The sequence below is a fragment of the Lygodium microphyllum genome, chromosome 27, assembly GCF_053477565.2.
Source record: "Lygodium microphyllum isolate KBCC chromosome 27, Lygodium_microphyllum_v1.1.10, whole genome shotgun sequence".
Classification (NCBI taxonomy): Eukaryota; Viridiplantae; Streptophyta; class Polypodiopsida; order Schizaeales; family Lygodiaceae; genus Lygodium; species Lygodium microphyllum.
This window is the reverse complement of record NC_141161.1, coordinates 56,947,695-57,091,873: the sequence shown is the minus strand read 5'-3', so window position 1 is coordinate 57,091,873 and position 144,179 is coordinate 56,947,695.

The following is a 144,179-nucleotide window of genomic DNA, read 5'->3' as shown; positions in this document are numbered from 1 at the left end:
TCCGAGTTTTGGGGAAGATGCTCTAGGGGCAGCACTAATACAAAAGGATGCTAAAACTGGACTAATGAGACCAGTTTACTTTTCTAGTAGAGTAATGATAGCATCAGAACGAGGGTACAAGATGGTCGAGGTGATGGTTTTGTCTCTTATGTTTGCTATAAGAAAGTTTCGTCCTTATCTTCTCCCTAGGCCATTCACAGTGATCATGACAGAAGAGCATTTTCCCTATGCCTTACAGCACATGGATGTTTCAGCTAGAATCGCTAAGTGGGTGATACAACTCCAAGAGTTTGACTACACCTTCAAGGTGGAGGATTCTACTCGAGCTTGCCTAGCTGATTTGTTGACCCATAGATGCCATCAAAAGAAGGAAAAGGAGAAGGAAAAGGTAAAAGAGAAGACACCTCCTTTTGAGGAGCCGCCACAGGTGGAGAATGCCCATGCCCTCTACTTCGATGGGGCCTACAAGCGTATTAAAGATAGAGCGGCAACAGGAATAGTTGTGTTCAGTCCCGAAGGTGACAAACTTTATGGAGAAGGTATCAGCTTGGAGGATATCCATTCTAACAATGAGGCAGAATATCAAGCCTTGATTTTAGGTTTGAGGTTGTGTCTTTCACATGGTGTCACTCGACTTAATGTTTTTGGGGATTCTATGCTCATTGTTAAGCAAATGAAAGGAATCTGAGCTTGTAAAAATGATAACTTAGCAGTGAAAATGAGGGAAGATAAGACTCTCATGAAAAAGCTACAAAAGCCCAAATCTATTTTGTGCCAAGGCGCACAAATGGCGACGCAGATGCTCTAGCAGCTGAAAAATTGAAAGAGGTAATGGTGGGCATCATTACAGTAAAGCTTCCCGTGTTTCAGGGTAAGTTTCAACTACAAGATGTGCTTTATTTTCTTGAGCAAGGTGAGGCACCTACACATATGAGTAAAAGTGAGAAAAGGTGGCTAGCTACTAAGGCCACTAAATACCGCTTGATAAATGATGTGTTGTATTGCAAAGGAAAGGATGCAGTGCTTAGAAGGGTGCCAACAGCAAAGGAGATTATAGATGTGATTAAGAGCTGCCATGAAGGGGTTTGTGGTGGACATTTTTCTCAAGAAATAACCAGTAGGAAGATTCTCCAAGCTGGTTTTGTGTGGCCTAGTCTACATCGAGATGTGCAACATTGGTGCCGCACTTGTGACAATTGCCAAAAGGCCGGACCAAGGAAGCTAGTGCATGAGGAACAAAATCCCCTAACTACATATGGTCCATTTGAGAAATGGGGAATTTATGCAATAGGGCCACTCCCATAAACTCAATCTGGCAAGGAATACATCATAATGGGAGTGGACTACATGACAAGGTGGGCAGAGGCTTTAGCAACTAGTAGGATCACAGCCCAAGAAGTGGGAAATTTTGTGTTTGAAAATATTTGTTGCAGATTTGGCACACCTTTGAAAATTATCTCTGATCGGGGTCCTGCTTTTAGGGCAAACCTAGTAGGGGAGATAATGGAAAGGCTAAAAATCAAGTACATGCATTCTACTCCCTACTATCCACAGTGTAATGGTTTGGTCGAAAAAATAAATGGGCTAATTTGTAAGATAATTACCAAGCAGGTACACATGTACCCCAAGCACTGGGATAAAAAATTGAATGCAGCTCTTTGGGCCTACAGGACTTCATTTAGAACCTCACTTGGCTATACTCCATTTCACCTTGTCTATGGCCAAGAAGCTTTGCTTCCTATAGAGGTGGAATTGGCGAGTTTGCATGTTTTAGTAGCCAGTCGAGAGAAGAATCAAGATAAGAAGTTAGAGGAAAGGATCTTGGATCTAGAGAGGCTAGAGTTAGACAGAGAAGCAGCAATCCAACACTATTCCATGCAAGCTGAAGAGAGAAGGAAGACCTTTAATAAGAAGCTGGCTAGCAAACACATAAGGGAAGGATCACTTGTGCTACGCTATGATAACCACTTTGATAACAGAAAGGATGCTAAACTTGTGTTCAAGTGGGAACGGCCATTCATGGTCATAAGGAGATATCCAAATGGCAGCTATAAGCTAGGTGACATGGATGGGAAGGTTCACAAGACAAGGGTAAATGGATGGCGACTGAAGCCTTATTTTCAAAGAAATATGAACACTTTGGAGCAATCATTCAATGAAGAGCCACCAATGAGGGGGTGCAGTCCTCCTTGCTTTATTCGACCATCACTATCAAGCTAGAGGCATGAATACCTCTAGCCTAAGGGGAGGACTAATGATCCGGGTTTTTTACAACCCGGATTATTACCACAAAATTTGGCCAAAGCCCCTATCAAGAGCTTACCATATCACTTTGGGTTTACTTTTCAAGCACTAGGTATGCTACATTGCTTCTCGATTATGATAACTCTAGCAAATGGGGGGAACAAGTTCTTAGAAGGCATGTCAATGTAAAGGGTAAACGGGATGGTTATCTTTGTGAAGATGGAAATGGATTACATCTAGGAGTTGAGTGAGTGCATAGATTTTTTAAAGGACTAGCCTCCAACTACACATGGGCCCCGTCTGCATCACTAAGATTTGGAATCTATCACCATCATTAGAGGACACCTCACCCTAGCACACAAGTCAATATCCACATCATGGTGTCATTTGGATCTTGCACAAAAGCTTACAAGCATGGACCCCTTTTGTCACATGCTTATATGCATTTATATACATATGGGGGACTAAAGTCAAAGCAGCTTTTAGAAGACATTTTTTATAATCTCAATAACTCCCAAGAAAAAGTAAATTTCAAGAAAATTCCCACGCAACTTGATCGGTTTTGATCTGGTCTACAAAGTTGCAGAGGAAACTTTTTTCAAATTCCTCACGGATTTGAAGTTACGAAGGCGCGGACTGTTGGCTACATGCAATTTTCTTCTCTCTTTCACCACACCAACTTTCCACTCTGTCTTTCTTGTAAATATATTATAATAATGTGCTTTGGGAACCCACCTCTTATAATCTAGCTCCATTTCTCTATTTTATCTACCACCACCCTTGGCTTCTTGCATGATGACCAAGGTGGGGACTTGTCCCATCCACTATGCTCCATATTTTCAAAGATGCCATACATCATCTAGAATTATGTTAATCAAGAAGATTAGCTTAATCTAATCCCTCATGGAGGCTATATAAAGAGCCCATGGAGAATGAAGAGGGGAGAAGAAGGACAATGACAAGTCCATGAGAGCATTCTAGAATATCCTCATCTCTTTGAGGTGAGCTATGAGTGAGCTCTTTTATTATGTAGCATAATGGCAAGCTTCCTCTACCTCTTCTCCTATTATCTCCCTCTCTTGTCATCTTCTCATTCCATGTAGCATAATGGCAAGCTTCTTTTACCTCTTCTCCTCTTGTCTCCCTCTCCTCTCATCTCTCTCTTATACTCCAATATGGCGTCTAGTACATATATTGTCTCTTGTAAATTTGTGTCTTGGTTCTCTTGATTCTCTTTGAGAAAATGGATGTCCTAGCCCATCCTCCCTTTGGCTAGGTGGTGCCCCTCTTTAGTTCTCTTAGTGAGGATTGGAGGTTGGATGGGTAAGAGGCAACCCGTTCATCATTCCAACCCTCAGTATCATTGGGAATCGGCCAATCCATTCCCAATAAACATTCATAAGCTCCTAAGTTTATTACTCTAAACCTCATACTTGAAAGGTTTTCTCGTAAGTTAAACTCTACCTTGGCAGTTTGTTGTGCAGAAAGAACTTCCTTGCTAATTTCACAAGCAGTTTTCATGCATTTACTCTATTTATTCCTAACTTCTTAGCACATTTAGGTGAAATAAATGAGTATGTACTTCCATAGCCAATAAAAACTTTAAATGAAATACCTCAACAAGTGGCTGGTGTCTATATTACTGAATATTGACGATTTGGAACCTTCTTGTGGAATGCAACATGAACAATTGCTCTTTTAATATCTTCTTCCATAGTAGGGTATTCCTCCTTATTAATCTCTTTTAGGGTAATATTTAATGTTCTTCCTCTTGCCAAAGCTACTTGACCATGACCTTGTGTACTCTACCTTGACCTCAAACTTGGCATTGGTAGTGGTTTCCAACGAGCTTTGGATAATCTCTATTGGTAAAATTGGCCTTGGGTTCTTTTTGCTTGACCTTTGAATCCTCCATTTTGCTCTGGTTATTGTAGCTCCTGAACTTATTTTTTTAAGGCTTTGATTGTACTTCTCGCACAATGGGAGCAGCTCAAATCAAAGCATCTTGGAGGTCTTTGGGCGCATTGATTCCAAATGAGTGTTTAGAGGAGAATTTAGCCCATTGCAGAACTTGGACACTTGTTGAAAAATATTCATGGGGGATGCATATTTAAGAAGTGAAACAAAATTGGAGTAATACGCCTCTAGGGTTATTCCCATTTGCTTCAAATTAAAGAACTCATTCATCTTTTGGGTGCGATAAGATAGAGGTAAATATCTTTCTCTTACAGCTTCTTTCAGTGAATCCCAAGTAATGGTATTTTTAGGGACATCTTGATCTCGGCAACTAGTTTTAGCTTAGCTATCATGGCTTGGTTGGATGGGACAATTCCAATAGTAGAAAAATAATCTTCCATGGATTCGATCCAAAATTTCATGGATTCCATGGATTCGATCCAAATTTTCACATCGGTTTCCACATTCTGGCCTTTCATGTCAAATTTTCAGACATTTGACTTGCCTGAAAAGATTCATTTTCTCTTGGGCTTCATTGGGAATTATTGTGGGTGAATTTTTTTTGGAATTTTTCAACAATTTCCAAGTCAAATTTTAGGAAATTTATATAGCATTAATATTAGAGTTTGATACTCCAATTATTTTTCACTTAATTTATTGAAAAAAAATTCAAATAAAACTCTCTTCCCATTGCTAAAGTTAAATTACACTTTTAGAGGTTCCAAGGGAAAATAAGGTTCCATTATTTTTTTGATTGATAAAGTATCAATCAATCTTTATTACAACTGATGCACAAGGTAATCAGATAGCTTATAGGTTCATCTTATTTTTTTCAAAATAGGATTCTCTACTACAATCTAAGCATGACATTCTGATACATCCTTTATGAAGTAACTTGGATTTTTAGAGTAGATATCTAAGAATCTATATTTTTAAGGGAGTTCTAAAAAATCCGTCCTTTTTGTAGTTGCGGCGGCTAGAGCGACCTACGACTTTTATTTTGTCAATTGGAAGGATCTTCAAAACTTTCTCATAGACATACTGGTTTAGTTTGATCTTCTTGCCTCTAGTATACAGAGTTGAGTTTACACTAGCTTCATAAAATAGATAGATCTCAACAACTTTAAAATCTTCCATTCATTTTACTCTTTTCAGATTATTCTGAAGATAAGCTAGACAACTTGCATGGATATAGCAATATCCTCCACTAATCATCCACCATCTTTCACGATATAGAGGCGAGGGGTTGTATAACTGATCTAGTATTCCGCATCATCTAATTTGTCTAGGCAAAACTAGATGAATTCATAGCTAACGTAAACATTACTTGGAAGATCAATAATCATTTCCAAGATTCGTTATTCTGCCATAATTCAAAAACATACATTAACAAAGAGAAGAAAACATGTCCTAGGCTATATTTAAATAAAATATTTTTCTTAAGGTTACGTCATATTCTATGCTAACATGCACTCTGATACCAACTGTGAGGTGTCCACCAAGCACACCTTTTTGTAGTCCATCAGTAGGTTTTCCAAATGATGCCGCCCAGTCCCTTGGAACATCATGGGGTTTGTCACTTAAACCCCACTGAGTCTACATCATAACAGAAGTGTTCCGGGTGAACCCAATGGGATCGACCTAAATTTTTGGGTTCCTAAAATCAGACGGGTCTCTTAACAGCCAGCTAGCATGAGTAATTTTGAGTTCCACTTTCTATAGGATTACTCGAATTGAAGCACACTATCCATTGCACTTAGTTCAAAGAGAATGGGAGACGGGGGGGGGGGGGGGGGGGGGGGGGAGAAGGAGAGGAGTGCAATACGCCAACCCTCCTACCCATAAGGAAAAATCCCATTCTGCCCCCCTAAAACAATGCAAGTCGGTTCTACCTAATGACTACTTGGTCAATTTATCATCTTCCTATTTCTATTTGTCGATTTAGAAAAGCTCCAAGCTAACTGCAACCACCCTACCAGGACCGATCGGGAGTTATGCCCACCTGCTTTCCTTTGATGACGAAATCATCTTTAGTTTTATAATTACCTAAAGTACATTTATTGGAGCATATACAACCAACTTCCTTATTTAGTCCATTAAATCATAGGTTCATTCACATCATTTATCTCTTGGACACATATACAATTCAAACAATCCTTGAGTAAAAAGAAATTCTTTATTATATTGGAAGTTTATTACAATTTCCATCTTTTCGACCCTATAAAAGATATATAGAATTCCACAAGGATATTCTGCCCACCATTCTTGTTAACTAGTATTTAGGGTTCCAACATCCCATCTTAGGTCACGAAGGGGCTTGCCAAATTCTAGGAGTAATGCGAAATTTACGGTTGGAGTCCCCTTGGCACCCACATCTCCTACTGCTCTAAGAAGCAGGGAATAACAAATAAGTGTTAATAATATTGATATTATGCCATGTCACACTGACATTGGTATAAAAGGAGAGAAGATGTAATTTTTCACATCTTTTTGACACATTAATACAATAACAATCTTTATCTCCCTTCTTGCTCAGAGCTTCTATGGCTTCCCCTTCTTTCTTGTCTTTCTCTCTCTAAATCTAGTCTTTCTCTCTCCTTGTCACTCTTCTTCTCTCTCTTCCTGCAGTCTTTCTCTCTCTTCTGCAATCTTCTCTCTCCTCTTAGCTGGGAATAACAAATAAGTGTTAATAATATTGATATTATGCCATGTCACACTGACATTGGTATAAAAGGAGAGAAGATGTAAATTTTCATATCTTTTTGACACATTAATACAATTATAATCTTTCTCTCCCTTCTTGCTCAAAGCTTCTATGGCTTTCCCTTCTTTCTTATCTTTCTCTCTCTAAATCTAGTCTTTCTCTCTCCTCGTCACTCTTCTTCTCTCTCTTCCTGCAGTCTTTCTCTCTCTTCTGCAGTATTCTCTCTCCTCTTTCTCTCTTCCTGGTTCTCTCTCTGACAAGTGGTATCAAAGCTTGAGTCTTTGATCCATTATTTTCTTCTATTTTCAGTCCCATTTTCCTATTTCAAAATCAATTTCAGACAAAAATGGTACAAGACAGTGACTAGTGGAGTGCTGCAGGACATCTACAGTTAGTAAGAGACTACATCTGGAGATATCCAAGGTCAGATATGGTGGATAATGGCTTAAATGGCTGGACGTCATCAAATTTTATGCAAAATTGAAGGTAATTACGGTAAAGGATGGTTAACCGGGCTTAGTTTGGGAACAAATTGTGGTTACTTTGAAAAGAGGGGTTTCTCTTTCCCCTTTCCTGGAGTTTCCTGCAGGTTTCATGGAAGATCAGCCCTAAAGTTCAGTTCATTTCTCTCAAACCCCTGAGCTTCTTGGCCAATAATCACTTGGAATAGTTTCCTCTTATCAAGACCTTCAAAATGAGCACAAGGTTGCTCAACCTTGGCTCAGCTATGGAGCCAGAATCATCCCCGAAAATTGTGGCACAATTTTCGGGCTGATTCCAGCCCTGCCTCCTGTTCAGGTTGCTTCATCTTCATCCTTGGCACTTCTTCCTGATCATTGGCAAGCAAAATCATCAATTAGATGAGAAGATTCAACTCCATTCAAGGTTCCTTAGCCTCTTCATAAACCCTAGGTGAATAGTCCATGGCAGCCATGAAAGCTTCAGCCCGACCTTTCAATTTTCAACAATTTCTTGAAGATTCTTTATCCTTTTAGCCCGTGGGATCATCTTAGCAAGGATTCTTCAACAAATTGCAAGGATTAAGCACAAAATGGTTAAAGATTCAAGATCAAGAGCTTCTATGGAGCAAAAATTTGGGGGAAACGGGTTTAATTCTTCAATTTCAAGCATTTGAGGCTCCAAGATTGTTCTTAAGCACCGGATAAGCAAGCCTTATGGATTATTTTACCAACATTGGATAACCGGGGGCTCTATCAAGCATATGATATTGATCAAGTCATCTTCAGCCATTTTTGCCCAAGTTGAAATATTGTAAAATGATAAGTACTAGCAATCAATGAGTCACTGAATTGCATCAGTAAGACCCTTCTCCTATCCCAATTTTTCTAATCTCATTCAATTGCATCTCATGAAAGGCTGAATGAATATTTCAAAAATGCATATCATGCTGATTGCTTAGAACACTAGCCTTTGCCATGTTGATATTTCCACCGAGGAAAAAGGTGGATGCCGGGGGAGATAGTGGGACAAAAGAGAGGTGACCATCCCTCACTATCAAAGATCCCAAAGGGATGCAACCAACCGACTCGGGGGGAACTTTGCCCACCTCCTGGTGATTTGAAGCCCGTGTAGGGAGCTTGTCATGCCGTTTTATCCCTCACACAGTTACAACGAGTGGATAATTGAATATTGAAGACTTTCCAAGGACTCAAGTGCCTACAGGACCAAAACAAGGCAAAACAGGGAATTTACAAGTCACTTACAGGGTATTTACAGGTGGTTACAGGTACACCATTTATTACTGAAGCATAGGTGCAGGTACTACAGGGTACCCACAGGTCCTATATACCCTTTTGCAGGGTTTGGTAGCCATTTGGGGTTATTATCCTGCATTACAAGGTCAAAACAGGGCACTTACAAGTCTAGACAGGGTGTAGGACTGGACAGTTCTGACTCTGAAATCCAGCTACAGAATTTTCTGTCCTAAACCTATTATAGCGTGCTATAGCTCATCTCAAAGAGGGCATTATTAGCTTCGATTCGCACAAAAAAGTTCTGAAATCAGACTTTCCTAGCCAAAGTTATAGCCATTTTTCTAACAGGGGATACTGCAGGACTGCACTAATATGGCAAGACATAAAGGCAAAAAAAGGTCCAGGAAGATTGTGCTCAGCAAATCAGGGATTCCATGATGGATAGTACACTTCAAGAGAACCTTGAAGAGCTTCAACAACAAGGAGAAGTCAGTATACTCAATAATACTCTATGTGCCCATGAACAAAGACATAGGGAATGACATGAGGCCATCTTGTCAAGAATGAAGCAGATGGTTCTATCTACTGATCAGATCAAGGCTTCTATTGATAAGTTGGTGGAATCCAATGAACAACTCATGGCACAAATCTCTAAATTCATGCAGATGCAAATGGCATCAAGAGAAGTTAATGAGAAGGCTTGTTCAAACAATGGCCCTTCAGCCCCACTTCAGCCATCTAATCAAAATGGTCTTGGAAATGGGATTATTGGAAGAAGAGGCATTCCAAATAGTTAGTACGAAGTAGGAGAAGCTTCACAGAGGCATGATGACTATTTGGGTAGTTTGAATGGGGCCAATACTCAAGCTTTTGGACTGCATACTCAAAATTCCAGGGGTGCTCTACCAACAGGAAGATTACATAGTAATTCTCAGCCACCTGTTGGAAGATTTCAGTCTCAATTTGGAGGCTATGTACTTGGTAATCCTAATCCGCCAATTTTGGGATAGCAACCCTTTCATGAAAGGGAGTTCAAGGACAAAATTGTTTTAGCCAAATTTAATGGCCAGTCATCTTCACCATCAGACTTAGAGGAATGGACCTCTAAGATGGAGTCCTACTTTGATATATACCCTAAAACTGATGATATGAAGATTCACTTTGCTTCCTTACATCTAGAAGGATTTACCCATACTTGGTGGAGGTATATCAAGAAAGAGAATATACTTGTAGAGAATTGGGAATCTTTCAAGGCACTTATGGCTGAAGTCTTTGTTTCGCCTCTTGAGAAAGAGAAGTTAGCACGGATATTGTATGGTTTGGAACAAAGGGGCCTAAGTGTAAGAGAGTATACAAACCAATTCCTCAACTTGACCATGTATATGGAAAGCATCAGTGATGAGGCTAAGCTTTACAAGTTTATGTATGGTTTAGAGCCATCTTTGTCAGCTAATGTTATGGCGTAAAATCCTACTTCACTTTTCAAGGCTATTGAGCTTGTGGAGCGCTATGGAAGAAAGTATAAGAAAGACTTCATTTCAGCCTAGTTATGGACAGCCAAGGACTGTTTTAAAGCAGGGAAAAATTGGTAACACTTATGGCAGTAATCATGTGCCTAATGGGAGCTTACGGGTACCAACTTATCCTCCATTTAATGTTTCTGGGCCTCAAAGTAATTTCAGGATAGTAAACAGTCCAAAAGTTGAATTCAAACAAGGGGACAACAAGCCTAAGTCCATTTCAGCTAATACAAATCTCAAATCTATTCCCATGGATCTTTACAAGGAAAGGAAGGACAAGGGCATATGTTTCAAGTGTGGAGAAAAGTATATACTTAATCATGCTTCAAAGTGTGTATACAAAAATGTCAAGCCTAAGCTTCAGAGTATGCTGGTTTTTGAGGACTTTGAAGATGTCATAGATGAAGCTAATGCAGTGGCAATTAATGCTGAAAATGAAGATCTTGAGGAGGAAGTTGGACAGAAGTACTTTTATGATCCATCCGACTCTTTTCCTTTTGATCTAGGTGAAAATGTTCCGTTTGACCTTGGTGGATCTTGTGATGAGTCGCTTGCTGCCACTAATTGTTCTATCTCTATGGATGCTTGGACGGGATCTAAGAGCCCTAATACACTTCGTATGAAGGGAAGCATATGTGGAAAGCTAGTGTTCATCTTGATAGATAGTGGTAGTACTCACAGTTTTGTCAATAAGTCCATCATGGACAAGTTAAATTGTGTTCCCACAGACTTACAACAGCCCATTAGAGTACAAGTGGCTAATGGTGAAGAAGAAACCAGCACACAGATTTTCCCACAGGTTTCTTTGCAGTTGGCTGAAAATTTTGAAGCCAAAGTAAACCTGATTACTCTGGAAATGGGGCCCATAGATATTGTACTTGGTTATGATTGGTTGATGACATTAGGCAGGATCACTATGGATTTCTCACAGTTATATATGGAGTTTATCTCCAATGGACAGCTCATCCATTTACAGGGAATTCCTAGTAGATTTGATTTTCAGATTATCACCATTCAACAACTCAAAAGATATTACAAGAAGCAATCACAAATATTTGTTTTGCATTTAAACAAAGAAACACAGGATCAGCCCAATAATTCAAAAAATCATCCAGCGTTGACAGCTCTTCTTGAGGAGTATAGAGATTTGTTTGAAGTACCTACTTCATTGCCTCCTAAGACAGCCGTGGATCACCCCATTGATTTGGAGCCCAACTCAAAGACAATCAATAAGCCACCTTACAGATTATCAAAGTGTGAACGAGAGAAAGTAGCCAAGCAAATCAAAGAACTTCTTGAAATGGGATTCATTGAACCAAGTTCTTCACCTTACGCATCTCCAGTCCTGTTAGTAAAAAAGAAAGATGGATCTTTCAGAATGTGCATTGACTACAAGGATCTTAATAAGATAATAGTGAAGAATAGGTATCCTATACCCAGGATTGATGATTTGCTTGATGAGCTTAAGGGGGCTCGATTCTTCACGAAGATTGATTTGAGATCAGGGTATCATCAGATTTGCATGCGAGAGGGTGATGAAGTCAATACTGCTTTTAGGACTGATCATGGGCTCTATCATTTCTTGGTGATGCCATTTGGGCTTATAAATTCTCCAGCTACATTTCAAAGCCTGATGAATAAGATCTTGCAACATTTCCTCTTTCAGTTTGTCTTGGTGTTCTTTGATGACATTTTGATCTATAGCAAGACTTTACAGGATCACTTGGCACATATGAGGAGGGTTTTTGATGTGTTGAGACATCATAGGCTTTTTGCTAAGGAGAAGAAGTGCTCTTTCATGCAGACTGAAGTGGAATAGTTGGGACATATAGTCGGTGAAAAAGGAATACAGGCTGATCCCAAGAAGGTGCAATGCATAAGAGATTGGCCAACACCTACTACTACTATCTCTCTTACAGGATTCCTTGGTCTATCTTCATTCTATCGCCGATTTATAAAGCATTATGCGGCAATTGCAGCTCCTTTGTGACTGACAGGTTGAAGAAGGAGGGTTTTTTTTGGGATGCTCTTGCAGATAGCAGCTTCAACCAGTTAAAGGAACTCCTTACTTCTGCTCCTATCTTAGTATGCCCAAATTTCTCCAAAGAGTTTACTATACAGTGTGATGCTAGTGGCTATGGCATTGGGACTGTTTTGCTTCAGGATCATGGAGTAATTTCATTTGAGAGCCGTAAGCTTACAGATAAGGAGATGGCCATGAATATTTGCGACCAGGAGATGTTGGCTATCCTGCATGCAATCAAGAAGTGGCACCATTTCTTATATGGCAGCCGATTCAGAGTATATAGTGATCACCAGGTACTCAAGTATTTCCTTACTCAGTCAAATCTCACTCCAAAGCAACGTCGCTGGGTAGCTACATTACAAAATTATGAATTTGACATCACTCATACAAGGGGCAAAGATAACATAGTGGTTGATTCTCTTTCTCGTATGTGCAAAGTGTTAGCCATGACAGAATTACATAATGATTGGATTGAAGAACTACAGGAGGCCTATATTTTAGATGAGGAATTCAGCCAAATCTTTCAGAAATTACAGCAAGGTCTTATGGAAGAAAACTCGCATTACCAGCTTAAAAAATGGTCTTATTTGGTGGAAAGGCAAGATTGTTATTCGCTCTACTTCTTCTTTTAAGCGAAAAATTATGGAGGAGTTACATTCTTCGCCTTTAGCTAGACACTTGGGAGTTTTCAAGACTTATGATAGGATCAACAATAGTTTTTATTGGAAAGGACTGTGGAAAGATGTCAAGGACTTTGTTATGAAGTGTATGCCTTGTCAGCAAAATAAGGATAGCACCCATAAGCCAGGAGGTTTGTTACAGCCATTGCCTATTCCTACGGGTAAATGGACTCATATTACTATGGATTTCATTATTGGCTTACCTACTACTAAGAAGGGGTTGAATAGTATTTATGTGGTGGTTGAGAGACTCACCAAAGCAGCTCATTTTATTCCAACAAAGATTCAGTTTACTGCTTCTCAAGTGGCCAACCAGTTTATGGAGCATATTTTTAGACTACATGGATTACCGCAAGTGATTGTCCATGATAGGAACTCAAAGTTTATGAGTAACTTTTGGAAGGCGGTATTTACGTCTATGGGCACTAAATTGGCTCCATCAATGGCTTATCATCCCCAAACTGATGGACAGATAGAGAGAGTTAATAAATAATTGGAGACTTATCTTTGGCATTTTTTCTATGATGTCCAAACCTCATGGGATTCTTGGTTACACCTGGCTAAGTTTGCTTACAACAATGCCACTCATGCGAGCATAGGAGTTTCACCCTTTGAGGCTTTGTTTGGTTACAAGGTGCCCTTACCTACAGCCATCTTTAATGAAAAGATCAATCCTCATGGGAAGGAGGAGTTGGAAAGAATGCAGACCCTTCTTTAGCAATGTAAGGTGAATCTAAGGAAGGCTCAAGGTCAAATGAAGATGTATGCTGATGAGAAGAGGAGGCCTTTAGAGTTTCAAGAAGGAGAGCTGGTTTTGTTGAAGGTGCCCAAATCCAAGTACTCTATGTTAAAAGATGGATCCAGTAATAAGCTTGCCCATAGGTTTTATGGCCCTTACAGGATCCTTAAGCGAATTGGAGATTTGGCATACAAACTAGAGCTTCCCACTTCTACAAAGATTCATAACGTCTTCCATGTTAGTCAACTCAAGCCCTATTATGGTGATCTAGTGGATATAGTTGATGAGCTGCCACCTATTGATGAAGATGGTCTTGTTCAGTACATCCCAGAGGCTGTTATAGGTCAATGTGAAAAGAAGCTTCGATCACGTTCTATTGTGGAATATTTGATCAAATGGAGAGGTTTACCATCTGAAGAGGCTTCTTGGAGACCTGATTCTATATTGGATGAGTATCCATACTTGAGGGAGACATTGGTGGCTGAAGCCTATTGCTTATGGAGCTAGTAATGATGCAGACTGGTTCAGGATAGCACGCTGTTTTAGAATAGTTTTTATCGTACTTAATTTTCAGAATTAAGCTATCTATATGGGCTTAAAGTACTCTTCAAGAGCTTCGTTTTGATATATGGTACATCTCATTTGGACACTTCTATCAAAAGTTATGGCAGATTTGGTCCAGCAGGGACTGTTTACTCAGCAAGTTGTCTACTTTGTTCTGGGATTATTTGTTGAAGACTTTATGGCTCCATTTGCTTCTGAAGTATTTCAAATCATGTATATAGCTGGGGCTTACTTCCGTTCTTCCAATTTAGCTCTTGTAGTGGTCATTTTTCATTCATTTCCCATTTGTAAAGCTGTAAAACAGAGTAGTACTCTGCTCTATCCATCTTCTTTCTAGTTGTTTCTAGATTTGTTTTTTAGGACAAAAACTTTTGGGAAGGGATGGATTGTAAGAAGCTCGGAATAACAAATAAGTGTTAATAATATTGATATTATGCCATGTCACACTGACATTGGTATAAAAGGAGAGAAGATGTAATTTTTCACATCTTTTTGACACATACAATTACAATCTTTCTCTCCCTTCTTGCTCACAGCTTCTATGGCTTCCCCTTCTTTCTTATCTTTCTCTCTCTAAATCTAGTCTTTCTCTCTCCTTGTCACTCTTCTTCTCTCTCTTCTTGCAGTCTTTCTCTCTCTTCTGCAATCTTCTCTCTCCTCTTTCTCTCTCCCTGGTTCTCTCTCTGACAATTGCTCAAGGATATCCCTATAGACAGATCTTTTGCTAACAGAGCCGGTCTAAGTCTCTCGAAGCGATAACCATGACCCCCTTGGAGTAGGGTCTTGTAGCTAGCTTGGGGGTAGCCTAGTGTGGCCTTTCTTTTTATTCTGCTTATCAATGTTTTAATTAGAGATCTAGATTCTAGCAAATACAAACAGTCCTTTCACACGTATATCAAATGATGCAATGATAATCACACCATCGTGCAGTTTCAAGTTTCCATAGCCAAGGTAGACCTTATCCTAAGGTAACCTTACATTCTAATTAGGATTCTCCTCCCCATAAAGAAGTGTTGAGTACATCTCTTACAACATGTTAAGCAAGACATTAATTTCCTATTTGGGACTAACTTACCCAACATAAGCGAATTTCCCTTAGAAAAAAGTATTGTGACAATAATTTAATGAGATGATTTACAAGACCCTTAAATAGACATTTACTTTTCATAACAAGCGTTAATCAACCTTAACCTTGTCGCGTTGACAATATATTGAGTTATTTTATTAATCTCAAGTGTGCATATAGTCTTTTACTCATTTCATGCAATATCCTCATGCAGCTATTTCCATCATGATCTTATAAATTATAATCTTGATTAATCTAACTACAAATCATAGGTAGTAGTGAACCATTTATGAGTGTATTAATACACTCTCTAGATAAAATTGTCAATTCATGTTAGTGAAAAATTTGAAAGCTAATATTTTATGTAAAATTTTGGTAAAATTTTGGTAAAAACCTTATTATTTTATGTGGCGATATGAAAATAATAGCTTATTTTTGAAACATGAATAACCTGGTTTGGCACGACGACATTGGAAATTTTGCCTTTGCTTGCACTTGCATTCACCACACCCAATGTTCCATTGTAGTGGCAACTCCGGCAACCTCAAGCACTCATGTATCTCCGACAATACCCATTCTTTGACCAGTTGCAGTGGTTCTCATGGTCTTTCCACCTCGTCACTTTGGAGCCATTGTTCGCAAGTGGATTCAAGAGATAAAGAAGGAGGAATGAATTTCAGATGGGAGAGCATAAGAGAAGATGGCTTAGTCGAAGACCGAGATAGGGGGGAAGATTGAGCTAACTCTCTCCCTCGTCCCAAGCTCTCGGGATAACTCCTCTCTCTCTCTCTCTCTCTCTCTCTCTCTCTCTCTCTCTCTCTCTCTCTCTCTCTCTCTCTCTCTCTCTCTCTCTGTGTAGCTCCATCTTGTACCCTCTTGGAGGGGTATCCTTCTACCTCCCTCCCTCTAAATTGCTCCCCATGCCTCTTATTTATAGCTAAATTAGAGAAGAAGGATTGTGGCTAAGAAGAAGAGCTCTTTATGGAGAGGATCTTGGCAAAATCAGTAATATGAAACTTATAGCATGCAATTTGATGCTCAAATCACAAATCTGATGGTTTTGTTGGCTCTCAGAGGGGGGTAAAACCCTGGGACACCACCTGCTTAGAAATATTTCATCCTTCTTCTCCCTGTTTAGAGTGTTGTTTGCTACTTGTAAACTGTGATTGCAATGCATGCAATTTCACCAATCCTTCTTTTTTGCATTAAATCTCTAAAATTGACTTTAAAAACCACTTACTTTTTTTTACATGACACCCTATTCTAGAAGTTTCCATATCTTTTTATGATATTTACAATAAATAATATCCAAAATATTAAAAATATGCTACTTTTGTCCAAAAATCTAGTATTTTTGGACCGTTCATACTATACACACTAACACTAATGACTAATATGGCTCATAACTCTTGTTCATGTGGTAACTTCCGTGATGGGTGGCTGTAGTCCTTGTCAATCCGAAAAAAATGATGGGTTACGATCCTTGTTTAAAAAGAAAATTTTTGTTAGTTAGTTATTAACGTTAATTAGTTTTTACTTTAATTAGTCTTTAGTTAGTAACCTTACTAACTTACTAATTGACTAACTAACTAACTTTTAATTGCGTGGAAGTATTACAGTCACATAAGTGAATTAGGTTCCAAGATGGAAGCTTAGCCTCATAAACACAATCTTGTGTGTTGACAATGATACAAACACTTTGCTAGAAGTACAAAAGTACAATGACATTGTCTTAAAAAAGAGAGCAAGTACAATGTTTTATAGGAATATACTATGATGCACTTTCCACCACTGTGCATAATATGGGATTCTGCATATCTTGAGCCCACAGTACTCCATACAAAGAGGCTAAGCCAAGTATGATTGCCAATATCTCAACACTCTCCCATTGGAAGTACTCATGGGTGCCCCTTTACCTCCATTTGTCAATGCCAAAGTATTTCCAGCATCTAGGCTCAGATTCTAGTTTGTCCTAGAGGTATAGGCCATTTGTAATCGCGATTATCTCCTCTGCTTGTATAATAGTTGTATCAATATCAACAAGAGCAATACTTGTCAATTGCACCGGGATATTAAAGTCCATCCCATGCAAAAAGTATTGTACCTAAGCAACAGTTGGAATGGGAACATATGTCTACAAGTTATGAAATAATTTCTTTAGTTTATTGGCATAGCCTCAAACATTCTCGTGAGGTTCTTGACGTGTTACATTGAGAACACATAGCCAATATTGATCTCCCCTTTTAGGGGCAAACTCTCTTCAAAAGGCCACAAAAAATAGATCAATCTTAGTCATGGTTCCAACCTCTAGGCTGTGATACCATACTGTGGCTCATCCTTTTAGAGTCATATTAAAGAACATCATCAAGTGTCTATCTTGGATTTGATAGTTAAACATTAACTTTTGGAACTCACTAATATGAAGTTTCGCATCTATCTCTGCTAAACCATTAAAAGTAGATAGAGGAAATCCTAAGGCTAGCAAATTTGGTATTCTTGCTGGGATTGCAATAGGTTGATCCATGATAAGAATCGAAATCACCAAAGGAGTTTGAATTGATGGCACATACTACCTCACTGGAAGTGGGCTAACTAATTGGAAGAGGGGAAGTACTAGAACTTCCTCCCCTTAACAAACTATTTGTCAAACTAGGGTTTCTAGGACCCCACCCTTGTAGGGATATCAGACTACTCCGTTGAGAAGAATATCTCTTAATAATCTCAGTCCGCCGTTTAGCCCTTTTAGATCTTTCTTGCTTCTAGAACTTAGCTTGATGGTCTTTTGGATCTATCTCATTTCCTTTTGTCATACACTAATAAAGTGGTCCCTATCAACCAAGATTCGGACACCACCACTTATTAGTGGCTTTAGTGGTTCCCAACAAATGCATCACCTGTCGATCTAAAACATGCCCGACATTGGCTCGAAGATTCAAACACCACCACTTATTAGTGGCTCCCGACAAATGCATCACCTGTCGGGATCTAAAACATGCCCCACATTGGCTCGAAGGCTCTAGTTGAGGCCTCTATGCTCAACCAAAACACCCCATGGTCTAATAGCCAAGAGCGTCCAAAGGCTACACATTGATCTGACTAAATAAGGGTTCATATGGCTCATAGTCCAATGGATAACCCTTCCCAAACTCCTCATAGGGAGCCCCTATACATATTGGTGTTATACACCACGTAAAGCATACACATGGAGCACCCCTCAATTAATTCCCATGGCCCCACTATGGCTCTCTGATACCTTAGGTTACTTCCACTTCGTCCGGCACTGGATTGATGATCTAAAAGATCCTACGTATCCGGCGGCTTGGGGTTCTAAACGGCTAGAAATTTGGCTTATTTCTATTTGGCACTTGAAGAAATTATGAAAAATCTACAACCATTGCAACAATCAATATTCACATTCCTGTCTTCCATGGTCACTTAAAATCATTGAATCTGCGTCTTCCATTTCCATCGACTTTGAATTTCCACATAAAATTTGTATCATTCTCTTCTGTTTGGCATGTCCTGGTGTGGGGACCTAAAATGGGCCCACACTGGCTCTTTAGCACTAGCTAGACCTCTAAGACACAGAAGACACCCCGCATGGCCTCCTAGTCAGGAGTGTCTAAAGCTCACACTACTCTAAAGTCTAATATCGATTTTGCATTTGTAATAGGACACAGTCCAACGTTTACCTTTCCTCAGAGGGAGATCCCATAACATATAGGTATAATACCTCGTATGACATACATAAGAGGCAGCCTCTTGGCTGAAACACATTGGCCGTTGAACAATGCGCAAGGGAGACGAGGAACGGAGGAAGAGAGAGAAGAAGAGAGACATGAGACACCGAAAGTGGAACCCCAGAAGGGCATCAAGTGAGCACACATAGTTGGAATATATAGAGAGGACCAGGGATGCTATATAGGAGAAGAGAGACACCAGACACCAAAAGTGGAACCCCAGAAGTACATCAAGTGAGCACACATAGTGGGATGCTATATATAGACAAACTATATATAGCATCCCTGGTCCCCTCTATATATTCCAACTATGTGTGCTCACTTGATGCACTTCTGGGGTTCCACTTTCGATGTCTCATGTCTCTCTTCTCCTCTCTCTTCTTTTGTTCCTCGTCTCCCTCATGCACTGGTCAATAGCAGCCTCACTACTGCAGCTATCCTACATCTCAAGGATTTTCCCCAAGATGCGATGCTTCAACATAAAGAACAAGAGTACAAGCTCCACTCTTTGATTTATTGAACAATCCACGAGTTGATGTTTCCTCACTGAACTCACCCCAACGGACTGCTCATCTAACCTATAGCAAAGGACTTCCTCACACTCTCAGTGTTGGTCAATATTCGGCATACAGGTGCTATGCATTCGAGAGATTATACCATGTGGCATGCAAGATGAAAAAGTAAATGCTTATTTTGCACAAACATTTTATTTTAAAACAAATCAAGAAAGTGGAGTGTAAAAATCAGCTCTTCAAGGATCTTCAATCTATTCGTTGTGTTGCTGCGTTGCTAGAGACTAGCACCGAGTTACCTCGTGCTACCAGTATCTTAAAACTTAAACTTTTATCATCCTATATGATGTGCACAAACAAAAGATCAGACTTTACTTCATTTTACACACTTAGACACTCCCACAACCCTTCTTTTCCCCCTACTATTTATGTGTTGCATTGTTGCATAGGTGTAGGGTTTTATTTTTTTGTCATTTTTTATGTATAAAGCAACAAAAATGTACTAAAACATACAAACAAGGGTAAATTGAGACTCAACCCTCATGCCTCAACCTTGCCAAACATTCACGGACAATATCCATATTTTTTGCATTTATTTGTCACAAAAAATATAAAATTTTCCATTTTTTTCTAAATTTCTCTATTTATTTATGCATAAAAATAGGTTACATTTTGGTCTATTCTTAGTGACTAATTATGAAAACTAAGAAATGTTTTTTATTAGAATCTTATTCCATGCGCATATTTTTTCCCACCAGAAACCAAAAAATAATTTATTTTTACTTAAAAGGCACGTTTCAGGTTGTAATTTAATTATTGCAACTATTTATCATTATGATTCTGCATTTCTTTTCTACACAACCCTCAATCATGATGCAAACAAGACCCAAAAATTTTTCCAGTCCATATGCACATTTTTTCCCACCCAAAAAATGTAAAATCCAAGTTTTCCTTTGTAAAATGCAGTTTTGGGTTTTAGAAAATTATTTTCAGCATTATGGCATTATATTTTCTGATTTTTCTAACATAGAATCATCAAACATGAAATAAACAACATTCCTACCGATTTTCATCCAATATGAACATCATTTGGCCAACCAAATCTAAAAAATAAGCATTTTTTCCTTTATAAAATAGAATTACAGGTCTTTTTTAATGGTTGTGGGTTTCTAAAACCTAATTCGGGATAGCAAAACAATCCACCGTTAATGCTCAACCCATCTCCAATCATCCATCTCCAGTCCCAAGTCGACTCGAAAGTGATCCAGTACCACGTTAGACAAGCATTCTTCAACCCCTCTTCTTCTTGATTTCTCCCACATGAACCGCCGCTTCTTGGAAGAGAGATAGGGAGGAGAGAGAAACATTAAGTTCTGACTAGGCTATTTGGACAGCCATTTCTGAAGCCGAGAGTGGAGATGGAGAGCAAGAAGATCATGCATCCTACTGGTAAGATTGGTTCACAGGGGTACATTGAGGTGGGAGATGCCTTGTGCCCCCCCTTCTTGATTTTGTGCTATTTTCAGTCGCCATGTGCATTTTTTCCTTTCACCATTAAAAAAAATTGACACCCTCTGTGTTGCATGAAAAATTGGGAGGTGGGAAACCCCACGGATCACCCCCCTTAACTCTCAAGTCATTTTCACACTTATTTTGCCCATTTGCCTGCGGTCTTTGGCCTGATTCGCAATCTAAAAAATCATGTGCGTCCATCTCAAAGTCCTCCACTATCGGCAGCTGCCTTAACTCACGCAAGCACTCAAAAAAAATACTAAAAATTTGGAGCTGATGCTCGTTTGGCCTTCAAGGCGCTTTTGAAAACAATCGACCCAATTTCCTTTGCCACCTTTGATAGAGTTTATTTTTCCCTTGAAATTTGGAATTTTTTGCAAATTTTAAGCACCTTCATGAGGCAAAAATCCACCGCTCATTGGCGACCACGGGATAGGGTGACTTAGCCTCTATGGAATCCCACAAACAAATCTACACAACCACAAAGAGCATCAAGATGATATAGAAAATACTCAACAAAACACATCACAGCTCTCACCCTATCCCCTATCAAAACCAATGCATGAAATCCATGAGGAGTAGGCCTAGCATAATCTCACAGAAAGCCTAAAGCTAGTCATTAACCAACTGTTCCAAAATGGCCATGCTAAAAAGGACTATCAAAGAGGTCATCCTAAGTGGTGGTCTGAATTACCTTTCTAACTAAGGAAAACTCAACCAAGAGCTCCTCCTATTGGCGAGGACTCCTATAGCCTGATCAAGAAATATTTTCTTTTAGCACATTTTCATTTTATGCCTTTATTTTTCATACTTGGGCATGTAAAAAGGAGTGAGCTGAGCATAGTGACCCAAGGAGAACAGGACATTGGCCAGTCTCGATACCCAAGAACCTACCAAGCCCACGCAAGGTGACACTTAATCCTTTTTCAATGCTCACTTTTAATTTCACTCCAACCTTCTCTTATTCTTATTCTTTCAGCTAGATGCTACCCCTAGGAAGACAAGGCATCGGCCCCACATCTAACTCGTTCCCAGGAACCTACCAAGCCTTCGCAAGGCAATGAACAACTGCTCAAGGATGTTTCTTTCTTTCTTTTGCTCTTTTTAGAGGGGTTAGAACCCCTTTTTACACACCTCTGTATATTTTATTCTTTCAGACATTCATGGTTTTTATTTTGGTTATTTTTAGCAGGCTTCTCTAACTGCTTCACAACTAACAAAAAGTCCTAGAATGGCCGTCTAGGAGGTCAGTAGAACAGAGGCACTAGGACTGCCTTCTAAAACAGGTCTTTCAATGCTTGACAATGCCTTTGTAGGAGGCAATGACTACTCAAACCTCCCATAGAAATAGATAACCTAAACCTAGGACTTCATGCCTTGATTGTTGGTCCCCAAGAAACAAAAAGAGAGTAACCCTTACATACACATATATCATTATTTGCTTAAGGGAAAAAGACTTGGAAAGGGGGACAAAACCACCTGGAATGGCCACAAGAAGCTCCTCCGCAGCAAAGGCTCCCTCCAGTGACTTTATCAACCTATATGATGTAATCACGAAAACAAAAAACTATTAAACATACCTACACCAAATAGACATATGGCCCTCTTGGCCTAAAGAAATAGCACATTTCACTGCAAACCAACTAGCCCTCTTGGCCTAATGGAAATCAAGCATTAAAACGCTTAAAGCAACTAGCCCTCTTGGCCTAAGGAAATAAAAAAACCAGCTCATATACATCCCCCCTTGGAAAATCTTATTAATAGACAACAAGAAGCTCCATCCCAAGGAGGACATAGGGCTCTTGCCCTAAACTAAATGCATCAAATTGTGACCCATACCTTTTGTGTAAATAGCAAGAGGGATATGCATAACATGTCATCTAACCAACCTATGGGTTCAAGATAACAGAGGAAAATGGGTCTCAACCACCCTTTTCATTACCTGTACTAACCATCACTTGCCATATAGGGTATGTTCCGATAAAAGCCCCCATAATCGACCGGGTCCTATCTCATCATCCATAGAGATATCCAAACTGGGACCACAGTTAAATAAAGGTCTTCTTCATAAGCAAAGTTTGCTAATGAATCTGCATATTGATTCTAATAACAAAGAACCAGCTGAAGAGACACTCTCTCAAACTCGTCGAGCAGGGTCATAGCAGTGTGATAGTACATAGAGAGAATAGGATTTTGAACTGTGTATGTCCCATTTACTTATGTCCCATTTAGTTGGTTCAATACCAATTGGTAATTCCCCTTGACTAACAACTGACAGATACCACCTCTCTTAGTAATATTTAACCCCATGAATAAGGCTTTGTGTTCCGCCATGTTGTTAGTAAATCCAACACTGAGATAAACAACCAATTTCATTACGACCCTATGTCGGGGATCTTTAATGACTACTCCTATACTCCCCTTCTTGTTGGGGACCCCTAGACGCTCCATCAAAATATAATGTATATGTCCATAAAGGGTTCATGTAGCCAGCCATCATCAACTCTACTCGTAATTATGATAGTAAAAAATTGGCATGTTCAAAGGATGCATTGAAGGCTCCATCCCACCCTCTTCATTGAATGTAAAAGGAATGCTTGTCAAGATTCATAAGGAGTGATGAGAGAAGACTTTGATTTCCCAAACTAATGATTCGTCCTCTTGCTCAATCACCTTATATCCTGTACTCCACAAGATAAGCTTCCCCTAATGATATCTCTGCTCCAAGTATGGGTGTTTGAAATAAGAAATCAGCTACCCCATCCACCTCTTCCGTCTCTTGCAGGTTCTTGATAAGCCTAGTATTGACTTGCAAGGCATTCACTTCGTTAGTGCATTTAGAAATAATAAGGTTTAATCTGATTAAGATTAACCTTATTTTTAAATTCCACTCCCTCAAGATCAGCCAATAATGTTATGGATTTATTCTTCCCTATTCTTACAATCTTGTCGGAACTGTCCCATTTGGTCTCAAGCTTTCTTGGAAACAGTTATCTCCGTATCATAATAAATAACTAATTGCCCTTTCTTAAAGGTATATTTCTTCGCTTTTAAATCATGTAGCCACTTCATCCGATGCATAGCTACTTGTTGGTGCAACAGACTTTGCAATTTGAGCTCATCCAAGTGGGCCAGAGTCATAAAACACTCGAATAGGGCATTCTAATCACCCAAAGAATGATTGATTGTGAATCTTATGGTCGGAAACTCAATATCTAAGGGCAAGACACACTCCTCCCCATAAACTAATTTGAATGGGGTGTGGCTAGTGGCTCATTTAAATGTCGTGTTATATGCCCACACCGCCACATACAATTTTGTATCCCAATCACACTTCGTTTCAAACACTATTTTTGATAAAATACCCAAAATTTGCTTGTTAGTGCTTTAAACTTATCCATTTTCTTGCAGCTTATAAGGAGTCATTTTTTAATGTTTAATTTTCCATGTCTTAGTCAAGCTTTAAATCACCTTGTTTAGGAAATGGGTTCCACGGTTCGATACTAATTCTTTTGGCGGACCAAATCGGCACATAATCTACTCTAATAGGAAATTGACAGTCTCTTTTGCATCGTCCTTCCTTATCACTTGTGCTTTTGACCACTTTGTAAAGTAGTCAGTCGCCACGATAATATATCACTTTTGCGTAGTGGATGACGGAGTAATAGGACCCTCAAAATCGATACCCCACTTTTCAAATGGAAGTATAGCTATAATCGGAGTAAGTGGTCGCTTCTTACTCTCCCTACTGCCGTGCCGTTGACAAGTATCGCATCTCTCAACATACTCAAATGAATCCTGGAAGATGGAAGGCCACCAATATCCAGGTCTTAAAGCCTTTTGTGCCGTCAATCGCCTAGAAAAGTGCTCTCCACATGCGGAGTCATGGCACTTCTCCAGGATAAATGGAACCTTGTTAGGCATCACACATCGGTGATAGATATCATCAACCCCTTGCCGATATAGTATTCCTACGATTAACACAAATTTTAAAGCCTGCTGTTTAATTCTTCTCTTCTCGGATTTTGATAGACTATCTCCAGTCTCTCCTGTAGATAGATAATGCATCATAGCAACATACCAGGAGGGAATAGACACCATATCAATCTTAAACAATGTTTCCATGTCAATTCCTTCAGCCAAGTCCTCTTTTGGCTCTCTGAAATCCACAAGACATTGTACAATGCCTTGTAGCTTTTCAGTGGTTTGCTCTTAATCTCATAATGAAATTCTTGCAAAGTGATTAACCATTGCTAAATGATCAGGTGGCTATAACTTGTTAACAATAGTCTAAGTCCTTCTACCTTCATATAAAAAACCATCTTCTCATAAAAAATGTAGTGCTTGAACTTTTTGGTCACAAATACCATCACAAGGCACAACTTCTCCATATAGATGTAGTTAATTTTTTATATGCCCAACTTCAGACTAGCACAAGCTATCGAATGGTACCATTTTTCCTCCAAAATTTGGGCCAAACAACAGCTAATAATATGCATTGTTGCTAGTGAAAGTATATAAAACATATCGCCCCTTTTAGGTGCTTTGGCAAGCTCCTGCTTCACATAATCAAAAGATAATTTGCAAGCATCACTCCATGCAAACAGATAGTTAAAGGACAAGAGGTTCGTCAATGGAAACATTCTTTTTGCAAGGGCATTTCTAAACCTTTGATAATACCCTACTGATGACAGAAAGCTATGTACTTCCTTTGGAGTATGTGGTGGACTCATGGAGACTATGACCTTGATCCTTTCAGGGTCAGCGATCCCTACTGAACTAACCACATGGCCTGATAGCCCATAAGGCACCCCAACGATGCACTTCTGTGGGTTAAGAGCTATGCAAAATTGTTTGCAATGCTCAAAACACTTTCGCAAAATAATGAAATGCCTTTCTCTTATGGTGGTTGCCCCCATGTCATCAATGAATACTTTCAACTCCTCTGGGAAGATGTCACCAAAGGTCTTATTGGCTATTCTTTGCCAAGAAACTAGGTGTATTACATAAACCAAATGCCATTACATGGTACACAAAGGTACTTGTAACGTGTCCGCTTGTATTTTCAAGACACGCCTTAGCAGTCCATCGGAAAGGATGTCTAGAAAGCTTTGCCCGACACTCCCATGGAATGTTACGGGGTTTGTGATCTAGGGCTTTCCGCGTCTGCCACGTAGCGGAAGTATTCCGGCCGTTCCCACTTAGGATCGACCTGAGTTAGGGTTTTCTTGATTGGTCATTTCCTAACAGTAACTAGCGTCAGACCCAAGCGAACTACTTTGCGCAGAAACGCCAGGTCCGAAGCTGATTCACGCTACACTTGGTTCACAGAGAATGGGAAGGATGCAAACCTCAACCTCTCTACCATAAGGCATAGTCCTATTCTGTTCCCCTAAAAGAACGTAAATTGGGTTCAATCATAACTCTAGGTCAACACTTTTGTTGTTCGTGTTCTTTGATGATCTTCTTGATGTCCATCGTGATTTGAGAAAAGTTCCCAGCCAACCGGGACCACCCATCTGTAGGACGTGGACCTATGGCCCATCCTCCGTACTTTCCTTGGGTTGTTTTAGTTATTTAATTACCTAACACATTAGTTGGACATGTAACAACCAGCTTCATTAATTAATCCGTTAGGCACTGGTTCCTTCACGTAATCTTATCACTTGACATAGAAAAACAATATCAGACAAGTTCCTTATTAATAGGTTATCATATTTATCTTTGAAATAAAAAAGAGTCCAGCCCGTAGGCTTATCCACAATCCGTGCGAAGGCTATCTAGCAATCCATAGGGATCACTATTCCAAGTTTTTGCCCGTAGACTAGTATGCAGGCCTCAAGATCCAATCCCGAGTCACGTTAGCCTCTTGTGCAGGTCCCGAAAGGTGAGGGATTTACGGCCAGAGCCCCCCTGGCACCCAGGCGTCCTCCTGCTCCAAGTAGCGCTCAACGAAGAGATCTCTCGCGGTAAGTTCGATCCACTTTCTCGGCGCGGTCAACAACCCTCTTGGTTAGAGTTATGCAGGAAGTTGGGGGTAACTGAAGCTGCATGTCCCTTCAGGACTTCAACCTGAAGTATAGATATCCATTTATCTTTTAATTCATTGATCAAACAAAGCCAAACAGTGCTCTAAAATCTGTAGCAATCAGAAATATTTCCATTGATCGTTTTTGTTGACAAACTGCTAAGAAATGAATCCTTCCTTTCGAATGCATCCATCACTCGATCCGAGATGACTTGCAACTTGGCAAGATTCCCTATATCCTGGGTTAGGGCGTACCCTATTAACCCAACTTGGTCAAACCTTAAGTTCATTGGGTACTTAAGTTTATCGGCTGGTCTTCAGTTTCCAATTAGTCTTCCTTACTCAAGAAGGATACTAAGGTACTCATCCTCTTGCAAGATAACTTGCGTAAGGATTTTCCATCCTTGTCGCAAGAATTTGGCCTTTTTCTTGTGATCCAATCACAAGACCATATGATTCCGCACTTGATGCGCAAGTGTCGCATCGTACTATGCGACAATGGAGTCACGAAACAATTTGTTTCAAGTTCTTTAGGCTGACGCCGTTAGACCTAGGGTTTTCAAGTTTCATCCTTGTAAGATTCTCAGGGACAAACCCTAGTTCCTTTTACGATTACAATTCATTGTCCCTACATTCAGTGAATGTGGGCAAGTATTTAAAGTATAGGCACTTCTTGGAATTTAACTCATTCCCAATGATTATTTCGTAGCTTAGGTGTTTTAAATTTATGTTAATTTGGTTAACTCTAGAAGATAATTTCGAGATTACTTCCAGCTGATTCGTTGTCTATGCGTAAATTGATTTTTTTAACCCTAACTTATCAGTTTGAGGTCAGGCATAGGTTAGGTTAATTTCAACTAATCTTCCCTTTTCTTCGTGAATAAAATTCATGCTAAATAAGCAACCTTTTTCTTGCTAATTTGTGCAGTTGACAACGATAATTTCATAGAGTTTATGCATCGTAAGAATCGTTTCATGCTTTGCACTTTCCATGATGTTTCATTGCGATATGGGTTAATAGTGTGAGATGCAGTTTATACTTCTAGGCTTAACTGAAGTATACTACTTTAATGGATAATAATCTAGTCTTATAATTCATTTCAATACATAAGCTATTTGCTAGAAATGTGTTTATACTTTCTTAATTTGCATGTTTCATTTAAAAGTATTGATGACTAAGTTCCTTCGTCGTGAACAACTAGGACGAAAATATATCCTATTTCTAATAATTAACCTTGCATGTTTGAATTACAACAATATCAAATAAAAATTAAGAAGGAAAACCTGAGTTTGGGGTGAGATATCCACATGGATACCTGGAGATGACCCTCCCGCGCTTGTGCCTTGGACTTTCTTAGGAGGCATCGCAATTGTAGTTTTTCGGATGTGGAAGCAACTTTACAACTCCTCCTTGGAATTCCACTGTCGCTCCCTTGCACCGGCCGTCGAAAGTAGTTTTTGGAAGGCTCCCTCCTTGAAGTCGGGAATTCGAAAGGATGTTTCAGAATCTTTTACGACTAAGACCCATTAAACCTTGGGGACAGCTTAATGGCCTTTGTAAACTTCGCACGAACGGGAATAGAAAGGTGTGGAAAAAAACACAAGGTGCGGGAGAGCTCCAAGGAAAAATAATAACCGTAAAGGTTATAAGTAAGGGTCTAATGACCCTTAGGTAAAATTAGGAGAAAAGGGCTTATGAGGGTGTATACAGAGAGGGGGGGAAATGATTCCGAGGCCAATGAGGAAGGGCTAAAGGAAAATTTTATAAAAAAAATAGGGGTTGGGTTCCAACTATGGGAAGGGGCATACAATGCTTTAAAGATGGGGGGAGGGGGGGGGGGGGTGAGTAGTTTTGAAGCCCAAGGAAAAAGGGGCTTATAGGGGGTTACAATCGGGGAGAAAAATGGTTTTTTTTTAAAGCCTAAGGGAAAGGTTTAATGGATAAAACATGGGGGGGAGGGGAGGGGTGATCCCGAAGCCAAGGGATAGTGGCTTTTAGGGATTATACACGGGGGAAAAAAGTAATAAGACCCTTAAGGCCTTCATGCTCTTGGGGGGAGTGACTCCAAAGTGAAGGGAAAGGGATTTTAGCATGAGGGTGAAAGGGGGTTAAGAGATTTTAAAACCCGGGGGGGGGGGGGAAGTTCGAAAAAAACATAAGAAGGGGGGCCTTGGGGGTTTTTTTTTTGGACACGGGGGTGAAATCCCCAAGCCCACAGGAAGGGGGGCTTGGAGGAGACCCTTAGAAGCTTCTTAGAAGCTTTTGGGAAAAAGGGTATGGGACTTCGTGGCACCACGTGGAGGGAGATGGCTCCCTTGCGCAGCGTGGCGGTGTGTAGAATCCTCCTCTCCCTTTTAGCCTGGCGGCGACTCCCATTGGTGGCTGCACGACAGCCCAGCCCCTCATCCACAGCAGGTGATGAGGGGGCCTCACTCTCAGAGGGCGGAACGCGAATATTGGCAACCTTTCAGTCCTCCCTTTCATTCCTTCACTGCAATAGCTAGCATTGTGTCGCAGTGCCTCATTCTCCCCATCCTTGCTCAGCGTCACTGACTGGCTTTTTATAGGGGGAGGGGAGGGAGATCCTCCCTCTCTAGGTGTCAAGAGGCATGAATCCCCCTTGCTTCAAGCTCCAGCAAGGAGCTTAGTGTCCCATGCTTCCCTCCCTCTCCCCCAGCTCGACAATCGGCTGGGGGAAGGAGGGAATAATAAAAAAATTTGCCTTAATCTAATAAAAATGAATTATCCCAAAGCCCTATTCATGCGTGATAGAATTAGATTGTTACATTCTCTCCCCCTTAAAGGAATCGAGATGTCCTCATCTCGAGATAAACTGGGGATATTGATGGTTGAGAGTGTCTTCATCTACCCAAGTGGCATCCTCTTCGAAATAATCTTTGGTCATCCATCTCTTCCAACATCTGCCTTGAAGCTTCAACCCTTAAGGTTGGATCTGAGAAGTTTAGGAGACTTCGACAGTCATGACCATACAATGCTTGGAAAGGGGTCATCCGAATGCTTTGTTGGTAAGAAGCATTGTAGGCAAATTCAACCATAGGCAAATATTGAATCCACCTCTTCGGTTCTTGACAACAGTATGCCCTTAGCATATCCTCGATGACTTGATTTACCCGCTCTGTTTGGCCATCTGTTTGGGGATGGTAAGCGGTGCTAAAATAGAGTTGAGTCCCAATAGCTTCAAAGATAGCTCTCCAGAAGTGTGATGTGAAGAGAGAATCACGATCACTAATGATTCTTCTGGGTAAACCATGTAGCTTAAATATTTCCTTGATAAACAATCTTGCAATGTTTGAGGCTTTATAGTTTGTCTTTACTGGAATAAGGTGTGCAACCTTAATAAGCATGTCAACCACAACCATGATGGAGTTGTATCCTCCCTGAACTTGGGGTAGGCCTACAACAAAATCCATACTGATGAATTCCCATTTCATTTGGGGGATGTCAAGGGGTTGTAGTTTCCCTGGCATCATGACATGTTCTCGGCTTTGATACATTGGCAAGACAAACACTCGGTGACATATTTGAGAATGTCACCTTTGAGCCTCTCCCAATGGTAGCTCTTCCTAACTGCATGAAGAGTCTTAGCATAGCCAGGATGTCCTACAAAAGGGGAATCATGAGCTTCCCACAATATCTTCTGCTTAAGTGACTGGCTTGCTGGTATACACAGCCTTGTTCTATAGTAGACAAGTCCATTATTGATAGAAAATTCATGATACTTAGCATGCAGCTTTTGATTCTGATCCTTGATAGAGATTTCCCTTAGCATTGTTTGGTAGGCTAGATCATAGCATGCTTCCTCTCTAGCTAACTCAAGTATAGGGTTGTTTGGCATAGATACTTTTATAACTAGAGATCTGGCTGTTGATGGATTCTGCAAGATTAGGAAATTAAGGAATGCCTTGCGACTAAGTGCATCAACAACTACATTCTCTTTTCCTAATCGGTACTTGATTTCAAAGTCATATTCCTCCAGCACTTCAATCCACCAATGTTGCCTCATGTTGAGCTCGTTCTGGGTAAGGATCCATTTGAGATTCTTATGGTCAGTTACTAGGGTAAACTTGTTACCCAATAGGTAGTGTCTCCAAAGCTTTAGAGCATGGATGACAGCTAACAATTCCAGATCATGTGTAGCATAATTCTTTTCATGACTCTTCAATTTCCTTGAAGAGTATGCTACAGGATGACCTTCCTGCATGAGTACACACCCCAAGGCAAGTATGCTAGCATCAGTTACTACCTTGAACTCTTTGTTGAGGTCTGGAAGTTTTAGAATAGGTGTTGATACCAAACTTTACTGCAATCTGTCGAAGCTATTTTTTTCGGGAGTTAACCATGCAATGGAAGTTTGCTTCTTCAGTAAGTTTGTCAAAGGTCTTGCAATCAAAGCATAGTTTTTTATGAAGACCCTATACCATCCTCTCAATCCAAGAAAGCTACGTGTCTCTTTGACAAATGTTGGTATTGACCACTCAAGCACATCTCTGACCTTGGCTGGGTCCACTGAGATTCCTTCCGTTGATACTATGAATCCCAGGTATTCAATCTGACACTTGAAGAATCCACACTTCTTCATTTTAGCATACATCTTATATTCCCTCATTGTCTCAAGGACAATCCGAAGTTGGGGTTCATGATCTTCTTCTTGTTTGGAATAGACTAAAGTGTCGTCGAAGAAGACAAGCACGAAATCATCAAGGTATGGCCTAAAGATATCCTGCATTAACCTGTTGAAGGTGGCAGGTGCATTCATAAGTCCGAATGACATAACTAGAAACTCAAAGTGCCCATATCTTGTATTGAAGGTCATCTTGGGGATATCTTCTTCCTTGATCCTTATCTAATAGTAACCTGACCTGAGATCAATCTTGGAGAAGATCTTTGCACCTTGAAGACGATCAAGAAGCTCATCTATTCTAGGAATAGGGTACTTGTTCTTGACTGTTGATTGATTCAACCCTCGGTAATCAATACATAGTCGAAGTGTCCCATCTTTCTTTTTTTGGAATAGTATTGGAGCTCCCCATGGTGAACTGCTAGGATGGATATAGCCTTGTTCTAGCAATTGCTTGAGTTGTTCCTTCAGCTCAATTGCTTATGGTATGGACATTCTATAAGGTCTCTTTGCAATTCGCGCAGCTCCAGTACTAGCCTAATCTCATGATCCACTTCTGTTTGAGGTGGAAGTTCAGTCAACTCTTCAGGGAATACATCCACGTATTCCTTTAACCAAGAAGATCCTTCATTAGACTCTTGTTTCTGATCTAACTTGTTGATTTTGATAAAGTAGGCAAGTAATCCTTTTCTGACTCCTTTTATGATCCGAGATACTTTGGCTAATTGGATTCTTGGCACTCCAGCCTCACCTTGGGTTGTGACTAATTCCCTTTTAGAATTTCAAAAGGAAACTTCACCTTTCCACAATGAATGTGGGCGTCATTAGGCCTAAGCCAATCCATTCCGAGTAGACACTCATGGATACCTAAATTCATGACTCTGAATTTGATCGAAGTCTTCTTTCCTCCCAGAAAGAATTCCACCTTAGTAGTTTGCCTGGTACAAGTAACCTCACGACCATTTGCCAATTCCACAAGTAGGGTAGGTGCTTCTACTGTTGGCTATTCCTAATATTTTTGCACATGTTGGCGAGATAAAGGAATGTGTACTGCCACAATCAATCAAGGTCTTGAAACTTTTACCTTGATAGTCCTCTAAATCACCAAGAACTTGTGATTCGGCCCTTTCTTATGTAGAGAGGCATGGACTATCGCTCTTTCAAACTTTGCTTCCATGGTCGGATCTTCTTCTTCTTCTTCTTCACACATTTGCCTATTGGCAATGCAGGCGGTTCTTCCTCTACCTCTGGTAGCAGCTCCTTGACCATGGCCTATTCCTTGAAAAGGCGCTTGGCGATGTCCTCCACAAGCTTGGGACATTGCCTCTTGAAGTGATCGGGTTCATTGCAGTGGAAACAACGGAGGTTTCGGCCATTGCCTTGAGTAGGAACAATGTTGTTGACGTTGTTAGTCCTTGCTTTCTTTCTTTGTCCTTGATTATGACCTTGAACTCTCTTTATCTGAGGTATGAATGCTCCTCTTTTCGGGTCATTATAAGACCAAGCTTTGTTACCCCTTGGTCTAGACTACACTCCTGAATTATAGGTGCCGCTCGAATGAGTGCATCCTGAAGATCTGATGGATGCATAGATTCAAGACGGGTATTTACTGGTGGATTTAAACCCGCGCAAAATTTGGACACTTGCTTTGTCATGTCCATCTGTGGCGCATACTTAAGAAGTGAGACAAATTTAGAATAGTATGCGTCAAGCGTGAGCCCCAGCTATTTTAGCTCGTAGAACTCATTCATTTTCTGGGTGTGATAAGCAGGTGGTAAATATCTTCCTTGCATGGATTTCTTCAGCTTCTCCCAGGTAACGGATCCCTCTGCAATCCCTTGATCCCTGCACCATTGCTTCCACCAAAGCCTGGCTTCGCCGGTGAGCTTTAACTTGGCGAGCATAGCCTGATTGGCGGGTGCAGTACCGACTGCTTCGAAGTAATCCTCCATGGATTCAATCTAAATTTCAGCATCAGCTTGGACGAATCTGCCTCTCCCGTCAAACTCGGGTGGCTGAATCAGCTTGAGAATGAACTTCTTCTCCTGGATTACAGCAGTACTTGATGTAGGAGGCGAACTAGGAACCTATACCTGGGGTTGTGCCTGGGCTAAAGGTTTCTTAACGTTACTATACGATAATCGTTATTGATTTATATTACATCTTTAATTCAGCTATCACGTAAACAATGTAGCTACTTAACTTTTTATCAACTCTTATACACAATCAGACATTGATAAAAAGAAGTCTTTATTTGTATTTATACGGCCATCGCCCTTTCGAATACAACATTCATTGCGATGATAAGCCAACTGTTACATTTAGTTTGGGGAGAACAACGTTGTATTACATTTATCTACAAGAACTGTATAGTAGTATGGTTTCGGGTCATGGATCTTCAGGAATCGATAAATCATTGGAAGTTCAGGATATCCTTTCCGTTGGAATCCATACTTCTCATGGCGTCCCAACACTTTAATCCTGTCTTGGTGGGGATTACACGAGTTACTTCCTCATATAAATATGAGTTCATTTCAACTCTCTAACCTCGAATATGTAAAGTTGAGTTTATGTGAGCTTCCACAAAAATAAACAACTTCACGACTTTCAAGTCTTCCAACCACTTGATCTTCTTTAGGTTGGTTTGTAGATAAGCAAACCGGTGGGCGGCTATATAGTAGATTCCTGAAGCACCCATCCATCTTCATTCCATGTACAAGGGTGATGGATTATAGATTTCCTCTAGGATGTTCATCATCTCAACCCTTTTTCGATAATGCGAAGAATGCATTGTAGTCATAAACATGATTCGAAATACTAAGAACTTATTCCACGCTTCGTAATTCTACAAGACACCATTGAAGGTAAGGAAATGTTTGGACATCAATATTTGCTTTATTTTATCTTATTAAGATTTCATAAAACAATTCCATTGTTGGTTCACTTTGATACCAACTGTAACGTGTCCACTTGTATTTTCAGGACACGTCCTTCGGAAAGGATGTCTAGAAAGCTCCGCCCGACACTTCCATGGAATGTTACAGGGTTTGCGATCTAAGGCTTTTCGCGTTTTCCACGTAGCAGAAGTATTCCGGCCGTTTCCACTTAGGATCGATCTGAGTTAGGGTTTTTCTGATTGGTCATTTCCTAATAGTAACTAGCATCAGACCCAAGCGAACTACTTTACGCAGAAATGCTAGGTCTGAAGTTGATTCACACTGCACTTGGTTCAAGGAGAATGGAAAATGAGAGGGATGCTAAGGTCAACCTCTCTACTATAAGGCATAGTCCCGTTCCGTTCCCCTAAAACAACGTAAATTGGGTTCAATCATAACTCTAGGTCAACGCTTTTGTTGTTTATATTCTTTGACGATCTTCCTGTTGTCCATCGTTATTTGAGAAAAGTTCCTGACCAACTGGGACCACCCATCCGTAGGACAGACATATGGCCCATCCTCCGCACTTTCCTCGGGTTGTTTTAGTTATTTAATTACCTAACACATTAGTTGGACATGTAACAACGAGCTTCATTAATTAATCCATTAGGCACTGATTCCTTCACGTAATCTTATCACTTGACATAGAAAAACAATATCAGACAAGTTTCTTATTAATAGGTTATCACATTTATCTTTGAAATACAAAGAGTCTAGCTCATAGGCTTATCCACAATACTCGAAGGCTATCGAACAATCCACAGGGATCACTATTCCAAGTTTCCGCCCGTAGACTAGTATGCGGGCCTCAAGATCCAATCATGAGTCACGTTAGCCTCTTGTGCAGGACCCGAAAGGTGAGGGATTTACGGCCAGAGCCCCCCTTGGCACCCAAGCGTCCTCCTGCTCCAAGTAGCGATCAACGGAGAGACCTCGCGCGGCGAGTTCGGTCCACTTTCCCGGCGCGGTCAACAACCCCCTTGGTTAGGGTCAGGCAAGAAGTTGGGGGTAACTAAAGCTGCCTCTCCCTTCAGGACTTCAACCTGAAGTATAGATATCCATTTATCTTTTAATTCATTGATCAAACAAAGACAAACAGTGCTCTAAAATTTGTAGCAAGCAGAAATATTTCCATTGATCATTTTTGTTGGCAAACTGCTAAGGAATGAATCCTTCCTTTCAAATGCATCCATCACTCGATCCGGAATGACTTGCAACTTGGCAAGATTCCCTATATCCTAGGTTAGTGCTTACCCTATTAACCCAACTTGGTCAAACCTTAAGTTCATTGGGTACTTAATTTTATCATCTGGTCTTCAATTTCCAATTAATCTTCCTTAGTCAAGAAGGATACTAAGGTACTCATCCTCTTGCAAGATAACTTGCGTAAGGATCTGCCATCCTTGTCGCGAGAATTTGGCCTTTTTCTTGGTCCAATCGCAAGACCATATGACTCCACACTTGCTGCGCAAGTGTCGCATCGTACTATGCGACAATGGAGTCACGAAACAATTTGTTTCAGGTTCTTTAGGCTGACGCCATTAGACCTACGGTTTTCAAGTTTCATCCTTGTAAGATTCTCAGGGACAAACCCTAGTTCCTTTTACAATTACAATTCACTGTCCCTACATTCAGTGAATGTGGGCAAGTATTTAAAGTATAGGCATTTCTTTGAATTTAACTCATTCCCAACTATTATTTCGTAGCTTAGGTGTTTTAAATTTATGTCAATTTGGTTAACTCTAGAAGATAATTTCAAGATTACTTCCACATGATTCGTTGTCTATGCGTAAATTGATTTTTTTAACCCTAACTTATTGGTTTGAGGTCAAGCATAGGTTAGGTTAATTTCAACTAGTCTTCCCTTTTCTTCACGAACAAAATTCATGCTAAATAAGCAACCTTTTTCTTGCTAATTTGTGCAGTTGACAACGATAATTTCATAGAGTTTATGCATCATAGGAATAGTTTCATGCTTTGCACTTTCCATGATGTTTCATTGCGATATGTGTTAATAGTGTAAGATGCAATTTATACTTCTAGGCTTAATCGAAGTATACTACTTTAATGGATAATAATCTACTCTTATAATTCATTTCAATGCATAAGCTATTTGTTAGAAATGTGTTTATACTTTCTTAATTTGCATGTTTCATTTAAAAGTATTGATGACTAAGTTCCTTTGTCGTGAACAACTAGGACAAAAATATATCCTATTTCTAATAATTAACCTTGCATGTTTGAATTACAAAAATATCAAATAAAAATTAAGAAGGAAAACCTGGGTTTGGGGTGAGATATCCACATGGATACCGGGAGATGACCCTCCCGCGGTTGCGCCTTGGACTTTCTTAGGAGGCATCGTAATTGTAGTTTTTCGAACGTGGAAGCATCTTTACAACTCCTCCTTGGAGTTCCACCGTCGCTCCCTTGCACTGCCCGTCGAAAGTAGTTTTTGGAAGGCCCCCTCCTTGAAGTCGGGAATTCCAAAGGGTGTTTTAGAATCTTTTACGACTAAGACCCATTAAACCATGGGGACGGCTTAATGGCCTTTGTAAACTTCGCACGAAAGGGAATAGAAAGGTGTGGAAAAAACACAAGGTGCGGGAGAGCTCCAAGGGAAAATAATAACCGTAAAGGTTATAAGTAAGGGTCTAAGGATCCTTAGGTCAAATTAGGAGACAAGGGCTTATCAGGGTTTACACACGGAAGGGGGGGGGGGGGGATGATTCCAAGGCCAATGAGGAAGGGCTAAAGGAAAATTTTTTAAAAAAAGGGGTTTGGGTTCCAACTATGGGAAGGGGCATATAATGCTTTAAACACCGGAAGGGGGGGGGGGGGGGGGGTGAGTAGCTTTGAAGCCAAAGGGAAAAGGGGCTTATAGGGGTTACAATCGGGGAGAAAAAGGGTTTTTTCTTTAAAGCCTAAGGGAAAGGCTTAATGGATAAAACATGGGGGGAGGGGAGGGGTGATCCTGAAGCCAAGGGATAGTGGCTTTTAGGGATTATACACGGGGGAAAAAAGTAATAAGACCCTTAAGGCCTTCATGCTCTTGGGGGGAGTGACTCCAAAGTGAAGGGAAAGGGATTTTATCATGAGGGTGAAAGGGGGTTAGGAGATTTTAAAACCCGGGAGGGGGGGGGTGAAGTTCGAAAAAAACATAAGAAGGCGGGCCTTGGGGGTTTTTTTTTTGGACACGGGGGTGAAATCCCCAAGCCCACAGGAAGGGGGGCTTGGAGGAGACCCTTAGAAGCTTCTTAGAAGCTTCTGGGAAAAAGGGTATGGGACTTTGTGGCACCACGTGGAGGGAGATGGCTCCCTTGCGCAGTGTGGTGGCGTGCAGAATCCTCCTCTCCCTTTCAACTTGGCGGCGACTCCCATTGTCTGCACGGCAGCCCAGCCCCTCGTCCACAGCATGGTGATGGGGCGACCTCACTCTCGCAGGGCGGCACACGGATATTGGCAGCCTTTCAATCCTCCCTTTCATTCCTTCACTGCAACAGCTAGCATTGTGTCACAGCGCCTCATTCTCCCCATCCTTGCTCAGCGTCACTGACTGGCTTTTTATAGGGGGAGGGGAGGGAGATCCTCCCTCTCTACGTGTCAAGAGGCATGAATCCCCCTTGCTTCAAGCTCCACCAAGGATCTTAATGTCCCATGCTTCCGTCCCTCTCCCCCAGCTCGACAGTCAGATGGGGGAAGGCGGGAATAATAAAAAAATTTGCCTTAATCTAATAAAAATGAATTATCCCAAAGCCCTATTCAAGCGTGATAGAATTAGATTGTTACAGTACTGAAGATAGTAATAAATGTTGTGTTCAACTTTTGTTGCATAGTAATCTCCATTTGGTTATACCCCACAAAGCAATCGCCATTTGGTTATACCCCACATACCTTTGTGCGAAAAGCGGGTTTGACCTTTGTTGCATAGCAATTGCCATTTGTTATACCCCACAAAGCAATCAAAAAGGTACTGAGATCTGACTTTGCGTAGAATTTAGAGATTTGGACAAGAAAGATCAAACCCGCTTTTCGCAACTTCTGTAGCTCCTCAAACAACCCGTCCCTTAGTTCAAAAGGCATGCGCCTTTCTTTCTGACATATGGGCCAACTTCCTTCCTTTAGAGGAATGGTATGCACAGCCAGGCTAGGAAGAATACCTCTAAGTTTGTAGCAATTTCACATCTGGTGTGACTTCACATAGAGCATTTACTAAGTCAAACTCATGAAAGTTTATAATAGCCTTTTTTTCTTGCTAGACCATCCCCTCTTTTGGCTTTTTGATAGCCTGAACAACCTCTTTTGCTTTTGACTTATGCTTGCTCTTAACCATTGGCTTCTCTAAGACACCCTCTGATTTAAGAGGACCCACCTGGGTATTGGCATATGCAACCTTCTTGTCAACCATGATAGGCTTAGGGTTAGCTTTTCTTGTACTTGGGTCATCATTCTAAACCTCTTTCATTATTTTGGCCCCTAGTGACCATTCTTACATTGTTGGAGAGCGTGTTCCCATAAATTGAAAGCACCTCTACCAGACTAACCCCACTTGGAACTTTCTCTAGGGTGGCTTTTCCCCTTTGCAAGATCTTCTTAGGGCCCTCCCCTCATGGATTCATATTACTTAAATGATGATTCATTGACCTAGGTTGTTGACTGCTTTACTAGAGTGAACTAATTCTACTCCAACATGTATTGGCCATATTCCTAATTTTCCACATATATCACACTTCACATGAGGGCAATTCCACAGGAGATGCTGACTACCACACCACTCACAACTAAATCTTGATGGATCATCCTCTTCAGAGCATCGACTTTCTATTAAGTTTTGCCGCTTCTTCAGGAAGTTTACATCCACAACTATTTGTCTGTACTATTTAGTTATCATGTTTATTTAATGCTTCATTATGTCCTTGATTTTCCCAAAAACATTTGATGTTCTAGACTCATAACCATAATTATCCACTTGGTATCTCAATGGCTTAACCACATGGTTAGGTATTGGTGGTTGATTAGTTGGCATTATATTGGGATTCATCATTTGACTTTCACTATTTAATGGGCCAATTTGGATAGCCATTGGCATAACAATATTAAGAGGAGGTAGCAACATAGGTATATTTTGTATGATGTCTCCGCTTACATAAGGGTTTTTTTGTGGGTGGACTTATTGTACCTTGATCTCCATTAAATGTAGGTAATACCAAATTATTGTTATGACCTAGAATTAAATAGAGATTTTTCCTAGATGCATAGGCTGCTTGTAATCAGACTCTATCTTCTCCACTCATGCAATGGAAATATCTATATTAGTGAGAGGAACACTACTCACCTGCACTTGGATATTGAAATCCAATCCATGTACAAAGTAATATAGTAGGGTAGCTAGTGGAATGGGAATAGAGGCTTGCAATTCCTAATACACCCTTTTCAATTTGTTGGCATTAGCTTGAGCATTCTCATGAGACTCTTGACTTGTTACATTTAAAAGACACAACTAGTATTGGCTACCTCTCTCAAGGGAAAACTCTCTTCGAAAGGCTACATAAAATAGATCTATCATAGTTATGGTTCTGGTTTCCAAGCCATGATACCACACTGCAGCTCTTCCTTTCAAAGTCATGTTAAAGAACATTATAAGATGTCTTTTTCCTAAATTCAATAATTAAATATTAACTTTGAAACTCACTAATATGGAAATCCACATCCTTTTCTATTAACCCATTAAAAATGGGTAGAGAAAAACCAAGCAATGGAAAATCCTATGTTTTCCTACAGGTATCACAATTGGTTATGCAATAATAATGACTGGGTTTTCTCTAGAAGTTTGTATCAGGGGATTACACTTCCACTTGGAGTAGATTAGCTTTTTGGAGAAAGGAAAGTGCTAGAGCTTCCTAGTCTCCCCAATAGACTAAGTAGGATATTAATTGGGTCAATAAGACCTCTCACTCTTAGTAAGATTGGACTACTACGCTTAGGAGAATACCTCCTAAGAATTTATACTCTCCATTTAGCCCTTTCAATTCTTTCTTGATGTTGTATCTTGTCTTGACAATTTCTATCAAGATATATTGGATCTATCGTGACACTCTTTGGCATACGCTAAATAACTACATCCCTATTAGCCAAGGTTCAAAAATTGCCACTTATTATTAGCTCCCAATAAACAAACCACTTGTTGGGACCAAAAAGAAATCCAAAATTGGCTCTAAAGCTCTAGTTGGGCTCCTATACTCCCCAAACAATCCCACACGGTCTTGTAGCCAGGAGCATCTGGATAATATGAATTGATATATCTAGATACTATGTTTGTAGATATGAGTGTCAAAAATTGTAGTCCAATGATTTTTCTATCCCGACTCTAAGCACAAGAAGCTTCCCATATATAGGTGACTAATTTGCCTTGTAGTACACACATAGAGGGCATCCTCCAACTGAATATTGTGGCCCCTATGGCTTTCCTACACCCTAAGGATTAGCCCTAGATGCACCGTCTCACACATAAAGGACAAGGAAACATAGCCCACTCTTTTGATATTGTCAGATCTAGGAGATATATTTATTATTCTCATACAAATGTTCCCCAAGATAACTGATCTAGCCTTTTGGTCAATCGTAGGTCAATATTTTAGAAGACATGTGCTATGCATCCAAGAGTTGATCATTGATCCCATGATTAATGCATATGTAGTGTGAAATATCCTAGCATGCTCAAATAATTTTCAAATAATAACTAGATATGTGTTGTGTTAATACATTCTTTTCATGCTTTTCCCTAATATAGTACTATGATGAGAAAACGAAATCGATCTATGATTGCTTCCTTCCTATATATATTCAACAAGCCTAAATGCTACACTTCAATGCACAATCATTTGTTCTTCTTTATGTTAAAACTTGGCATTTTAGTCCTCATTTGACATTTATTCATTATGTGGAGTGTTCTTTATGTTATATGCAATCCCCCCATAGAAACACCCCCTAAACAGAGTACTTTAACACATGAATTGATGTAGACTAAGATTAATCTCATGCCCTATATCCCACCATACATTCGAACGTGTTCAACTATTTTTTCTTTTGAAAAAATTAAAAATAAAATTTAAGAATTTTGTATTATATTTCTTAAATATTTCTATAATAAATATCTAGAATTTTGTATTTTTTGATAAAAAACAACAAAGATCAATCATGGCAATCAACACACAATATTCCATCCATTTAAGAGCATCATCTTCTTTAGTGCCAATTATTCACATGAGTAGGCATGTTGATGGGACCTGAAATGGGCCGGCACTGGCTATGGCACTAGCCGGACCTCATGCTCATGACACACAAACACCCTCATGGCCTCGCGGACCAGGAGCGTCAATCTAAGGCTAAAGGGCAAACTGCCCTAAAGCTTAATTCATGCGTTTATAGTTTATAGTCCAACATTTCCCTAAAACTCCTCAGAGGAAGATCCCTTAGTACTTAGGCATAAAGCCTCGTCACACACATATAGGAGGCACTCCAGCGACTAATAGTCGGAGTCCCACTGCAACTCTCCTACATCTCAGGGATTGGCCCTTTGATGCGCTACTAAACATATAACACAAATGAGCACAAACTCCTCTCTTTTATATTTGTAATGAAGGAGACCTAACTGTCCTAACTAAGTGGAAAGAGAGAGAGAAGGATTGCAAAAGAAGGGGGAGAGGAGAGAGAAAGGCAAGAAGAAGAGAGAGAAAGAAGGAGAGAGGAAGAAGAAGAGGAAGCCATGGGAGCTTGAGAAGGTAAAAAGAGAGTTTATTGATAATTTCTGTGATGCCTCAAAATACCCTCTTACACCTTATATACCGTGTGTGTGGCTGGTATGTTCCCATGCCATATTCCCATGATCCCCGTTCATTACAAACCATCCTGTCTCATAAAGTTTTTGTCCTAAAAAACAAGGGATGTAGTCATGGACTGTAAGAGTGTGCTGTAGGAAATCAGCCATAACTTTGTGTGGGCAACTCTGAATGGGACAATTGAGGTGTCGTTACGGAGCCCATGAGATGTAATTTCAGCCCATGTTTCTGGGGCGGGGCTGCAATCATGCTAGGACCAAAACTGGTACAAAATAAAGGGCTGTCCAAGAATTTCTAGTGTGCAGTCCCAGATGGTATGGCTAGAGAAAAACAGCCATAGCTTTCACTAGGGAACTCCGATCGAGGCAAGTAAGGTGTCGGAACGGAGCCCTTGGGATATACTTTTCGGCCATGTATGGAGGATGGGGCTGAGAGTGGACCAGGAGCAAATCTGGTACAAAACAGGTGGCTGTCCAGATGCAGACTACATCCCAAAACAGGGGTCATGGTGAGGTGCCAGCCAACACAGCCTCCTTGATGTGTGGGAATTCATCCAATATAGATGTTGGGCACCAAGAGGCTTCCTCTATTGGTAGGCTTTGCCATTTGATCAAGTATTCATGTATGGAATGGGTGCGGAGTTGCTTTTCACGTTGCCCAATGACTGCTTCCGAAATGTACTGAATAAGGCCCTCCTCATCTATGGGTGGGAGCTCCTCTACATGATCTTTGGGAGTGCCAATGAAAGGATTCAATTGGCTCATGTGGAAGACATCATGGATCTTAGTGGTGGAAGGGAGTTGGAGGCGGTAAGCCAAGTCCCCGACCTTCTTAATGATCTTGTAGGGCCCATAGTAATGGTGTGCCAACTTGTTGCAAGAGCCGTCCTTTAGTGTGGCATAACGGGATTTGGGGACCTTGAGGTGTACCATCTCACCCTCTTGAAAGTCAAGGGGTCTTCTTTTCGCATCAACATGGAGCTTCATGTGCTCTTGAGCCCTTTCGAGGTTTACCTTGCATTGTTGAAGTAGAGCTTGCATGCGGTCCAGCTCGTCTTTTCCCAAGGGGTTGAGCTTTTCATTGAAGATCATGGTAGGAAGGGGCACCCGATAACCATACAATGCTTCAAAGGGAGAGACTCCAATGCTTAAATGAGTGGAGTTGTTGTAAGAAAATTCAGCCAAGTGCAGCCATACATCCCAAGAATTCTGCACATCATGACAAAAATGTCACAAATAAGTTTCAAGCCACTTATTGACTCTTTCACTCTGCCCATCCATTTGGGGATGATAGGATGTAGACGGAGCCAATTTGGTCCCCATGGAGCTAAAAATGGTCTGCAAAAACTGACTCATAAATTTGGTGTCCCGGTCATGTACGATGACTTGGGGCAAGCCATGCAACTTAAAAGCATGCTCCATAGTGGCAACTTGGGATGCTGTAAACTGGGATTTTGTAGGGATGAAATGGGATGCTTTAGTGAGTTGGTCAACTACCACGTAAATGCTATCCCAACCCTCTTGGTTGTAGGTAAACCAGTGATGAAATCCATGGTAATGTGGGTCCATTTTCCTTCGGGAATAGGTAAAGGCTGCAACAAACCACCCGGTTTAAGAGAGCTATCTTTATTTTGTTGGCAAGGCACACATCTAGACACAAAGCCTTTTACATCCCGCCATAGGCCTTTCCAATGGAAGCTTTTTGAAACTCGATAATATGTTTTGAAGACCCCTAAGTGGCCAGCAATCGGGGAAGAGTGCATCTCTTCAAGGATCCTTTGGGTGAAGGGAGAGGCATGGGGAATCACAATACGGCCATGGATCCAAATGAGGCCATTATGGAGCTGGTATTGGGAATTCTCATCCAGGACACCTTGCTATAATTTCTAGAAAAGAGGGCTGAATTCAGCATCAAGCAAGTATGCCTCTTGGAGCTCTTCAATCCAATCATGGTGGAGTTCAGTGATGAATGAGACCTTGCATGCCCACATGCGAGAGAGTGCATCGACCACTACATTGTCCTTTTCATGGGTGTGGGTAATCTCAAAGTCATAGTTTTGTAGTGTCGCCACCCATCTACATTGTTTTGGAGTGAGGTTGGGCTGAGTTAAGAAATATTTGAGCACACGGTGGTCACTTTTTACCTTAAATCTGCTGCCATACAAGTAGTGATGCCACTTTTTGTTAGCATGAATGACTGCCAACATCTCCTGATCATAGACATGCAACTCTCTCTCTTTATCATTCAATTTTTGGCTCTCAAATGCTATTACCCCATGTTCCTACAGCAAAACTGCACCAATACCCCGTCCACTAGCATCACACTGGATGGTAAAATCCTTTGAAAAATCAGGGCATACAAGGATGGGGGCTGAAGTGAGCAAGTCTTTCAACTGTTAAAAACTGCGAATAGCCAATTCATCCCATAGAAAAGCCTCTTTTTTTAGCTGGTCTGTTAATGAGGCTGCAATTGTGGCATAATGGCAAATAAATATCCTATAAAAGGAGGAGAGGCCAAGAAAACCATGCAAGGAGGTAGTGGTAGTGGGGGTGGGCCACTCCCGAACACATTGCACTTTTTTAGGATCAGCTTGGATGCCTTTTTCACTAACGATGTGTCCTAAGTACTCAACCTCTGTTTGCATAAAGACACACTTGCTTTCTTTGGCAAAGAGGCGGTGCTCTCTCAATACATCAAAAATTTACCTGACATGCTTCAAGTGCTCATGCATTGACTTGCTGTAAATGAGTATATGATCAAAGAATACCAACACAAATTGGAAAATCCATGGCTGCAATATCTTGTTCATTAAGCTCTGAAATGTGGCGGGGGCATTTGTGAGCCCAAATGGCATGACAAGGAAATGGTACAAGCCACGGTCAGTCCGAAAGGCTGTTCTGACTTCATCACCCGCCCGCATTCTGATTTGGTGGTAACCGGATCGCAAATCAATCTTGGTGAAGTAGCGTGCACCCTTGAGTTCATCAAGCAAGTCATCAATTCGAGGGATGGGGTATCTATTTTTTACGCTGATCTTATTGAGATCACGGTAGTCAATGCACAACAAGAAAGATCTGTCATTTTTCTTAACCAATAGGACCGAGGAGGCATAAGGGGAAGAGCTAAGTTCTATGAATCCCATCTCAGTGAGCTCCTTGACTTGCTTTGCTACTTCCTCTCTCTCACATTTAGAGAGTCTATATGGGGGTTTATTGATGAGCTTGGCATGGGGCTCCAAGTCAATCGGGTGATCCACCAATCTTTTAGGGGGAAGGGTAGTGGGAGGCTGAAATAGGTCCTCATACTCAGCCAAAAGTGCTTTTAGTGCTGCATTTTGCTTCCCCAAGGTGTGTTGGTCATCACTATCCTTATGCAAATGCAAGACAAAGATTTGGGAGCGCTTGTTGAATTCCTTTTTGAGTTGTCTTGCTGTTATAAGCTGAAAATATGCATTTTCTTTTATTCCCTCCAAGTGTATAAGCTGCCCATGCATTACAAACTCCATGTACAGCTGAGAGAAGTCCATAGAGATTTTGCCCAACTGCTGAATCCAATCACATCCTAATACACCATCCACGGGGCCCATATCAAGGGTAATCAAGTCCACCTTTGCTGTGTAATTTTCAGCCAGCATGAGAGACACGTGTGCATACATGGGAGCTCACTTCCTCATTTCCATTGGCCACTTGAACCTGAAGGGGTTGCTATAATTCAGTGGGAACACATGTGAAACGGCGTAAGGTGTTTGGACTCCTAGAGCCGGTCCATGCATCCATGGAGATTGAGCAGGCTGATATAGCGGTGAATGAGGGGTGCCAAGGGTTATTCCCAAGCATGTCATCAACGGGGTAGCCACCGAGGTGTAAAATATTACACGGCGCAGCGAACAGAATCTGAGAAAGAGATAGAGAGTACACAACAGATAAGAGGAGAATCAGTAAAATTCTTTAACTCCAAACAACTGATACAAAGATGGCTCTGTCCACCCGTGCGCTTCCACTGAGTGAAGCTTAGATGGCGATCTAGACAGAAGATAGGCGAAGAGCTTAAGGCTAGCTGGAACAACAACTCTGACTGGGTGAAAGATGAGTGTCAGATGGCTGCGAAGGGGTTTAGCTTTTATAGCTCGCGAAGGTCGTTAGGTCGGCCTGCTGACCGACCTACCATATGAGCCTCCACTAGTCGGCCAGGGAATATTCCAGGGAATATTCCCTTTACCACGGGCCGGGGGCGCTGCCCCCGGACCCCCGCCAGGGGGGCCGCTGGCCCCCCTGGGACCCCCCAGCCAGGGGCCGCTTCCGCGGCCCCCGGACCCCACAATAGGGGCCCCTTTTAACTCCCTTACCACGCAACTCAATGCAATGTGCCTCGAGTTGCTACCAGCTTAACCACTCCGTCTAACCCAAAGATTAGACCCACAACAGTCACCTTTTTGCCATCCGGTCACATAGACCTCATCTGATATACAAGTCAGGACTCAACCAATGTCCGGGCTCACATTTGGCTTCTCCTCATAATGGGGGCCTTACAACTTTGAGCACCATGGATCATTGGTAGTACCTAATGAGGGTGGGGCATTGATCATATCTAACACCCCCCCTCAATGTCCACCCATAGGTGAACTATCTCCTCGGCCCAATGCCGAGTCTCTGAAGATGAACTTGAAGCAGATCCTTCGTAAGTGCTTTGGTGAAGATATCTGCTCCATTCTCCTCTGTTGGACAGTAGACCAATTCCACTATCCCATCCTCCATCAAATCACGCACATAGTGATACTGGATCTCTATATGTTTGGTGCGTGCATGAAACACTGGATTTTTGGCAATGGCGATGCAACTCTGATTGTCACATCTCAGCACAGTTGGTTCTTCATCCTGCACTCCCATATGCCATAGAATCCTTCTCAACCATACGGCCTCACATGCAGCAAAACAAGCTGCCTTGTACTCTGCTTCGGTAGAAGACAATGCCACTGTTGGTTGCTTCTTACTAATCCAAGAGAAAATTCCTGAACCCAAAGAGAAACAATAACCAGAAACTGACTTCCTGGAATCAATGTCTCCTGCCCAATCTGAGTCACAGTTCCCCACAAGAGAAGTTCCGAAACTGTATGTGATACCATAGTCAAGAGTTTTCTTCAAGTATCTGAGCACCCGCATCCCAGCCTTCCAATGACTCTCATGAGGTTTGTTTGAGAACCTGCTCAAAACACCAACAGCAAAACTGATATCTGGTCTGGTGTTACACAAGTAGATTAGACTGCCGACCAACCTCCTATACCTCCCAATGTCTGCTAGTGCTGATGTATCCTCAACGGATAACTTTACATTCACCTCCATAGGTGTAGCTATCTCCTTGCACTCGGTCATGCCAAATGCCTTCAAGATCTCCCATGCATACTTCTTCTGAGAGATGAAGATCTTTCCTGGCTCTTGCCAGACTTCAATCCCCAAACAATAGTGCAGCAAGCCCAAGTCTGTCATTTCAAACTCAAAACTCAAAGCCTTTCGAGTTTGGTTGATCATATCTTCATAGTCACCTGTAATAAGAAGGTCGTCCACATATAGGACAATCACTACAGACTTTTTACCATCCCTGTAAACATACAAGTTAGCATCTGAGGCACATCTTTTGAAGTTTAGGTTTAAAAAGAACCTATCTATCCGCTGGTACCATGCTCTGGGGGCTTGTTTCAGCCCATACAATGCCTTCTTCAGTTTACACACTTTGTTCTCAGAATGGGGGGCCTCAAACCCTGGTGGCTGAGCCACGTACACCTCCTCCTTGAGGTCACCATTTAAGAACGCTGACTTAACATCCATTTGGTACACTGGCCACTTCTTGTGGGCAGCCACTGCAAGTACCGTGCGAATAGTGGTCATTCTGGCAGTTGGGGCAAATGACTCTTGAAAATCAAACCCTTCAACTTGTGAAAATCCTTGGGCAACCAGTCTAGCTTTGTACTTTTCTAAGGTACCATCAGCCTTGTACTTTACCTTCCAGATCCACTTGGTGCCAATAATCTTCCGCTTTGCTGGCCGATCCACTAGCTCCCAAGTGTCATTCTTCATTATGCTGTCATACTCCGCCTGCATAGCAGCCTTCCATGATGGATCTGCAAGTGCTTCTTCTAAGTCAGTTGGCTCCTTTACTTCTCTCATAATCGCAACCATCAAGGCCATGTTGACTATGTGAGCAGAAGCCCTCCTTTGCTCCTCTATTCTCTGAGACCTCCTTGGTCCGTCTGCCTTCTCCTCAACAGATGCAGGCATAGGATTATTGTGGTCATAGAGCTGCTTCACCCAGCGCGGCAATGGCTTTTCCGGTGGGGTGATGTCAGGTTGGTGAACTTTTTCCTCATCATCTGAAGATGATGCTTCCTCCTCCTTAAGGATAGGGATAGCTCTCGGGACAGGTTCATAGTGGACTACTTCTTCGCTTGATGATAAAGTGGAAGACCTTGCCTTCTCCTCCTCCACTGTATGCGGCTCCTCCTTGAACACCACATCACGGCTCGCGATGATCTTCTTTGCCTCTTGGTCATATAACTTGTAAGCCTTCTGCTCATCACTATAACCCAAGAAGATACATTTTCTGCTTTTTGGTTGTAACTTGTTTCTCTTCTCATCTGGAACATGTGCATAACATTCACATCCAAAAATTCTGAAATGTGAAACAGATGGTTTCTTACCAGTGTAAGCCTCATGAGGTGTTTTTCCCTTGAGAGCCTTTGTGTAGCTCCGATTTAGAATGTAGACTGCAGTATTAACAGCTTCAGCCCAAAAATGGTTAGGCAATCCCTTGCCCTTTAGCATGCATCTTGCCATCTCCACAATGGTACGATTCCTGCGTTCCACAACACCATTCTGCTGAGGTGTGTGAGGCGTCGTCAATTGACGCTTGATCCCTTTGCTCTTGCAAAAGCCTTCAAACTCCTTTGAGTTGAACTCACCACCACCATCTGTTCTAAATTTCTTCACACTTTTCCCTGTTTCATTCTCAACAAGTATTAGCCATTCTTTAAACTTACCAAAAGCTTGAGCCTTATCACGAAGGAAGTACACCCACATCTTCCTACTGTAGTCATCGACAATCAACATAAAATAAGAAGATCCCCCCAAGGCCTGTGTAGGCATCTTACCACACAAGTCAGCATGCACCAACTCTAGAGGAGCATGTGCTCTATTCTTGCTTTCTTGTGGAAATGCCTTTCTCTGTTGCTTGCCCATCATACAAGCTTCACATGGTTCCTTCAATTCAGTTATTGTAGGTAGGTGAGCAACCATACCTTGCTTTTGCATCTCCTTCAATACTGCAAATCCGATGTGTCCAAACCTTTCATGCCAAAGCTTACTTGTGCCCACTCCAGCGGTGGCTGTAAGAGCACTTAGCTCATACAGGTTGTTCCTTCTTTCTCCTTTTCCAACAATTGTGCCAGCACTATCAATAATTTCTGCACCTGTCTTCTTGAACCTCACTTCATGACCAAGATCAGTTATGGCAGCAACTGATAAGAGATTTCTCCTGATTTCGGGAACATACAACACATTTGAAAGCTTTTTGACTTCACCATTTGCAGCAACAAAAGAAATAGTACCTGTGCCCGCAGCAGGGCATTTAGCATCATTTCCAACCGTCACAGTGATGGATTCTTGTAGAGGCTGCATAGAACTGTATAGACCTTTCTTGTTGGTCATGTGACGGGAGGCCCCACTATCCAACACCCAAGAGTCAGTGGTAGATTCTTCTTGCGCCGAGGAGCACACTTCCTCAATGGTCGCCATGAATAATTCCAACTCTGCTTCAGCCGTATTGGCTGTCTCTTTCCCTTTAGTTTTAAGGGTACCATTCTTTTCATCTGCCTTCTTGACACGACAATCTGCAATCGCATGTCCTTTCTTCTTACAGTAGAAGCACTCTCCTTGAAACTTCTTCTTGCCGCCCTTTTTCTTTTTGTCACCATCATTTTTGGTGGAGGAAACACCTTTGCCTTTTGCATTGGCAGAGAATGCAGCATCTCCATTGTTGCTTCCTTCTCGGGCTTTCAGCCTCAACTCCTCCTCCATTAATAATGCACAAAACTCCTCAAAAGTCAAAGCTTGAGGTCTCACCTGAGTATTAAGGGCAGTTACTAGTCCATCAAACTTTTGTGGACAAATCCGAAGACACCTCCGAGCTAGCTCTTCGCTAGTCTTTTGTATCCCAGCGCCAGCCATCTGGTCGCGCAGATTCTTAATCCGAGTGATGAATGCTTCAACCGTCTCTCCTTCAGCAAACTTCTCCGCTGCTAGTTGATTCTCCAAGTTTTGAATCCTTGTTTGGTTTCGTGTTTCATATTGACTCCTTAGTACATTCCAAGCCTCTGACGCTTTGGTTGTATGCTGAATCAGAGTCAAAACACTGTCAGAACAGCTTGTAACTAAGGCACACAATGCATCTGCATTCCTTCGTTTCCAAGCTCGTAGAAGATCTGCATTCGGAGGAATCATCACACTAGGATTTGATGGGTCGGGGGTAGGCTGTGGTTCTGCGTCAGTCCCCAGCACAGTCTCCAGAAGCTCATAAGAATCAAGGATAGTAGTAATTTTGAACTTCCACAAGGTGTAGTTTGTACCATCTAACTTGCCTTCGCTGAAGGTTGGTGGACGAATCCTCAGTGTTTGAATAGCCGGTACAGCAGCACCACCTCCTGCACCGCTTCCTGATGCGCCAGAACTGCTTCCCGGAGTCGACATCGTTTCTCTTTGCTGTTGAAGCCTTTGCCTCTTGCACTCTCTCCGATCTCTAGAGCCCCCTGGGCTCTGATACCATGTAAAATATTACACGGCGCAGCGAACAGAATCTGAGAAAGAGATAGAGAGTACACAACAGATAAGAGGAGAATCAGTAAAATTCTTTAACTCCAAACAACTGATACAAAGATGGCTCTGTCCACCCGTGCGCTTCCACTGAGTGAAGCTTAGATGGCGATCTAGACAGAAGATAGGCGAAGAGCTTAAGGCTAGCTGGAACAACAACTCTGACTGGGTGAAAGATGAGTGTCAGATGGCTGCGAAGGGGTTTAGCTTTTATAGCTCGCGAAGGTCGTTAGGTCGGCCTGCTGACCGACCTACCATATGAGCCTCCACTAGTCGGCCAGGGAATATTCCAGGGAATATTCCCTTTACCACGGGCCGGGGGCGCTGCCCCCGGACCCCCGCCAGGGGGCCGCTGGCCCCCCTGGGACCCCCCAGCCAGGGGCCGCTTCCGCGGCCCCCGGACCCCACAATAGGGGCCCCTTTTAACTCCCTTACCACGCAACTCAATGCAATGTGCCTCGAGTTGCTACCAGCTTAACCACTCCGTCTAACCCAAAGATTAGACCCACAACAGTCACCTTTTTGCCATCCGGTCACATAGACCTCATCTGATATACAAGTCAGGACTCAACCAATGTCCGGGCTCACATTTGGCTTCTCCTCATAATGGGGGCCTTACAACTTTGAGCACCATGGATCATTGGTAGTACCTAATGAGGGTGGGGCATTGATCATATCTAACACGAGGTCAAAAGGGAACCCGTCTGGTGAGTCATAAAACTAATCGGGATCAATATCCTCCTCATATTCAGCATTTTTAGCGAGTGTCATTATTTGAGAGTTGTCATGCATATCCTCTTCCAGTTTGTCACTATCTTCCAGCACATACATGTTATTAAACTTGACAGTGGCGTTCTTAAAGGGGCATTTGGATGCATGATCGGTCGTGTACTTATCCCCACATTTAAAACACAAGCCTTTGGCTTTTCTATCCTTGACAAGTTCAGGAGGAATGAATTTCTGACCGCTGGTACTGAAGCTATTCCTGTCCTTATTTTCAGCATACTTTGGGTCACTTTTGGAGGGTGGTCCTATCCCAAAACTGCCACATCTCCTTTCAACATTAAAAGTGGGGTAAGTAGGAATTTCGGGACTGCCATTCCCTACATTATTGCTGCGATAATTTTTAGCATATGGGGATTGCCTAATAAGGTATCTTTGCTGTCTGGAAATGGGCTGCATGCTCTCATTGTGGCGGTAATTTCGATCATAACGTTTGGCCAATTCTATGGCTACAAACAGGGTGGCTGGCTTTTGAGCCATTACATCAGCTGAGAGATGTGCATCCAACCCATAAATGTATTTATGAAATTTGGCCTTATCACTAACTGCCTCAACATACATGGATGGGTTCATAAACTGGTTGGTGTACTCCCTCACGGTGAGATTTCGCTAATCAAACTAATACCATTGCCTAGCCAAGCGTTCTTTTTCCACCGGGGAGACAAAAACTTCGATCATGTGCATCTTGAACTCTTCCCAATCACGAAACTGCTGGTTTTCTTGTTGAATAAATCTCCACCATGTGTGGGAAAAACCTTCTAAGTGAAGGGAGGCAAAAATGATCTTTGCTTCATTGGTACGGGGGTAGATGAGAAAATAGGCTTCCAATTTAGGGGTCAATTCCTCTAGTTCAGCTGGGGATGAGGATTTCCCATTGAATTTTGTAAACACAATCTTGTCACGCAGCTCATTTGGGACTGGCTGCCCATGAATGCCATGTGCTACATGTTGTCCATACATGCCTTGATATCCAAAATTCCCATGGGGGCCATGCTGCCCGTCCGTTACATGAGGACCAAATTGCCATTAGGACCTTGCTGTCCAAAATGTCCATGCTACCCATTACCATATATATGCTACCCATTTCCATATGCATGCTGCCCATTGCCATGTGCATCCTACCCATGCACTCCGTGCATTCCATGCTGCCCAAGGTTTGCATTGGAGCCATTCCCTTGAGTGTGCAAGTAGCTTCTGTTACGGGGGAGTTGGGGTGCCAATGATGGGCTGGAAGGATTCGTAACAGGGGAGGGAAGGAGGGGCTCATCATGTGGAGTGGAGGGCTCACCTGTCTCGTAAGTGCTATGGGGGATGCCATGGGTACCACCAAGACCTTGTGGGCTGCGCCCGTTCTCCAAGGGGGGAGGGCGGTTAGCCTCACGGGGAGGGACATACTCCTTGGGTCGATCCGAGGGGGGGCCAATGGTGGGAATGAGGGCGCCCATGCACTCTATGAGTAAGTCCATCTTGGCCATCATCTCAGAATGACACTGATCTTGGCGGGTTTCCATCTCCTTGTGGCATTGCTCCATCTCTCGATGTCCTTCAGCATGACGGGTCTCATGTTGGCATAGGGTTTGGTTGAGCAGAGACAAGCGATCTATCTCGGGGCCACCTTCTTCAAACAAGTCTTCACGATCCTCCTCGGCTGAGTTAGGATCGTTCATTGAGGCATGGGAGTCCCTTATTTCATGCTGAAATTCCTCCTGGGCCTTTGCTTTACCCTTGTGGCCTGCCATCCCAAGTGTAGTCTACCAGACCCCTTGTTACAGAAATGATGATAACTTGAGCTAGGGAACTTCGATCGCCAAACTTTCTGATTCAAATGAAAGCCCTCAATCCCCTCTACGAGGTTACGTAAAAATATCTCCAATAATAAATGATCAGGGCTTTGCTGTAATCACTTTTTGTGGATAGTTTGTGTAGTACTGTTGCCTATCCCACAGTACCTCTGGGCACAAAACTGAGTGTATCTCTCAAACCGTAGGGCGGAATGGGGAGGTTTTTAGCTCAGATCGAAGGAAAGATACCCTCTTTGAATCAAGCTATAGACCTCATGCTCAGTCACACGAGAAGGCTTTTCTGTAAATCAGTTTTTGCGGGTTGATTGTGTAGGACTGCTGCCTGTCCCACAGTACCTCTGAGCACAAAACTGAGTGTATCTCCCAAACCGTAGGGCAGAATGGGGAGGCTTTTAGCTCAGATTGAAGAGGAAGATGCCCTCTTGGAATCAAGGTATAGAGCTTATGCTCAGTTACACAAGAAGGCTTTGTTGTAATCAATTCTTGTAGGCTGACTGCGTAGGACTGGCTGTCTGCAATATCCTGCAAAGGCTCCCTTAAGGAACATACTTTATCCCAGTGGTGAGGGTCTTATCCCAGACATCTAGGGCCTCAATGGTGGCTCTCAATGCCCCATAAAGCCATACATTCTTTGCATCCATAGCTCATTGCTGAGACTAGTTCCACACTGCATACCTTACCCTTTTTGCATTGCATCCACCATACATTACCAAGCGGTTCATGACATTACCAATGCATGTAGGGGTTTGTAGGCTCAAGTGGTCAGGGTTTGGCCCGGGCTATTCCATCAAATGCACCTACACCTACAATAATTCTTTGGGCTCCGGATCACTGGGAGGTGGGCAAAGTCCCCCCCGGGCCGGGTTCTGCACCCATTCAGGGTCTTTGATGGCAAGGGGAGGTCGCCCCTCTTTTGTCTTGCCACCTCGCGTGGCATCGGGCTTTTCCTCACCCGTAATATACATGGCGGACATTTATTAATTAAACAACCAACATGAGATGCATTTTTGAAATCAAAATTTTGGGCTTTTCATGAAGTGCATGGAATTGAAATGGGAAATAGGGATAGGGAGCTTACGGACAATGACTCACTGCCTACTCACCCTTATACAATGGATTTTTTTAATCACTTCTTGGCTTAGCCAATTCACAAGAAGCCAAATGGGTTGTGGTGATCCGGGTTTTTTACAACCCGGATTATTACCACAAAATTTGGCCAAAGCCCCTATCAAGAGCTTACCATATCACTTTGGGTTTAGTCTTCAAGCACTAGGTATGCTACATTGCTTCTCGATTATGATAACTCTAGCAAATGGGGGGAACAAGTTCTTAGAAGGCATGTCAATGTAAAGGGTAAAAGGGATGGTTATCTTAGTGAAGATGGAAATGGATTACATCTAGGAGTTGAGTGAGTGCATAGATTATTTCAAAGGACTAGCCTCCAACTACACATGGGCCCCATCTGCATCACTAAGATTTGGAATCTATCACCATCATTAGAGGACACCTCACCCTAGCACACAAGTCAATATCCACGTCATGGTGTCATTTGGATCTTGCACAAAAGCTTACAAGCATGGACCCCTTTTGTCACATGCTTATATGTATTTATATACATATGGGGGACTAAAGTCAAAGCATCTTTTAGAAGCCGTTTTTTATAATCTCAATAACTCCCAAGAAAAAGCATCTTTTAGAAGCCGTTTCGACCTGGTCTACAAAGTTGCAAAAGAAACTTTTTTCAAATTCCTCACGGATTTGGAGTTACAAAGGCGCAGACTGTTGGCTACATGCAATTTTCTTCTCTCTTTCACCACACCAACTTTCCACTCTATCCTTCTTGTAAATATATTATAATAATATGCTTTGGGCACCTACCTCTTGTAATCTAGCTCCATTTTCTCTATTTTGTCTACCACCACCCTTGGCTTCTTGCATGATGACCAAGGTGGGGACTTGTCCCATCCACTATGCTCCATATTTTCAAAGATGCCATACATCATCTAGGATTATGTTAATCAAGAAGATTAGCTTAATCTAATCCCTCATGGAGGCTATATAAAGATCCCATGGATAATGAAGGGGAGAGGAAGAACAATGACAAGCCCATGAGAGCACTCTAGAATACCCTCATCTCTTTGAGGTGAGCTATGAGTGAGTTCCTTTATTACGTAGCATAATGGCAAGCTTCCTCTACCTCTTCTCCTATTATCTCCCTCTCCTCTCATCTTCTCATTCCATGTAGCATAATGGCAAGCTTCTTCTACCTTTTCTCCTCTTGTCTCCCTCTCCTCTCATCTCTCTCTTATATTCCAATATGGTGTCTAGTACATATATTCTCTCTTGTAAATTTATGTCTTGGTTCTCTGATTCTTTTTGAGAAAAGGGATGTCCTAGCCCATCCTCCCTTTGGCTAGGTGGTGCCCCTTCTTTAGTTCTCTTAGTGAGGATTGGAGGTTGGATGGGTAAGAGGCAACCCGTTCATCATTTCAGCCCTCATTTTTGGTGGGGAGGAAGGAGAATGACAAGTCCATGAGAGCATTCTAGAATATCCTCATCTCTTTGAGGTAAGCTATGAGTGAGTTCTTTTATTATGTAGCATAATGGAAAGTTTTCTCTACTTCTTCTTCTATTATCTCCCTCTCCTCTCATCTTCTCATTACATGTAGCATAATAGCAAGCTTCTTCTACCTCTTCTCCTCTTGTCTCCCTCTCCTCTCATCTCTCTCTCTTATATTCCAATATGGTGTCTAGTACATATGTTCTCTCTTGTAAATTTGTGTCTTGGTTCTCTTGATTCTCTTTGAGAAAATGGATGTCCTAGCCCATCCTCCCTTTGGCTAGGTGGTGCCCCTCTTTATTTCTCTTAGTGAGGATTGGAGGTTGGATGGGTAAGAGGCAACCCGTTCATCATTTCAGCCCTCACCGGTTTTGTGTGGCCTAGTCTACATCGAGATGTGCAACATTGGTGCCGCACTTGTGACGATTATCAAAAGGCTGGGCCAAGGAAGCTAGTGCATGAGGAACAAAATCCCATAACTACATATGGTCCATTTGAGAAATGGGGGATTGATGCAATCGGGCCACTCCCACAAACTCAATCTGGCAAGGAATACATCATAATGGGTGTGGACTACATGACGAGGTGGGCAGAGGCTTCAGCAACTAGTAGAATCACAGCCCAAGAAGTGGAAAATTTTGTGTTTGAAAATATTTGTTGCACGTTTGACACACCTTTGAAAATTATCTCTGATCGGGGTCCTCGTTTTAGGGGGGAACCTAATAGGGGAGCTAATGGAAAGGCTAAAAATCAAGCACATGCATTCTACTCCCTACTATCCACAGTGTAATGGTTTGGTCGAAAAAGTGAATGGGCTGATTTGTAAGATAATTACCAAGCAGGTACACATGCACCCCAAGCACTGGGATAAAAAATTTAGTGCAGCTCTTTGGGCCTACAGGACTTCATTTAGAACCTCACTTGGCTATACTCCATTTCACCTCATTTATGGCCAAGAGGCTTTGCTTCCTATAGAGGTGGAACTAGCCAGTTTGCGTGTTTTAGTAGCGAGTCGAGAGAAGAATCAAGATAAGAAGTTAGAGGAAAGGATCTTGGATCTAGAGAGGCTGGAGTTAGACAGAGAAGCAGCAGTCCAACACTATTCCATGCAAGCTGAAGAGAGAAGGAAGACCTTTAATAAGAAGTTGGCTATCAAATACATAAGGGAAGGATCACTTGTGCTACGTTATGATAATCACTTTGATAACAGAAAGGATGCTAAACTTGTGTTCAAGTGGGAAGGGCAATTCATGGTTATAAGGAGATATCCAAATGGCAGCTATAAGCTAGGTGACATGGATGGGAAGGTTCACAAGACAAGGGTAAATGGATGGCGACTGAAGCCTTATTTTCAAAGAAATATGAACACTTTGGAGCAATCATTCAATGAAGAGCCACCAATGAGGGGGTGCAATCCTCCTTGCTCTATTGAACCATCATTATCAAGCTAGAGGCATGAATACCTCTAGCCTAAGGGGAGGGCTAATGATCCAAGTTTTTTACAACCCAGATTATTACCACAAAATTTGCCCAAAGCCCCTAACAAGAGCTTACCATATCACTTTGGGTTTACTCTTCAAGCACTAGGTATGCTACATTGCTTCTCGATTATGATAACTCTAGCAAATGGAGGGAACAAGTTCTTAGAAGGCATGTCAATGTAAAGGGTCAAATGGATGGTTATCTTAGTGAAGATGAAAATGGATTACACCTAGGAATTGAATGAATGCATAGATTTTTTCAAAGGACTAGCCTCCAACTACACATGGGCCCCGTCTGCATCACTAAGATTTGGAATCTATCACCATCATTAGAGGACACCTCACCCTAGCACACAAGTCAATATCCACATCATGGTGTCATTTGGATCTTGCACAAAAGCTTACAAGCATGGATTCCTTTTGTCACATGCTTATATGTATTTATATACATATGGGGGACTAAAGTCAAAGCAACTTTTAGAAGCCGTTTTTTATAATCTCAATAACTCCCAAGAAAAAGAGAATTTCAAGAAAATTCTCATGGTGCTCGATCGATTTCGATCTGGTCTACAAAGTTGCAGAAGAAACTTTTTTCAAATTCCTCACGGATTTGAAGTTACGAAAGCGCAGACTACTGGCTACATGCAATTTTCTTCTCGCTTTCACCACACCAACTTTCTACTCTATCCTTCTTGTGAATATATTATAATAATGTTCTTTGGGAACCCACCTCTTGTAATCTAGCTCCATTTCTCTATTTTGTCTACCACCACCCTTGGCTTCTTGCATGATGACCAAGGTGGGGACTTGTCCCATCCACTATGCTCCATATTTTCAAAGATGCCATACATCATCTAGGATTATGTTAATCAAGAAGATTAGCTTAATCTAATCCCTCATGGAGGCTATATAAAGAGCCCATGGAGAATGAAGAGAAGAAGGAGAATGACAAGTCCATGAGAGTACTCTCGAATATCCCAATCTCTTCGAGGTAAGCTATGAGTGAGTTCTTTTATTATGTAGCATAATGGCAAGCTTCTTCTATCTCTTCTCCTCTTGTCTCCCTCTCCTCTCGTCTCTCTCTCTTATATTCCAATATGGTGTCTAGTACATATATTCTCTCTTGTAAATTTGTGTCTTGGTTCTCTTGATTCTCTTTGAGAAAAGGGATGTCCTAGCCCATCCTCCCTTTGGCTGGGTGGTGCCCCTCTTTAGTTCTCTTAGTGAGGATTGGAGGTTGGATGGGTAAGAGGCAACCCGTTCATCATTTCAGCCCTCAATGGTACAACACTAGCTATCCTTTCTTAAAAGTGTATTTCTTTGCTTTTAGGTCATGGAGCTACTTCATCTGACGCTTGGTCACATCCTGATGTAGCAAGCTCTGCAATTTAATCTCATCGAGGAGTGCCAGAGTCATACAGTGCTCTAAGAGGGCATCCTCATCACCCAAATAATTATTTATCATGAATCTTATCGTGGAAAACTCGATCTCTAGAGGTAGGACACACTCCTCTCCATATACTAACTTGAATGGGGTGTGACCAATAGCTCATTTCTTTTCTGATACTACCTTAGACAAAATGCCCACAAGCTACATGTTGGCACTCTCGACCTGCCCATTGGCTTGTGGGTTATAGGGGGTTGTTTTATTGTCCTTGATGTACCAAGCCTCAGTCAGCTTTTTATCACTTTGTTCAAAAAACGCATCCCCTGGTCCGATACTATTTCTTTTGGTGGACCAAATCGACATACTATTTGCTCTAATATGAAACTTGCGGTTTCCTTTGCATTGTCTTTCTGTGTTGCACATGCTTTCGACCACTTAGTAAAATAATCGATCGCTACAATAATACATATTTTCTGTGCAATGGATGACGGAGTAATAGGGCCCACAAATTCAATCCCCCACTTCTTGAACGGAAGGATCACCATAATAAGATTGAGTGGTTGCTTCCTATTCTCTCGGCTATCATGTCATTGATATATGTCACATCTTTTAACGTACTTGAATACATCCTGCAAGATGGCCAGCCACCAATATCCCACCCTCAAGGCTTTTTGCGTAGTTAGCCACCCAATAAAATGACCTCCGCAAGCAGATTCATAGCACTCTTTTAAGACAAAAGGGACCTCGTCAGGCATTAGCATTGGCGATAGATATCGTCCACCCCTTTCCGATACAATGTGCCTGCGATTATTGTGAATTTTAAAGCTGATTGCTTGATCTTTCACTTTTCTAACTTTGATAGACTAGCTCTAATCCCTCCCGTTGACAAATAATGCGTTATCGCCGCATACCAGGAATGTCGTATCAATCTTGAACATTGAGTCCCAGTCACTACCTTTAGCCAGAGCTTCCTTTGGCTCCCCAAAGTCCACAAGGCACTCTACTATACTCTGCAACCTGGGTGGCTTGCTCTTAACCTCATAGTCAAACTCCTACAAAGTGATTAACCACTTTCCCAAATGGTCGGGCGGTTGTAGCTTATTCATCAGCAGTCATAGCCCTTCTGCCTTCGTATAAAGGACAACCTTCTCATAAAGGATGTAGTGCCTGAACTTCTTAGTCACAAAGACCATCACAAGGCACAAATTTTCCATATAATTTTCCTTCTTCTTGATCACAACTGGTGAACACCATTCAGTGTGATGCACTAGGAAGATCAAACCCGATTTTCGTAATTTTTGTAACTCCTCGAACAGCCCATCCCGCAACTCAAACGACATACGCCTGACTTTTTGTCGCACATGACGGCTTCTTTCCTTCAACAAAATTGTATGGACAAGGATGGTGTGAGGAATGCCCCTAAGTTCATTGTAACTCCAAGTGAAAATATCACAAAACTCTTGGATTAGAGTGGCATAATCCTCCTGTTCGTGCACACTAAGCATGGACCCTAGCTTTATTGGCCACTCATCGTCTGGCGTACCAAGGTCTAGCTCGATAACATCTACGTCCCCCCTTATTCTATCTTGAGGTTCTAATGGCTTGTTCAGCATTATTTGATAGGCGTCTTATGTGATCGATCCGTATTTGGATTCTTTATTCGATGACGTCTCACTTGGAGGCTCATCTTCCATCATCTCTAACTCTATAGAAGATAGGGGAGCTCGCTCACTTTGAGGTGATTCACGATACGCATCGACTACCACACGTCCAGCACCTCTACCAAATATCAATCTACCAACAGGTATATCTACTTGACAATTTTCTTGCAAAATCCAAGGTCAACCAAGCAGTACTTGGTAACTTGAACGCCCTACAAATGGGATAACCGTGAAGTCCAATGGGCATTCTACATTGGCAACTATCACATGGACTTTAGTAATGCAGCCCTCCGGCTATCTCAAACTATCATCAGCCATTCTAAGGATTGTGGAGGCATCTTTCTGAATCGTAAGACCCAACCTCTCCATCAATTCAGAACTCATAATATTAACCAAGGATCATGTGTCGATGATAGTATTATCCACTAGAATCCCATCAACATAGGGTGCAACCCTTGGGCAATGATTTTTGGCATGTTCAAACCATTCATCCCCTACCCACGCTATTCCCAAGGGTTCTACGATATAACCCGTATGCAAGTTCTTTTTAAATTATTTGTGTACTCCTGGCGATAGCTTGATTAGCTGCAAGAGATTCATGTCTGGTTTAACATCGCAAATGGAGCTAGCTAAATCTAATTCGTGATAATTCGCTAAAGCTCGCTTCTCGCGCCAAACCATTTGCTCTTTAGGATGCTGCGCCGACTTTATTGCCTCTATTTTAACTCTCACCTTCTTTCTCGACACCTCTTTATCTCTCTTGGCATCAACCTTACTCTCTACGGATCATCATGCTAAAAATTGTTTCCTTGCATACGATGATTACCATGCCCTGGTTGCCGACTGCCCTGCTGGAGGGAACTAATCTTGCTCCAACATGTGGCTGCTTAATGGCCGAACTTCCCACAAATGTCGCACTTGAAATTTGGGAAATTACATGGATAATGTTGCCCACCACTCCATTTGCAGTTGAATCTAGAGGGTGCACCCTCTTGAGGGCATCGACTCCCTATCAGATTCTGTCGTTTCTTTAAGAAATTAATGTCAACTGCTATTTTCCGATATTGTTCAAAGATCATATCCGTATAGTGCTTCATCATATCCTTGACTTTGCTAAGAAATTTGACGAACTTGACTCATAGCCCCAATTGTCTACCCATCAATCCCCTTGACCATACAATTTGGTTAGGCATTGGTTGCATTAGTTGCTGACCCACAGGAACAATGTTAGGGCTCGCTGCTTGGCCTCCCACATTTGAAGGCATCTAACTAGTCATAGGCATAGTCACACTAGGCAGAGCTGGCAATAAAGGCACGTTCGGCATCATGCTCCCTCTACTGCTAGGGCTGGCCATCCCTATCCCTTAGCTTCCACTACCATTGATCGATTGCAAATTATTTCAACACTAGGCCCATATTGGGATTGGTTCAAGAAGCATAGGCCGCTTGTAGTTGGGATTCTATTTCTTGCACGTGTCTAATGGCAGTCTCTATATTCGCCAAGGTGACACTACTCAGTTGCACCTAGATGTTAAAATCAATACCATGCAAGACTCGTATTGTAACTGGGCTAGTAAGTGGGATAGGGATAGAGGCATGCAATTTACAAAAAACCTCTTTGATCTTCTTAGCATATGCTCCTATATCTTCATGTAGTTCTTGGCGTGTCAAATTCAACACGGGCAGCCAATATTGGCCACCCCTCTCATGGGCAAACTCCATTTGGAAGGCTTCATAAAATAAGTCCACGGTGGTTATGGTTCCAGCCTCAAGATCTGATACCATATAGCTACCCTTCCCTTCAGGGTCATGTTGAAGAACATCATTAGATGCCCTTCCTCTTGGATGTGGCAATTAAACATCAACTTTTGAAACTCCCTTATATGAAGCTATGCATCCTCTTCCACTAACCCATTAAAAATGGGTAGGGGAAAACCTAAGGCTAGAAAATCCCCCGTTCCCGTAGGGATTGCGATAGGTTGCACCATGGCAATGATCAAATTTGCTAATGGAATCAAGATAGGCAAAATTGTCACACCACTCGAAGTGGGCAGATTAATTGGGAGGGGGAAGTACTAGAACTCCACCTCCGAACTTTCTGTGATTCAGGCTAAGGTTACTAAGACCCCACCCCTTGAATAGGTTCAGGACTACTCCTTTTAGGAGAATAAAGCCTATTGATTTCGGCCCTCTGTCTAGCCCTCTCGGCTCTCTCCTATTTTTGGAGTTCGGCTTGACGGATCTCTTCAAAGGACATCAACTAACAAGTAGGTCCCAAGAGACCCTAGATTTGGAAACCACCACTTTGAGGCGGCTCCTAGCAAACACACCACTAATGGGACCAAAAATGCGCCAGCACTGGCTATGGCGCTAGTCGGACCTCATGCACACAACAGAAAACTCCACCACCACATCGCCTCACGGGCTAAGATCATCTGTAATAACTAGATGCATACTAGATACCACACATACTAGATACATTTGATATTGCATTTAGCTGGATAAGAGTCCAAAGACACCTTTCCCAAAACCCCTAAAAGGGGATATGCCACACATATTGGCAATAAGTGCCATGTATCACAGACATAGGAGGCACCCCATCGGCTAATTGTTGTGGCCCCACTACAGCTCTCCTACATCTTGGGGATTGGCCCCTTGATGCGCTGCTTTTACATATAAACATACTCACACAAGACTCCTCTCTTTTTCAACGAGATCCATGAGATACTATGTTCCCTCACCAATAATTTTCCCCAAGAAATGAATGACTAACCTACGGCAAGGGGAATCTCACCTTCTCAAGCATGGGTCAACTATAATTCAAACAATTGCTATGCATTTCTAGAATTTGATACCCCATGTATGATCAATGCAATAGTGGATGTCTCATTGTGCACAAATAGTTATGTTTCAAAATTAGCCTATGTGCTAGCATGCAAATAGTTTTTTCATGAATTCCAACTAATATGCATATGCTTCGTTGCAAGAATTTAGCATCGGCGAACCTTATGCTACTAGATCCCTTATTTCCAAATAGATCGTTTCCTAAATGATAAGCATAGAAAAACAATTAGAAATTGTATTGTTTCATCCCTTAAACTGTTTCACAAAAACCTTTTCCCCCTCACCATTAAGTTTTGCTTTGTTGCATAGGTGTATATAGGTTTTTTTATCATAGTTTAATATATAAAAAGTAAAAAATCACACATTGTGACAAAAATATAGGAAAAATTGAGGCCAAATATCATGCTTTGCCACTATCATACATTCACGACCACTTATTATATTTTTTCCTATTTTTCTAAGGCGTATTCCTATTTTTCTCTTATTTTTCTCTATTTTTCTCTAGTTTTCTAATAAAAATAATGATATATTTTCAGAGTTTTGGCTCTTGACTCTTTAAAAAAAACAAAAATATAGATTCTATTGGCATTTTATCCCATGTGTATTGATTTATTCCACCCCCAAATACCAAAACCCCCATTTTTCTCATAAAAATCGTGTTTTATGGGTTTTTAAAAATTATTTTTAGCATTTTAACTTTATATTTTCTTTTTTTTAAATCATACAAGCATAGAACAAATAGTAAACAGCATAACTATCAATTTTCACTCCATAAGAATAACATTGGATCAATCAAATGTCAAAAACAATCAATTTTCCTTTGTAAAATAGAGTTGCCAATTTTTTCCTTCCTTGCAGGTTTTAAGATCTGATGCGGGATTGCAAATCAGCCCTCATTCAAGGGTCATTCCACCTCTATATAGCCAACTCTAGCCCTCCATCGATCCGACAGTGATCCAGTAGCATGCCGAACAAGCATCCTTCAACCAGTTCTCTTATTGGTTCTTCCCACATGGATTGACTCTTGAAAGAGAGAGAGGGAGGAGAGAGAAAGACTAATTTTTGTTCTCCATCTTTAGGTAGCCATTGGAGGAGTGGAGACTAGCAATATGGAGCATTAACACAAGGGAAATCATGCATGTAATCAATTGGGGGGGTGCTTTTAAGCTCTCCAACCCCCCTCCAAGAAATCGTCGTTATCTTCATGGCATCGTTTTCTATAGAAACCGCCAAAATCAATGCCCCCCCCCCCCTAACAAAATCAATTTTAGTTGGGGGATCCAAGGGGAGTCCCCAAAGGTCACATCCCTTTGGACTTTCTAAAGTCCATTTCCACTTGGTTCTTGGTCCTTGGCCTCCCGTCTGCGGCCTATCTCCCGCGTCCGAATTTGGCCACTGAAAAATTTTGGGCATTTGTCTCAAAGTCCCGCACTGCCGAGCATCTCCAAAAGTCTCGTCTGACTATTAGAAAAGTTATAAAAAATTCCCAACCACCACTCAGTGGGTCTTTAAAGCACTTTTGGGCATTGTTGCTTAAAATCGTACTATTTGCAGCTGCTGCCTTCGACAATGTCTATTTTTCGCCTGAATTTTCAATTTTTTGGCTATTTTTAAGCACTTCTCGGGGTCAAAAACCATCTATCATATTCAGAGATGTTGGGAGAGCTATTGGTTGGAGTTTTCCCCGCACCCTTGCAATCCATAAGGATTTGCAACATTTGCTAAAAGTCAGTCATGTTGGAGGTGCAAATGACAGATATACTAGGGAGGATCCTGGTACTAACTATAATGATCTTGAGGCCCAAGAACCATGGCATCCTAGTGTAGCAAATCCCATGTTCGAAAGCCATGAGCTAGATAGAAACGGTGTAGACCTAATATGGAAAGTGGAGTGGTTAAGAAACCCGTCAGTGGTCATGTTTGAAACTAAATTATGTTAATGAGATGGCACCCCAAAACATAGCTGACATATGCTACCATGTGGAGGCTATCTCAACCATTGAGAACCAGGGTAATAGGGAACCTGGGATTTACAATGATAAAGATGCACCTAGAGTTGAATCTATTAGAAGGATTTGCTTCAAGGGAAGTGATAGGCAACAAATGAGCTAAGATGGAATGGTCATTATGGAAGAATATCAAAATAGAAGGAGTGGTGTTAGCCAATCAAGCCATGCAAAGATTAGAAAGAGATGAGTTTGGAGGCCCAAAATCTCTAAAAGTGTGGCTAGTGTGTCAGATCACAAGCAAAGAGTTCCAAGTGGATATACTATGGTTATCCCCAAGTGAATGAGACCAGAGGCCATAACGATATATCTACCAATGTGCACCGCTCTAGGATGCATCGTTGTGATGGGCCTAGGATTGAATCCCTACTTAGTTTGGGTAGTAACAATGACACATTCAAAATCCAAATACGAAAGGGTTAAATGAGCTGAAATCCATGGATCTCTCTATAGCAAAGGCCTTTGGAAAGCTCGAACAACCAATCTATTTGGATGATAAGACACTCTAGCCTAAGGAGGTCATTTATTCAGCTAATAGCACTCAAAGAGGAATAGGCCATATTGAGTTTATATTAGTAGGAAGGCTTGGACTTGTGACTTTGGTTTTGCTTAGTTAGTTTGATAAGATGTAATTTACATTCCAAGTAGACCATCTTTGGTTTGAACAAAATGATTTATATTAGGTCAAGAGGGTCATTTTGTGAACTATTATATCTCTTTAGGCCAAGAGGGTCATTTTGTGAACTGTTATATCTCGTTAGGCCAAGAGGGTCATTTTGTGAACTATTATATCTCTTTAGGCCAAGAGGGCCATATGTCTGTTTGGTGCAGGTACATTTTCTATTTTAGTGATTGCATCACACAGGTTGGTGGACAATGTGCGTGGAGGGAGCCTTTACTAGGCAAGAGCTTCTTGTGCCCATTCCAAGTGGTATCACCGCCTTTTCGAGTTTTTTCCTTAAGCTAATAATGATATGTGTATGTGGGGGTTCTTTTCTTTTTGTTAATGGGGACCAGCAATCAAGGCATGAAGTCCTAGGGTTTGGTTAGGTATATCTAGGGGAGATTTGAGTAGTTGTCTACCTCATGTTAGGACATTGTCAAGCATTAAAGACTTGTGATAGAGGGTAGTCCTTGTGACCCTGTCCTTCTTGCTTGCTATGCAGTTGTCCTAGGAGTCCATGCTAGTGTGAGGCAATTAGAGAAGCCTGCCAAAATAACAAAGAAGAGAAAGTTTTGAATATATCTAAATATAAAAATTACAGAGGTGTGTAAAAAGGGGTTCTAACCCCTCAATCACAAAAGGAAAAAAAAAAGAATTTTTCTATAAGGAGTTTATTATTGCCTTCTGGAAGCTTGGTAGGTTCCTTGGGACGAGTCAAGACCCAGGGCCGATGCCTTGTCTTCCTAGGGGTAGCAGCCATCCAAAAATCAAAGAAAAGGAAGGTTGGAGGCAAAATAAAAGTAAGCGAAAGAAAAGAATTAAGTGTCACCTCATGAGAGCTTGGTAGATTCTTGGGTACCAAATCAGGACGACCTAAGGTTGCCTCAATAAATAGGCATGACAAAATATAGGTGTGGCGCCTATCAGAATATAATCCATAGATCGAATACTCACTATCCTTCAATGCTTTCCTCCGCCACTGCTACTATCTCTACACATCAACTAAAGCATTCACAATCGTTAGTAAAATAATACAATTAAACCGACAAAAGTGAATACCTAGCAGTCTTCAGCTACATAAATAAATCAACTGGTTAGAAATAAATCCTAACCTTAATTTATTACGAGTGCGCACTCTAAACTCATAAATGTTTATTAATTTAATATGCATTTTGCAGAATCACCCGCTATGGAATCACCCATGTACACACTAAATTAATGAAACGCCCGAAAAGGACAGGTGTCCCCATCAACTTCTCGCACAAAGAATCCACTTTGTGTATGAGCCCTGATCATCAAAGTTTATGGAATCCACTATAAAACCTCACGGAATCCACCGTGGCACGGAATCCACCGTGAAATATGCCTCCTGGCATCATACCCCCGGGGTGGGATAGCAATTGACCTCAATTGCTATTAGCTCAATGTGGAGCTAACAGAGTGGGAAAAGCATTTAAGTCTCTAGCGTGCATCCATTGTGCTTCCTCTACAAGATGGTTCTTAAATTTAACTAAATATCTAGAATACCTTCGGCCAGTTCTAGTGGTCATAAAGTCAGTGTCTATGATAGCTTCTGGTTCAAGTATTTCAGTCTCTTCCTCTAATAAAGGTGGGTTTTCATAAACAGGGTGTACATGTAATTGGCCTCTAAATGGTCTCAATAAACTAATGTGAAATGTGTTGTGAATTTTCCAATGAGGTGGTAATTCTAACTTGAATGCATTGTCATTAATTTTATGAATGATCCTAAATGGTCCATAGAATCTGGGGGCTAATTTGACAACTGGGTGTCTATCTACACTTTGCAATCTACATTTTTCTATTCTCAACCAAACATAATCATCAACTTTGAAATTCATTGCTTGTCTTTACTTGTTGGCTTGTTTAGTATATGATTGCTGGGCTTTAGCAATCATATCTTTAACCTCATCAAAAATACTGTTATGCATACTAGCAATATCATCAGCACTCTGAATTCTATTTGACAAAGATGCAACAGGTGTAGATAATCTATATCCATAAATGACTTCAAACGGTGCTTTCTTTGTAGATGTGTGTGGTGTATTGTTGTATGCAAACTGTAATAAATGCAAATGTGTGTCCCATGTCTGAGGTTTAGAGATAGTATATGCACGTAAAAGATCTAGAATTGTGCTGTTAGTGGCTTCTGTTTGTCCATTAGTTTCTGGATGAAATGCAGATGAGAAATCAATCTTTGTGCCTAGGTTAGCAAACAGAGTAATCCAAAAGTTGTTACAAAATCTAGAATCACGATCTGAAATAATAACTTTTGGCAATCCATAGCTAGTAAAAACAGTTTTAAAAAACAATTGTGCTGCTTGTGATGATGTTAAACTTTTCTTACATGGAATGAAATATGCTTGTTTACTAAATCTATCTACAACTGTCCAAATCATATCATGTTTAGATTTAGTATTAGGTAAACCAGTAATGAAATTCATAGAAATTTGTTCCCAAGGTTTAGATGGAATAGACAAAGGCATAAGTAATCCATACTGTTTACCATGATGTCTCTTAAATCTTTGACAAATCAAACATTCAAAAACAAAGTTAGATACATCAGCATCCATATGCGGCCAATAAAAATCTTCAGTTAACGTACGTAAGGTAGATATGATACCTCTATGGCCTTGATACGGAGGACAATGAATTTCATTCAAAACAAAAGATCGGAATGGAATTGTAACACACAATCTCTTTTCATAAAACATAAATCCATCATTATATGACAATGAATCAATAGGACTGAAATTATTTTGAACTAATTTATTCCAATCAACATGAAAAGTAATATCCTGATGATATGTATCTCTCATAGCAATCAAAGAATCAAAAGATATGACAAAAATATTATGAATGGCAGGTCTTCTACTCAATGCATCAGCCACTACATTTTCTTTTACGGGTTGGTATTGAATGATAGGATGAGAACTTTGAATAAAGGAGGCCCATTTGATATGACGGTCAGAGATTTGAGGTTGGCTAAGTAAATGTCTAATACTTTGCTAATCGGTCTTAATCATAAATTATGAACCCATTAAGTAGTGTTTCCACTATCTTAATGCTTGTACAACTGCTAATAGTTCTTTGTCATATGTGGAATATTTCAGCTCAGAGGGTTTCAACTTACAACTAGAATAGGCTATAGGATGATTGTCTTGCATAAGTACAGCTCCTATTCCTGATCCACTAGCATCGGTCACTACTAGAAAGAATGGTCTATTAAAGTCATGCAACTGTAAAACAGGGGCATGGGTTAATGCATGTTTCAATAAGTCAAAGGATTTCTGTTGATTTTTGGTCCAATGATAAACAATTCCTTTCTTCAGAAGTTTGGTTAATGGTAAAGCAAGTAATGAAAATTACGTACAAACTTCCTATAGAAACTAGCAAGATCAAGGAATGAGCGTAACTCATGCACGTTTTTAGGTACAGGCCAATTCAATATTGCATCAATTTTCTTAAGATCAACTTTAATTCCATGAGATGATACAATATGACCTAAATACACAATTTCTGTTTTAAAGAATTCACTCTTTTCAGGATTTGCATACAGTTGATTTTCTTTCAATAACTGAAAAACCAATGACAAATGCTCATAATGTTCTTTCTCATTTTGACTAAACACCAAAATATCATCAAAGAAGACAATTACACAATACTGATATTTTAGAAATATACGGTTCATCATTCTACTAAAGGTAGCAGGTGCATTAGTCAATCCAAATGGCATGACTAAAAATTCATAATGACCAAACTGTGTTCTAAATGCAGTCTTGAATATGTCAGACTTATCTAGTCTCACCTGATGATAACCAGACTTAAGGTCAATTTTACTAAATATAGCAGATCCTTGCAGTTTGTCCATAAGGTCATCAACTCTAGGAATAGGATACCTATTCTTTACAGTGATTTTATTTAAATCTCGATAGTCAATGCACATACTATAGGTATTATTCTTTTTCTTGACTAACATTACAGGTTCACCGAATGGAGAACTACTAGGTCGAATCAATCCTTTATTTAGTAATTCTTCAACTTGACTCTGGATTTCTTTTTACTCTATCTAGTTATGCCTATATGGTGCTTTCAAGGTGGTTGTGTGCCAGGGATCAAATCTATCTTATGGTCTTCTGGACGTGAAGGAGGTAAACCAGGTGGTAGGTCTTCTGCAAAACAGTCCTTAAAATATGCAAGAAATTCTTTATACCTAGGGTGCATATGACTTTCTTTTACTTGCAATTCATTCACCCAAATGAGATAGGATTTACTACTCTTGCGTAATGCACGTTTATCTTGAGTATGTGAAAGCTGTGGAAAAACATTAGATGCATGCATACCATATAATGTAATAGATTTTCCTTGAAAATTAATATTCATTGTGTGTGTGGAATAATCTATATCTAGGTTATGCTGGTGACGCCAAGGCATACCTAAAATAATGTCACTCAACTGTAATGGAACAACTAAGAAATTTCTTCTTTCAGTGTATGAACCAATTTGAATCTCTAAATCTTGCACTTCTTGTGTACCATTATACCTAGTGCCTAAGAATGCAGCTTTTATGCGATAATGCGTAGGTACAGTCTGTAACTTCAATTCTTTTACCAATTTTGCTGAAATAAAATCATGAGTACTACCGTCATCATGCAAAATATTATTTTCCTTTCCATGCACCAAACATTTCATAGTCAATAATGAATGTGGAGTAGGCATACCTGGTAAAGTATCGGAAGTAGTAGTAGTGTCGTCCTCATCTTCACTGAAATCAGGCATATCTTCATGTTCGTCTTCGTCCATTGCTCCAAGGTAGTTGATATGAGCTAGTGGCTTCTTTGAATGACAATTTGCTGCTAGATGTCCAGGCTGGTGGCATTTATAGCATACTATTGGCTTGGCTTTGGTTACATTGTTTGAAATGGCGGGAAGTCTAGGTACATTAGGATTTGGCTGTGGAATAGGCTTAGGGTTTTGGTTGACATTGGATGGTAATGCAGGTGGTTTTGCCCAATTCTTGCGGAAAGATGATGAAGAGAAACGACCTGCATTAAATCTTCTAAAATTGGAATTGAATTGTTTAGATCCATAGTTACCATTGACTTGGAATTGCTGTGGTCGTCTGTCTCTACCTCATAGCTTATCTTCAGTGTCGTGAGCTAGTGAAATGGCGTCTTCAAGGGTAGCAGGCTTGAACATGTTAACTTCAGCGTAGTAATGCCCAAGGAGTCCATACATATACTTGCGCTTATGTGTCACCTCTGGTACATCTTCAAGCATGCGTAGCTGGAGTAGTGCATTCCAAAAATGCTCTGTATACTGAGGTATAGGCTCACAATCCCGTTGTTGGAGAAGATCACATTGCTTAATAGCTTTCTCATGAAATTGTGGTGGAAGGAAATTCTGCATGAACATCTTCTTGAAATCTTCCCAAGTAGCAGGACAATCTATGCTCTTGCATACTACAATCCACCAAAGAGATGCTCTGTCTACTAAATGATTAGTAACACACTTGATTTTATCTTTTTCTACATAGGTTTCCTCATAGAAATAGTCGTCAAACTGACTAATGAATGCTAGAACAGTTTTTCATTCTCGTATGCCATTGAAAGTACGGAATTTGAAACTTCTTTTACTTATCTTTGATTCCTTGCGAATGGTTTGAGCTTCGAGAGTTGTGTCGATGGTACGTCGAATCAGATCTTCAGCTTGAGGTTCTTCTTTATTGGTAGGCGCTCTTTGTAAATTTGCCAGATGAGCTTGCAATGCTTGCCTAGCCCTTCGTTCTTCTTCCAATTGCATCATGATTAAGTCTAGCTTTTGCTCCATTGTAGGTTCAGGTAGGTCGCCTTTAGCCATAAGATCATCCATATGTGGTTCCGTCATCCTACAAAACTCAAAAGACCTTTCTCACTCAAAATTAGGTTAGCGGGATGAGCGTAGCTCAAGTTCGGGGTTACAAGGCTTATGTGTTTTTGGGTATAGCTTTCTCAATCTTCTGAAAATCTGTGATTTATCCTTCTTCCTATGCTGAAAATGCTTCAGCAAACCTACATCTGGGCAGAGTACCGTCCAATGAACAACTTTGCAGTTCAGAGTTTCTGCGCAGGAACAATCCTTCTAGGAGTTTTGAGCACAAGTCAATTCTGACTCCAGTTGACTAGTTTGACTTGCAGAACTTATTCGATTTACGGAACTTGCAGAACTTGATCAGGAAATACTTGCAGAACCTGACTTTTTTCTTTTTTGTGACCTGGAGTTAGTAGTAACTTGGTTGATTGGGAGGCTTTAGGTGACTTAGTTTAATTGTTTAAGCTTAAGCTTATGAAAGAAAAAACAGCGCAGAAACGTGGGGGGAGGGGGGCCATTTTTCAACCGTCGCGCAAATCTCGGAGGTCTTCCGATACCTCACTGACGAATTTTGAAGCTTTTAAAGCTTTCTAAAGCTTTTAAGCTTCACTACTAAGCTTTTGAAAAGAATTAGCTATGGAGATTGTAAAGCTTATCTCTGGTTGTCCACAACTTGTTGAAGGAGATGAAGGAGTTGTCCTCCGTCTGTATAGCCCGGTCCTTTGCAATCTAATGACAGAAACAGGGGTTCTTGATCGCCAAAAGTCTGCCTGTATCGACGGTTCCTGACAAGATTGACCGTAGAGCCCGATCATTCCAGGAGCTCCACCTTCGCACGAGATGGGTAGCGATTGGAAGCTCTTGATCTCAGCTCCGCTCTGATACCATTGGTGCGTAGATCAGTCGTTGTATGCTCGCGTAGTGAATGCCGGAAGGTCCCCAAGAACAATGAACTCTACTTTTTGCACAAGTTATAAGGTAAAAAGCATGAACGACAAGAGCAAGAGACCAATTGGGTGTAATCTCCCCCCCATGCCTTATGTGAGCGCTTCACAAAGCATGTATTTTATGTATATTTCATCTTCATGCTCAATAATAGCCCAATTTACAAAAATATATCAAGCTTTTAGCTTTTGAGTTTGCTTTTACAAAAATAGAAATAAAGCTAATGGACGGTGCCCAAAGAGTCTGGCACGCCCAATACAATGTCCAAATAGAAATAACATAACCGTGCGCATGGGCGCATACAAAATAATAATAAACAATCGATGCCTCAATAAATAGGCATGACAAAATATAGGTGTGGCGCCTATCAGAATATAATCCATAGATCGAATACTTGCTATCCTTCAATGCTTTCCTCCACCACTGCTGCTATCTCTACACATCAACTGAAGCATTCACAATCGTTAGTAAAATAATACAATTAAACCGACAAAAGTGAATACCTAGCAGTCTTCAGCTACATAAATAAATCAACTGGTTAGAAATAAATCCTAACCTTAATTTATTACGAGTGCGCACTCTAAACTCATAAATTTTTATTAATTTAATATGCATTTTGCGGAATCACACATGTACACACTAAATTAATGAAACGCCCGAAAAGGACAGGCGTCTCCATCAACTTCTCGCACAAAGAATCCACTTTGTGTATGAGCCCCGGTCATCAAAGTTTACGGAATCCACCGTAAAACCTCACTGAATCTATCGTGGCACGGAATCCACCGTGAAATATGACTCCGAGCATCACTTTCTTTGACTGGCCTTTACAAAATATTGTTAAAATTAGTCCCCCTCCTAAACAAGTGCCAATCCCATGGCACTCACGTAAAAGAGAGATGAGAAATGCTAGGAACAGTCCTGATAAAGTCGTCCTAATTGAGAGAAATAAAGTTTGCTAATGAAGAATTGTGGATGATGAGAGTGATATGCCTACTCATGTGAATAATTGGCGCTAAAGAAGATGATGCTCTTAAATGGATGGAATATTGTTTGTTGATTGCCATGATTGTTGTCTGTTGTTTTTTATCAAAAAATACAAAATGCTAGATATTTATTATAGAAATATAATATAAAATTCTTAAAATTTATTTTTACTCTTTTTAAAAGAAAAAAATAGTAGAACACGTCCAAATGTATGGTGGGATATAGGGCATGAGATTAATCTTAGTCTACATCAATTCATGTGTTAAAGTACTCAATTTAGGGGGTGTTTCTATGGGGGGGATTGCATATAACATAAAGAACACTCCGCATAATGAATGAATGGAAAATGAGGACTAAAATGCCAAGTTTTAACATAAAGAAGAACAAATGATTATGCATTGAAGTGTAGCATTTAGGCTTGTTGAATATATATAGGAAGGAAGGAAGCATAGCCCGATTTTGTTTTCTCATCATAGTACTGTATAAGGGAAAAGCATGAAAAGAATGTATTCACACAACACAAAACTAGTTATTATTTAAAAATTATTTGAGCACACTAGGATATTTCACACTACATATGCATTAATCATGGTATCAATGATCAACTCTTGGATGATCCATAGCACATGTCTTCTAAAATATTGACCTACAATTGACCAAAAGGCTAGATCAGTTATCTTGGGGGACATTCGTATGATAATAATAAATATGTCTCCTAGATCTTGCAATATCAAAAGAATGGACTATGTTTCATTGTTCTTTATGTGTGAGATGGTGCATCTTGGGCTAATCCTTGGGATATAGGAGAGCCATAGGGGCCACACAGTTGGAGGGTGCCATCTATGTGTGTACAACAAGGAAAATTAGTCACCTATATATGGGAAGCTTCTTGTGTTTAGAGTCGGGATAGAAAAATCATTGGACTACAATTTTTGACACTCATATCTACAAACATAGTATCTAGATATATCAATTCATATTATCCATTGCTATAAGACCATGTGGGATTGTTTGGGAAGTATAGGAGCCCAACTAGAGCTTTAGAGCCAATTTTGGGTTTCCTTTTGGTCCCAACAAGTGGTTTGTTTATTGGGAGCTGCTAATAAGTGGCAATTTTTGAACCTTGGCTAATAAGGGCCTAGTTAGCTAGTGTATACCAAAGAGTGTCAGGATATATCCAATATATCTTGATAGAAATTGTCAAGCCAAGATTCAACATCAAGAAAGAACTGAAAGGGCTAAATGGAGAGTATAAATTCTTAGGAGGTATTTTCCTAAGCGTAGTAGTCCAATATTACTAAGAGTGAGAGGTCTTATTGACCCAATAAATATCCTACTTAGTCTATTGGGGAGACTAGGAAGCTGTAGCACTTTCCTTTCTCCAAAAAGCTAATCTACTTCAAGTGGGAGTGTAATCCCCCTGATACAAACTTCTCGAGAAAACCCAGTCATTATTATTTCATAACCAATTGTGATACCTGCAAGAAAATAGAGGATTTTCTAGTGCTCAGCTTTTCTCTACCCATTTTTAATGGGTTAATAGAAGAGGATGTGGATCTCCATATTAGTGAGTTTCAAATTTAATATTTAATTACTAAATTTAGGACAAAAGACATCTTATAATGTTCTTTAACATGACTTTGAAAGGAAGAGCTGCAGTGTGGTATCATGGCTTGGAAGCCAGAACCATAACTATGATAGATCTATTCCAATAAATTAAAAAGGGTGTATTACAAATTCCAATCCTCTATTCCCATTCCACCAGCTACCCAGCTACAGTACTTCCTACATGGATTGGATTTCAATATCCAAGTGCAGTTGAGTAGTGTTCCTCTCACTAATATAGATATTGTCATTGCATGAGTGGAGAAGATAAAGTCTAATTACAAGCAGCCTATGCATCTAGGGAAAATCTCTATTTAATTCTAGGTCATAACAATAATTTGGTATTACCTACATCTAATGGAGGTCAAGGTACAATAAGTCCATCCACAAAAAAACCCTTATGTAAGAGGAGACATCATACAAAATATACCTACGTTGCTAGCTCCTCTTAATGTTGTTATGCCAATGGCTATCCAAATGAACCCATTAAATAGTGAAAGCCAAATGATGAATCCCAATATAATGCCAACTAATCAACCACCAATACCTAACCATGTGGTTAAGCCATTGAGATACCAAGTGGATAATTATGGTTATGAGTCTAGAACATCAAATGTTTTTGGGAAAACCAAGGACATGATGAAGCATTAAATTGACATGATAACTGAATAGTACAGACAAATAGTCGTGGATGTAAAGTTTCTGAAGAAGCAACAAAACTTAATAGAAAGTCAATGCCCTGAAGAGAATGGTCCATCTTAGTTGTGAGTGGTGTGGTGGTCAACACCTCCTGTGGAATTTCCCTCATGTGAAGTGTGATATATGTGGAAAATTAGGAATATGGCCAATACATGTTGGAGTAGAATTAGTTCACTCTAGTAAAGCAGTCAACAACCTAGGTCAATGAATCATCATTTAAGTAATATGAATCCTTGAGGGGAGGTCCCTAAGCAAATCTTGCAAAGGGAAAAAGTCACCCTGGAGAAAGTTCCAAGTGGGGTTAGTCTGGTAGAGGTGCTTTCAATTTATGGGAATGCAATCTCCAACAATGTAAGAATGGTCACTAGGGGCCAAAAATGAAAGAGGTTCAGAATGATGACCCAAGTACAAGCAAAGCTAACCCTAAGCCTATCATGGTTGACAAGAAGGTTGCATATGCCAATACCCAAGTGGGTCCTTTTAAATCTGAGGGTGTCTTAAAGAAGCCAATGGTTAAGAGCAAGCATAAGTCAAAAGCAAAAGAGGTTGCTCAAGCTATCAAAAAGCCAAAAGAGGGGATGGTCTGGCAAGAAAAAAAGGTTGTTATAAACTTTCATGAGTTTGACTTAGCAAATGCTCTATCTAAAGTCAAACCAGATGTGAAATTGCTACAAACTTAGAGGCATTCCTCCCAGCCTGGCTGTGCATATACCATTCCTTTAAAAGAAGGAAGTTGGCCCATACATCAAAAAGTAAGGTGCATGCCTTTTGAACTAAGGGACAGGCTGTTTGAGGAGCTACAGAAGTTGCAAAAAGCAGGTTTGATCTTTCTTGTTCAGCATACTAAATGGTGTTCACTAGTTGTGATCAGAAAGAAAAAAAATAATCAAATCTAGCTTTGCGTAGACTTTGGAGATCTGAATGAGTAGACTTTTAAAGACTACTACTACTCGTTACCGTTTATTGACCAAATTTTGGATCAACTAGCAGGTAGGGAAATATATTCGTTCATGGATTGCATTTTGGGGTATAACCAAATGGCAATTGCTAAGCAACAAAAGCTGAAAACAACATCTATTACTATCTTCAGTTCCTTTGTGTACCATGTAGTGGTAGTTGGTTTACATAATGCACCTAGTTTCTTGGCAAAGAACAGCCAATAAGACCTTTGGTGACATCTTCCCAAAGGAGTTGAAAGTATTCATTGATGACATGGGGGCTACCACCATAAGAGAAAGGCAGTTGATTATTTTGCAGAAGTGTTTTGAGCATTGCAAACAATTTTGCATAGCTCTTAACCCACGGAAGTGCATCATTGGGGTGCCTTATGGGCTATTGTTAGGCCATGTGGTTAGTTCAGTAGGGATCGCAACTAACCCTGAAAAGATCAAGGTCATAGTCACCATGAGTCCGCCACATACTCCAAAGGAAGTACATAGCTTTCTATCATCAGTAGGGTATTATCAAAGGTTTATAAATACCCTAGCAAAAAGAACATTGCCACTGACGAACCTATTGTCCTTTAACTATCTGTTTGCATGGAGTGATGCTTGCGAAGTATCTTTTGATTATGTGAAGCAGGAGCTTGCCAAAGCACCTAAAAGGGGAGATATGTTTTATATACTTTCACCAACAAAAATGCATAGTATTAGCTGTTGTTTGGCCCAAATTTTGGAGGAAAAATGGTACCATTTGATAGCATTTTCTAGTCAGAAGTTGGGCAGATCATAAATTAACTACACCTATATGGAGAAGTTGTGCCTTGTGATGGTATTTGCAACCAAAAAGTTCAGGCACTACATTCTTTATGAGAAGGTGATTTTTTATATGAAGGCAGAAGGACTTAGACTGTTGCTAAACAAGTTATAGTCACCTGATCATTTAGCAAAGTGGTTAATCACTTTGCAGGAATTTGATCTTGAGATTAAGAGCAAGCCATTGAAAAGCTAAATGGCATTGTAGAATGTCTTGTGGATTTCAAAGAGCCAAAAGAGGTCTTGGCTGAAGGAAGTGACATGGAAACATTGTTTAAGATTGATATGGTGTCTATTCCCTCCTGGTATGCTACTATAATGCATTGTCTATCTACAGGAGAGATTGGAGCTACTCTATCAAAATCCAAGAAGAGAAGAATTAAATAGCAACCTTTAAAATTTGTGTTAATCGCAGGAAGACTATATCGACACCGATGTGTGATGCCTGACAAGGTTCCATTTATCCTGGAGGAGTGCCATGACTGCGCTTGTGGGGGGCACTTTTCTGGGCGCTTGATGGCACAGAAGGCTTTAAGAGCTGGATATTGGTGGCCTTCCATCTTCCAAGATTCATTTGAGTATGTTAAGAGATGTGATACTTGTCAACGGCATGACAATAGGGAGAATAGGAAGCAACCACTTACTCCGATTATAGCTATACTTCCATTTGAAAAGTGGGGTATTGATTTTGAGGGTCCTATTACTCCGTCATCCACTACGCAAAAGTGATATATTATCGTGGCGACTGACTACTTTACAAAGTAGTCAAAAGCATGAGCGATAAGGAAGGACGATGCAAAAGAGACTGTCAATTTTCTATTAGAGTAGATTATATGCCAATTTGGTCCGCCAAAAGAATTAGTATCGGACCATGGAACCATTTCCTAAACAAGGTGATTTAAAGCTTGACTAAGGCATGGAAAATTAAACATAAAAAGACAACTCCTTATAAGCTGCAAGAAAATGGGCAAGTTGAAAGCACTAACAAGCAACTTGTGGGTATTTTATCAAAAATAGTGTTTGAAAAGAAGTGTGAGTGGGATACAAAATTGTATCTGGTGGTGTGGGAATATAACACCACATTTAAATGAGCCACTAGCCACACCCCATTCAAATTAGTTTATGGGGAGGAGTGTCTCTTGCTCTTAGAGATTGAGTTGCTGACCATAAGATTCGCAATCAATTATTCTTTGGGTGATGAGGATGCCCTATTCAAGTGTTTTATGACTCTGGCCCACTTGGATGAGCTCAAATTGCAAATTTTGTTGCACCAAGAAGTAGCTATGCATCAGATGAAGTGGCTGCATGATTTAAAAGTGAAGAAATATACCTTTAAGAAAGGGCAATTAGTTATTTATTATGATACAGAGATAACTATTTCCAAGAAATCTTGAGCCCAAATGGAACAGTTCCTACAAGATTATAAGAATAGGGAAGAATAAATCCATGGCATTATTGACTAAACTTGAGGGAGTGGAATTTAAAAATATGGTTAATCTTAATAAGATTAAACCTTATTATTTCTAAATGCACTAACGAAGTGAATGCCTTGCAGGTCAATACTAGGCTGATCAAGAACATGTAAGAGACAGAAGAGGTTGATGGGGTAGCTGATTCCTTATTTGAAACACCCATACTTGGAGCAGAGATATCATTAGAGGAAGCTTACGTGGTGGAGTACAAGATATAAGGTGATTGAGCAAGAGGACAGATCATTCGTTTGGGAAATCTTAGTCTGTTGTCATCACTGCTTATGAATCTTGACAAGCATCCCTGAGAGCGGAATTTTGGTGCCGGGAATTTTTTAAAAATAGCTAAAAATTATGAATATCAAGGGAAAAATATCCAATGTCAAAGGCGGCGGCTCTAGGACGATTTTAAGCATCAAAGTGCTCTAAGGACGCCCGGGCAACACTTGAGGATTTTTAGTAATTTTTCCATACGTCTGTGCTAGTCAGTGGATCTGTCAGTGAGTGCAGGATGCCGAGACGAGCTCACAGAAATTTTCAGATTTGGATTCGGACACCATATGCGAGAGAGGCGGGAAAAGGGCCAAAAGGCCAGTCAAAATTAGGGAGGTGCCCAAAAAGGAGAAGGGAAGGGGTGCCTTTGGGAAGGGGCACCCCCCCCTTCATTAAAAAAACGATTTAGGAGGGGGGCAGCGGCTGAACAGAGTCGTCGCGAAAAAAACGCCCCCCCCCCCTCAAGGCAAGATTTTTTTATAGAAGAAGCTATGGAGGCAATGGCAGCAGGCAATTGCATTCGTTCCACGCTCCGCATCGCTCCGTACTAAAGCTATGGAGGCAATGGCAGCCTATATATATAGAGAGAGAGAGAGAAAATCAGTCTTTCTCTCTCCTCTAAGGGGGGATTCATGCGGGAAGAGAAAGGAAGAAGAAAGAATGGTGGAGGCTTGTCCGGCATCGATCGGATTGCTCCACGGGCTAGAAATGGTGACGTGTGATCGTCATGAGCATGAAGTGTTGCTGATTTTCAGATTTGCAGCCATGGACATGAAACCCGAAACACGCAAGTAAGCGGTAATTCAATTTTTTCAAAGAAAATTTGAGATTTCATAGCTTTTGATTGATAAAATGTTGTTCATGTGGGCTAAAAATTGTTCATGTTGCTGTTTTCCATAAGTATTTGTTGATCATAATCAGAAAATCAAAAAAACATGCATCTTCTGGCCCAAAATAATACACTAAAATACGTAAAATATGGAAAATCAAGGAAAAATGATGTTTTTGGGCATGAAAATGGAAGAATAAATAGGAACACCAACTAAATTTTCACTTTTGTTGCAAGAAGGAACTAAGGGCCACAGCCCATAACCTATTTTGAATTTTTAGCAATAAAATAATGCAAAAAATAAGGGAAAATACAAGGAAAATAGAGGAAAACCACTAAAAATAGGGGAAAATGCATTTTGGATGCGGAAAATTAATGAAAATTAAGAACAATGTTTGTGAATGTTTGTGGGGACTGAAGCGTGAGGATTTGCCTCAGTTCAACCCCACCTTATTATTCTAGTGTATGTTTTTTCGCTTTTTACACATAAAATGATGGCAAAATGCCTTATAAATCTATACAACAATGCAGCATTTGATCGATGGGAGGGTAGAGTAGTTAAAATGTGTCTAAATGCGGAGTGAAATGATGAAAAGATTGCTGGTTTTTGTTTGCATGCCATATAGGTCGGTAAATAATTATAGAATGAGAGCCTAGTAGCACGAGGGTTTCCTCAGTGCTAGGTTCGTGCAACGCCGCATAAGAATGGTAGTTGAAAATCATTAAAAGGATGTTTTTCACATATGCACAATATTGATTTTATAATTGTTTGAGCACTTAGCATCCACACTACGCATAAATCATGGAAATATTCAAAGGTATCAGAAATCCTGGATGCACAGCAATTGCTTTCATTAGGACCTTGACCCACGTTGAGTGAGAGACAGGACACCCTAAGCCATAGGCTAGTCATGGGGTCTAGGGGAAAGAGAAGCAAGGACAATGGTACATTTTTGTATATGATTAAATGGTACCTTGAGTGGATTTTGTGAGAAATTTTTATATGTTGAGCGACGCACCGAGAGGCCAATCCCCAAGGTGTAGGAGAGTCGTAGAGGGGTGGCGGCATTCAGCCGTTGGAGGACCCCCTATGTTTGTGCTTCGTGCCATTAGGCAATGTGTAAGGGACTTCATCTGAGGAGTAGTGGGTGAGAGAAGAGTGGATTACAAACGACGTAATACAAACGCAAGATGTTTAGGAAGGCAATGTATGTGTCATCAACGCTCCTGGCCGCGGGACCGTGAGGTTGTTGAGCGCGTGAGATAGGGGTCCGGCTAGTGCACAAGCCAGTGCCGGCCTGTTCTAGGTTCCATCAGTGGTGCGTCTGCCGGGAGCCACTTAAAAGTGGCGGTTCTCGAATCCTGGTTGTCTAGCAGTTTATGCCAAAGGATACTGTGATTGATCCGTTATTTATCGATAAGCATCATCTAGCAGAAATCCAAAAGCAAGAGAGAGATGAAAGAGCTAGGCGACATGCTGAAATTTTTAGGAGATATTCCCCTAAGCGTAGCGGTGCTGAACCCTTACGAGGGAGTGGATCTAGTGGTCTTGGGGCCACAAGCAATAAGTTAGGAAAAGGTGGAAGCTTTAGTGCTCCCCTTTCTTCCATAAGCCAGTCTATATCAAGTGCGGGAGGTGTAACCCCACCGTCCCTTATTCCTAGTGTAAACCCAATCCTCGTCATGGTGTAGCCTATTGCAATTCTAGCAAGAATGACGGATTTGCCGGCTCTAGGTTACCCGCTACCCATTTTTAATGGGTTAGTTGAGGAAGGTGCGAAACTCCACATTAGGGAGTTTCAAAAGCTGATGTTTAACTGTCGCATCCAAGAAGAAGGACATTTAATGATGTTCTTCAACATGACTCTCAAAGGAAGAGCTGCTATATGGTATCATGGTTTAGAAGCCGGAACCATATTGAATATTGATGCATTTTATGGAGCTTTTCGAAGGGATTTTTCCCCTGAAAGGGGTGGGAAATATTGGTTGCGTGTACTCAACGTGACCCGCCAAGAACCACATGAGGATATTCGTGCTTATGCGAAGAAAATAAAAGAGGTTTTCCATAAGTTGGACACCTCTATTCCTATCCCTGCAGCTGCCCAATTGCAATATTTCCTACATGGTTTGGACTTTAATATCCAATTGCAGTTGAGTAGTGTCCCCTTGGGGGATATAGATACTGCCATTACACGAGCACAAGAGGTGGAATCCCGACTACAAGCAGCCTATGCTTCTCGAGGCGATTCGAATATGGGTTTAGTATTAGGAAACAATATGGCGATGGCCAATGGCAGTAGTGGCCAAGGGATAGCGATGGCTAACCCTAATGGGAGAGGGAACATGATGCAGAATGTCCCTTTATTACTAGCTCCCCCTAGCATGTCGATGCCTACGGGCAGTCAAATGGCTCCAAATGGTGGAGGCCAGGCGGTCAATTCTAATACCATGCATGTGGCTCAACAACGAGTGCCTAATCGAATTGTTAGGCCAATGGAGCGACATAGTAATGACCAAGGCTATGAGTCGAGTGCTTCCAATGTTCTTGGCGAGGTTAAGGACATGATGAAGCATTATACCGACATGATTACGGAGCAGTATCGGCAAATAGCCGTTGATGTCAACTTCCTTAAAAAACAACAAAATTTGATAGGAAGTAGATACCCAGATGAGGGTGCACCTTCGAGGTTTAGCTACAAATGGTGTGGTAGGCAACACTATCCAAGAAATTGCCCAAATGTTAAGTGCGACATCTGTGGAAAATCCGGCCATTTAGCAGCTACTTGCTGGAGTAAGATCAGTTCCCTCCAGCGAGGTAGTCGGCAACCTAGGCCTGTTAATCATCGGGTGCAAGGAATTGATTCCTAGCGAGAAGACGGGCCTAAACAAATACTTCAACGACCAAAGACTACAGTGGAGGAGCTATCCAGTGGTAGTGGGGTTAGTTTGATTGAGGCTGTACGCGTTAATGATAATGAAACCTCTAATCTGCAAGCTGTTCTTACAAGAGATCAAAAGGGTAGAGAAGCCGACAAGGATAAGCTTGTCGACGGAACCCCTAAACAAGGCGACAAAGGAACACAAGTTTTGGATCCTGCCATGGAAGGGGGACCTTTGAAGCCCGTGGAAAGTAAAGCCGATAAGGAATCACCAAAGAAGAATGTGAAAGTTAAAAAAGAGGCAATAAAGCTGGTTCAGCAACCTAAAGAGCGGATGGTTTGGCATAAAAAGCGAACTCTATCGAACTATCATGAATTCGATTTGGCGATCTCTCTCTGCAAAGTCAAGCCGGATGTGAATTTTTTGTAGCTTATTAAGCTTTCCCCAAGAGTACGTAAGGAATTTAGAAAGATCCTACGTACCGGGTATATCGTAGAACCTTTGGGTATTGCGTGAGTTGGTGATGACTGGTTCAAGCATGCTGAGAAGCATTGCCCAAGGGTTGCAGCCTATGTCGATGGGATATTAGTAGATTATGCCATTGTCGACACAGGATCATCTGTTAACATTATGAGTTCTGAACTTATGGAAAGGTTGGGTCTTGCGATCCAGAAAGATACCTCCACAATTCTCAGAATGGCAGATGATAGTTTGAGGCAGTCGGAAGGCTGCATTACTAAGGTCCATGTCACTGTTGCAAATGTAGAATGCCTGTTGGACTTTAGGGTGATTCGTTTTGCAAGCCATCCAAGTTACCAAGTATTACTCGGATGACCTTGGATCTTGCAAGTGGACTGCCAAGTAGATATACCCGCCGGTCGACTAATATTCGGCAGAGGTGCCCAGCGTGTGGTGGTTGATGCTTATCCTAAGTCCCCGCAGAGTGAGAGAGCTCCTCTATCCTCTACAAAATTGGAGACATTAGAAGATTTATCTGCCAGTGAGACATCATCGAGTGATGAGTCCAAAGAGGGATCCACCACTGAAGACATGTTGAGATATCGAGCTCCACTCGTGATACGCCAGGGTGACCGTTGTGTATTTATGTCACCGACTTGTCAGTTGCAGACGTGGTTGGTATACCGCCCATGAATAATAGCTACATGACAGTTATCCTTATCTACTCTACTTCGTGGCTCAGTTAGTATGCCACCTTAGTTAGTTGAGTTTGGTTTAAGACCCATATATAGGGTTCTTCTATTTCTTTGTATAAGAGTTCTTTTTGGCTTACACAACTAAGAAGCGGAAAACTGTTTTCAGCCTCCACCTCTGTGTGTATTCCCCCATTGTGCAAGCAAGAAAGCTACAAGTGAGACTCCTTCCTTCTCTCCCAAAATCTTGACATGGTATCAGAGCCTTGTTCGTGGTAAGGAGCTCAAGAAAGCAAGCCAAGCTCGTGGTGTTCTGGTAAGAGGAGCAGTGTTGCTTTCATTTTCTGTTTTGGGAGCAGATCTCTGCAGGTAGCACAGCCGAAAAGTGCAGGAGTGCATTGTCTCAGGTTGAGACGCCCTTTGCAGTGAAGCAAGAGGGCAGCTTATGCTGTGGGTGAGGGCTTTAGCCCTTGACGACCTTGTTTTTTTTATTTGAGGCCATTTCGGGGCCTGTTTTGGAGGCGGAAGTTTTTTGCACGCACTCAAGAAAAGGCCCAGTTTTATGCAGTGCAGCCACTGTTCTACAGGTCGGTGAAAAGTTACTGTAGAAATTGCATCGTATGCTTGTGCGCAGAGGCATTGGGAGTTACAGAATCATCCATGTTGCCTGTTGATGCAAAATCGTCACTAGGAAGTGACTGTGTGGTCAAATACCACTTTCGCCAGTTTTGCAGATTTTCCCTTGTGAGGGTGAAGCTGTGTTTTTTGCAGTGACAGAATTTTTTGCAGTGTTTTGTAATGGCATCTGATTCTCTTTCACAGATTGTCACTGAAAAGCTTGACAAGAACAACTTCCAAGCATGGAAGTTTAGAATGACGAATTTCCTTATGGAAAAATGATATTGGGAATTTGTTGCAGGAAATGAAGAAGAACCAGTTCTTCCTCATGTTCCCAATCAACAGCAAATGCAGGCATTTAAAGCATGGTATGAGAGAGCTAGGAAAGTTATGTACTGGCTGTCTATCAGTATTTCAGACTCTATGATTGTGCATATTCAAGATGCAAGTACGCCAAAGGAGGCATGGGATACTTTGTCAAAAATGTACAGCACAAATACGCAAGCTAGGAAAATGCAGCTCAAGCAAGAATTGCACAATGTGCAAAGAGAAAGTATGAGCATCAATGACTACCACATGAAGGTGAAGAAGATTGCAGATGCACTTGCTTCCATTGGGTCGCCAGTGGAAGATGATGATTTAGTCTCAGTGACCTTGAATGGTCTAGGAAAGGATTATGCACAGTTCCGAACGTCCATTTTTGTCGGTGAAAGATTTCCTGATTTTGAGGAGTTGATTGCTCTTCTAATTTCTGAGGAGCAGAGAAATGGTGGTGCATCTTCTTGAGGAGGAACTTCAAAAGAAACTGTCTTCTACTCAAATGCTAGAAGAGGTAGAGGCTGAGGTAGAGGAGGCCGATTTGGAGGCCGTGGTAGAAATCAGAATACGCAGCAAACTCAAGAAAACCAGTCCTATGGAGGAGGACGTGGTAACTCTAGAGGCAAGGGGAGCCAAAGAGGTCGTGGTGGATGGCAAAGAGGCCAAAATGCAAACAGTAATGTTGAATGCTACTACTGTGGTAAAATGGGTCATATGGCTAAAGACTGCTATAAAAAGCAGAATGACATCATGAGTGGAAAACTGCAACAAGGGAATTATGCATCTTCTAGTAGACAGGGTGATGACAGAAATGAACATTTGTTTATGGTGCAGCACATGAATAATTATATGACAAGTACAGAAGAAAGCAACGATGTATGGTATGTTGACTCAGGTGTGTCAAACCACATGACAGGTCATGCAGAATGGATGGAGGATGCAAGGAAAATGGAAAAACCAGGATTTGTGGAGACTGGTGATGATACTGCACATCCTATTGTGCAGATTGGAAAAATTCCTTTGTCTATGCAGGATGGGAAAAAGAAATACCTGTCAGATGTATTTCATGTCCCGAATATCACCAAGAATCTGGTTTCTGTTGATCAAATGGTTGAGTAGGGCTTGCAGGTCAGATTTAATCCTCATGGATGCTTTGTTGAGGATATGAAAAATAAAGGTCGCTTGATAGCAAAAGGATAGAAGAAGGGCAGAATGTTTACGTTGGATGAAGACATGCCTGAATTGAGTGCAGCAATGTTTGCACATGGGACTAGTGTAGTTGCAGATATTGATATCTGGCATAAACGCATTGGTCATGTTAATGTACAGCGACTTAAATCAATGCAAGCCCAAAATATTGTTGCAGGATTGCCAAAATTCAAGGTTGCAGAAATGCATAAGGTATGTGAAGCCTGTCAGTTTGAAAAACATGCAAGGAAACCATTTCCTAGACATGTTCAAGAGAGTAAGAAGCCATTGGAATTAATCCACTCTGATGTGTGGACTACTAAAGCTGCATCTCTTGGAGGCTGTCATTATTTTGTCAGTTTTATTGATGACTATAGCAGAAAAGTTTGGGTGTATTTTATGAAAAAGAAAAGTGAAGTTTTTGGGCATTTCAAACCTCTTAAAGCTATGGTTGAAAAAGAAATAGGCTTGCAGATAAAATGCCTAAGGTCAGATGGAGGGGGAGAGTACCTCTCAAATGAGTTTGCAAGGTTCCTGCAGGAGCATGGCATAAAGGAGCAATATTCATGCAGTCATACCCCACAACAAAATGGAATTGCAGAAAGGAAAAACAAGCATATTGGAGAGGTATCTCGTGCCATGCTCAATGAAAAAGACTTGCCAGATTTTTATTGGGCTGAAGCAGTTGCTACAGCAGTCTACATAATGACCAGGACTCCCACAACAGCAATACATGGAATGACTCCAGAGGAGAGGTATACTGGTAGGAAACCAAATATTTCTCATTTGAAAATTTTTGGTTGCATTGCCTATGTACATGTGCCAGATGAGTTGAGATCCAAGTTGGATCCAAAAGCTAAGAAGTGCATCTTTATTGGTTACTCTCTGCAGTAAAAAGGGTATAGATGCTATAACCCTTCTACTCGTAAGTTTACAGTGAGCAGAGATATTGTTTTTATGAGATGAGTAGCTAGTATAAACTAGTAAATGTGATTGATGATGTAGATGCACAAAATGGTAATGCTGCATAGAATTCACAACAACAGTCACAAAATATTAGTGGACCTGGAGCGTCCTCTAGCAGTGGTTCACATTCTTCGCCATGGACAGGCACACTGAGATCAGGAGAATCTTCTCAAAGTAATGCAGATAGTGGTATGCGAGTATCATGAAAAGGAAAAGAGAAGGTTGATCAGCCCATGTTTGATGTGAATGCAGGTCACTCTTATGTGGATGGTGAATCCAGTGGCTCAGAACAGAGCATTGATGATGAGTTGGGTATTCCTTCTATTGTTACACCTGGAGTAAGAAAGACCAGGGATGTTTTGAGAGCACCTGGGAGTGAACCTACTTTGCGCAAGTCTACGAGAGCTAGGTATCCTGTGGATAGGTTGAAATATGATGGATTTACAACCATTCACTATGCATATATGGTCAAAGTGATACAGGAACCAGAACCCACTTCTTTTGAGCAAGCCATGGGAAAAGAAAAATGGGAGAAAGCCATGGATGAAGAAATGGATGCCTTGGAAGCAAATGCTACATGGGAATCGGTACCTTTGCCTAAAGGTAAAAATGCAATTGACTGTAAGTGGGTTTATAAGGTGAAGCACAATGCAGATGGTTTTGTGAACAGATACAAGGCAAGATTAGTAGTCAAGGGGTATGCACAAATATATGGCATTGACTATGAAGAAACATTCAGTCCGGTTGCAAGGATGGCAACCGTAAGAGCAATCATTGCTATGGCTGCATCAAAGGGATGGTCTTTACATCAGATGGATGTAAAGAATGCCTTCTTGCATGGTGATTTGCAAGAAGAGGTCTATATGGAGCAGCCACCAGGTTATGTGCATGCTGTTCATCCTGAGTTTGTTTGCAGGTTGAAGAAAGCCTTGTATGGCTTGAAGCAAGCACCTAGAGCATGGTCTGACAAGATAGGACAGTATCTTGTCACTATTGGCTTTCAGATTTCCAAGGCAGATTTCTCACTTTATGTGAGAAAAACAGAGAAAGGTATTATGCTACTTGTCATTTATGTTGATGATTTGATTATGACAGGTGACAGTGATGAAGATATCCTTCATGTGAAAATGCTATTGAAGCAAAAATTTGAGATGAAGGATTTGGGAGAGCTGCATTATTTCTTGGGCATTGAGGTGATTAGATCACCAAGTAGGATACAGCTCTTGCAGAGGCAGTATGGATTGGACATGCTGTCCAAATATGGGATGACAGGCTGTAAGCCTATTTCAGTTCCTTTGGAGCAGAATGTGAAGCTGAGCACAGATGCAGGTGAGCTTCTGGAAGACCTTACTATGTACAGACGCATAGTAGGAAGTTTGATTTATATGACTATTACCATGCCAGATTTGAGCTAAGCTGTTGGATTGGTAAGTCAGTTTATGCAAGCTCCAAGGAAACCGCATTTGGATGCGGCTAGACGCATACTCAAGTATGTGAAGTCCACATTGCAGTATGGACTATTTTATGAGACTGGGATTCAGATACAGCTGCATGGATACACTGATGTTGATTGGGTTGGTAGTATTTCTGATAGATGATCTACCAGTGGATATGTGTTCTCTTTTGGGAGTGTTGCAGTCACTTGGAGCAACAAGAAATAGCCTACAGTTGCCTTGTCAAGCACAAAGGCCGAGTACAGGGGTGCAGCAATGGCTGCATGTGAGGTAGCTTAGTTGCATAAGCTACTTTATGATATGCATCAGCCTACAGATGGGCCAGTTGTCATTTATTGTGACAACATGAGTAGTATACACTTGGCAAATAACCCAGTCTATCATGTTAGAACAAACCACATTGAGGTGCATTATCACTATGTGCGAGAGAGGGTTTTACTAGGTCTTATTGATCTAGTTTATGTCAGCACAGAGGATCAGGTAGCTGACATATTCACGAAGGCATTGGCGGTTATGATCAAAAAGAAGAAAAATAATCAAATTCGATTATGTGTAGACTTTAGGGAGCTGAATAAGTAGACAGTTAAGGACTACTACCCGTTGCCATTTATTGACCTGATTTTGGATCAATTAGTGGGTAGGGAGATATATTCGTTTATGGATTGCTTTGCATGATACAACCAGATGGCAATTGCAGAAGAGGACAAGTTGAAGCCACCTTATTTACTATATTTGGTACTTTTGCGTACCATGTGATGGCCTTTGCTTTATGCAATGCGCCTGGTTCGTGGCAACGAACAACAGATAAGACATTCGGTGACATATCCCCTGAAGAGTTGAAGGTGTTTATTGATGACTTAGGGGCCACCACCGTGAGAGGAAGGCAGTTGATCATTTTAAGAAAATACTTTGAGCACCGTAGACAATTTTGCATCGCCCTAAATCCACGGAAGTGTGTTTTTGGAGTACCTTATGGGCTATTGCTGGGTCATGTGGTTAGTTCGGTAGGAATTGCAACAGACCCCGAGAAGGTCAAAGTTAGAGTTGCCATGGGTCCACTACGCACTTCGAAAGAAGTTCATAGCTTTCTGTCTTCGGTTGGTTATTACTGTAGATTCATAAACGTCTTGGTAGAAAGAACGTTGCCGCTTACAAATTTATTGTTCTTTAGCTATTCGTTTGTATGGGGTGACCCTTGTAAGGTAGCATTCGAGGATGTGAAACAGGAGCTAACAAGAGCTCCCGTTTTAAAAGCACCTAAAAGAGGTGAGGTGTTTTATATATTCTCAGCAGCCACCATGTATAGTATCAGCTACTGTTTAGCCCAAATTTGGGAAGAAAAGTGGTACCACCCGATTGCTTTTGCTAGCTAGAAGCTAGGGGTATCCGAAATCAATTATACCTACATGGAGAAGTTGTGTCTAGCGATGGTCTTTGGGACCAAGAAATTCAGGCATTATATTCTCTATGAGAAAGTCGTGCTTTATACGAAGGCAGAGGGACTTCGATTATTGATGAATAAGCTACAGCCGCATGATCATCTAGCAAAGTGGTTAATCACTTTGCAGGAGTTTGATTATGAAATCCGTAGTAAGCCACCAAGGTTGCAAGGCATCGTGGAATGTCTTGTGGACTTTGGGGAGCCGAAAGAATCTGTGGCTGAAGGTAGTGACATGGAGTTGTTATTTTAAAATAGATACGGCATCTATTCCCTCCTGGTACGCTGCAATAATGCATTATTTATCGACAGGAGAGGCGGGATCTAAATTATCTAAAGCTGAGAGAAGGAAAATTAGGCAGCAAGCGTTAAAGTTTGCCTTGATTGCAGGTACATTATATCGGCAAGGGGTTGATGACATCTATCGCCAATGTGTGATGAGAATAGGAAATGACCACTCACCCCTATTATGGCGATACTTCCATTTGAGAAGTGGGGAATAGACTTTGTGGTATTACTCCGTCATCGACTACGCAAAAGAGGTATATCATTGTAGCAACTTACTACTTCACAAAGTGGTTAGAAGCACGTGCAACAAGGAAAGATGATGCTAAAGAAACTGCTAGTTTCCTTTTAGAGCAGATAATATGCCGTTTTGGTCCGCCGAAAGAATTTGTGTCGGACCGTGGAACCCATTTCCTGAATAAGGTGATCAAAAGTTTGATAGAGACTTGGCAAATCAAGCATAACAAGACAACCCCATATAACCCACAAGCCAATGGGCAAGTTGAAAGCACCAACAAGCAGCTTGTGGGCATCCTGTCCAAAATTGTGTCGGAAAAGAAACGGGATTGGGATAAAAAGTTATACGTGGCAGTGTGGGCCTATAATACGACCTTCAAACGAGCCACTGGCCATACCCCGTTCAAGTTACTATATGGGGAGGAGTGTGTCTTGCCTTTAGAGATTGAGCTGCTGACTATTCGGTTTGCCATCAATCATTCTTTGAGTGATGAAGACGCACTTTGTGAGCGCTTGTCGACACTGGCACATTTAGATGAGCTTAAGCTGCAGAGCTTATTACACCACGAAGTGGCGAAGCGCCAAATGAAGCAACTACACGACCTCAAAGCCAAGAAATACACCTTCAAGAAAGGACATCTTGTTCTATATTATGACGCACGACGTGAATTATTTCCAGGCAAGCTAGAGCCCAAATGGGACGGGCCCTATAGGATCGTTAGAATAGGAAAGAATAAATCCACAGTTTTGTTAGCTGACCTTAAGGGGATAGAATTTAAAAATAAGGTTAATCTTAATAAGATTAAACCTTATTATTTCTGATTGCACTAATACTATGACTGCCTTGCAGGTCTAGGCGAGATCAATCAAATATCTACAAGGAAATCGTGATGGAGGTTGATGGGTCGTCTGATCCCTTATTTAGAACACCCATATTTAGAACAGAGGTATCATCAGGGAAAGCTCATTTGGTGGAGCAAGGGATATAAGGTGACTGAGCAAGAAGGCGGGACATTTATTTGGGAGATCAAGGTCTTCTGCCATCACTACCTACAAATTTTGACGAGCATCCTTGTCGAATTCAATGATGATGGAGGGATAGAGCCTACAGTCCACCCGTTGAATATGCTGAATTTCGATTACCATAATTATGAGTAGAGTTCAGGATGGCGGGATATGTAAACCCTTTATGGACGTACACCTTGTATTTTGATGGGGCGTCTAGGGGTGCATGCAAAAAAGGAAGTATAGGAGTTGTCATATGAGACCCCCAACGATGCATTGTCATGAAGTTAGCTGCTTATCTCGATGTGAATTTTACCAATAATATGGCAGAATACAAAGCCCTGATTATGGGTTTGAATATTGAAAAGAAGGGTGGTATTCGCCAGTTATTGGTGAAAGGGGACTCTCAATTGGTTTTAAATCAACTCAATGGGACGTACATGGTACGAAACCCCATCCTTTGCATGTACCATCATACTGCCATAGCCCTGCTAGACGAATTTGATAGTGTCTTTTTAGCTAATTCCACGAAACTGGAATCAATTTGCCGATTCATTGGCTAATTTAGCGTATGAAGAAGACCTCTTCTTTAATTGTGGCCCTTGTCCCGATATATCTATTGATGGCGAGACAGGACCTGGTCGTTTGTGGGGTATGCTTTCTGAACATGCCCTCTTTGGCAGACGATGGTTGATCTAGGTGATGCAGAGGGTAGGCGAGACTCATCTGCCTTTATTATCTTGGACCCATAGACTGATCAAGCGACATGTGATGCAAACACCCCTTGCGATATACACAGGAGGGATGGGTCATAATTTAATGCACCTAGTTTAGGGCTACGAGCCTCTGTTCCCCTGGGAAAGGTATGCTTTGATGTCTATCATAGTTGTTTCCAAGAGGATGTTAGGCAAAGTCATGTTTGATTTCATTGGCCAAGAGGGCCATTTCCCTGTCTAGTGCGGGTGCGTTTAATCGAGTTTTTGTTTTAAGTGTTGTGCTGGATAGGTTTTGTGATTCGTGGAATTTGGTGGAGCCTTGAGGAGCCTTTGCTATGATGGACGCTTCTTGTGGCCAATCCAGGTGATACCTCTCCTTTACAAGTACCTTTCTTTCCTGTTATATGTGTATTTGTACTTGTCGAGGGGATATATTTTTGTTGGGGATTGGCAACCAGGGCATGAAGTCCCAAGTTTAGGCTAAGTATGTTTGAGGGAGGTCCGAGTAGTCATTGCCTCCTGTAAAGACATTGTCACGCATTGAAAGACCTGCTTTAGAAGGAAGTCTTAGTGGCCCTATTCTGCTAGCATGCTAGGCAACCATTCTAAGAGTTCTTGTTAGTAGTAAGGCAGTTAGAGAAGCCTGCCAGAAGATTATAATGATGATGCCAAGAAACCCTGAACATCCTAAAAGATGAATATAAATACGAAGGTATGTAAAAAGGGGTTCTAACCCCTATCAAAGAAAAGAAAAGAAATGAAAATGTATAAGCAGTTGATCATTGCCTTGCGAGGGCCTGGTAGGTTCTTGGAGACGAGTCAGACCCGGGGCCGATACCTTGTCTTCCTAGGGGTGGCTTCTTGCTGGAAAAAATGATAAAATAAGGAAGGTTGGAGCGAAAATAAAAGTGAGCGTTAGAAAAGGATTAAGTGTCGCCTTGCGAGGGCTTGGAAGGTTCTTGGGTGCCAAGACAGGTCCTAAGGCCGATGCCTTGTTCTCCTTGGGTCACTACGCTCAGCTCCCTCCTTTTTACATGCCCAAGTATGTTACTAAAATAAAAACCCTAAAAGAGGAAATGTACTGAAAAAAATTATTCCTTCATCAAGCTATAGGATTCCTCGCCTTGTAGGAGCTCCTAATAGTGTTGTCTTTCGTTGGTAGGTAGTTCAGACCACCACTTAGGGTAACCTCTTTGATAGGGTTTTTTTTAGTTTGGCTGTGTTGGAGCAGGTGGTCAGTCACTCGCTTCGGATCTTCTATTAGATGATGCTAGGCCTACTCCTTGTGGATGTCATGCCTTGGTTCTGTCAGGGGGTAGGGTGAGTGTTGTGTTGAGTTTTATTGCATATTTGTTTTGTATCAGCTTGATGCTTCTCTGGTTGTTTTGTGCAGATCTATTGTGGGATTCGACGGGCTAAGTCGCCCTATCCCGTGGTCGCCAATCAGAGCAGAATTTTGGTGCCGGGAATTGTTTAAAGATAGCTAAAAATTATGAATATCAAGGGAAAAATATCCAATGTCAAAGGCGGCAGCTCGACCTACGACGATTTTAAGCGTCAAAGTGCTCTAAGGACGCCCGGGCAACACTTGCGGATTTTTAGTAATTTTTCCATGCGTCTGTGCCGGTCAGTGGAGCTGTCAGTCAGTGCGGGATGCCAAGACAAGCTGCTCAGTTATAATACGTTTTGCATGGGCTAGACTTTAATATCCATGTGCAATTGAGAAGTATTTCTCTTGTTGATATTGATACAACTATTATACAATCAGAGGAGATAATCGCGATTACAAATGGCCTATACCTCTAGGACAAACTAGAATCTGAGTCTAAATGTTGGAAATACTTTAGCATTGATAAATGGAGGTAAAGGGACACCCATGAGTACCTCCACTGGGAGAGTGTTGAGATATTGGCAATTATACCTGGCTTAGCCTCTTTGTATGGAGTACTATGGGCTCAAGATATGCAGAATCCCATATTATGCACAATGGTGGAAAGTGCATCATAGTCTATTCCTATAAAGCATTGTACTTGCTCTCTTTTTTAAGGCAATGTCATAGTACTTTTGTACTTCTAGCAAAGTGTTTGTATCATTGTCAACACTCAAGATTGTGTTTATGAGTCTAAGCTTCCATCTTGGAACCTAATTCACTTATGTGACCGTAATACTTCCACACAATTAAAAGTTAGTTAGTTAGTCAATTAGTAAGTTAGTAAGTTACTAACTAAAGACTAACTAAAGTAAAAACCAACTAACGTTAATAACTAACTAACTAACATTTTCTTTTTAAATGAGGATCGTAACCCATCATCTTTTTCAGATTGACAAGGACTGCAGCCACCCACCACGGAAGTTACCACATGGACAATAGTTATGAGCCATATTAGTCATTAGTGTTAGTGTGTATAGTATGAACAGTCCAAAAATACTAGATTTTTGGACAAAACTAGCATATTTTTAATATTTTGGATATTATTTATTGTAAATATCATAAAAAGCTATGAAAACTTCTAGAACAGGGTGTCATGTAAAAAAAAAGCAAGTGGTTTTTTAGTCATTTTTGGATATTTAATGCAAAAAAGAAGGATTGGTGAAATTCTGTGCGTTGCAATCGCAGTTTACAAGTAGCAAACAACACTCTGAACAGGGAGAAGAAGAAGTGATTCGAAATATTTCTAAGCAGGTGGTGTCTCAGGGTTTTACCCCCCTCTCAGAGCCAACAGACCCATCAAATTTGTGTTTTGAGCATCAAATTGCATCTTATAAGTTTCATATTATTGATTTTACCAAGATCCTCTCCATAAAGAGCTCTTCTTCTTAGCCACAACCATTCTTCTCTAATTTTGCTATAAATAAGAGGCATGGGGAGAAATTTAGAGAGGCACAAGGAGACCCCGAGAGGCTGTGAGAGGGAGGTAGAGAGAGGGAGGTAGAAGGATACCCCTCCAAGAGGGTACGAGATGGAGCTACAGAGAGAGACACACAGAGAGAGAGAGAGAGAGAGGAGTTATTCCGAGAGCTTGCGGGGGAGAGAGTTAGCTCAACCTTCCCCTTGTCTTGGTCTTCAACTAAGTCATCTTCTCTTACACTCTCCCATATCAAATTCATTCCTCCTTCTTTATCTTTTGAATCCACTTGTGAACAATGGCTCCAAAGTGACAAGGTGGAAAGACCATGAGAACCACCGCAACCGGTCAAAGAATGGGTATTGCCGGAGATACATGAGTGCCCGAGGTTGCCAAAGTTGCCACTACAATGGAACATTGGGTGTGGTGAACGCAAGTGAAAGCAAAGGAAAAAATTCCAATGTCGTCGTGCCAAACCAGGTTATTCATGTTTCAAAAATAAGCTATTATTTTCATATCGCCACATAAAATAATAAGGTTTTTACCAAAATTTTACATAAAATATTAGCTTTCATATTTTTCACTAACACGAATTGACAATTTTATCTAGAGAGTGTATTAATACACTCATAAATGGTTAACTATTACCTATGATTTGTAGTTAGATTAATCAAGATTATAATTTACAAGATCATGATAGAAATAGCTACAGGAGGATATTGCACGAAATGAGTAAAAGACTATATGCACACTTGAGATTAATAAAATAACTCGATATATTGTCAACGCGACAAGGTTAAGGTTGATTAACTCTTATTATGAAAAGTGAATGTCTATTTAAGGGTCTTGTAAATCATGTCATTAAATTATTGTCGCGCAATATTTTTTTCTAAAGGAAATTCACTTATGTTGGGTAAGTTAGTCCCAAATAGGAAATTAATATCTTGCTTAACATGTTGTAAGAGATGTACTCAACACTTCTTTATGGGGAGGAGAATCCTCATTAGAATGTATGGTTACCTTAGGATAAGGTCTACCTTGGCTATGGAAACTGTGAGCTGCACAATGGTGTGATTATCATTGCATCATTTGATATACGTCTGAAAGGACTGTTTGTATGTGCTAGAATCTAGATCTCTAATTAAAACATTGACAAATAGAATCAAAGGAAAGGCTGCGCTAGGCTACCCCCAAGCTAGCTGTGCAAGACCCTACTCCAAGGGGGTCATAGTTTTTACTTCGAGAGACCTAGACCAGCTCCGTTAGCGAAAGATCTGTCCGTAGGGATATCCTCAAGCAATAGGAGATGTGGGTGCCAATGGGGCTCCAACCGTAAATTTCTCATTACTCCTAGAATTTGGTGAGCCCCTTCGTGACCCAAGATGGGATGCTGGAACCCTAAATACTAGTTAACAAGGATGGAATCTTGGTGGGCAAAATATGCTCGTGGAATTTTGTATATCTTTTGTAGGGTCAAAAATATGGAAATTGTAATAAACTTCCAATATAATAAAGATTTTTTTTTACTCAAGGGTTGTTTGAATTGTATATGTGTCCAAGAGATAAATTATGTGAATGAATCTATGATTTAATGGACTAATTAAGGAAGTTGGTTGTATAGGCTCCAATAAATGTACTTTAGGTAATTAAAAAACTAAAGATGATTCCATCATCAAAGGAAAGCGGGTTGGCATAATGCCCGATCAGTCCTGGTAGGGTGGTCGCTGTTAGCTGGGAGCTTTTCTAAATCGATGAATAGAAATAGGAAGATGATAAATTGACCAAGTAGTCATTAGGTAGAACCCACTTGCATTGTTTTAGGGGGGCAGAATGGGATTTTGCCTTATGGGTAGGAGGGTTGGCGTATCGCACTCCCCTCTCCCCCCCCCCCCCCCTCGGTCTCCCATTCTCTTTGAACCAAGTGCAATGGATAGTCTACTTTAGTTCGAGTAATTCTGTAGAAAGTGGAACTCAAAATTACTAATGCTAGTTGGCTGTTAAGAGACCCGTCAGATTTTAGGAACCCGAAAATTCAGTTTGATCCCAGTGGGTTTGCCCAGAACACTTTTGTTACAATGTAGACTCAGTGGAGTCTAAGTGACAAACCCAGTGATATTCCAAGGGAGCACTTGGCGGCATCATTTGGAAAACCTACTGATGGACTACAAAAAGGTGTGCCTGGTGGACACCTCACAATTGGTATCAGAGTGCATGTTAGTATAGAATATTACGTAAGCTTATGAAAAATATTTTTTTAATACAACCTAGGGCATGTTTTCTTCTCTTTGTTAATGTATGTTTTTGAATTATGGCAGAATAACGAATCTTAGAAACGATTCTTGATCTTCCAAGTAATGTTTATGTTAGCTATGCATTCATATCCAGTTTTGCCTAGACAAATCAGATGAAGCGGATACTAGATCAGTTATACAACCCCTCACCTCTATATCGTGAAAGACGGTGGATGATTAGCAGAGGATACTGCTATATCAATGCAAGCTGTCTAGCTTATCTTCAGAATAATCTGAAAAGAGTAAAATGAATAGAAGATCTTAAAGTTGTCGAGATCTATCTATTTTATGAAGCTAGTGTAAACTCGACCATGTGTACTAGAGGCAAGAAGTTCAAACTAAACCAGTACATCTATGAGGAATTTCTGAAGATCCTTCCAACTGACAAAATAAAATTTGTAGGTCGCTCTAGCTACCGCAACTACAAAAAGGACGGATTTTCTGAACTCCCTCAAAAATATAGATTCTTAGATATCTACTCTGAAAATCCAAGTTACTTCATAAAGGATGCATCAGAATGTCATGCTTAGATTATAGTAGGGAATCCCATTTTCAAAAAATAAGATGAACCTATAAGCTATCTGATTACCTTGTACATCAGTTGTAATAAACATTGATTGATACTTTATCAATCAAAAAAATAATGGAACCTTATTTTCCCTTGGAACGTCTAAAATTGTAATTTGACTTTAGCAATGGGAAGAGAGTTTTATTTAAAAATCTTTTTAGTAAATTAAGTGAGAAATAATTGGAGTATCAAACTCTAATATTAATGCTATATAAATTTCCTAAAATTTGACTTGAAATTGTTAAAAATTTTCAAAAAAATTTCACCCACAATAATTCCCAACGAAGCCCAAGAGAAAATGAATCTTTTGAAGCAAGTCAAACGTTTGAAAATTTGACGTGAAAGGTGAGAATGTGGAAACCGATGAGAAAATTTGGATGGAATCCATGGAAGATTATTTTGCTACTGTTGGAATTGTCCCAACCAACCAAGCCATGATAGCTAAGCTAAAACTAATTGGCGAAGCTCGACTCTGGTTGAAGCAATGGTGCCAAGATCAAGGTGTCCCTAAAAATACCATTACTTGGGATTCGCTAAAAGAAGCTATAAGAGAAAGATATTTACCTCCAGCTTATTGCACCCAAAAGATGAATGAGTTCTTTAATTTGAAGCAAACTCCAAGTTTGTTTCACTTCTTAAATATGCACCCCCCATAAATATTTTTCAACAAGTGTCCTAGTTCTGTAATGGGCAAAATTCTCCTCTAAACACTCATTTGGAATCAATGCACCCAATAGACCTCCGAGATGCTTTGATTTGAGCTAGTATTATTCCAAAAGAAGAAAGATGGAACTCTCCATCCTTGTATCAACTACCGAGGGCTAAACCAGGTAACAATAAAGAATAAGTGCCCAATCTCGAGGATAGACGAGCTTCTTGATCATCTATAAGGAGCAAGGATCTTTTCTAAGATCGATCTTCGGTCAGGATATTATCAAATATAAATTAAGGATAAAGATATTCCTAAAATTGCCTTCAACACAATATACGATCATTTTGAATTCATCATGATATCATTTGGGTTGACAAATGCCCCAACTACCTTCAACAGGTTAATGCATGACATTTTTAGACCTCATCTTGATGACTTTGTTTTTATATTCTTCGATGATGTCCTAACTTATTCTAAGGAGGAAGAAGATCATGAACCACATCTTTGCATTTTCCTAGAGACAATAAGAATACACAAGTTGTATGCCAAGAAGAAGAAGTGTGCCTTCTTCAAAAGGAAGATTGAATACTTGGGATTCACAACATGGATGCACCAAAAAGGTCTAGCAACTAAGACCTCCCACCCTTATATAGATAGCATGGATGTACCAAAAGGGTCTATACAACTAAGACCTCCCACCCTTATATAGACACAAATTTGGACTAGGATTAGGTCACCTCTCTCAAATGGTACAACATTTTAGGGTTAGGATTTGCACTCCACTTTGCATTTTAGGGTTTGTGATATCGTGTCACTACTCGAACATAGTGTGAAAAACCCTAGAGTGCATCATCATCCATATTTCTTTTTAATCTAGAGAATCAATGTCATATTAGTCATTAGTGTTTGTTTCCATAGTATAGATGGTTCAAGAATACAAGATTTTGAATAATTTTAGCATATTTTTGATATTTTGTATATTCTTGTAAATATCCTAAAAAGGTGTAGAAAACTTCTAGAATAGGATGACATACAAAAAGCAAGTTGCTTCTCAACCAATCTGGGAGATCTCAGGCAAAAAGAAGGGCTCCCAAGAATTTGCATAATGCATGATTGTAATTTTCAGGCAGCAAATAGCACTTCGAATGGGAGGAGAGAAGAAGGAGCAATCTTCGAGAATTTTGAGTAGGTATCCTAGGCTTCTATCTCCTTTCGGAGCCAATAGAACCATCAAATTTTCCATCTAAGCAATAGAGAAGAAGCTAGTATTTAGTTTGTGTTTTTTGTATAAGAAGGAGCTCCATGAGATCTAATTCTTGGAGATTGCTTCCGAGTAGTAGTAGACATTGTCTAGATAATCCAATAACCATTTGTATTGGAGTTTAGCCACCATTTTATGACTACTATCATTATCAAAAATACACAGGTTTGAAGTGTATTTGGAGTTCCATACAAGGATTTTGTTTACCCTCTCGGTTTCTATTGATCTGGGCTTTTTACAACCCGGATTATTACCACAAAATTTGGCCAAAGCCCCTATCAAGAGCTTACCATATCACTTTGGGTTTACTCTTCAAGCACTAGGTATGCTACATTGCTTCTCGATTATGATAACTCTAGTAAATGGGGGGAACAAGTTCTTAGAAGGCATGTCAATGTAAAGGGTAAAAGGGATGGTTATCTTAGTGAAGATGAAAATGGATTACACCTAGGAGTTGAGTGAATGCATAGATTTTTCAAAGGACTAGCCTCCAACTACACATGGGCTCCGCCGTCTGCATCACTAAGATTTGGAATCTATCACCATCATTAGAGGACACCTCACCCTAGCACACAAGTCAATATCCACATCATGGTGTCATTTGGATCTTGCACAAAAGCTTACAAGCATGGACCCCTTTTGTCACATGCTTATATGTATTTATATACATATGGGGGACTAAAGTCAAAGCAGCTTTTGAAAGCCATTTTTTATAATCTCAATAGCTCCCAATAAAAAGTGAATTTCAAGCAAATTCACGCTATGCCCGATCGGTTTTGACCTGGTCTACAAAGTTGTAGAAGAAAGTTTTTTCAAATTCCTCACGGATTTAAAGTTACGAATGCGCAGACTGCTGGCTACATGCAATTTTCTTCTCTCTTTCACCACACCAACTTTCCTATCCTTCTTGTAAATATATTATAATAATGTGCTTTGGGCACCCACCTCTTGTAATCTAACTCCATTTCTCTATTTTGTCTACCACCACCCTTGGCTTCTTGCATGATGACCAAGGTGGGGACTTGTCCCATCCACTATGCTCCATATTTTCAAAGATGCCATACATCATCTAGGATTATGTTAATCAAGAAGATTAGCTTAATCTAATCCCTCATGGAGGCTATATAAAGAGCCCATGGAGAATGAAGAAGGACAGAGCAAGGACAATGACAAGCCCATGAGAGCACTCTAGAATACCCTCATCTCTTTGAGGTGAGCTATGAGTGAGTTCTTTTATTATGTAGCATAATGGCAAGCTTCCTCTACCTCTTCTCCTCTTATCTCCCTCTCCTCTCCTCTCTCTCTCTTATATTCCAATATGGTGTCTAGTACATATATTCTCTCTTGTAAATTTGTGTCTTGGTTCTCTTGATTATCTTTGAGAAAAGGAGGAGGAACAATGACAAGCCCATGAGAGCACTCTAGAATACCCTCATCTCTTTGAGGTGAGCTATGAGTGAGTTCTTTTATTATGTAGCATAATGGCAAGCTTCCTCTACCTCTTCTTCTATTATCTCCCTCTCCTCTCATCTTCTCATTCCATGTAGCATAATGGCAAGCTTCTTCTACCTCTTCTCCTCTTATCTCCCTCTCCTCTCATCTCTCTCTCTCTTAAATTCCAATATGGTGTCTAGTGCATATATTCTCTCTTGTAAATTTGTGTTTTGGTTCTCTTAATTCTCTTTGAGAAAAGTGATGTCCTAGCCCATCCTCCCTTTGGCTAGGTGGTGCCCCTCTTTAGTTCTCTTAGTGAGGATTGGAGGTTGGATGGGTAAGAGGCAACCCGTTCATCATTTCAGCCCTCATTTTTGGTGCCCCCACTGAGGATATTCTCAACCACAATTCTCTACCGCCTTATGTGGAATGATACAACACATGGTGGTGCATCCTCTACAACAAGTTCCCCAAGTGGCTCTTCCTCAACGCCTTCACCAACTATTTTTGAAGCTGGTCGAAGTCCACGACTCCCAGAATTGTCTCCTAAAGAAGCTCAAGAAAGAAAGTATACCTATCGGATGACGGCACGCATGCGGGTAAAAGGTGTTCACTTTAGAAATTCCATTATCTCACAATAGAAAAAATTATGTTGCCATTAATTGCCAGGTTCTCATAATTGTGGTGAGTGTTTTGCAAACAAAGTGAAGGCCCTTCCGAGAGGTCCTCATCTCTAAATCATCAAATCTCTCTCTCTCTCTGGCCTAACGCATATCAAAGGAGGACAACTATGCATGAACGGTGTTGAGTTTTGTAGAAGTGCAAAGTATGGAGACTACCTTCAACTGTTGTTAGCTCGAAGGTTGGGTGTGGTTGAAAAGGTGGCCATCACACCTTATGAAATATATGTCACCGAGGATGGACACACCAAGGCAAGAACAATCACTGGTGAGCAAATTCTCCGTATAGCAAAGTTGGTGGGTTCCAAAAAGAAACACTCTGGGAAAAATCTTTCATAATTCAAGAAAGTGCATTCTCTCTACTCCCTTAAGTAGTCTCCACTCATGAATAATAATAATGGCCCAAATTTCTACACCTTCCACTCTATACGAAACATCCGAGTTAATGTATGCATCATTAGGAAGATTTTCTTCCAGCAGCATCTTGTCATGTACTTTGGGGCTGAAAGATTAAGGGAGATTCTTGTATCACCAGAACCTATAATCTTCCCAATGCTAGACTACAATGCATCCTTCAATGTATATGTCTTTATCCTATTATAATAGTTTCTCATGAATCAGAACGAGTTGTATGGACCTATCCATCCACTTGCTATGCAAACTGTGCATATTGTAGCTAGCACAAAGCTTAGATTCCAAGACATTATTAGAAGCATACTGGGGCCTAAACATCTTGCTGAAATCAATGCATCTGTGAACCCATTCATCCTTCCCCTTATAAAATACAACTTAAGTCTAGACGTTTTTATTTTCATACTCTACTAAGGCAACATGGCATTTCCAAGTTTTTTTGGGCACAAAGGGGAGAAAGCTCTAGACTTTTTGGATGACTTAGAAATGGCCTTCCTAGTCATAGGCCAGGATGATGAAGCAACCAAAGTACGGGCATTCTCTTTAGTTCTAAAGGGTGATGCTCGAGTGTGGTATCAAGCTCTCCCAGAGGCTACAAGGGGTAATTGGGAGGATCTCAAGACCGCATTCATGCACAAGTACCAAGATACAGAGCCACCTGAAGATATTTGGAGACAACTCTTAGATCTTCGCCAAACCCTACCAGGGGAGTACCAAGCATATGAAGGCATATTTATAAGATTGTGGGATAAATGGACAACCTTCTTAGCGGAGGGAGCAAGAGTACCTAATTGCCTTAACAAATATTGTTTTCTATCCGGACTCCATCCTCTACTAAGGGAGAAGGTCAAAGGAAAGTTTCCCACATCTTATGAAGAATCAGTCACTTATGCGAGGGAGAAAGATAGAAAATTGAAGTATCAAGCCCAGTTGAAGGGGGGAGTTGAGCCCATGCAGGTTTTACCAACCATGCCAAGGCCTAGAGAAATAGCAGAGGCCCCACTTGAACCGGAGATACCACAGCAAGAGCTCCTATAATGCATTACTAATCAACTTGAAAGCCTTTCATTAAATTTGGTGCAAGGAGTACGACCCCCTCCCCTCATAAATGAAGGCAATCGAGGTCCAAGGAGACAAGAAAGAGAGTATGTTTGCTATAATTGTGGGGAGATTGGCCATGGTATGTACTTTTGCCCTCATCCTAGGCATTTTTCAGGAAATGGGTTCCAACAAAAAATGAGGAGACAACAAGTGACACCACCTAGGGAAAGGTTTGTTCCACCGAATCCAGGGCCTCCACCACCGGTTCAAGTTCTCCAGCATCCTCGACCACTTGCAGAGGTGCTGCCCTTGCCTGTCCAACCGCCAGAGAATCATGATGTTAGGATAATTAGTTTAGATGAGAGTGATGTCAAAGGGAAGGCCAAAGTAGTAGAGGTTGAAGCAATGCCGGTGAAGAAAGCCCGGAGAATTGAGAGAATGGAGCCTACACCACCAAAGGAGGTTGAAAATATGGAAGAGGAGGCAGAGTCATCAATGGCTGCAAAGACACGCAACAGTAAAAAGAGGAGGGCTCTCTCACGCCGACACATTGAGCCAGATGATTTTTCCCTGGGTAAAGGTACTAGAGCTTATGATTTGCTTGCTGATGTGAGGAATCAAGGGCCAAAAATTTCATGTCCCCAATTACTACATCTATCTCCAACAGTGCGGCGACAATGGTCAAAGATGGTAAGCACTAGACCCATGAAGAATAGACATGTGAATGCAATCCAAGCTAGAAAGATGAAAGATATTGTGCCTCTAGTGGAAGCCAAAATCAATGGGCAGAGAGTGTCAAAGACATATGTGGATGGAGGTGCAGAGATTTGTGTCATGACAGAAAAGTTGATGCATCGTTTTGGGATTATAGGTAAATGAAACTACTAAATTTGGGGCCAAAATGGCCAACAATGTAGTAGTAAATTGTTTGGGAGTTATAAAGAAAGTCAAGGTAAAGGTGTGTGGAGTGCAATTGAAGCTTGACATGTATGTGATGCCAGTGAAGGGGGATGGCTATCCGCTCATTCTTGGGCGACCATGACTAATGGGAATGAAAGCCAGACAAGATTGGGAGATAGGGGCTTTAGAGCTAAGGCCACAAAAGGGGCTGCATAAAAAATGGAAGAGCACTATCTACAACATGAAGGAGGGCCGACAAGAGGATCTTGTGTTAGAGACCACCGCCGCTGAAGAATTGAGTTCCAGCGAGGGTTGGTCATCTATGACAGAGGGAGAGTCTTCTAATGAGAAGGAAGAAAGCTCTCTAGAAGTGATGGGGACTACATTAAAAGGGCCTTCTAGTAGTGAAATTCCGCAGCAGCTTCCAAAGGTTGAGAAGGAGGGGTTAGAAAAAATGTTGGCTAAGGATCTATCAGTTGAGGAGAAGGCAGCCTACATGGAAGTGGTGATAAAACACTCTGCACTTTTTATTTCTGATTATGAACACATCACAGGTGTGACAGCAGTACAACATCACATTGATCTAAAAGAGGGAGCACGGCCAGTGGTGCAGCGACTACGACGATTGGGAGTAGTTCAACAAAACGCTCTACTCACTGAGGTGCAACGACTTTTAAAGGCAAGCTTCATCTATCCAATAGGGGACTCAGAGTGGGTTTCACCTATGGTGGTGATACCCAAGAAGAATGGAAAATGGAGGATTTGTGTGGATTATAAGCCGCTAAATGCTGCAACTAAGAGAGATCACTTTCCTCTTCCCTTTCAGGATGAAATACTCAACGAGGTGGCCGTGCATGAGAGATACACTATTTGTGATGGGTATTCACGTTATTTCGAGATCCGAATAGCTGAGGAGGATCAACATAAGACCACCTTCATTACACCTTGGGGTTGTTTTGCTTACAAAGTAATGCCATTTGGCTTAACAAATGCCCCAGTTACCTTCCAGCGATTCATGAATTATGTCTTCCAACCATATTTTGGAAAATCCATTAGGGTCTTTATTGATGATTTTTGTATTTATAGTTCTAAGGCTTTACATCTAGGAAAGGTGGATGAAGCTTTCAACCACCTTACACAAATGGGGGGGCAATTAAACCATGAGAAGTGTCGCATTGGCGAAAGCAGTGTAACTTTGTTAGGGCATGTCGTAAGTGAGAGGGGCATTGAAGCAGATCCAAACAAAGTCAAGGCCCTATTGGCGGTTCCATCACCATCTTCTGTGAAGCAACTAACCTCTTTCATTCAAAAGGTGCGATATATGGGGCGGTTCATTCATCTCCTCTCCCAATTAATATTTCCACTGCAACAATTAACCCACTCTGAGAAGCTCCTGTGGAGTGATGACAGCGAAAGGTGCTTTCACGAGGTGAAGAAGGCTCTTAGCACCCTTCCTATAATTTTACAGCCGTGTTGGGATCAAGAGTTTTTTGTTAATCCGAGTTTTGGGGAAGATGCTCTAGGGGCAGTACTAATACAAAAGGATGCTAAAATTGGCCTAATGAGATCGGTTTACTTTTCTAGTAGAGTAATGACAGCATCAGAACGAGGGTACAAGATGGTCGAGGTGATGGTTTTGTCTCTAATGTTTGCTGTAAGAAAGTTTCGTCCTTATCCTCTCCCTAGGCCATTCACATTGATCACAACAGAAAAGCATTTTCCCTATGCCTTACAACACATGGATGTTTTAGCTAGAATTGCTAAGTGGGTGATACAACTCCAAGAGTTTGACTACACCTTCAAGGTGGAGGATTCTACTCGAGCTTGCCTAACTGATTTGTTGACCCATAGATGCCATCAAAAGAAGGAAAAAGAGAAGGAAAAGGTAAAATAGGAGACACCTCCTCTTGAGGAGCCGCCGCGGGTGGAGAATGCCCATGCTCTCTACTTTGATGGGACCTACAAGCGTATTAAAGACAGAGCGGCAGCAGGAATAGTGGTGTTCAGTCCCGAAGGTGACAAACTTTATGGAGAAGGTATCAGCTTGGAGGATGTCCATTCTAATAATGAGGCAGAATATCAAGCCTTGCTTTTAGGTTTGAGGTGGTGTCTCTCACATGGTATCACTCGGCTTAATGTTTTTGGTGATTCTATGCTAATTGTTAAGCAAATGAAAGGAATCTGGGCTTGTAAAAATTATAACTTAGCAGTGAAAATGAGGGAAGCTAAAACTCTCATGAAAGCTACAGAAAGCTCAAATCTATTTTGTGACAAGGCGCACAAATGGTGACGCAGATGCTCTAGCAGCTGAAAATTTGAAAGAGGTAATGGTGGGAATCATTACAGTAAAGCTTCCCTTGTTTTAGGATAAGTTTCAACTACAAGATGTGCTTTATTTTCTCGAGCAAGGAGAGGCACCTACACATCTGACTAAAAGTGAGAAAAGGTGGCTAGCTACTAAGGCCACTAAATACCGCTTGATAAATGATGTGTTGTATTGCAAAGGAAAGGATGCAATGCTTAGAGGGGTGCCAACAGCAAAGGAGATTATAGATGTGATTAAGAGCTGCCATGAGGGGGTTTGTGGAAGACATTTTGCTCAAGAAATAACCAGCAGGAAGATTCTCCAAGCCAATTTTGTGTGGCCTAGTCTACATCGAGATGTGCAACATTGGTGCTGCACTTGTGACAATTGCCAAAAGGCCCGACCAAGGAAGCTAGTACATGAGGAACAAAATCCCATAACTACATATGGTCCATTTGAGAAATGGGGGATTGATGCAATAGGGCCACTCCCACGAACTCAATCTGGCAAGGAATACATCATAATGGGTGTGGACTACATGACGAGGTGGGCAGAGGCTTCAGCAACTAGTAGGATCACAGCCCAAGAAGTGGGAAAATTTGTGTTTGAAAATATTTGTTGTAGGTTTGGCACACCTTTGGAAATTATCTCTGATCGGGGTCCTGGTTTTAGGGCAAACCTAGTAGGGGAGCTAATGGAAAGGCTAAAAATCAAGCACATGCATTCTACTCCCTACTATCCACAGTGTAATGGTTTGGTCGAAAAAGTGAATGGGCTGATTTGTAAGATAATTACCAAGCAGGTACACATGCACCCCAAGCAGTGGGAAAATAAATTGAATGCAGCTCTTTGGGCTTACAGGACTTCATTTAGAACCTCACTTGGCTATACTCCATTTCACCTCGTCTATGGCCAAGAGGCTTTGCTTCCTATAGAGGTGGAACTGGCCAATTTGCATGTTTTAGTAGCCAGTCAAGAGAAGAATCAAGATAAGAAGTTAGAGGAAAGGATCTTGGATCTAGAGAGGCTGGAGTTAGACAGAGAAGCAACAGTCCAACACTATTCCATGCAAGCTAAAGAGAGAAGGAAGACCTTTAATAAGAAGCTGGCTAGCAAACACATAAGGGAAGGATCACTTGTTCTACGCTATGATAACCGCTTTGATAACAGAAAGGATGCTAAACTTGTGTTCAAGTGGGAAGTGCCATTCATGGTCATAAGGAGATATCCAAATGGAAGCTATAAGCTAGGTGACATGGATGGGATGGTTCACAAGACAAGGGTAAATGGATGGCAGCGGTTGAAGCCTTATTTTCAAAGAAATATGAACACTTTGGAGCAGTCATTCAATGAAGAGCCACCAATGAGGGGGTGCACTCCTCCTTGCTCTATTGGACCATCACTATCAAGCTAGAGGCATGAATACCTCTAGCCTAAGGGGAGGGCTAATGATCCGGGTTTTTAACAACCCGGATTATTACCACAAAATTTGGCCAAAGCCCCTATCAAGAGCTTACCATATCACTTTGGGTTTACTCTTCAAGCACTAGGTATGCTACATTGCTTCTCGATTATGATAACTCTAGTGAATGGGGGGAACAAGTTCTTAGAAGGCATGTCGATGTAAAGGGTAAAAGGGATGGTTATCTTAGTGAAGATGAAAATGGATTACACCTAGGAGTTGAGTGAATGCATAGATTTTTCAAAGGACTAGCCTCCAACTACACATGGGCTCCGCCATCTGCATCACTAAGATTTGGAATCTATCACCATCATTAGAGGACACATCACCCTAGCACACAAGTCAATATCCACATCATGGTGTCATTTGAATCTTGCATAAAAGCTTACAAGCATGGACCCCTTTTGTCACATGTTTATATGTATTTATATACATATGGGGGACTAAAGTCAAAGCAGCTTTTGAAAGCCATTTTTTATAATCTCAATAACTCCCAAGAAAAAGCAAATTTCAAGAAAATTCACTCGTTATCCGATCGGTTTCGACCTGGTCTACAAAGTTACAGAAGAAAGTTTTTTCAAATTCCTCACGGATTTGAAGTTACAAAGGCGCAGACTGCTGGCTACATGCAATTTTCTTTTCTCTTTCACCACACCAGCTTTCCACTCTATCCTTCTTGTAAATATATTATAATAATGTTCTTTGGGCATCCACCTCTTGTAATCTAGCTCCATTTCTCTATGTTGTCTACCACCACCCTTGGCTTCTTGCATGATGACCAAGGTGGGGACTTGTCCCATCCACTATGCTCCATATTTTCAAAGATGCCATACATCATCTAGGATTATGTTAATCAAGAAGATTAGCTTAATCTAATCCCTCATGGAGGCTATATAAAGAGCCCATGGAGAATTAAGAAGGACAGAGCAAGGACAATGACAAGCCCATGAGAGCACTCTAGAATACCCTCATCTCTTTGAGGTGAGTTATGAGTGAGTTCTTTTATTATGTAGCATAATGGCAAGCTTCCTCTACCTCTTCTCCTCTTGTCTCCCTCTCCTCTCATCTCTCTCTCTTATATTCCAATATGGTGTCTAGTACATATATTCTCTCTTGTAAATTTGTGTCTTGGTTCTCTTGATTCTCTTTGAGAAAAGGAGGAGGGACAATGACAAGCCCATGAGAGCACTCTAGAATACCCTCATCTCTTTGAGGTGAGCTATGAGTGAGTTCTTTTATTATGTAGCATAATGGCAAGCTTCCTCTACCTCTTCTTCTATTATCTCCCTCTCCTCTCATCTTCTCATTCCATGTAGCATAATGGCAAGCTTCTTCTACCTCTTCTCCTCTTATCTCCCTCTCCTCTCATCTCTCTCTCTCTTATATTCCAATATGGTGTCTAGTACATATATTCTCTCTTGTAAATTTGTGTTTTGGTTCTCTTGATTCTCTTTGAGAAAAGTGATGTCCTAGCCCATCCTCCCTTTGGCTAGGTGGTGCCCCTCTTTAGTTCTCTTAGTGAGGATTGGAGGTTGGATGGGTAAGAGGCAACCCCTTCATCATTTCATCCCTCACTATCAATACATAGTGCTTTGAATCATTGAGCTTTATCTTTATATTGTGTAAAGGCTTTAGCAAAATGGGTAGAAGATTTTATTATTGATTCATGATGTATGGATATGTCTTGAAGAGAACTTGATTTTCAGCATTCTTGAGATTCATTTGAATCTCGTGCATATTTTTTTTCTTCTCTTCTATCTCCTATTCACTACTTCCTTCTCTCTCTGATCCTTGATGGATATGACCTTTCGACTAAAACCCCTTCAACATTGGTGAACCCAACATGAAAGGCATTATTAGTGTAGAATATGAACATGCTTATATAGGTACAACAACAACAAGTGATGCAAGCTTATACTCAAACAAAAACTATTGTGATGAATACTCAACAAGCAGTAGAGAATGAGATGAAGTTGTTTTAAATGGCAAGAGTGTATCTATATATTTACATACATATGCTCAAAAGATGGAGTTCTTTGGGATGGCTTGACTTGCATGGAGCCAATATTTTATATGGGTCACTATACACAACTTGAAAGCCCAAGTTACTAAATTGTACATGTAGGATGTTGACTGGGTAGCTTTCAGGAAGACTCTCCAAGAAGAATTTTACATTGAAGACACCATTTTGGTTACCTACAAGACTTTCTAGAAGTAGGTTGTTCTAAAACCCAATAAGGGTCTTGTGGCTACAAAGTTATTAAGGAATTTGAAAGTCAGTTAATTTGAGTAGCTAGATCTTGTAAAACAACAAGCTTTTGCAAGTCAAAAATTTGAATTATTTCTACAAGCAACAAATCCTTACCTTCAAGAAGAGAAGCTTGATTATTTGTTTTGGAGGATCAAACTATAGGGACAAGGCTTAAAAAAGAGTGGATGCATGTTAAGGATGCTATTATTGCATTGGTGAAAAAACTTAGAAGAAGAGAAAGATTACAGGTACCTAGCTTGCTCACTATTACGGACAAAACTGTTGATGTATTCACTAAGCCACTTGCTTCTGTGGGGTGGTTGCACCTGCTATTCCCACTATTAGGGAATATGTATTAGATGAATTGGTTAAAGATATATGGAATCTTTAGTGAAGGTCACAAAATTGGATGAGAAAGGACAAGAGAAAAGGGATGGGTAGCAACCCCTAAACCAAGAAAAAGATGTATGTGGTGTGATAGTTTGCAGCATGAAAGGAAGGATTGTGCTGCTTATCTCAAAAGGCCTTGGCATGACATCTTATCTTTTGGAAACATGGCAAGATCCATGCACAAGAAATGGAATTGCCTCTTGCTTTGAATTTTGGAAAGGGAGGTACACAAAAGTTATTGAAAGACTTGGCTATCCAAAATGCTTATGTAGCTATACATGCTGCTACTTTTTGTCTATAATTGGATAGAATGATTGGTGAGAGAATAATTTAAGCTCTACTAAAGTGCCGAAACAGAGTGGACTAATGCAAATTTTATGTGGGAATTCAAAGCCAATCGAAGCGAAACATGAAGATTTGACAATTTTAGAGACCGAAGAAGACGAAAATGCAAACTTCGATTGTTGTGGCGAATGTGGATTTTTCATAATTTTTTCAAAAGCTAGATTGAAGAGCGATAGTTTCCTAGCCATTTGAGATGTCAAGTCAGACATGGTGGATTTTTTAGATTTGGAATCGGGCATCGAACAAAGGAGATGCGAGTAGCCAGGCCATTTAAAGATCAAAATTGACCAAAAAAGTGGGCAAGCAATTGGGCATGGCCTTTACGGGGGCCATTGCCCCTAATTCTTTGTGTGTGTGTGTGTGTGGGGGGGGGGGGGGGGGGGGGGGGCGGAGCGAGCCATTTTTTCAATTGGCGCAAACAACCACCCCCCCCCCCCCCCCCCATGACGTTGATTTACATCAAAGAGGAGTTGGGGGTCCAGTGAGCAATGAACCAACTGATCAATCCTAGCATCTTTCTCATTTTTATGCTCTCCATTTCCACTTTCTAATAAAACAATAGCTACTCAATGGAGAAGATACAAAATCGGTATTTCTCTCTCCTCCCTCCTCTCTCCTCTTGCTGCTTGTTCACACGCATGATTCTATTGGAGGAACGCAAGAAGTTGGATGCAAGATATTGATGGAATAATGGAATTGGAGAAAAGGAGATCATAGATCAGAGTTGGAGAGAGCATCAGTGGTCAAGAGTGAGCATCAACAAACCTCCCAACCATTAAATACGCGTCTCCAAAACCATGTTTCTATGTGTAAGAGATCATTTCATTTGTTTCATGATAGATGTTGGATGGAATTGTTTGTAAATGGCTGCCTTTGATTGATAATGTTGAAATCTATCAAAAATCCTAAAGAAAACCGAAAAATTCAATCCTATAATGATTTATACCAAAACAACAAAACCCGTAATTATGTGATTTTCATAGAAATGATCAATTTTGGGGGTTTTGTTGTTGATTTTGGGGTTCATATGGAGTAGAAATGAAAATAACATCAATTCTCAATGATTGTGATATGTCCCAACCCATAAATCCAAAATAGCAAAATTTTTATCTAAAAAAATGAGTTTTTTACTGCTTTTATAAAAAAAACACATGAAAAACCCACTTTCTACACCTACCAACCCATGTATAACCTAAACGGTTGGGGTTTTGAGGGTAATTAGTTACTGATAACATTTGAAATTCTGATTTATTTGCTTATGCATGGCATATAAGACGTTATAATTTAAGCTTAACAGGGTTTAGCTGTACGAGGATGCTCGGTGTGCTAACCCTTAGCAACACAGCATTATGTGCAGGCTTTGGGACCGAGGGGGGGGGGGGGGGGGTGAGCCATTTTTTCAAATGGTGCAAACATCCACCACCCCACATGGCGTCAATTTGCATCAAGGAGGAGTTGGGGGCTCTATGAGTAATGAATAACCAACTAATCGATCCCAGCATCTTCCTCATTTTTACACTCTCCATCGTTGCTTTCTGATCAAACAATGGCTAGTGAGTGGAGAAGATACAAAATCAATCTTTCTCTCTCTTCTCTCCTCCCTCCTCTTGCTGCCTGTTCACATGTGTGATTCTATGGGAGGAAGGGAAGGTGTTGGATGCAAGATGCTAATGGAATAATGGAATCGGAGCAAAGGAGATTATAGATTGGAGTTGAAGAGAGCATCAATGGCCAATAATGAGCGTCAACGGCCTCCCATCCATTAAATACACATCTCCAAAATCGAGTATCTATGTGTAAGGGTCATTTCATTTGTTTCATGATAGATGTTCGATGGAATTATTTTGTAAATGGTTGCCTTTAATTGATGATGCTGAAATTTACCAAAAATACTGAAGAAAATTGAGAAATTTAATCATATGATAATTTATAACAAAATAACCAAAACTCGCAATTATGCGATTTTCATAGAAATGATAAATTTTGGGGGTTTTGTTGTTGATTTTGGGGTTCATATGGAGTAGAAATGAAAATAACATGAATTCTCAATGATTGTGATCTATCCCAATCCATAAATTAGAAATAACAAAATTTTTATCTAAATAATTGAAGAGAAATAGAGGAACAATGGAAAATTTTAGTTGTTTACGCTAGAAAATTAAGGAAAATTATACTTTATGTTCGTGGATGTATGGCATGGCTAGAGCATGAGGGATAAGCCTCAGTTTAGTCTTGTCTCTATGTTAAAGTATAGTTTTTACTGCTTTTATCAAAAAATCACATGAAAAACCCACTTTCTATACCTACCAACCCATGTATAACCTAAACAGTTGGGGTTTTGAGGGTAATTAGTTACTAATAACATTTGAAATTCTGATTTATTTGCTTATGCATGGCATATAAGACGTTATAATTTAAGCTTAAGAGGGTTTAGCTGTACGAGGATGCTCGGTGTGCTAACCCTTAGCAACACAGCATTATGTGTAGGCTTTGGGGCCGAGAGGGGGGGTGGGGGGGTGAGCCATTTTTTCAAATGGTGCAAACATCCACCACCCCCCCGTGGCGTCGATTTGCATCGAGGAGTTGGGGGCTCTATGAGTAATGAATAACCAACTAATCGATCCCAGCATCTTCCTCATTTTTACACTCTCCATCGCTGCTTTCTGATCAAACAATGGCTATGAGTGGAGAAGATATAAAATGAATCTTTCTCTCTCTTCTCTCCTCCCTCCTCTTGCTGCCTGTTCACATGTGTGATTCTATGGGAGGAAGGGAAGGTGTTGGATGCAAGATGTTGATGGAATAATGGAATCGGAGCAAACGAGATTGTAGATTGAAGTTGGAGAGAGCATCAATGGCCAATAATGAGCGTCAACGGCCTCCCAACCATTAAATACACATCTCCAAAATCATGTTTCTATGTGTAAGGGTCATTTCATTTGTTTCATGATAGATGTTCGATGGAATTATTTTGTAAATGGTTGCCTTTAATTGATGATGCTGAAATTTATCAAAATTACTGAAGAAAATTGAGAAATTTAATCATATGATTATTTATAACAAAATACGCAAATTTCGCAATTATGCGATTTTCATATAAATGATAAATTTTGGGGGTTTTGTTGTTGATTTTAGGGTTCATATGGAGTAGAAATAAAAATAACATGAATTCTCAATGATTGTGATCTGTCCCAATCCATAAATTAGAAATAACAAAAATTTTATCTAAATAATTGAAGAAAAATAAAGAAACAATGGAAATTTTTAGTTGTTTACGCTAGAAAATTAAGAAAAAATATACTTTATGTTCGTGGATGTATGACATGGCTAGAGCATGAGGGATAAGCCTTAGTTTAGTTTTATTTCTATGTTAAAGTATAGTTTTTACTGCTTTTATAAAAAAAATACATGAAAAAACCACTTTCTACACCTACCAACCCATGTATAACCTAAACGGTTGGGGTTTTGAGGGTAATTAGTTACTGATAACATTTGAAATTATGATTTATTTACTTATGAATCGCATATAAGAGGTTATAATTTAAGCGTAAGAGGGTTTAGCTGTACAAGGATGCTCGGTGTGCTAACCCTTAGCAACACAGCATTATGTGTAGGCTTTCAGGCCGAGATGGGGGGTGGGGGGGTGAGCCATTTTTTCAAATGGTGCAAACATCCACCACCCCCCCCCCCCCCCCCCATGGCGTCGATTTGCATCAAGGGGGAGTTGGGGGCTCTATGAGTAATGAATAACCAACTAATCGATCCCAACATCTTCCTCATTTTTACACTCTCCATCGCTGCTTTGTGATCAAACAATGGCTAGTGAGTGGAGAAGATACAAAATGAATCTTTCTCTCTCTTCTCTCCTCCCTCCTCTTGCTGCTTATTCACATGTGTGATTCTATGGGAGGAAGGGAAGGTGTTGGATGCAAGATGCTGATGGAATAATGGAATTGGAGCAAAGGAGATTGTAGATTGGAGTTGGAGAGAGCATCAGTGTTTCTATGTGTAAGGGTCATTTCATTTGTTTGAGGATAGATGTTCGATGGAATTATTTTGTAAATAGTTGCCTTTAATTGATGATGCTGAAATTTATCAAAAATTCTGAAGAAAATCGAGAAATTTAATCATATGATTATTTATAACAAAATACGCAAAACTCGCAATTATGCAATTTTCATAGAAATGATAAATTTTGGGGGTTTTGTTGTTGATTTTGGGGTTCATATGGAGTAGAAATGAAAATAACATGAATTCTCAATGATTGTGATCTGTCCCAATCCATAAATTAGAAATTAAAAAAATTATCTAAATAATTGAAGAAAAAATAGAGGAACAATGGAAAATTTTAATTGTTTACGCTAGAAAATTAAGGAAAAATATACTTTATGTTCGTGGATGTATGACATGGCTAGAGCATGAGGGATAAGCCTCAGTTTAGTCTTGTCTCTATGTTAAAGTATAGTTTTTACTGCTTTTATAAAAAAAAATACATGAAAAAACCACTTTCTACACCTACCAACCCATGTATAGCCTAAATGGTTGGGGTTTTGAGGGTAATTAGTTACTAATAACATTTGAAATTCTGATTTATTTGCTTATGAATGGCATATAAGATGTTATAATTTAAGCTTAAGAGGGTTTAGTTGTACAAGGATGCTCGGTGTGCTAACCCTTAGCAACACAACATTATGTGTAGGCTTTGGGGCCAAGACTCCCCCATGGCGTCGATTTGCATCAAGGAGGAGTTGGGGGCTCTATGAGTAATGAATAACCAACTAATCGATCCCAGCATCTTCCTCATTTTTACACTCTCCATCGCTGCTTTCGATCAAACAATGGCTAGTGAGTGGAGAAGATACAAAATCAATCTTTCTCTCTCTTCTCTCCTCCCTCCTTTTGCTGCCTATTCACATGTGTGATTCTATGGGAGGAAGGGAAGGTGTTGGATGCAAGATGCTGATGGAATAATGGAATCGGAGCAAAGGAGATTGTAGATTGGAGTTGGAGAGAGCATCAATGGCCAATAATAAGCATCAACGGCCTCCCAACCATTAAATACACATCTCCAAAATCGTGTTTCTATGTGTAAGGGTCATTTCATTTGTTTCATGATAGATGTCTGATGGAATTATTTTGTAAATGGTTGCCTTTAAAAGATGATGCTGAAATTTATCAAAAATACTGAAGAAAATCTAGAAATTTAACCATATAATTATTTATAACAAAATACGCAAAACTCCCAATTATGCGATTTTCATAGAAATGATAAATTTTGGGGGTTTTGTTGTTGATTTTGGGGTTCGTATGGAGTAGAAATGAAAATAACATGAATTCTCAATGATTGTGATCTGTCCCAATCCATAAATTAGAAATAACAAAATTTTTATCTAAATAAATGAAGAAAAATAGAGGAACAATGGAAAATTTTAGTTGTTTACGCTAGAAAATTAAGAAAAAATATACTTTATGTTCGTGGATGTATGACATGGCTAGAGCATGAGGGATAAGCCTCAGTTTATTCTTGTCTCTATGTTAAAGTATAGTTTTTACCGATTTAAGAAGAAAAACACATGAAAAATGTGCTTTCTACCCCCACCAACCCATGCATAACCTAAACAATAGGGAGGAGGGATTTTGAGGGTAGTTAGTTTTGTTGATAAAATTTGAAATTTTGATCTATTTTCTTGTGCATGGCATATAAGACATTATAATTTAAGTTTAAGAGGGTCTAGCAGCACGAGGATGGTCGGTGCTAACCCTTGCAATGCAGCATTACGTGTAGGCTAAAATCATTGAAAGAAATTTCTTTGCACTTCATAATGTTGATTTTTAAATAATAAAATGTTTGAGCACTATGGTCTTTCACAATTGCATTGTGAAACTCATGGTGTCATTCCTAGATGCATTACAACTGTTTTCCTATACATATGACTTACGCTAAGTTGTGAGATGCCTAAGTTGTAGGTTTAGATGATTGGTTTCCTTGGGAAACTATTAAGTGAGGATATATCTTATCTCCTAGAACATTTGAAAACAAGAGTGGAGTTTGTGACGTACGTGTTGTTTGTGTTAGCAGCGCATCGAGGGGCTAATCCCCGAGGTGAAGGAGAGCTATAGTGGAGCCATGGCATTCAGCCGAGAGGTGCCTCCTTCTATTTGTGGTTACGATGTTTTTTTACACTGATATATGTGTAGGGACTCTCTCTGAGGAGTGTGGGTAAGGCTTAACAGTTGGATTACAATCCAAAACAAACGTGAAATTTACGATAGAAGTTAGGGTACTGTGTCCCTTAGATGCTCCTAGCCACAAGGCTGAGGGGTTGTGTTCTTTGAGTATAGAGAGGTTGGAGCTAGTGTCATGCCCATTTTAAGTTGCGACAAGTGATGCCTTTGCGGCCAGGGGCTGCTAATAAGTGGTGATTTTTTAATATTGGCTACAAGGGACTCATTATTTTTCTTAGTTTCTAATTGGGAGCCGCCTTGATGTGGTGGATATTAAATTCAAGCTGATTAACACGTCGATTATCAACATGACAATTGATCCAAGGAATCCCCTTAACCCTAAAGATAGTTTGTCCATCCTAAATGGTTTATGGGATCTTTGGTAAGTCATGCGACTGATTATTTTATCCTTTTCCCTGAAAGTAACACCATGCTCGAGTTTGGGCTACTTTGGGGAAGTACCCATGGAGCGACATTTGAGATTAATAGGCCATGGGAGTTAGAGAAAACATTAGAAAGCAAAAGTTAGGCTAAGAGGGCACAACCATCCACTAAGGATGATGACTCTTTAGATGAAAAGAGTGTGATAACAATGGTTCATATGCACACAGTAATACGTGACTCCGATTCGAGAATACATCCAATGCTAGTGCTTGACATAGTTGGGTACCGTAGTGCAATTGCTAAAATCCATAAAGCATCGGATGATGTCTATGTATGTGGAAGACCATTGTTAGCAAGAAAGGTTATATTGGGACCTGTCCTAGGTTTTCTAGCAAAGCAAAGTGGTGGTAGATGAGAATAGCCTTGCTAAAGTAGCACTAGTCAGTGATGGGGTAGATTCCCTATTGCGTCATGTTGGACTCCCTAAACCACTCTATGAGTTGGCAGAAAGGGAAGCCCAGGGGACTAGTGACTCTTCTACACCGATAAAGGTGGAAATGGAAGAGATTAGAGACCCTCACACACGGATATTAATTCAAGATGAATATGAAGATTTTGATGACCCTGTCTTGATAAAGAGTATGGTCTGACTTGTCTTGCAAGCGGGTTTGATTATCTACATTGGATTCTTGTGTTCTCAAATGCCCTAAAGGGATCGGCCACGAAATGGTATTGGAGCCTCCCAAGAGGGTCAATCAAATCATTTGAGGAATTATATGATAGATTTGTGGATGAATATGAGAAGAAGGTTCCCATTACTCAGGTCTTGGGACAACTCATGCAGACTTGGCAAGAGTTGTATACCTCTGTCAAAGAGTACACGAAATTCTTTGATGACATTCTAAAGCTTTGGCCAAGGAAAGTCAATCAATTACCAAAAGATGTACTTGGTGAACTCTTTGTCAGTAGCTTGGAAGCAAATATAGAGTTCCAAGTTAGCATGAAAAATCCTAATTCATTGAAGGAGGCAAAGATTCAAGCAAAAGATTATGAAATATGTATTCTGATGGGACCAAAAATGGGTCGGCACTAGCTATCGCATTAGCCGCACCTCATGCACACAATAGACAACTCCAACACCACATAGCCTCGCAGGCCAAGAGCATTTATAATAACTAGATGCACACTAGGTACATTTAATATTGCATTTGTAGCTAGATGAGAGTCCAACGGAACCTTCCCCAAAACCCCTAAAAGGGGATATCCCACACATATTGGCAATAAGTGCCACGTATCACAGACACAGGAGGCACCCCATCGATTGATTGCTATGGCCCCACTATAGCCCTCCTACATCTTGGGGATTGGCACCTCAATGCACTGCTTTTACATATAAACACACTCGCACAAGACTCCTCTCTTCTTTAGCAAGATCCAAGAGATACCATGTTCTGTCACCAATCATTTTCCCCAAGAAACGAATGACTAACCTACGACAAGGGGAATCTCACCCTCTCAAGTGTGGGTCAACTATAATTCAAACAATTGCTATGCATTTCCAGGAGTTGATACCATATGTATGATCAATGCAATATTAGATGTCTCATTGTGCACAAATAGTTATGTTTCGAAATCAACCTATGTGCTAGTACACAAATAGTCTTTTCATGAATTCCAACTAATATGTATATGCTTTGTTGCAAGAATCTAGCATCAAGGTGAACCTTGTGCTACTAGATCCCTTATTTCCAAATAGACCATTTCCTAAATGCTATGCATAAAAAAACAATCAAAATTTTGTATTATTTCAGCCCTCAAATTGTTGCACAAAATCCTTCTCCCCCTCATTGGTCATAATTTAATATATAAAAAGCAAAAAGTCACACACTGTGACAAAAAGATAGGGCAACTAAGCCAAACCTCATGCTTTGCCACTATCATACATTCACGACCACTTATTGTATACCCCCCTCCAAGAAATCGTCATGATCTTCATGGCTTCGTTTTCTGCACCAGCAACCACTGAAAAAAACGCCCCCCACACCCCCCCCCCCACAAAATAAATTTTAGTTTGGGGCTCCAAGGGGAGTCCCCAAAGGTCACACCCCTTTGGACTTTCTAAAGTTCATTTCCACTTGGTTCTTGGTCCTTGGCCTCCCGTCCGGCCTATCTCCCACGTTCAGCCTCGAATTTGGCCACTTAAAAATTATGGGCATTCAACTCGAAGTCCCACACTATCGAGCATCTTCAAAATTCCCATCTTACTATCAAAAAAATTATAAAAATTTCCCAACCGCCGGTCGGTGGCTCTTTAAAGCACTTTTAGGCATTATCGCTTAAAATTGTACTGATTACAGCTGCCACCTTCGAAGAAGTCTATTTTTTCCTTGAAATTTGAATTTTTTGGCTACTTTTAAGCACTTCTCAATGTCAAAAATCATCTGTCATTGGTGACCACGGGATAGGGCGACTTAGCCCGTTGAATCCCACGAACAGATTTGCACATATACAATCATAAAGAGCATCAAGCTTATACGAAATATAAGCAACAAAACACATCACAAATCTCACCCTACCCCCTGACAAAACCAAGCATGAAATCCACGAGGAGTAGACCTAGCATAATCTGATGAAAATCCTAGAGCTAGTCACTAACCAACTATTCCAACACAGCCAACCTAAAAAGAACTATTAAAGAGGTCATCCTAAATGGTGGTCTGAACTACCTACCTAACAACAACTCAACTAGGAGCTCCTACTAGGCGAGGACTCTTATAGCTTGATCAACAAATATTATCTTTTAGCACATTGGTCATTTAGTCTCTTATTTTCCATACTCAACGTGTAAAAAGGAGGGATGTGAGTGTAGTGACCCAAGGAGAACAAGGCATCAGTCTCACGTCCTGTCTTGGTACCTAAGAACCTAACAAGCCCTCGTGAGGCAACACTTAATCATTTTCTAACACTCACTTTTATTTTTGCTCCTACCTTCTTCTATTCTTATTTTTCCAGCTAGATGTCACCCCTAGTAAGACAAGGCATTGGCCCTAGGTCTGATTCATCCCCATGAACCTACCAGGCCTTTGCAAGGCGATAAACAACTGCTCAAGGATTTAAGATCTGTTGGGAATCCCCTCTTACTAAGAACTATTAAATACCACCTTTCTTGGCAATATTCAGTCCCATAATCAAGGCTTTATACTGTGCCATGTTGTTAGTGAATCCTACTCCGAGATAAGCAGCTAGTTTCATTGTAACTCTACATCGAGGATCTCGAATAACTACTCCAACACTCCCTTTTTTATTAGGGCCCTTGGACGTCCCATCAAAATATAATGTGTACGTCCACAATGGGTTTACACAGCCAACCATCCAAACTTCCCCTATTCGTAATTATGATAGTCAAAATTCAACATATTGAGAGGATGAACTAACGTCTCCATCCCACCTTCATCATTAAAGACTATAGGGACACTCATCAAAATTTGCAAACAATGATCAGAAGACCTTAATCTCCCAAATGAATGTCCCATTGTCTTACTCAGTCACTTTATAGCCTTTACTCCACCAAATGAGCTTTCCCTAATGATATCATTGCTCTAAGTATGGGTGCTCCAAATAAGGGATCAGTCGATCCATCAACCTCTATCATTTTTTCCTTGCAGATGTCTGATCAATCGTGCATAGACCTACAAGGCACTTATGTCATTAGCGCAATCAGAAATAACAAGATTTAATCTTATTAAGATTAACCTTATTCTTAAACTCCACACCCTCAAGATCTGCCAATAATGCTGTGGATTTATTCTTCCCGATCCTAACAATCCTATAAGGACCGTCCTATTTGGGCTCTAACTTTCCTTGAAATAATCCTCTATGCAGATCATAGTACAACACTATCTGCCCTTTCTTAAAAGTGTATTTCTTTGCTTTTAGGTCATGGAACTGCTTCATCCGAGGCTTGGTCACCTCCTCATGTAGCAAGCTCTGCAATTTAATCTCATCGAGGTGTGCCAGAGTCGTAAAGCGCTCTAAGAGGGCATCCCCATCACCCAAAGAATGATTGATCATGAATCTTCTCCTCAAAAACTCGATCTCTATAGGTAGGATGCACTCCTCTCCATATACTAACTTGAATGGGGTGTGACCAATAACTCGTTTGAACATCATATTATATGCCCACACTGCTATGTACAACTTTTTGTCCCAATCTCATTTCTATTCTGATACTACCTTAGACAGAATGCCCACAAGCTACTTGTTGGTACTCTCGACCTGCCCATTGGCTTGTGGGTTATAGGGGGTTGTTTTATTGTGCTTGATGTACCAAGTCTCAGTCAGCTTTTTATCACTTTGTTTAGAAAATGCTTCCCCTAGTCCGATTCTATTTCTTTTGGTGGACCAAATCAACATACTATTTGCTCTAATATGAAATTGGTGATTTCCTTTGCATCGTCTTTCTATGTTGCACATGCTTCCAGCCACTTAGTAAAATAATCAATTGCTATGATAATATATATTTATGTGAAATGGACGAGAGAGTAATAGGGTACACAAAGTCAATCCCCTACTTCTTGAACGAAAGGATCCCCATAATAAGAGTGAGTGGTCGCTTCCTATTCTCTCGGCTATCATGTCATTGACAGATGTCACATCTTTTAACGTACTCAAATGAATCCTGGAAGATGGCTAGCCACCAATATCCCTCCCTCAAGGCTTTTTGCGCAGTTAGCGGCCCAATAAAATGACTCCACAAGCAGATTCATAGCACTCTTTTAAGACGAAAGGGACCTCGTCAGGCATTACACATCGGCGATAGATATCGTCCACCCCTTTTCGATACAATGTGCCTACGATTATTGTGAATTTTAAAGCCTACTGCTTGATCTTTCTCTTTTCTAACTTTGATAGACCAGCTCCAGTCCCCCCCGTTGACAAATAATGTGCTATTGCCGCATACCAGGAATGCCGTGTCAATCTTGAACATTGAGTCCCAGTCACTACCTTCAGCCACCATAGCTTCCTTTGGCTCCCCAAAGTCCACAAGGCACTCTATGATACCCTGCAACCTGAGTGACTTGCTCTTAACCTCATAGTCAAACTCTTGCAAAGTGATTAACCACTTTCCCAAATGGTCGGGCGGTTGTAGCTTATTCATCAGCAGTCGTAGCCCTTCCGCCTTCGTATAAAGAAAAACCTTCTCATAAAGGATGTAGTGCCTAAACTTTTTAGTTGCAAAGACCATCGCAAGGCATAACTTTTCCATATAAGTATAATTAATTTTGGATACACCTAGCTTCCAACTGGCAAAATCAATTGAGTGATACCACTTCTCTTCCCACATCTACACTAAACAGCAACTAATGCTATGCATGGTAGTTGCTAAAAAGATATTAAAAAATTTGCCCCTCTTGGGTGCTTTCAGCACAGGTGCTCTTGGGAGTTCCTGATTTACATCCTCGAAAGCCACCTTACAAGGGTCACTCCACATAAACAAACAATTGAAGGATAACAAATTTTTCAATGGCAACATTCTTTCTACCAAAGCGTTTATGAACCGTCGATAATATCCAACTAATGAAGAAAGCTATGGACTTCTTTGTGGATGCGTGGAGGACTCATGGCGACTATAGTTTTGATCTTTTCAAGATCTGTCGCAATCCCTACCAAGCTAACTACATGGCCCATCAGGAGTCCATAACGTATGCCAAAAATGCACTTCCTTAGATTGAGAGCTATGCAAAATTGTTTGCATAGCTCAAAAAAAATTCATAAAATAATCAACTGCCTTTCTCTTATGGTGGCTGCCCCTAAATCGTCAATAAATACCTTCAGCTCCTCAGGGGAAATGTTGCCAAAGGTCTTATCGGAAGTTCCTTACCAAGAACCAAGCGCATTGCATAGACCAAATGCCATCACATGATAGACTGTTATGAACGTCGTTTGAGCTTATCCTCTTCTGCAATCACCATCTAATTATAGCCTGCAAAATAGTCCATGAATGAATATATCTCCCTACTTGCCAGTCAATCCAGAATCCGATCGATAAAAGGTAGTGGGTAGTAATCCTTAATTGTTTGATTGTTCAACTCTCGAAAGTCCATTATTTTTCTTCTTCTTGATCACAACTGGTGAACACCATTCAGTGTGTTGCACAGGGAAGATCAAACCCGCTTTCAATACTTTTTGTAACTCCTCGAATAGCCCATCCCGCAACTCAAACGACATATGCTTGACTTTCTGTCACACATGACTGCTTCTTTCCTTCAACGAAATTGTATGGATAGCAAGGCTGGGAGGAATGCCCCTAAGTTCATCATAACTCCAAGCGAAAATATCGCGGAACTCTTGGATTAGAGTAACATAATCCTCCTGATCCTGCACATTAAGCATGGACCCTAGCTTTATTGGCCGATCATCGTCTGGCATACCAAGGTATAGCTCGATAAAATCTACGTCCCTTATTCTATCTTGAGATTCTAATGGCTCGTTCAGCGTTACTTGATAGATGTCTTATGTGGTCAATCCCTCTTTGGATTCGTCAGTTGACAACGTCTCACTTGGAGGCTCATCTTCCACGGCGTCTCAACTTTGTAGAGGACAGGGGAGCTCGCTCACTTTGAGGTGATTCAGGATATGCATTGACTACCACACGTCTAGCACCTCTACCAAATCTCAATCCACCAACAAGTATATCTACTTGCAAAATCCAAGGTCGACAAAGCAGTACTTGGTAACTCGGACGCCCTGCAAAGATTACCCTAAAGTCCAACATGCATTCTACGTTGGCAACTGTCACATGGACTTTAGCAATTGTCACATGGACTTTAGTAATGCTGTCTCAGACTATCATCGGCCATTCTAAGGATTGGTCATTCACAGAATTACACTTTTCAGACTGCATGTCTGTATCCTAGCAGTGAGGTTGGAAGAGGTTCAATTGAAGTAAATACATTGCATCTGTATTGACTGTTTTGCCTACAGGTTAGGCCACTTGGTTGTGGGCTGTTTTGGATTGTCAGTGGGCTGAAATACCCTGTTTTTTATTGCAATTAATTGCAGAAAACTGTCATAAACAGTTCCGAGCTGAAGTTGAACTGTTAAGAAGATCTTGGTTTGCAGGTAGTCAGGCAAGGTCTACAACATGGCAAATGCTGATAGAACTGATAATGTAACCCAGATTGTGGGAGAAAAGCTTGATAGCAACAATTATGCAATATGGAAGTTCCGCATGGAGAACTTTCTGATAGGCAAAGGATACTGGGACTTAGTGACAGGTGTTGAGGTTGAACCTGAAGTTCCAGAAAGGAATCCTATAGCTGATCAAAGACGAGCGCATCGAGCTTGGACGGAAAGAGCTCGTAGAGTTTTACATTGGCTATCATTATGTATCTCGGATGCTATGGTGATGCAGATCATGAACTGTAAGAGTCTAGCAGATGCATGGAGTATATTGGTCAAATACTGTGGCACAACCACAAGTGCCATGAAGTTACAATTGAAGCACAAATTCAATAACATGGAGAGGAAGAACAGATCCATACAAGATTATGTCATAGAGGTTAAGACCATAGCAAATCAGCTGGCATCTGTTGGTTCACATGTTGAAGACGAGGATATGGTTGCAGTGACCTTAAATGGCTTGGGTCCTGAGTACAAGTCTTTTGACACTTCAATGTTTGTGCGGGCTGAAATGCTTGACTTTAATGAGCTGGTTGCATTATTGATTCATGAAGAGGTGAAGCTTGGCTTAGCTACAGGGTCAAGAAGTTCAAAGAGTAAGGATGCAGTCTTTTACTCGAATCAGCGCGGCCGTGGCAGCCGTGGCAGGGGTTATGGATCTGGCAGAGGAGGCCAACAGAATGCATCCTATGGTAATAGCAATCAGTAGTCATCAAATGCAAGAGGTGGTGGAAATTTTCGAGGCAGGGGAGATCTAACTCCCATGGCAGAGGTTCATGGCAGCAACAGTGTCAGTCAGACAATCCAAATAAAGATAAGGATTGTCACTACTGCGGAAAGTATGGGCATATTGAAAAGGATTGCTAGAAGAAGCAGGGAAACCAGAAGGGCAAGCAGCATGGACATTATGCTACGTCCAGTCAGGCAGATGACTCTGGTGATAGACTATTTGCCATGCAATATGTCAAAGATAAGGCTGCTAAAAAATCATCTGATGATGTAGTGTGGTACATTGACTCAAGGGCATCAAACCACATGACCCCTCACGGTGACCGATTCACTGATATGGTGGCTAAAAAGCATGGCTATGTATGCACAGGTGATGACACGCTGCATAGTATTGAACATAAAGGCAAAGTGCCTCTAGTAGTTCATGATGGCGAGAAGAAAAATTTGCATGATGTCTTGCGTGTTCCTTCAATTACGAAGAACTTATTGTCTCTCGAGGTCAGATGACGGAGCAGAACTTGTAGGTTAGATTCAATAAACATGGCTACTTTATTGAAGAGTTTGGCAATGGATGCAAGTTGATAGCTCGTGGTTACAGGAATGGCCGAATGTTTACTCTTGATGCTTCTTTGCCAGAGCTAAATTCAGCTATGTTTGCCCATGGTTCTGGCACTGTTAGGGATTTGGAAATACGGCACAAGAGAGTGGGGCATGTCAATTTGCAAAGGCTGCAAATTATGCAAAAGAAACAGTTGGTTACAGGTTTACCAAAGCTCCAATATTCAGATATTAGTCATGTATGCGAGGCTTTCTAGTTCGATAAGCAATCATGATTACCATTTGTCAGGCATGTAAGACAGAGTACACGTCCATTGCAGTTAGTGCACTCTGATGTTTGGGGGCCAGCTCATGATGTATCTATGGGAGGCTCCAGATATTATGTATCTTTCATTGACGACTATAGTCGCTATACCTGGCTTTACATATTGAAAACAAAAGATGAGTTCTTTGCTGTTTTTCAGCAATTTAAAGCACAGGTTGAGGAGTTTGAATGCTACATCTCTTGCTTGAGATTTGATAGTGGTGGGGAGTATGTATCAAATGAATTTGATGATTTCTTGGCTGAAAATGGCATTCATAGGCAGCTCACTTGCAGCTACACTCCGCAGCAGAATGGAGTAGTTGAAAGGAAGAATAGGGTTCTGATGGAAGCTGCTAGGACCATGATGAATGAAAAGTATATGCCGCTTTACTATTGGACAGAGGTTGTTATGACAGCCGTATACATTTTGAACAGGACTCCCACTGTAGATATTCATGAGATGACACCGTTTGAGAAGCTGTATGGCTATAAGTTGGATGTAAGTCACATGAAAGTCTTTGGCTGTCTTGCTTATGTGCATATTCCAGATGAGGAAAGGAAGAAGCTGGATCCCAAAGCGCATAAGTGTGTTTTCATTGGATATTCACAGGAGAAGAAGGCATACAAATACTATGATCCCTCTACCATGGAGACTTTGGTAAGCAAGGATGTTATCTTTGATGAGATGGGCTCTTGGTATGTATCACTAGTTGCAGTGCCAGCGAATATGCCTTCCACTCATGTCTCTACAGTTTATGTATATCAGAGCACTGCTATGACAGGACCTCGTACTCAAACAGTATCCCCATGGACAGGGAGATTGAGGAGCTCGCCGTCCACTGACACCAGTATGTCAGTGAGGGGGAGACGTGATGTCTTGGACAGCAAAGGAAAAGAGAAAGTTATTGAGGATGCATCTGGTATGATGACACCTGGTAGAATGACTTCTCGCTATGAGTCTGGTGATACTTTAGACAGCGAACTTGGTATTCCGACTGTCTATACACCTGGCACAAGGCAGAGTAGGTATATTCCGCCTCATGAGAGAGGGGAATCGAGTAGTGCACCACAGCTTAGATGCTCGCAGAGGGTCAGATACCCTGTTGACAGGTTGACATACAGTGGCTACTCCACAAAGCATTATGCTTACATCACAAAAGTGATGGAGGTCAAAGAACCTGGTACATATGCTGAAGCAGTGAAAGATGAGAATTGGTGTGTAGCCATGGATGAAGAAATGAATGCCTTGGTTGAAAATAAGACATGGGATTTGGTGCCACTGCCTGAAGGGAAAAAAACCATTGGCTGCAAATGGGTCTACAAAATCAAATGCAAGTCAGATGGTAGTGTGGAGAGATACAAATCCAGGCTAGTTGCAAAGGGGTATGCCCAAGAATATGGACTTGATTATGAGGAAACATTCAGCCATGTTGCCAAGATGGCAACCATTCGCACTGTGATTGCCTTGGCTGCTGCTAAAGGCTGGAAATTGCAACAGATGGACGTTAAGAATGCATTTCTTAACGGTGGCCTAGCAGAGGATATTTATATGGTTCAGCCATAAGGGTATGTTCACCCTAATTTTCAGCATTATGTATGCAGGCTGAAAAAAGCATTGTATGGGCTGAAGCAGGCTCCGAGAACTTGGCATGCTAGGATCAGTAACTACTTGCAGAGGTTGGGTTTTGCTGTTGGCAGGGATGATCACAACCTATTTACAAAGAAGACTGGGCTTGGTAGTGCTGATCATATATGTTGATGATTTGATAATCACTGGTGATGATGACTTGGGCATACAACATGTAATGAAGATGCTGAAATCTGAATTTGACATGAAAGACCTAGGAGAACTGAAGTATTTCTTGGGCATTGAGGTAGTTCCAGCTGATCTGACAATGGGTTATGGCTGATGCAGAAGCACTATGCCATGGAGATGCTGAAGAAGTATGGCATGGCTGAATGCAAACCGCTGGATACACCTCTTGATCAGAATGTCAAGTTAGACATGAACACTGGGGCTGAAGTAGAGGATGTGACTATGTACAGGCAGATGGTTGGTAGCTTGATTTACTTGACCATCACTAGACCTGACTTGAGCTATGCTGTAGGGCTCATAAGCTAGTTTATACAGAAGCCTAGAAAGCTGCACTTGGATGCAGTTAGACGCATTATGAGATATGTTAAGTCCACTATAGAGTATTGGCTATTCTATGTCAAAGAAAAGCTTGATATTGACTGGATACACGGATGCAGATTGGGCGGGTTGCTCATATGATCGTAGATCTACGAGTGGATATGCATTTGGATTTGGTAGTGGCATGATTAGCTGGAGCAGCAAGAAGCAGCCTACGGTTGCTTTGTCGAGTACTGAGGTAGAGTACAGGGATGCTGCATTTGCAGCACGCGAGATTTCATGGCTGCTCAAGCTTATGGCTGATTTGGACATATAGGTAGATGCTCCAGTGAAGTTACTATGTGATAATCTAAGTAGTGTACTCCTGGCTATGAATCCAGTCTATCATGCTAGGACAAAACACATAGAGATACACTACCATTTCATCAGAGAGATGGTTCTTACAGGACGAGTTGATCTTATGCATGTAAAGACAGATGAATAGGTTGCGGATATCTTTACCAAGTCCTTGGGTAAAGATAAGTTCTGTGGTTTTAGACAGCTGCTTGGAGTATAGATGTTGTCTTGAGCTTGAGGGCGAGTGTTAGAATATCAAGCTCTTTCATGTGTGTTTGATCGACATGAGTTGGACATAGCTAGTCTGGCTAGATCAGTTCTGTACATTAAATAAGTCAGTTCTACTTCTGGTGTGAATGGTCTTTATGACCTTAGGTTGTATATGCACTAAAGTGTGTGTTGAATGAATAATGAGTAGAATGAGAGAGGAATCTTGTTGCTTCACTCTGTGTCTTGCTCTCTTTTCTGCATCCATGAAAGCTAACAATTGGGCTAGCAAGTGGGATAGGGACAGAGGCATCCAATTTACAAAAAACCTCTTTGATCTTCTTGGCATACGCTCATATATCTTCATGCGGTTCTTGGCATGTCAAATTCAACACGCACAACCAATATTGGCCACCCCTCTCATGGGAAAACTCCCTTCGAAAGGCTTCATAAAATAGGTCCACGATGATTATGGTTCCAACCTCAAGGCCATGATACCATATAGCTAACCTTCCCTTCAGGGTCAGGTTGAAGAACATCATTAGATGCCCTTCCTCTTGGATGTGGCAATTAAATATCAGCTTTTGGAACTCTCTTATATGAAGCTCCACATCCTCTTCCACTAACCCATTAAAAATGGGTAGGGGGAAACCCAAGGCTGGCAAATCCGTCGTTCCTACAGGGATTGCGATAGGTTGCGCCATGGCAATGATCGGATTTGCTAATGTAATTGAGATAGGCAAAACTGTCACACCACTCGAAGTGGGTAGATTAATTGGGAGGGGGAAAGTACTAGAACTTCCACCTCCTTACGTACTTTGGTTCAGGCTAAGGTTACTAAGACCCCACCCTTGAATAGCTTCAAGACTACTCCTTTTAGGAGAATAATGCATATTGATTTCAGACCTCCGTCTAGCCCTATCGGCTCTCTCCTGTTTTTGGAGTTCAGCTTGACGGATCTCTTCAAAGGACATCAACTAACAAGTAGGTCCCAAGAGACCCTAGATACAGAAACCACCACTTTGAGGCGGCTCGCGGCAAATGCACCACTGATGGGACCAAAAATGGGCAAGCACTGGCTATTGCACTCGGACCTCATGCACACAACAAAAAACTCCACCACCACACGGCCTCACGGGCCACGATCATCTATAATAACTAGATGCATGCTAGATACATTTAATATTGCATTTGTAGCTCGATAAAAGTCCAAAGGCACCTTTCCCAAAACCCCTAAAAGGGGATATCCCACACATATTGGCAATAAGTGCCACATATCATAGACATAGGAGGCATCCCATCGGCTGATTTTCGTGGCCCCACTACAGCTCTCCTACATCTTGGGGATTGGCCCCTTCATGTGCTGCTTTTACATATAAACAGACTCGCACAAGACTCCTCTCTTTTTAAGCGAGATCCATGAGATACCATGTTCCCTCACCAATAATTTTCCCCAAGAAATGAACGACTAACCTATAGCTAGGGGAATCTCACCCTCTCAAGCGTGGGTCAACTATAATTCAAACAATTGACATGCATTTCTAGGAGTTGATACCATATGTATGATTAATGCAATAGTGGATGTCTCATTGTGCACAAATAGTTATGTTTCGAAATCAGTCTATGTGCTAGTACGCAAATAGTCTTTTCATGAATTCAAACTAATATGTATATGCTTCGTTGCAAGAATCTAGCATCAAGGCGAACCTTGTGCTACTAGATCCCTTATTTCATAATAGGCCATTTCCTAAATGAAATGCATAGAAAAACAATCAGAATTTTTATTATTTGAGCCCTCAAGCTGTTGCACAAAAACCTTTTCCCATCACCGTTAAGTTTTGCTTCGTTGCATTGGTGTATAGAGATTTTTTTCTCATAGTTTAATATATAAAAAGTAAAAAATCGCACACTATGACAAAAAGATAGGGAGAACTAAGGCCAAACCTCATGCTTTTCCACTATCATACATTCACGACCACTTATTATATTTTTTCCTATTTTTTTAAGGCGTATTCCTATTTTTCTCTTATTTTTCTCCATTTTTCTCTATTTTTCTAATAAAAATAATGATATAATTTCAAATATCTAGCTCTTGATTCCTTAAAAAAATAGAAATATAGATTTTATTGGCATTTTATCCCATGTGTATTGGTTTATCCCACCCCCAAACACCAAAAATCCCATTTTTCTCATAAAAACCATGTTTTATGGGTTTCTAAAAATTATTTCCAGCATTTTAACTTTATGTTTTCTGATTTTTTCATCATACAAGCATAGAACAAATAGTAAACATCATATCTATCAATTTTCACTCCATAAGAACAACATTGGCTCAATCAAATGTCAAAAACAAGCAATTTTCCTTTGTAAAATAGAGTTACCGATTTTTTCCTTCTTTGCGGGTTTTAAAATCTGATGCAAGAATACAAATCAGCCCTCATTCAAGGCTCATCCCACCTCTGAATAGCCAACTCTAGCCCTCCATAGATCCGAGAGTGATCCGGTACCATGCCGGACAAGCATCCTTCAACCAGTTCTCTTCTTGGTTCTTTCCACATGAATTGCCTCTTGGAAGAGAGAGAGGGAGGAGAGAGAAAGAATGATTTTGTTCACCATCTTCAAAAAACCATTGGAGGAGTGGAGACTAGCGATATGGAGCGTAGACAAGAGGGAAATCATGCATGTAATCAATTGGGGGGTTGCTTTGAAGCTCTCCAACCCCCCTCCAAGAAATCGTTGTGATCTTCATGGCATCGTTTTCTACAGCAACCGCCAAAAAAAACGCCCCCACCCCACAAAATAAATTTTAGTTGGGGGCTTCAAGGGGAGTCCCCAAAGGTCACACCCCTTTGGACTTTCTAAAGTCCATTTCCACTTGGTTCTTGGTCCTTGGCCGGCCTATCTCCAAAAAATTATGGGCATTCGTCTCAAAGTCTCGCAAAGCCGGGGCTTCTCCAAAAGTCCTGTCTGACTATCAAAAAAGTTATAAAAATTTCCCAACCGCCGCTCCGTGGGTCTTGAAAACACTTTTGGGCATTGCCGCTTAAAATCGTACTATTTGCAACTGCCGGCTTCAACAATGTCTATTTTTCCCCTAAAATTCAGATTTTTTAGCTATTTTTCAGCACTTCTCGACGTCAAAAACCATCTATCATATTCAAAGATGTTGGGAGAGCTATTCGAGTTTTTTCCACACCCTTGAAATCCATAAGGATTGGCAACATTTGCTGAAAGTTAGTCATGTTGGAGGTGCAAATGATAGGTATACTAGGAGGATCCTGGTACTAACCATAATGATCTTGAAGCCCAAGAACCATGGCATCCTAGTGTAGCCAATTCCATGTTCGAAAGCCATGAGCTAGATAGAAACCGTGTAGACCTAATATGGGAAGCGGAGTGGTTAAGCAACCCGTTAGTGATCAAGCTTGAAACAAAATTATGTCAATGAGATGACACCCCAAAACATAGCTAGCATATGCTACCATGTGGAGGCTATCTCAACCATTGAGAACCAGGGTAATAGGGAACCTGGGATTTACAATTGTAAAGATGCACCTAGAGTTGAATCTAGTAGAAGGATCGCAAGGGAAGTGATAGGAAACAAGTGAGTTGAGATGGAATGATCATTATGGAAGAATATCAAAATAGAAGGAGTGGTGGTAACCAATCAAGCCATGCAAAGATTAGAAAGAGATGATTTTTGAGGCCCAAAATCTCTAAAAGTGTGGCTAGTGTGCTGGATCACAAGCAAAGAGTTCCAAATGGATATACTATGGTTATCCCCAAGTGAATGAGACCAGAGGCCATAACAAAATATCTAGCAATGTGCACCGCTCTAGGATGCATCATTGTGGTGGGCCTAGGATTGAATCCCTACTTAGTTTGGGTAGTAACAATGACACATTCAAAATCCAAATAAGAAAGGGTTAAATGAGCTGAAATCCATGGATCTCTCTATAGCAAAGGCCTTTGGAAAGCTGGAACAACCAGTCTATTTGGATGATAAGACACTCTAGCCTAAGGAGGTCATTCGTTCAACTAATAGCACTCAAAGAGGAATAGCCCATATTGAGTTTATATCAGTAGGAAGGCTTGGACTTTTAACTTTGGTTTTGCTTAGTTAGTTTGACAAGATGTAATTTACATGCCAAGTAGACTATCTTTGGTTAGAACAAAATGATTTATATTAGGCCAAGAGGGTCATTTTGTGAACTATTATATCTCTTTAGGCCAAGAGGCCATATGTCTGTTTGGTGCAAGTACATTTAATGGTTTTCTATTTTAGTGATTGCATCACACAGGTTGGTGGACGAAGTGCCTGGAGGGAGCCTTTACTAGGCAAGAGCTTCTTGTGTCCATCCCAAGTGGTATCGTCGCCTTTTCGAGTTTTTTCCTTAAGCTAATAATGATATGTGTATGTGGGGGTTCTTTTCTTTTTGTTTATGGGGACTAGCAATCAAGGCATGAAGTCCTAGGGTTTGGTTAGGTATATCTAGGGGAGATTTGAGTAGTTGTCTACCTCATGTTAGGACATTGTCATGCATTAAAGACATGTGATAGAGGGTAGTCCTTGTGACCATGTCCTTCTTGCTTGCTATGCAGCTGTCCTAGGAGTCCATGCTAGTGTGAGGCAGTGAGAGAAGCCTGCCAAAATAACAAAGAAGATCAAGTTTTGAATATATCTAAAGATAAAAATTACAGAGGTGTGCAAAAAACAGTTCTAACCCCTGAATCACAAAAGAAAAAAAAAGAAGAAATTTTCTATAAGGAGTTGATTATTGCCTTGCAGAAGCTTGGTAGGTTCCTTGGGACGAGTCAAGACCCAGGGCCGATGCCTTGTCTTCCTAGGGGTAGTAGCCATCCAAAAATGAAAGAAAAGGAAGGTTGGAGGCAAAATAAAAGTAAGCAAAAGAAAAGGATTAAGTGTCACCCCACGAGAGCTTGGTAGGTTCTTGGGTACCAAATCAGGACGACCTAAGTCTGATGCCATGTTCTCCTTGGGTCACTCTATGCTTAGCTCCCTCCTTTTTACATGCCCGAGTATGGAAACCTTGGGAGGCAAAGAAAAATATGATGACCAGGCTATAGGAGTCCTCGCCTAGTGGGAGGTCCTAGTCCACTTGTCCTAAGTTAGGTAGGTAGTTCAAACCGCCACTAGGATGACCTCTCTGATAGGCTTTTAAGATAGTCCATGTTAGAGTAGTTAATTAGTGACTCGCTCTAGATTTCTATCAGATTATGCTAGGCCTATCCCTTGTGGGTTCTCATGCCTTGATTCTCTCAGGGGGTAGGGTGAGAGTTGTTCTTGTGCTTTGTTGAGTATATTTTTTGTGGCAGCTCGATGCTTTCTTTGGTTATTGTTTGTACTGATCAGTTTGCGAGATTTGATGGGCTGAGTCGCCCTATCCCATGGTCCCCAATGAGAGCAGTAGTTAAGCACTCGTAAAGTGCTGAAATAGAGTGGACTAATGCAAATTTTATGTGGGAATTCAAAGCCGATGGAAGCGGTACATGAAGATTCAATAATTCTTAAATACCAAGGAAGACAAAATTGCAAACTTCAGCCGTTGCGGTGGATGCATATTTTTCATAATTTTTTTGATAGCCAGATTGAAGAGAGATAGCTTTTTGGCCATTCGGGATGTCAAGGCAGACATGCTAGATTTTTTAGATTTGAAATCAGGCACCGGATGAAGAAGATGGGAGTAGCGAAATAAATTTAAAGGTCGAAATTGACCAAAAAGTAGGCAAGCAATTGGGCATGTCCTTTAGGGGTCCATGCCCATATTTCTTTTCGTAGAGTGGGTGGGTGGGGGGGGGGGGGGGGGGGGGGATTGAAACGGTGAAAACAGCCACTGTTGCCCCCCCCCCCCCCATCGCATCGATTTGCATCAAGGAGTTGGACGGCCTATGAGCAATGAACCACCTGATGAATCCCAGCATCTTCCTCATTTTTATGCTCTCCATTGCCTCTTTTTGATCAAACAATTGTTTCTTGATGGAGAAGATACAAAATCGATCTTTCTCTCTCCTCCCTCCTCTCTCCTCTTGCTGCATGTTCATACGCGTGATTCTATGGGAGAAAGGGAAGGAGTTGGATACAAGATGTTGATGGAACCGGAGCAAAGGAGATCATAGATCAGAGTTGGAGATAGGGTCAACGGCCAAGAATGAGCATCAACGGCCTCCCAACCATTAAGTACGCATCTCCAAACCGTGTTTCTATGTGTAAGCAATCATTTCATTTGTTTCATGATAGATGTTTGATGGAATTATTTGTAAATGGTTTTCCTTGATTAATAATGCTGAAATTTATTAGAAATCCTGAAGAAAACTTAAAAATGTAGTTGTATAATGATTTATACCAAAACACGCAAAACCCACAATTATGTGATTTTCATAGAAATGATAAATTTCAAGGGTTTTGTTGTGATTTTGGGATTCATATGGAGTAGAAATGAAAAAAAAATCAATTCTCAGTGATTCTGATCAGTCCCAACCTATAAATCACAAATATCAAAACTTTTATCTAAATGAATGAAGAAAAATAAGAAAAAATAGAAAAAATTAGTTTTTTGTATTTAAAAAATAAGAAAAAATATGCTTTATGTTCGTGGATGTATGACATGGCTGGAGCATGAGGGATAAGCCTTAGTTCAGCTTTGTCTCTATGTTAAAGTATAGTTTGTACAACTTTTACAAGAAAAACCCACTTTCTACACCTACCAACCCATGCATAACCTAAATGGTAGGGAGGATGGGTTTTGAGGGTAATTAGTTGCTCATAACATTTGAAATTATGATCTATTTTCTTGTGTGTGGCATATAAGATGTTATAATTTAAGTTTAAGAGGGTCTAACAACACGAGGATGCTCAATGCTAACCCTTAGCAATGCAACATTACGTGTAGACTAAAATCATTGAAAGAAATATCTTTGCACTTCACAATGCTGATTTTTAAATCATAAAATGTTTGAGCACTATGGTCATTCACTATTGCATTGTGCAACTCATGGTGTCATTCCTGCATGCATTGCAAATGTTTTCCTATACATATGACCTACACTGAATTGTGAGATACCTGAGCTATAAGTTTAGAATCAGGTTCCTTGGGGAACTGTTAAGTGAGAAAATATCTTATCTCCTAAAACGCTTGAAAACAAGAGTGCATTTTGTGGTTTACGTGTTATTTGTGTTAGTGGTTCATCAAGGTGCCAATCCCCAAGGTGTAGAAGAGCTATAATGGGGCCACTGCATTCACTTGCCTCCTTTTATTTGTGCTTAGGAGGTGTTTTTACACTAATATATGTGTAGGGGCTCCCTTTGAAGAGTGTGAGGAAGGCTTAATCATTGCATTACAATCTAAAACAAACGTGAAATTTACGATAGAAGTTAGGGTAATGTGTCCCTTAGATTCTCTTGGCCGCAAGGCCGAGGCATGGAATATAGACACATGATTTGCATGCAGCTAAAAAGAGAAAAGCTACTAATAGTGAATTGTCTCATGCAGGGAAAGACATTGGTGACATAATCAGCTAGGAATCAGCGATAGATGAAGATAATGCATAGACATCTAAGAGAGTGGCAAGAAGAAGTGTGGATCATTCTAAAGCTGCAGATCAGCCACACCTTCCTAGCATGTTATAGAAGAGGTTAGGTAGGAGTACAAAAAAGATAGCAAACAAGAGGTCAAAAAAAGGACAAACAACTACGATAGTCTCTCCATAGTCTAATGTTGAGACAACCCCCACCACAGATGCCTTGAAAGATCCTTTAGTTGAAGATTTAGCCATTGTATATATAGAATTTTTAAATGCATTTGAAGAGGTTTACGAAGCTCATGTTTTCCTTCATGCAGGGACTTAGAGAGAGATTGGTGACATGCTGGATGTACATGATTTGTAGGGCATAGTTGTTGTCTTTGAGACACTTCATGAGCTAGAGGCTATGCAAATAGAGGATCATGTGTATGATGCTCCACAACTGGAAAATGTTTCGAATGCTTTATCAAAGGCCTTGATAGGGCAATTCAAAGATACTTCAAGATATGGATTGATTCACTTTTTTGGTGATGGTCAGCATGTGTTGGGTGCAAGTGAGGTTTAGTTTATGGTTGATGTATTACACAATTGTCACTTTAAGAAGATTTTCATGTGTTGGACTCTAAAAGAGTAGTCATGTTGCTATGTATTTGTTGATGGATGCATTGATAGCATGTATATGGACATTTAATAACCTCTAATATATGATGCATACCCAAGCCTCGATGACCCTAGAGTGGATGCTTGGTATGGCGTTAGAGTTATACAAATGCTAATCATTTTCAACATTCTTGGGATTCATTTGAATCTCTTGCCTATTCTTTTTCTTCTCTTCCATCTCCTATTCTCTACTTCCTTCTCTCTTTGATCCCCAATGGATATGACCTTTCGACTAAAACTCTTCAATAGCACCCTTGTGAATTAGATTTGAGCCCCTTTTGTGTTTTAGGGTTTCAACAACTCTGAATTAGGGTTTGCACCCTTTTTTGGATGTCATATCCACTTTGTAGGATCTAGGCCGATCAATTCACATAGCATGCATGTATCTTAGTCTAAATAGACCAAGCCTATGCTAATAATATGACAAATACATGTGTGCAACCCATGCAACAGTTTTAGGTGTGGTAAATTAGGTAAGGTTAGTAAATTAAGTTAATTAAGTAAATTTAATTAGGGAACTAGTTTTGTTTTGGAGAAACTGACTAGGAGGAGGAGGGGTGGTGGGCATTCGACGGCGGGGCGGCGAAAGAAGAGGCGGGGGAGGAAAAGAGGAAGGCAACGTGGGGGAAGAGATGGCGGGAGGCGTTGAGAGAGAGGTGCAGGCGTGGAGAGGGAAGGAGGTCGTGGCGGAGTCTGGAGGGAGGCGAGAGAGGCCAAGACGAGGGCATCGCGGAAGAGGCGGGGGATGTGAAAAAACAACGGCGGGGCGGCTAGAGGGGAGGCGTGGGGGAAGAGAGAGGTTGAGAAGGAGGGAACGACAGGGCTACGTGGCAGGGAGGAAGGATGGAGCCTGCATGGGGGAGGAAGGAGAGGGAGGACCAAGGGAGGCACAGCGTGGAGGAAGGGACGAGGGGGGAAGTTCGCTAGAGAAGGAGGAAGGGACGAGGTCGTCATGTGGGGAAAGAAGGAGGCAACCGAATCAATAGGTAAGTTGTGTTTTTTTTTTGTTTTTTTTTTTGTTTTCATTTTCATTTTTTCTTGTGGTGGTAAGATTATTGTGTTTTTTCTTCTTTTTTAAAAAAATATTTGGGTGTTATTATGTTTTTTTGGTACGGTTTTTTTTTTTGAAATAAGATTTTGTTATTTAGTTGATTTGTATGGTGTCTCTAAATGTAGGAGGAGGGAAAAGGGTGGAAAAAACAGCCCGTCCGCATCCCACGCGCGTGCACGGGGTGGAGGTAAAAAAATTTTGCAATGTTGGAACCGAACGGGGCAGGGATGGCAACATGTGAGTCGCAGAGGCCAGGGGCGTCCCGAGGCACGTAAAACCAAAAAAAGGCGCGTTCACGCACAACATGAGAGACGTGGCCACACGTTAAAAGAAAGAAAAATTAATAAAACCCAAACCAGACATCAGATCGAAAAAGTGTAAAAATGAAAAATGGGCTGGGAGACAAGGGGAAGATGATTAAAAAATGTGACATGGATTTCGAAGCAAAATCAGGGTATTCACATGGAAAAAATGCAAAAAAATACCCAAAAATGCATACATATATTAATATTAGAAAATGCACTCATTGGAACGAAGTGTGAAAAGAAGGAAAAATGTGCATAATAACGTGTCGAACAACGATATCATGGCAAAACACAAATGGGAAAAACCCCAAAAACAAACCCGAAAATAGACGTAGAAATTAATACGGAAGAACCAATTGTCGGAATAAAGTGCGATAAACAAGATAAATGTCCTAAGGAAGGGAATTCACAGGGCTGGCACATCAAAACTCACTGTTGGTGGAGTGAGAAGGGGTTCACATGGCAAAAAATACAAAAACGACACCTGAAACACATGGAAAATTTAATAACTAAAAATCAAACAGTCAGAAGAGGGGAAAAGAAAAAGAAAAATGTGGGAAAAAGGTTGGCGCGGCATGGCTGTCAAATGAAACTGGAATTCTAGTGAAAATAGGGTAGGTTCACATGGAAAAATGTGAAAAATAGGCACGAAAAGGGCCCGAAAACTTGCGAAAATTAATAGTGGACCAACCCTGCATCAAAAGGATAGGGTGTAAAAAGGAAAAATGTCAAGGGGAATGAGTAGGGTTGGGTTGGCACATCCGATCAGTGTTTCGAAGCAATAAAAGCATGTTCACATGGAAAACCGTCCAATTTACAAGAATCGCTTCAAAAATTAATAACTTTAGAACCGTCTATCAGAATAGGGGTTGGTAAAAAGGAAAAAGGGGCATTCAAAGGGAGGAACAGGGCTGTAAGGTTGGATGTGATTCTCAATGAACGTAGAGTGTGTTCACATGAAAAAATGACAAAAGAAAGGATAAAGACAAATGGACTAGGAACAGCCTGGAGACAGGGTGAAATATAACGAAGGAGTGGGGAAGGGACCCATCAAAGCATAAAAAATGAATTTTCTACATTTGGAGGTGGATAGATGTATTTCCATGATGATACGCAGAACTGATGGGCAGGGACGCGTCCCCACACTTAAGACCTTACCAAACAGGGTTAGATTGATCATCACGGCCACAGACTTGTCTACCGACTGGACACTGGCGTCCCCACACTTAAGACAACACATACACTTGTAAACAAAAAAGTAGGGTTATGAACACTTGGCCCGTTTCGCGGATGGTCGGAGGAACCATCATTGCTACAAAAGGGTTGGAATCGGCTATAGGAGAGATACCACGACTCGCTCCAGTGTTCAGCCACCATGGCAGGGACCATGCAACAGCACCCAGGGAGGTAGCTGGTTGATGAAGTCCATGGGGGGAGGTATCGTTGACGAAGGATAGTCACTCAACTCACAGGCACTCAAATGGGATGAGAGAACAGTCACTCGCACCATAACTTACATCACGCGAGGTAATATTGATGGAAACGCAGATCTCACACCCAGTTTAGGAATTGACAAGGGGGTGGTACAGAGGGAGTATGCCAAGGTGCACAATTGATGGTGCTCCAACCTCGTCTGGCATAGGTGCAAGCAGGAAGGCCAGGGAGCCTTGCAGTACCATGTATAGAACAGAGTGACATGTCCTGTGCTGATGGTAGAGACCCATCCCATGGGTGCATAGGGAAACAAAAATGAACCTGACTCCAAAGGTTGTAACATCCCTCAATCCTCACCTCTCAATAATTGATTGAAGAAACATCTGTCACACTCAGCCCACCCTTTGTCTCATGCTCTGTTGAAAGATACAGAGGGTAGCCCATTCCTGAAACCCATTGATGTAATCCTCGCTATCACTTGTGCAGAGGTTGTATGCCTTGTGCGCGTTTGATGGTGTAACTGTGCATCCCGCCGTGTGCCGCCATACAATGCAAGAAGGAAGGCCATGGAGCCTTATGGTGCAGTGCACAGAAATAGATCGTGTGCTGTGCATTAAGAGGCCCATCCCGTGCATGCAACACCCCGTTCACACATCTCACCTCTCATTTGATTTGAAGGGAAAAACCGGTCACTTATCCCACCCTCGATCTCACACTCTGTTGATAGATACGGAGGGTAGTCCATACTCACTTCCCCATCCTGTTAGGATGAAAGCTCACATCTCTCAAGGGGTTGGTGATGAAGATTATGTCGACTATTGTCATCAGGATCTTGAAGACGAGGTGTACCCACGGAGACATCCAACAAGTCCGATACTTCAATGATTGGTAAAAAGTTTGTCTGTTAGAAGGATAGACAGATTGATATTGCAGAGACAACACACCAAGGGAGGTGGCTTCAAATTACTTGCTGGAAAGGTTCTGCTGGTGAGTTAGCTATCCTGAACTACAGGGTGTTACCACCTTTTCCACAGTCAACTTCCCACCCAAGGGTGTTTCCACCTTTTCTTAGAACGAGGCCTGTTATGACAGGGAATTTCTTCCTTTTCTCCCACAACAGTTTTTTTTTCCTTTTTTCTTTTTTTTCTTTTTTCATTAAGAAAGAGAATGGTAGAAATATCATGTGTCAGGACCAACCTCGCCACCGTTGTTAGATCAGACGAGAAGAGAACAAGGTCAAGTTGAGAGGTATCTGTGAGGGGCTAACAGATGAGACCGCTTCATGAGGAGAATCATAAGGGCTATCAGAAGCACGAAGAGAAGGATAGTGCGACGCCCAAAAGGGAAAGGATAGGTCGACTGTGATTGTCAAGATCCCCAAGGAGGGAAGCACTTCTTCAAACAATAGCCATTGATCAGGAAAGGATCATCAAAGGCATCAATGGTCTGCACCTGAACATAGCTATTAGGATTGACAGCAAGTACCTTGTATGGGCCCATCCACCATTGTTGAAGCTTGCCATGAAACTTGTCAAATCTCGAATCATAGGCTAGGAAAAGATCACCTTCTTTGAACTCCTTGTGCTTGATGAAACTATCATGATAGGCCTTGCGTCGCACTTGAGTGGTTTTCATACACTCTAGGGCCATCCACCATATCTCATCCAAGCATTCCAAGTGCAGTAGACAGCATTGCAGTGACTCATCATCTCCCAAGCATTCTTTAACTGCCACTCGCAAAGAGGGCAATTCCAGTTCAACAAGGAAGATGGCTTCTATACCATACACTAGCTGAAAAGGGGTCTATCCTATAGCTGCCTTATGGGAGGTTTTGTATATCCAGAGGGCCTCTGTAAGTCGATCATCTCAGTCGGGACGATGTGCAGCAATCGTTCTTGTCAGGATCGAGCAAAGGATGTGATTGGTGGCTTCAACTTGGCAGTTGGCTCTGGGGTAATAGGGAGTGGACTTGCGATGGCTGATCTTATACAGCTCTGTCAGCTCCTCCATGATTTTATTAAGGAAATGAGTACCTCTATCACTTACCAGCTCGTGGGGACTGCCAAAATGGGTGATAATATTCTCCTACATGAACAGGACTACGTTGTTACCATCATCCCGCTTCAAAGCTTTAGCTTCACACCACTTTGTGACATAATCCGTACATACTAAGATGTATATGTTCTACCTCCGTCTGGTGGATGGATCAATGGGACCCACAAAATCAATCCCCCACTTCTCGAACGGCTTTAGGGGAAGAATGGGTTGCAGTGGCATGGCACTTGTTTTGGTGGGTTTCCCCGTTCGTTGACAAGCATCACATCTCTTACAGTAGTCATGTGCATTCTTGTGGAGGGTTGGCAACGAGTATCCTACTATAACAGAGCCTTCCTGGCTGTCGCTTCTCCTGCGAAGTGTCCATCACATAGTTCATCATGGCATGCTTTCAATACTACGCCAATTTCATCCCCTGCAACACATCTTCGCAATACTTCATCTTTGCCTCTCTTGTACAATGCACCACCTAGCAAAGTGTAGGGGGTTGATTCTAACAGAAGCTTCTTCTTCTCACGGCTTGAGATGCCAGGAGGATACTGTTGAGTTGCCAGGAGATTGGCTATGTCTTCATACCAGGGAGTAATTGTTTCAATTAGAAACAAGGAAGCATCAGGAAGGTCTAGATCATCCTGTTCCTCTTCTGCAGTTTAAGGGATCCATGATAGATGATCCGCTAGGACATGGGAATGGTCAGGCTTAGTGACCACTTCAAAATCAAACTCCTAGAATAGGAGAAACCATCTCATCAGTCATCCTTTAACATCTTCTTTGTTCATCAAGAAGGACAGGGCTTCATGATCCATGTAGAGCTTGAAATGCGTTGACAGTAGATAGTGTCTAAACTTCTCTAGTGAAAACACCATTGCCAAACACTCAAGCTCTATCACTGTATATTTCTGTTCCCTATCAATGACCTTCCGGCTTGCATAATAAATTGGTTGATCTAATTTAGAGGGGGCCTTTTTACATAGGACAGCACCTAGCCCTTCAACTGATGCATCTATGTGCACATGAAACTCCTTCATCCAGTCAGGAGGCTGTAAGATAGGTGCTTGGATAAGGCACTGTTTTAGGGTATTAAAGGC